Source organism: Schistocerca americana, chromosome 3 (assembly GCF_021461395.2).
Source record: "Schistocerca americana isolate TAMUIC-IGC-003095 chromosome 3, iqSchAmer2.1, whole genome shotgun sequence".
NCBI classification, from domain to species: domain Eukaryota; kingdom Metazoa; phylum Arthropoda; class Insecta; order Orthoptera; family Acrididae; genus Schistocerca; species Schistocerca americana.
In genome coordinates this window covers 776522301-776666479 of record NC_060121.1, presented here as the reverse complement: position 1 = coordinate 776666479, position 144179 = coordinate 776522301, and the positions used below count along the sequence as shown (strand labels likewise).

The 144179-nt window shown below is 39.9% G+C and overlaps 1 protein-coding gene across 1 annotated transcript; it reads left to right on the top strand.

Annotated features, from left to right (window-relative positions):
* The first annotated feature begins 39437 nt into the window (after positions 1-39437).
* Positions 39438-135283, top strand: LOC124606857 (general transcription and DNA repair factor IIH helicase subunit XPB). The gene is made up of 17 exons (XM_047138938.1): positions 39438-39637; positions 40396-40476; positions 43602-43735; positions 46158-46268; positions 50850-50999; positions 69222-69398; positions 69519-69677; positions 73868-73965; positions 92732-92838; positions 106590-106712; positions 110367-110540; positions 119554-119822; positions 123211-123375; positions 125370-125556; positions 130542-130690; positions 133602-133739; positions 135071-135283. The coding sequence occupies exons 1-17, from the start codon at positions 39607-39609 to the stop codon at positions 135191-135193; spliced, it is 2376 nt and encodes a 791-aa protein (XP_046994894.1). The 5' UTR covers positions 39438-39606; the 3' UTR covers positions 135194-135283.
* Positions 135284-144179: the final 8896 nt, after the last annotated feature.

Here is a 144179-nt window from a genome sequence, read left to right as displayed (position 1 = left end):
TAATACAGAAATATGATCTTCATTTGTAGCTTTACGATAGTAAGAAAATCTTTCATCTAAATAAAACTGCAGAATCCAAAACAATACCAAACATTTTGTCCAAAAATAAGAGATTTATAGTGATAAGCACGCTCAGGCGTTTCTGCCTGCAACAGACCTGGCGTTCGCCGTGCCTAGCTGACGTGACGCCACCAACAAGCGCCGAGGCCTTCCTTTGAGTCGGTGTTGACCGAGCGCCTAGCAGTTGTTCAGCGTTCCGCCGGCACGGTTGAAGTCTCGTGAGCGTTTGCTGCTGTGTTCTTGTGTTGCAGTTTTCGTCTGCGCATTTACTGTCCGTTGACACCGTTAACGTTTTGAGAAGAAAATGACACGCCATCGTGGTTGTACAGACGAAGAAATCTTCGAAATTCTCACTAGAAGCGACAGTGAGAATGAAATTTTCGACAGCGATGGTAGTGATTATTCTTCGACTGAATCTCGAAGTAACAGTCCTGTGCCGCGTACTTCAGTTGGAACAACGCATCTATCAACAAGGGAGGGATATCATTCAGAATCTGATGGGTCTGAGAGTGATAGTAAAGTTTGACTGGAACAAAAGTGATTTTCGTCCATTTATGCATGCGTTCGAAGCTTCAGCTTCTGGACACAACAGTGGTTTAGGGCCAGATTCGAGTGTTTTATCATATTTCCTAGTATTTTTAACGGAAGAACTGATGAAATTTGTAGCAGATGAAACCTTTTTTTTTTTTTTAAAGAAAATACGCCAGACTCTGAGCATTTCTCGTTTGTCCACATGGAAAGAAATGGGCTTCAAGGAACTGTATTCCTTCGTTGCTGTTTGTATTCTAATGGCTCGTGTGAAAAAGCTGAAAATCAGTGGCTATTGGTCCACAGACATACTCTTGAACACTCCTGTTTTCGACGAAATTATGCCCAGGGACCGTTTTCTGTTAATTCTATGTATGCTTCACTTCAGTGACAACTCTGTCGGTAATGAAGGAGACAGGTTATTTATAATTACGTATATTGTTGATAAAATTCGCGCAACATTTCGCAGCACGTTTCATCCATATCAAAAGCTCTGCATTGACGAAAGCCTCTTGTTCAAAGGGCGATTATCTTTCAAACAGTAAATTCCTTTCAAGAGAAGTAGGTTTAGAATAAAAATATTTGTGCTATGCGACTGCCAGGCGGGTTATATTCTGGATTTCATTGTTCACACGGGCACAAATACTGCAATTGACTTCCACAATCTGGGGAAAAGTGGCGACATACTAACAACATAGATGAAACCATTTTTAGGAAGGGGACATACGCTCTATGTCGATAATTGGTATTTAAACTCAGATCTGTTCCTTTGGATTCATACCCATGGAACAAACGCATGTAGAACTGTTCGCAAAAACAGACGCAACGTGCCAAAATTAGAAAACAAACTATAACGAGGAGAAATACAGTTTATGTCCACTGACACGATCCTTGCCATGAAATGGTGTGACAAAAGAGAAGTGTGGATGCTGACCACCTGTAATACTGCAGAAATGGTTGAGATGGAAAAGACAAACAGAAAGACAGGTGAAAGATTAAGGAAATCACAATGTGTTGCAGATTACAAGTGTATGGGTGCTGTTGACCGCTGTGACATGCTGCTGAGTTCAGTGCAATCAGTACGAAAGACTGTCAAGTCGTACAAAACGTTCTTTCTCCACGAACTGGATCTGTGCATTGTAAATGCCAATGCTCTCCACACAGTAGTAAAAGGACGAAAAATGGAACTAGCGGAATTCCATTTGTGTCTGGTAAGAGAGCTTGTTGAAACTCATGCAAAAGAACGGAAGAAGGCTGGTAGAGGAAGGCGCTCTGAAGACGAGAATCCTCTAAGATTTACTGGGAGGCATTTTACAAAAGTCATTGAGATGGAAAACTCGAAGAAAGTACGCCGGTGCGCAGTATGCTCGAACGAGATACGAATGTAGAGCATGCAACATACCACTACGTGTAGTGCTATGTTTTGAGGCCTATCATATAAAAAAAAAACCTTTTAACTGTCTGTAATCACTCAGAAGAGAAGAAGCGACATTGATAACTTTCTAAAAGAAAAAGGACAACAAAAAGGAAATAAAATATAAATAAATACAAGAATTGTATACAAAATAAAATAAAAACAAAAAATATTTTTTTAACTTCGCCAGTGTTGGTCCAAAGCCCGGATCAAAAAGAAGGATGGAAAATATATTCAGAAGGGTTTAAAAGATACTCCAACACTTATGATTTCTGACTTTGAAGCCATTTTACAGAAGTGTTACTGTACTCTCAAAAACACTAACTGCGTTTCTTAGATGCCATCAAATCTATTACATACGTTAAGCATAAAATTAAAAGAAGCATAGTGCAACATTGCTGATGTAAACAAACATCACGTTTGTTTGCTTGGCCATCTTCCGCAGCAGCTCTAACAATTAATTATTATTAGCTTTACCGTCTTAATCTTACTGCAATTAATGAAGAAGAATTTCACACTAGAAGCGTTTCGCTTTTATTTACAAAGCGTCTTCTGTGTTCACTGGTTTTCCTGCTTCATGTCAACCTCCGCTGATGAAGAGGGGGAAAGCAGTGGTGTGCAAAGGATGTAAAAATGAAGCAGGAAAACCAGTGAACACTGAAGATGCTTTGTAAATAAAAGCGAAACGCGTCTGGTGTGAAATTCTTTTTCATTAATTGCAGTAAGCTTGAAACGTCCCCTTAGAAAAATTAGTGAATTACTGTGCTGGTAAACCCCTTATGTTATTTGATTTGCAAACAGCTGAGCAAAACTGAACGTACTCAGACATTTCTCTCTTTACTTATTCTGATCATCACTAAACTGACACACAATATTTTTAGCGCAACGCAATCTGACTTCCAATAATCCCTACAAAAGAACGGCCCTGACTAACATTAACCTATACCTTTCATGAATCACTTACCTCACAAAAATCTTCGTTACTCGAACTACTGCAAGACAGCGAGCGCCAATACTGCCAGCTAAATAAAAGATTCTAACTACTGAAGTCACTAACTACTGATAGGCATAGTTAGCAAATGAAAGATTTTGATAAAGAACAAACAATGTGTTGTGTCTAGACAAGACAGCCTAGACACAATGAGAGGAAGCCGAAAGGCACGCGCTAAGTTAAAGCTGGATGGCGTGAGGTCTGAAACAGGATACGAATGAATGCTATAAAGAAAAGTACGTAGCTTCTGGAATACTTAACTTTAATCCATCCTTTTGGTACATCTGGAGATTGTGGCGATACAAGTGAGACTCTTTAGATACATGCAACGTTACTAATGGCGCCTTGCTAGGTCGTAGCCATTGACTTAGCTGAAGGCTATTCTAACTATTGGCTCGGCTAATGAGCAATGCTTCGTCCGTGTAGTCGCTAGCAAAGTCGTCCGTACAACTGGGGCGAGTGCTATTCCGTATCTCGAGACCTGCCTTGTGGTGGCGCTCGGTCTGCGATCACACAGTGGCGACACGCGGGTCCGACATGTACTAATGGACCGCGGCCGATTTAAAGCTACCACCTAGCAAGTGTGGTGTCTGGCGGTGGCACCACACAATGTATTTACCTTAATAGTGTTCAAAAGTCATAATATACAGGGTGTTTCAAAAATGACCGGTATATTTGAAACGGCAATAAAAACTAAACGAGCAGCGATAGAAATACACCGTTTGTTGCAATATGCTTGGGACAACAGTACATTTTCAGGCAGACAAACTTTCGAAATTACAGTAGTTACAATTTTCAACAACAGATGGCGCTGCGGTCTGGGAAACTCTATAGTACGATATTTTCCACATATCCACTATGCGTAGCAATAATATGGCGTATCTCTGAATGAAATTACCCGAAACCTTTGACAACGTGTCTGGCGGAATGGCTTCACATGCAGATGAGATGTACTGCTTCAGCTGTTCAATTGTTTCTGGATTCTGGCGGTGCACCTGGTTTTTCAAGTGTCCCCACAGAAAGAAGTCACAGGGGTTCATGTCTGGCGAATAGGGAGGCCAATCCACGCCGCCTCCTGTATGTTTCGGATAGCCCAAAGCAATCACACGATCATCGAAATATTCATTCAGGAAATTAAAGACGTCGGCCGTGCGATGTGGCCGGGCACCATCTTGCATAAACCACGAGGTGTTCGCAGTGTCGTCTAAGGCAGTTTGTACCGCCACAAATTCACGAAGAATGTCCAGATAGCGTGATGCAGTAATTGTTTCGGATCTGAAAAATGGGCCAATGATTCATTTGGAAGAAATGGCGGCCCAGACCAGTACTTTTTGAGGATGCAGGGACGATGGGACTGCAACATGGGGCTTTTCGGTTCCCCATATGCGCCAGTTCTGTTTATTGACGAAGCCGTCCAGGTAAAAATAAGCTTCGTCAGTAAACCAAATGCTGCCCACATGCATATCGCCGTCATCAATCCTGTGCACTATATCGTTAGCGAATGTCTCTCGTGCAGCAATGGTAGCGGCGCTGAGGGGTTGCCGCGTTTGAATTTTGTATGGATAGAGGTGTAAACTCTGGCGCATGAGACGATACGTGGACGTTGGCGTCATTTGGACCGCAGCTGCAACACGGCGAACGGAAACCCAAGGCCGCTGTTGGATCACCTGCTGCACTAGCTGCGCGTTGCCCTCTGTGGTTGCCGTACGCGGTCGCCCTACCTTTCCAGCACGTTCCCAGTCCGTTGAAATTTTTCAAACAGATCCTTTATTGTATCGCTTTTCGGTCCTTTGGTTACATTAAACCTCCGTTGAAAACTTCGTCTTGTTGCAACAACACTGTGTTCTAGGCGGTGGAATTCCAACACCAGAAAAATCCTCTGTTCTAAGGAATAAACCATGTTGTCTACAGCACACTTGCACGTTGTGAACAACACACGCTTACAGCAGAAAGACGACGTACAGAATGGCGCACCCACAGACTGCGTTGTCTTCTATATCTTTCACATCACTTGCAGCGCCATCTGTTGTTGAAAATTGTAACTACTGTAATTTCGAAAGTTTGTCTGCCTGAAAATGTACTGTTGTCCCAAGCATATTGCAACAAACGGTGTATTTCTATCGCTGCTCGTTTAGTTTTTATTGCCGTTTCAAATATACCGGTCATTTTTGAAACACCCTGTATATATCAGTTCATGACATCCAGTCTTACAAATTTTCTGTCTCTGATGGACACACGTCCAGATCATCCGCTTTCAAAACTCCGCCATCTCTCTCCCCACATCCACCACTGCTGGCGGCTCACCTCCAACTGCGCAACGCTACGCGCTGTTAACAGCCAACTGCCCAACACTACAATAGCGACTATTTCAACAATGCCCACCAGCCGCAGACTGCACACAGCACAGCCAGTGATTTTCATACAGAGCGCTAGGTGACGTTACCAACATAAAAACCTAAATGGCCTAGTTACAAGCTTAAGACGGCGAAGCTAACAATAATGAATTCTACATATCGTTTATTATAGTGATTCTTAGCAACACAGGCTGTTTCAATGCACATCATGTGTGTCCAGTAATTCATCTGCAGATTCACAGCACGGAAAAAGTATCGAGATACGTCGTGTGTCAGTGAGGCAGCCGCGGACGCCCTGGCTCGAGAAATATCCAGCACAGGGCGGGCGTGCTCGGCCAAGCGGTGAGCTCAGCCGTAGGCAGCGGTGCGTGGGGAGGGAGGGCCACTAGCGCAGGTACCAGGATTGGGCGGCGTTACGAAGACCTGGGTGTGAGGAGTGTGTGTAATTATAAGAGTAATTACGAATAATACTGGATGTAATCATTGAGGTGCAATTTTGTTTGCTGTGGTATGTTATCAACAAATTATAGCCCCTACCTAGGGGGAGAGAGGGGATACCTATTTAAAAAAGTGCATCAGCATGACAGTAAACACATATTAATATCCAAATTCATCCCCAAGGAGTTCTGAAGTCGTGTGACGAAAGAATTAGGCTGTCCCCGTAGAACACACAGCTCCTCTAAACATTGTAGGTGGGCTAGCTTAAGGGGGGTAGGACGTCAAACGGGCCGACTTGGAGCAGGAGAGGCATCACAGGACATTTTAATTTCTACTGTCTCTAGGTTTACAAATAAATTCATAAAACTTTAACAGCATGACCAGGAAGGATTCAGGATTCATACTCATAGCAGTGGAAGCTCAAAAACGTAACAAAACACATTTTTTTACATGTGAAATTTCATCACTTGTTCGCTTACTACTGGCTGCATTTGTTGCTATAGGTACACTTCTCTTCCTAAGTAAGAGAGATTCTTCGATGACTTTTGCACAGCATACAAACCATAGTTGCAGGTGTATGAAACTCTAGAAGTTATTTAATTTATGAAAAAATGAATAAACTGTTACATTTTAAACTTCATGTTTAGAAATAATTCAAGTTTTATAGTTAATTATCCCAATTTTTTCCACAGTTTTTTAATAGATTTGGAAAATTCTAGAGTTTCGTACACCTGTGACTGCTGTTTGTATGCTATGAAAAATTCATCGAAGAATCTCTCTCACTTAGGAAGAAAAGTGTACCTATAGCAACAAATGCAGCCAGTAAGTGAAAAAATGATGAAATTTCACATGTAAAAAAAGGTATTTTGCTACGTTTTTGAACTTCCACTGCGATGAGTGTGAGTCCTCAATTCTTCCTGGTCATGGTGACAAAGTTTTATGAAATTATTTGTAAAAGTATAGACAGTAGAAATAAAAATGTCCTGTGGTGACTCTCCTGCTCCAAGTCGGCCCGTTTGACGTCCTGCCCCCCTTAATATACAAATTCGAGAAGATTCTGAATGAACTGCTTCACTTGAGGATTAGAGATTGTAGGCAGAAAGGTAAGAAGTGAGCAGCATAATAAAATGTATAGTTACTAACTCTAATAACCACTGAAAAACATCTTACACTTACTGATTATGTTTCTAAACAAATTCTATCATTGGACTGATTGTCCTTTAGCTTCTTTTTACTCATTTTTGAAGGCTGATATGTAAATCATTCCTTGACATAAAGACAAAACATCTTACATACTAAGCACAAACAAAACATCAAATTCTTACAACTTACAAAAAATATATATTGAAATCTGTGCAAAACCTACATATTACACAAAAATACGGTAAACCATTCATGTCCTATTGTCACGTACCACAAATTTCTTTAAGTCCTTATAGGGATACAATCCTTTGATCTTACCGCTCATCACATTAGCTATAATGTAGCTACAACCGTGCGGTATTTGTTCAATTTTAAAAGGTCCATTATACAGCATTTGCCATTTCTTATTCTTCTTTGTTATGAGTGATGACTTAGGATGGTTTCTTATCAAAACTAAGTCGTTTATCTGATATGGGACTGTCCATTTTATTGACTTGTCATATCGACTCTTTCGTTGACTAGTGCAGCTCGTCATGTTGCTGATGGCGTCCTTTATTTTATCCTCTTGCCTTTTATCTATGCGCGGCAATTTTGGTAGCGGCGTGATCCATTCATTTAGTTCTGCAGTACTAAATAATAACTCATTGGGCGTGTATCCGGTAGCTGGATGAGGTAGATTGTTGTGTATATTTTCAAAGAAGGGTAACAATTCCGGTCACTTTCTATGTTGCTGATAAGTATATGTTCGGATAAATCTGTTGAGTTCCTGAAAAATTCTCTCTACGGGACTTGCTTCCGGGTGGAAATGTGCAACTAATATATGCTTTATGTTTTGGTCACGTAGAAACTCCTTCCACAGTTGACCAGTGAAATATCTAGCATTGTCTGTTAAGACGTTTAGTGGTTTTCCTGTTTTCGGTATGAATTCTTTTGATATGCGCTGTATCATCTGTTTGGCAGTAGTGGTTTTCATTGGAAAGAATTTCACATACTTAATAGTAAAGGTATCGTAAACAGCTAATATATATTTCATTCCACCGCGAGCCGTAGGTAATGGTCCTGCGATGTCCATTGACATAACTTGAAGTGGCTGTATCGGAATGATTGGATGAAGTTCTGTTTTGTTGCTTCTATTGTTAGCTTTAGCTTTTTGACAAAAGTCACACGTTCGTAATATCTTTTGGACCACACGTTTACTATTCGGGATGTAACAATATCTTTGTATTATTGCTACACCCTTCTGTATTCCTACATGTCCCCATGCGTAATGTGTGTACCAGATAAAATTTTGTATGTATTTGTACGGGATACACACGCACCAATTTTCTGAGGCGGTGTCATTTCTGTGGTACAATATGTTGTTCTCCACTTTGTACCGCTAATTTTCGCTGTTAGCTTGCTCTAGTATTACTGATCGTTTCACTTTCGTCCAGGTATGATCTTCGTCTTGCAGCTGTCCTACATTCTTGCACAGGTGCAAATATTCGCAACGGTATGGTTGCGACGTCATTAATAAAACTTGATATTCTGACGCTCGCTCGATCATTTCATCTAGCTGTGACATGCCTACTGGTAGACGTGATAAAGCGTCCGCATTGACATTATCTTTCCCTTTTATGTACATAATTTTTAAATTGTATTCCTGTAGTACTAATGCCCAACGGGCTAGTCTGGCATGTAATAGTTTGCAGGTTAATAGGAAGCTTAAGGCTTGGTGATCACAGAACAATTTAATTGACTTGCCATAAACATAATAATGAAATTTTTGCAGAGCCCATACAACACTGAGTGCTTCCATTTCGGTCACCGAATACGCTCTTTCACGTTGAGTAAGCACTCGGCTGGCAAAAGCTATAACTCTTATTTCCCTGTTCCCACTGGTTTCTTCTACTTGAAACAGACATGCTCCTAAACCATAGGATGAAGAGTCGGTGGCTATACAAAAATCCCGGGTCATATCCGGATGGTAGAGCATTTGTGCATTCACTAAGGCTCCTTTGATCTCTTCATAAGCTTGCTGACACTCTGCGGACCAGTTCCACGTGACATTTTTTCGCAATAAGGTGAGCAAGGCTTCATTGTTGAGCAGCTGATTCGGCACAAAACGTCGGAAAAAGGAGACTAGTCCGATAAATGATTTTAACTGTTTTTTGTTTGTGGGCTGTGGGAATTCTTTGATCGCTTGTATCTTCTTGGTATCAGGCATTATTCCGGAAGGTGATATGATGTGTCCAAGGAATTTAAGCTGATCCCTGCCAAATTTTGATTTTTCAAGATTTGCAGTTATTCCTGCTTCTGCTAGCTTATTTAACACTTTTTCCAGGATTTCTATATGTTCTTCCCATGTGCTTGTGGCCACTAGAAGGTCATCCACGTAAAGAGTAACTTTTCCTAATAAGTCTGCGCCTAGCGCTTGGTCCAATGCCGTAATGAATACGCCTGCGCTTACGTTGAGTCCAAAAGGTAACACTTTGAAATGATAACTCCTTCCATTGAAAATGAAGGCGGTGAATTTTCTAGATTCCTTGGTTAGCGGGATTTGCCAGTAACTACTTCGCATATCTATCAAGGTGAGATATTTGACTCCATATAATTTCTGTATTTCCTCTTCCAAATTCACCGGTCTCGTCCTAACGGGTATTATAATTTTATTAATGTTCCTGACGTCTAGGACAAGTCTGATTTTTCCATCTGGCTTGGCTACAACTACCAGCGGACTGCTGTACGGCGGAAGGGATGATTCTATTATACCCCAATGCAGCATTTTTTGTATTTCTTTGTTAACTGCCTCCCTTTTCGTCCACGGTACTGAATATGATGCTTGGCAGAATATCGCATGGGGAAACACATTTATATTATACATATACCCTTTGATGATTCTAGGTTTTTCAGAGAAAACATCACTGTAGCTATTCAATAACCGTGCGAGCTGCTTTCGTTGGGATTCAGTTAGATAACATGATTCTTGTGCTTTGTTGTTAAGGGTTTCGGTCCAGCGAAGCGTTTCGTTGTGAGCTACGTCCGAATAATATTCTCCCTGGCCCCTTAAATTGCTGCTTAATTGAAATATGGGCATCTCTTCGCTTTTTACCCGTACGCTCGGGTAATCTTTACCGGGTGTACTTACTGTTCGTATTAAATCCAGTACAATCTGCTTATTTTCATTCAGTAGGAAGTTCTTCCCCCTGGAGAAATCAATTTTTGCTTTCTTCTCGCTCAGGAAACTACCCCCCAGGATGCAGGTTACTCTCAATCCTTTGACTACGAGAAAGATACATTTTACGTTATCTTCCCCTAGGCATAAATCTACCAGCACCTGATACTGGACGTTTTGTGCTTGTGCTCCCATGGCTCCAGTGACACAGCAGTGCCGGCCAGTGTGGCCACGCGGTTAAAGGCGTTTCAGTCTGAATCCGCGCGACCGCTACGGTCGCAGGTTCGAATCCTGCCTCGGGCATGGATGTGTGTGATGTCCTTAGGTTAGTTAGGTTTAAGTAGTTCTAAGTTCTAGGGGACTGATGACCTCAGATGTTAAGTCCCATAGTGCTCAGAGCCATTTGAACCATTTGACACAGCAGTTTTGTACAGGAAATGTCGGTAAGTTGCGGTTTTGGCTCAAGGTTTTGATTAGATCATAGCTCATAACATTACTAGTGGCACCTGTATCTATGTATATTTCTACTGGCAATTCATTAATTCTAGCTTTTATGATGGTTTGTACTTCAGTTATTTCTTTTTTGTTACATTGGTCTGATTCCATAAGTAAATCATGTTGTGTACTGTTTCCATCTTGGTATCTCAGTAATAATATATTATCTTGTGTATTGTTTCTAGGTGTGCCCCCTGTTTTTTCGCCGACCATCAATTGGGAGGTTATTGTGGCCGTCGTTGGTTGGTTGGTTGGTTGGTTTGGGGAAGGAGACCAGACAGCGTGGTCATCGGTCTCATCGGAATAGGGAAGGATGGGGAAGGAAGTCGGCCGTGCCCTTTCAGAGGAACCATCCCGGCATTTGCCTGGAGTGATTTAGGGAAATCACGGAAAACCTAAATCAGGATGGCCGGACGCGGGATTGAACCGTCGTCCTTCCGAATGCGAGTCCAGTGTCTAACCACTGCGCCACCTCGCTCGGTGGCCGTTGTTCGTTTGACGGTTTTGCACTATGGTGGTTTCCGTCAGTGGGCATTTCTACTATCCTTACGCTGCTACTCGAGTCTGTCCATGTTTGTGGTATTGCATTAGTATTCCGCATAGAATTCCTATTGTCACACTGGTACTGGTTACCGTTAGGAGGCGGTGGTGGTGGCATAGAGGTTTGCATCCACTGCACCGGGTAAGTGCGGTTGTTGGCACTACTGCTTTGTTGCGGCCATTGACCTTCATTTCGACGTTTGTTATTGTAATTATTATTACTGTTACTGTAGCCGGGATGTCCTCTATCTTCCCACCTACGTTTTTGATTGTAAGATGGTTGACAGTTTCCGTTCTTCCTGTTCTGTTCTACGGATTGATCTTCCTTTCCATTTCCGTGGCTTCCAGATTGGAATTGTTGTTGCCATTTTTAAACTTGCGTGGTGAACCATTACTGTTCTCCCGGTCTTTATTTATCCTATTTTCTTCCTGGGAGAGATCGATTTCGTCCAGCACAGACAAGTACCGTTCTAGGTCATTTTCGGGTGCATTTATTAATTTGTCTCGTATATAAGCGGGCAATCGTAATTTTAAGATTCTGATCACATCACGGGCTGATATAGGGTCATCTCAATATCTAGTTTTGTTGATATATCTTTCAAAATGTTTACGGAGTGTACCCTGTTTGTGATTGTACATTTGTGGGCTGTATACTTCAGTCCTCAGGCGTTCTTGAATAGCCTTAGACCAGTATCTGTCTAGAAAAGATTTTTCAAATTGTGCCAGGCTATGGCAATTTTCTATGACTTCATTTGCCCATAGGGCGGCGTCGCCTTGTATGTGTGCGATTATGAACTGAATTTTTTGGCGTTCATTCCAGGCACTCGGTAATACATTTCGGAATCCTTTTATGAAGATTACCGGATGCACTGTCTTCTTTTCCGCATTAAATACTAGGAATTGTCTGTGTTTTATTAAGCTTTCATCAATGTTATTACTTGTGGAAGTAGAAGCTGCCCCCACGGGGTTATGAATAGGAATGCTTCCTGAAAATTGTATGTTTTCTCTTTCCAAATCGCTTTTTAGTTGGTATGAACGTTACATAATGTTCTCATTACCGTACACGTTCCTAACGGGCGTGCCACAGTTGTTAAGCATTTGCAAATGTGCACGCTCGAGTTCAGCAATTCTATGAGTCATGTCTTGCTGCCACAGCGGTACTGGCAGTTGGTATCTCGCTTCGCTTTTTTCACCTGCGAGTGGTAGCGTGTCTACTGTGGGTTGTATACATATAGCTACTCCGTTAGTTACTTTTTGCAGAGCAGACTGTATTTTGCTTTCTACACGTTCTGTGATCTGGCTTTCTTTTTCAGTGAGCCAGTCATGGAACTCTTTTTCTACTTTCTGAGATTGATCATTTAAATGCGTTTCTATGGTTTCCTTTTGTGTCATTTCTAAATTGTCCATTCGGTTCGCAAGCTGTTCTACTTCGTCCCGGATGACTGTGTGTGCCGTCTGAAACGTTTGCACATCTTGTGCTATGTTGCTTACAATGTTCGGCAGTTCGGCATGGGCTTTCTTTATTTCTGTCATTTCTGAATGTATCTTTTCGAACATTGTACACATACTTTCTAGTAAGACCTTTTCTCTTTCTTCGTTTTGTTCCCTTATCTGATTGACTAGCTGTTCATTCCTCTCTTCCCTCAATCTCTCTCTTTCTTCGTTTTGTTCCCTTACCTGATTGACAAGCTGTTCATTTCTTTCCTCTAATTTCCGTAAAAATTCAGCAAATGGATCCGGTATTGGTGAGCATACCGGTGTGGTAGTTGTTCTAATCATTGGAAAATTATCACTAGCCCTACTAGTAGCACCTATCGGTTTTACTGTTTTCGTGTGCTGGCTACTTCTTGGCATATCACCGGAAACTACATTGTTTACATTTTCTCCCCCCCCCCCCCCCCCCCCGATCACTATTAATACTTAGTAAGTCAGAGTCACTATCCATATCGCTCAATAATTGCACATTATTTGTAACATTGGACACATTATCTGGTTGCAAATCTAACACACGTCCAACTTTTCCCATAATGACGATAACTTTCACTGGGCTGAGTACAAAAATTGTTCCAAACTACAAATGCGGACTAAATTCACAAGTCAAACTGCTTATTGTTTCCACAATCACAAAATATTAATATCTACACCACTGTACACCATGTACCATCTATGATACTATACTTTGATGATACGGCCTATGTAGCAAGCTTTTATGCATAGTGACCCTTACCTTGATTTCTTTTTTCTTTTCTTTTCTTTTTGCTATCTCGTCCTCTCAGGGTCTATACAGTTCTTCTCCGCTTTCCTCGTTCAAGTTTACACATGAAATGGAATTTGATAGACATTAGAATACATACAACACATGTTAACAATTACATACATATAAACCCTAGAAAGAACATTTATCTCTTCGGGCCCCACGTAACAGGGCGCTATTTATTATATCTCTTTAAATAAATAATGTAACTATTTATTTAGAGGAAACACTCTCCTAGTAAATTTGTTTGTCCTTTGATTTATCGTGATCTGTTACTGATTTTTAGTGAAGTTAGTTTTTACGTTTAGCTTTCAAAAAAATACAAAAGAGATATAATAAGCAAAATAATGAATTTCGTAGGTTGCCAATTACGTATTATATCTGGTTTTATCGAGCGCCAGGCTCCCTACAAATTACTGTAAATGCAATAGCGTAGTATTACTCAGCTCCAGTTCACTGATCTGAAATTATTTCTATCACAGAAAATAGACAAGTTTTAATAAAATTATTTCACTGGATTCCTTCAATTAATCTCAAAGAATATGTTTACATAATTTCTTCCGCTCCGGCTATCAGACATTGTGCTGTGAAAAAATATTTTTAAATGTACCGCGTAATGGCGGCTAATTGTTAACAGTCAGAGATGACTGTTACGCGCTCCGCAGCAGCTGGAGACATGCTAAATAATTTTCATTAAATATTCTTTTCATAAGATAAATGTGGCGTAGGTTCTTGAAATAACACACGGAGTTCACTTTATACTAATATATTCTTACTAGGACACAGTTTACACCATTAAATATTTGCAGTTACGTTATGACGGATACAAATGCTAGTGCAACACAATAGCTTGCGTACCTTATTCCAGCGAACACCAGAACGAACAGAACAACACAGACTAGACAGAAGAATGAGCATTGCATTGTGTTTTATACTCTTACAAAGACAATAATACTTCTTTTAATTACTTACACATTATAATCTCATACAATAAAAATAATGTCTTTTCTGCATCTATCGATCCATATTGTATATTTTTACAGTTAGTGTTATTACCTTTCGCAGATAAATCGATGTTTGCAGTTCATTTTGAGTCACATACAGTCATTTTTATTTATGTTTCACCTCGATAATGGTGAATATTGCAAAAGGGACACTAAGATCCGCCAGTTATGGCTGGACAGACAGTATCAAGATACAATAATATTACCAAAATAAAATGAATACAATATTACAATTTAAACTACAATGTCATGATAAATACCATAGAATATAGTAAATTAATGATGGAGATTACAATATATTTTAGAATGGTAACACAGCTATAAAATTAATACAAGAACATGGTGTAATTAAATAGGAGAGTTGCTATTGTAGTTATGGTACTGAGTTGCCACTGAGATGGACACTATGCTGTCGCCAGGGAACAATTCAATACTGTACAAAGGCTGATCTTAATTTACGCAAAATGTTAGTTCTAAATTGCTCCATTGGTAAAGACTAAATGTCTTTGGGTAATGCATAAATAGTTTTAGTGCCACCATGGGAACCGGTTTTGTGTATTTGTTAATTGATGTCTTGGCCTTTCTACACTGTTTTTATTGTGAGTGCTGTGTATATGAACTCCATTTCTCTTTTTGTAGGTACCATAATTTTTTTGTATAAACAAGACAGTTGAAAACATCCTAACTGAAAACTGCAACAACTACTAATCTGAAAAAATTGGTTTATAATGGTCAGGGTTTTTTTTTTTTTTTTTTTTTTTTTTTTTTTTTTTTTTTTTTTTTTTTTGCTTGTAGCAATGATCCTGATTTCTTTCTTTTGCAACATCAGCAGCCTTCGTAATGGCCTCACAGCAGCAGCTCACAACTGAAGTGACTGTGAAACATCACACAAGACACCGTAAGTTGGTACTGTTCTGATATTATGCTCTTTAGTTTCCCCAAGACCTATAGGACCTGCAAAAGCTTGAAACATATGTATTTGGTGTGCAATTGACAGTTTAACTTGGTATCAATGAAAATTCCCAAAAGTTTCATGGCTGCTGTGTCATCCAGTGCTCTAGTATTTCTGAGGCTGCATATCATCATTTGTGTTTTGTCTTCAATAATTTTTATCTTGTTCATGGTAAGCCCTGTCCAGGCTCCATTGAATAGGACTTCTGCTTGTTGTACAGCCTGAACGACATTCTCTCCTACATACCTAGCATTTCTCCACATCATCACGTAATCAGTGGTAATCGTTCATCCTCCTGAAGAAAACGTTTTTAAAGAGGTGAATACCTCAGTCAAGGGGTTTCAATAAATCCTGTAGTACCGTATTACAACTGATGTGAAGTGTTGCAAGGATGGTTTGCAGCTGTTCAGGAAGAATCCGCAGGACTTTAAGAGTCGTTTCGTCACTGTGGATGAAACATAGATACATTACTGTACTCTTGAGACCAAAAAAATCTAAACAATGGGTTACCAAGGGATAATCTGCACCAAAAAAGGCGAAGACCATTCATCCGGCCAGAAAGGTTATGGCGACTGTCTTTTGGGATTCGCAAGGGATAATCCTCATCGAGTATTTGGAAAAGGGTAAAACTATTACAGCTGCATATTGTTCATCGTTATTGGACCGTTTGAAAACCGAGCTGTGAGAAAAACGCCGGCGATTGGACCGCAAAAAAGTCCTTTTCCAACACGACAATGCACCACCACACACCTCAGCAGTTGCGGTCGCAAAATTAATGGAAATAGGATTCCAACTCGAGTCACATCCCCCCCTCTATTCTCCAGACTTTGCTCCCTCGGACTATTATTTGTTCCCCAATTTGAAGAAATGGCTGGTGGGCCAAAGATTTTATTGAAACGAGGAGGTGATTGCAGCAACTAATAGCTATTTTGCAGACTTGGACAGTTCCTATTATTCGGAAGGGATCAACAGATTAGAACAGCATGGGACGAAGTGTGTAAGTCTAAAAAGAGACTATGTCGAAAAATAAAAATGTTTACCCCAAACACGTCAGTAGTTTTTATTTTTGCACGGACTTTTCAAACGCCCCTCATAGATTGAGGGGAAGACGGCGAGGCAACAGATGGCTTGGTGGGTCTTCTGTGCTAGGACATCAAGGAGTGAGGAGAGGGGGCATACTGTCACGTAGGTGACTGCTTGCAAAGAGAGTGCTGTTTGCAGTTCCACTTTTTGACTGCAGCCTTCAGAGCCTCACGTGACATCCTCCCACTCTTGCAGTTGATGGCTACAGCCGGCGAGTTTTGCTGTCTTGCTTCGCCAGCAGTATCCAGCTATGGGAACTGCGCTTAGCTCAGCAATATCAGGGAGAGCTCCAAAGCAGCCTTCCATCTACAGCTCACAACGTGAGATGAAAACATCTCGTAATAAATCCCCTAATTTTTGTACAAATGGATGGCCACCCATACAAAAGTCAGCGAGTGAAAACATCGAAACAAATAGTTCATATTTAAATCAGAAGTATTATTTTAGTTAAAGAATTTAATGTAACAGCTGAGTTTCTGCTTCTATTATATTTCTGCACCCACAGATAACACACGTAACCATTTCTACACAATTTTAAGTTTGTAATTTGATGAATAATACTAAAATACATCCATACTACTCATAACGCCTTGGTGGCAAATATATGGCGGAATCTGTAAGTCACTGGCATTACGTTTTCAGCGTTAGGGCATCTCCACAGATTCCGAGCTCCTTGGCCTCAACTGAAATCACAGCCAGCGATAGCATGAAGATCCTACCGGTGACTGTTGCAAAACTCTGGTTGTCGTTGGGCATCAATCGATGTTACTGTAATCAAGAGAGAGAAAAATATCTAGTTGTACTCGTTATTCTGCTGCAACAATGTTAAGAGTCAGTATATCTGCTGTTGTTTGCAATTGAGAACATGTGTACTGTCTTAGGTATAAGAAGGAAATAAAAGTGTATAGACTTGAAAAGTTAATTGTACATCATATGTATGAAGCAAAAAAGATAACGTGTTGTCGACTGTTGATACACTGTTTGTATACAGGGTGTCCCAGGAAGAATGTCCAATATTCAGGGATATGACAAAAACTACCATTCGAAGCAAAAAGTCGAATAAGCATGGGCTCTAATATCTATAGCACAAGAGCTATGTACACTTCTTCGCCTTTGATACTGTGAATCCAATCTCTTCTACTACAAGGTGTTTGCTTTCCATATTTTGGTAGGAGTTAGTGTGAACCAAAACCAGAAAAAAAATCCAGTAGACATGGACTCTAAAGTGTGTACCTTAAGAACCATGAACACCTGTTCATCTTCGATAGTGCGAAACATCTCTTCTGGTGAACAACTGCTCATAGCTGTTAAGGCATGCATCTTAGAACCCATGTATAAAATTTTTTTACGTCTAATGATCGTTTCTGTCATATTCCTGAATAATATCCATTTCTCCTGGGACACCCTGTACACAGGACATTTAATTTTTCTGAAGATATTGAAATATGTCGAAAACAACACATTGGATCCTAAAAATGTATAATTAAAATTTGTTCATCTCAGAGAGGGACTCCCAAAGATACCACACTAAACCCTCCACCAACCCTGTGTGTGGCGTTGGGGGTGGGGGGTCAACTCTGAAGTCTTAAATGGGAATCCTCATTTTTATTGCATAGTAGGATTCTACGAAAAAAATACAGAATTTCTTTCTGAAACAATTTTTTTCGTTATGCAAGAGATAGTACTGTAAGTGGAAAAACCAGAATGGGTAAAAACAGTATGTTTCAAATTCTATCCAATGACACTTGAATTAACCCGCCACCTCCACCGTGCGATGGTAGCACAGGCAGTTATTTTGTAACTTCTAATGGTCACAGCGGCATATCGACCAGTCCCCTTTCAGTTTTGCCGAAGGAATACAGCATTGAGAATGGGGTTCCCCATTATAGATTATGACATAATTGCCTCTCGTACCCTCACAGTGTGGAGCTGGAATGCTAATTCGAGTGTCATTGGAAAGCATTTTGAAACACAAAATTTTCTACCCATTTTGATTTTTCCGACTACAGCGAAACTAAAAAATGTTCCAGACAAAACTTATGTACACTCCTGGAAATTGAAATAAGAACACCGTGAATTCATTGTCCCAGGAAGGGGAAACTTTATTGACACATTCCTGGGGTCAGATACATCGCATCATCACACTGACAGAACCACAGGCACATAGACACAGGCAACAGAGCATGCACAATGTCGGCACTAATACAGTGTATATCCACCTTTCGCAGCAATGCAGGCTGCTATTCTCCCATGGAGACGATCGTAGAGATGCTGGATGTAGTCCTGTGGAACGGCTTGCCATGCCATTTCCACCTGGCGCCTCAGTTGGACCAGCGTTCGTGCTGGACGTGCAGACCGCGTGAGACGACGCTTCATCCAGTCCCAAACATGCTCAATGGGGGACAGATCCGGAGATCTTGCTGGCCAGGGTAGTTGACTTACACCTTCTAGAGCACGTTGGGTGGCACGGGATACATGCGGACGTGCATTGTCCTGTTGGAACAGCAAGTTCCCTTCCCGGTCTAGGAATGGTAGAACGATGGGTTCGATGACGGTTTGGATGTACCGTGCACTATTCAGTGTCCCCTCGACGATCACCAGTGGTGTACGGCCAGTGTAGGAGATCGCTCCCCACACCATGATGCCGGGTGTTGGCCCTGTGTGCCTCGGTCGTATGCAGTCCTGATTGTGGCGCTCACCTGCACGGCGCCAAACACGCATACGACCATCATTGGCACCAAGGCAGAAGCGACTCTCATCGCTGAAGACGACACGTCTCCATTCGTCCCTCCATTCACGCCTGTCGCGACACCACTGGAGGCGGGCTGCACGATGTTGGGGCGTGAGCGGAAGACGGCCTAACGGTGTGCGGGACCGTAGGCCAGCTTCATGGAGACGGTTGCGAATGGTCCTCGCCGATACCCCAGGAGCAACAGTGTCCCTAATTTGCTGGGAAGTGGCGGTGCGGTCCCCTACGGCACTGCGTAGGATCCTACGGTCTTGGCGTGCATCCGTGCGTCGCTGCGGTCCGGTCCCAGGTCGACGGGCACGTGCACCTTCCGCCGACCACTGGCGACAACATCGATGTACTGTGGATACCTCACGCCCCACGTGTTGGGCAATTCGGCGGTACGTCCACCCGGCCTCCCGCATGCCCACTATACGCCCTCGCTCAAAGTCCGTCAACTGCACATACGGTTCACGTCCACGCTGTCGCAGCATGCTACCAGTGTTAAAGACTGCGATGGAGCTCCGTATGCCACGGCAAACTGGCTGACACTGACGGCGGCGGTGCACAAATGCTGCGCAGCTAGCGCCATTCGACGGCCAACACCGCGGTTCCTGGTGTGTCCGCTGTGCCGTGCGTGTGATCATTGCTTGTACAACCCTCTCGCAGTGTCCGGAGCAAGTATGGTGGGTCTGACACACCGGTGTCAATGTGTTCTTTTTTCCATTTCCAGGAGTGTATTTTTTTACCATAGAACCCGATTCTACAATAAATAATGGGGCTTCCCGTTAAAAATTTCGAAATTGTCTCCCAGTCCCCACACAGGGGTTAAGGTGGGCAATCGAGATTGGTATCATAAGAAGTTCCCCTCCAAGATAAATACGTTTTGACTATAAATTGTTTCGATCTGATGTGTAGTCTTCGAGATACTTCAGTGTCTTCAGATAAATTGAACATCCGTATACATCTGTGCAACTAGAAGAAGAAATTTTTCAGTCATACAAATAGTTTAAAATCACAATCTGAACGACCCTCTGGATACCAAACTCCACCTCACAGGCCATTGTACCAGATCATTTGCCACAGAAAGCTACTCACCAACATTGGCAGTTATTCTGACAACAATGTTGGCAGCAGCATCTCCCCCCACCACCCCCATCCATTCGCTTGGGCAAGTACAAGCACGACACCATGCAGTGACACACAGAGATGTGACGGTAACCTGTGTGCATCGCCTCTGCTGAATCTCTGACCAGTGCCACCTCCAGTCTAAGCCAACACTGAACGCATGACAGACATCCGTCAAAGCTCAACAGAGGGCATGCACAACATATGCAATATCCTCCACCCAGTCCACCTGCTGTGCTGGTTTCATGCAGTGAGAAATTGCTGCACACCACGTGCATTCCCAAACTCCATCTGTGGGATGGTTTACGTACTACAGTCCACAACGATCACCGTTTTTTGTCGACGTTTCCTCCAACTAGAGTGGGAAACACTATGTACCTCACCACTACTGAAAGATTCAATTCCTTGTTGGCACCAGTGCAGAGATTTATGTCATCGCTACATCTTTCACACCTTTCCAACCAAACTAGTGCTATGTGCAGCTAAAAGTCTCACATCAGAGTGCATGGGGCAGCTCACCTCCTAGTGTACCGTACGCCAGGCTTGAAATTTACTTGGACATGCAGTCGACATTGATGAATCTGTGCTTGATATGGACTTTCTCAGAAACTTTGGTATATCTCCAGATGTCCAAACAGCATCTTTAGTGCATCACGCAAGTGGATGACTTATACCAGGTTCAGTCAGGCTCACTGACTTCAACATTGTAAGTTCGGATCACCGCTGCTTCACGCTCTCTCTGAGAGCTTTACATTCATGGCTCAACTCGCCTCCTCCTTGGTTGAGCTTGTGGTCTAGTGCTCTGTTACTGCCTCTCTGTGTGCTCACAATGTAGAGTTCTGAATATTAATCAATGCTGCATTGCAGAAAATGTCACTAGCTCATAAAATGGCCGAAGCAGCTGTTACAGACCCTATGGCAGCACAGCAACTACAATGACAGCACATTAAGCTTACTCCCCCCACCCACCCCCCCCCCCCACCCCTCGAGCGCATCCCCACCCCTTTGGCTAAACAGCAGGTTTCCTCCCACATGTGTGCACGACGCTACAATAGCTGTGATTACAAATAGTACTTGCCACAAGATTAACATGATGGAGGGACTCACCATGCGCCGTAAGGCCCACCGCCTCACTCCAAGGATATTACGTCATGCGAATGTGATCATCCAAGAACTTACCGCCAGTGTCATCTACAGTAAATAGCCATCTCCCATCCACCTCGTTCTCAAAAAAGATGGTTCATATGGTTCGTACCATTTATGTGGAGAGCGTTGAACATTCGCACAAAAATGGATAATTACCTGATTACCAACACACAGGACTTCACACAGCTTATCAATAGAGAGTTTGTGGTTAGTGTACTGGACTGCTGCAAAGTGTACTATGAAATTCCAATGTTCAAGGAAAATATTTCTAAAATTACACTCACATCCTTTTTTGGAATCTTTGAGTACTGCTTTGTGCCTTGTGGCATCAAAAATGCGGCCTAGACATGGCAAGATTTATTGACTCTTTACTGTTCAACCACCCATTTTCATAAGGCTATCTCAATGACATTCTAATATCCCCCGCCCTCTTCTGCCAAGGAACAACACCACCACCTGGCTCATGTACAGGCTACACTCCGCTACAATGGCGTCTATATTAACCATGGAAAATCAAGTTGGCATGCAACTCCATAACTTTCCGCAGCCATACTATGACCGCCAAATTCATCTATCTGACATTTAACCGAGTAAATTTCATTTGGAATCATCCACAAACTACAGATTATCGTAAAGTGTACCAGTTTCTCGACGCTGTCAACTACTACCATTGACACCTGCCACACGCACCTGCTATCCGCACATCTGTTACAGAAGCATTAACCAGGAAGAATACCTCCAGAAAGTATGTCCACAGCTCGTGGTCTACTGGTTTAGCGTTGCTGCCTCTTGATTATGGGAACCCGGGTTCGATTCCCGGCTGTGTTGGGGCTTTTCTGCGCCTGGGGACTGGGTGTTTGTGTTGTCCTCATCATTTCATCATCAGCATCATTCGTGACAGTGGCTAAAATGGATTGTGAAAAAATTCGGACTGTGTAAAAATTGGGACTTCGTGCAGTTGAGCGCCCCACAAACCAAACATCAACATCATCATCCAGAAAGTACCCAGGATGGAAGAAATGATACTAGCTTTGGAAGATCTCAAATCAGCACTCTGCCATGCCATCACGTTGTCTCAGCAAGTACATGATGAACACCTCTCTCTCTCTCTCTCTCTCTCTCTCTCTCTCTCTCTCTATCTCTCTCTCTCTCCTTCTCCTCCTCCTCCTCCTCCTCCTCTCTCATAACTAAAACGAGCAATACGCCAATAGGTGCGATTCTGCAGCAACACATTTGTGACACGACTGAACCACTGAGATTCTTTTCAAAAAAGATTCACGAATTCGTAGTGGAAGTGGTCGGCATCCAACCTCAAATTTCTCGTGGTTTACGAATCAGGCAAACATTTCTATCATGACCGACATGAAAGGGTGTACATTCTCCACTTTTACTGACCATAGGCCCCTTGCAGATGCCATCCGTAACCTGGCTGAGGACCTCTGCCTGAGATAATTCCGACGCATGGACCTAATCAGCCACTACTCTACAGACATCGGATATACCCGAGAGGTCGATAACATAGTTGCAGATTATTTGTTGTGTGTGAGAATCATCACTGTCGACATGAACGAACTGGCCTGAGTTCAAACGGACGTCGTCAAGCTTTCCAATTTACAACAGGGTCCCCGAGGTGCACTAACCTTTGATTCGTGCCGCCTACCAGGTTCCCCCCTACCGATATTGAGTGACACATCGACAGGCACCCTTCACCCACTCCAGTGAGCTGTCTTTTGCATCCTTCCATGACCTCGTCCACCATGGTCTCAAAGCTGTGGCAGGTCTCGTGACCGAATGGTTCGTGAGGCCAAGAGTCAACAGTAATACTTGTAACTGGACTTGTGCGTGCATATCCTGTCAGGAGAACAAGGTCAGATGACACACACAACCTCTCTTTGGTAAATGTAAGTCTTAAGTGCCACCTCCGCCATGTCCATCTTGACATCGTGGGACCCCTTCTCAGATCTGATCTGGGTTCGCAGTCGATCGAGTTATAGAATGGGTCGAAGCTATCGCCCTTGCTAATAACACAGTGGACACAGTCGCATGTGCATTTGTCACTTGCTGGATCATACGAGTTTGCGTGTCGATCGTCGATAACCACTGATGAGGGCTCCAATTCGAATCCCTACAGTTCGCTAAACTGTGTGCATTGTGCAGCGTCGACAAGTTCAATATGACAGCTTACCACCCTCAAAGCATTAGGCTTGTTGAGCGCTGGCACTGCACACTTCAAGCAGCACTCGTGTGCCAGGGTGAGTCCATGTAGGAAGCCTTACAATGGAAAATTATCGGCATTTGGGCGGCACACAAAGATGACTTGAAAACCTCACTTGCTGACATTCTCTATGGCAAGCCTCTAATTGTGCCATTGAAGTCCATAGAAGAATCCAAACTCCCAGCTAAGGACGATCTTCCTGCTTTGGCCAACCGAGCTTGTAACCACATAGCTAACATTTGCACCTCTCTTCTGAGGCTGCGTACCCTGCCACGTTTTTACCTACGAAAGAACTTACAAAGTGTGATTATATTATGTTACAGAAGGACTCAGTCCAGGCAGCATTAGAACCCCCGCACTTGGGCCCCTATGAGATCCTCTGCCGTCAGCAAAATACCATGGACACCTTACAGAATGGCAAACGCCAAACGGTTTCAGTAAACAGTCTGCATAGATGTTACACGACACCCCCAGCCCATCTGAGCCCATCGACGAACAAGTGAAACAACAAGCAGAATGTTTGATGACAACTCTCTGCCTTCTGAGGCTTCCTGACCACCTGCTCCGACATCACCATATGCAGTGTTTACAGTCATCATCGTGGACCTATTTGTTGATGACCTGTCCCTCGAAATTCGCGATGGCACCATATTCGTCTTCATTGCTGCTCTGACTGCCCATCCTGGCACACTTATGGCACACATCACGTTGCTTAACACCTTTGAGCTGCCTGCTGACACAGGTGAGAAACTAATCTCGGCAAATATCTCCAGAGATGGGCTACTTTCACTCATCATCACTTTGTGTCTGATATCATCCGATCACAGACTCGCCAAAGAACTGCCCCACTCCTGTGCAGGCTGAAAACTCCATCCACCTATATGGCTGCATGACTTCATCATGTCCAGCCTTGCATACATGCCCTCTCCCCTGTGCTCCACACTATCAAGCAGAGGGGGCTTTGTGGCGACTAGCGACTGTCAAACATCACCTTTGCCACCAAAACTTACTATGTAACAATATTCTTTGATTTGAATCTGTCTTATTCCATATCACTGTTTGTACATGTTCCAGTAAAACTCTCCTTATTATACTTCACGAATATACACCATCTTTGACTGGTCACTGACGAAATAGCTGATCTTAGAGAGAAAAAGAGAATGAACTTTTTTCTTCAATCAAGTTGCTTTCTGATACAATGAACCTGCAAGTTTATTAAAGAAACTTTGATGCAGCCTAATATCTGGTTACATGAAATCTGAGAACAGTCGAAGTGATTAACTTAAAGTCACCCAGTCTAAACATAATTCTTCTAACCAGAAGCTTAACGCCACACCTAACGAAAACTTCTGTTGCAGAATACGCAGGTTCATCAAGGGGCTATAGAATCTGTAGTAACACAATAGAAATGGAGTAGGGTTTCCAGAGTGCCTGAAGCCTTCTTTCTGACTTAAGAGAAAATGTGATATTTGATGATTTTGTCTGTAGTACCATGACTGACACTGAAATTTTGGCAGTTCTGGGTGAAAAGAACGTAGACGATAATGAAGCAGAAGAAGGAAGAGCTAATTTCATCTGTGACTCCAAAAGAGGCAAAGTCGTCATTGGAAAGATTACACACGTACGTCCTTAGTAAAGAGGCAGACTACATTGTATTTTCGCCTTTGTTCATAACAGAAAATGTGCCAACCGAGCATTCTGGACGTCACTGAAGCAGAAGAAGTTTGTTTTCTTTGCAAAATAAAATTAAAAGTTTTTATGTATTTTCGAAAATAAGTATTCCTTTCGTCTGCAGTATTAAAATAAATAATAATTAATAACAGTGTTCAAAATGAACTTTCTTTTTAGTTCCAGTTGTTTCTTTGCAAGTAAATACAAATATTATTGAAACTACAGTTATATTTTTTACCGTTATTTTGGAAGAGATAGCGTAACTTCGACTTTTTCTTGAGCCCTTGCTATCAGTCAAACTTCCATTAAATCGAACTCTCAAATTTTCAACTTTTCCCGATTTTTATTGAATTTAGAGTTTTTGAGAGGCGATTGTGCTTACATTCACAGATGACAAATTAGAATCCAATAAAGGCCAATTTATATTGTCCATCACTGCACTGTCATGTCACAGTACCATCATATTTGGGTGTATTCAAACTGTCTGTCATGTCAGGTCAAGTCAATTCAAGTCATATGATCTTGACTTGCATGGCTGTTGTTTTCAAGTGATTTCAGTATTAAACAAATAAAAGAATCTCAAGCAATGAATAAGCAAGAATGAATAACGAAGACATAATATGATAACTAATGTCAACCATGAAAACCACGACATAACAAACAATACGACACAATGAGGTTTGGAGGATGAGAGCATGGCTGTGTATCCAGAGGAAATGAGTGTGGGGGTCACGTGATCAACAATGTAAGATGAACTTAGCTGTCAAAGCTTTGTTGCTTAGAAACCTTCACAAAGCTGTGACGTGATGATCAGCGTGAATGCTGCCATCTGAAATGCATTGACAAATGTTTTGTCATATCGTGATGTGACATGACATGATGGCCTGTGTGAATTGAACTTAAAGATAAATTATTAACAGTGGGAATATTTTGTGGCTTAGCTAAGGCAACAAGACCACTGGGCCGAACTCATACAGGGTGGAAAGATGACATAGAGAAGGACATCGCAGCATTAGGAATTTCCGCAGGGTGGAGAGAGACTGAGAGAGATAGAAGGCGGTGGAAGCAGATCGTTGATGCAGTGCGTAGTCTACAGGCCCTGTGATCGCTGAGAAGAGAGAGAGAGAGCTAAAGCTTTTGATGGTGTGAACCATGATGTTCACATACAAAAGTTTAAACATCAAAGAATAACAGACACACCAGTTTCATGGTTTCATCTTACAGAAAGCAAAGTGTCTAGTTCCATGTCAATTACATAATGATAGGCACACAGAATTTGACATAGTGTACCACAAGTTTCAGTTTGGTTTCTCAGTTGTTTCCCATATTCATTTACAATCTTTCACATAAGATTTCAGAGGATGCCAATTTTGTCCATTCTGCAGATGAAACAAGTATATGAATAAGAAGTAGTACCTGTCCCTTTAGCCGGCCAAGCGTTTCTAGGCGCTTCAGTCTGGAGCCGCGCGACCGCTACGGTCGCAGGTTCGAATCCTGCCTCGGGCATGGATGTGTGTGATGTCCTTAGGTTAGTTAGGTTTAAGTAGTTCTAAGTTCTAGGGGACTGATGACCTCAGATGTTAAGTCCCATAGTGCTCAGAGCCATTTGAACCATTTGAACCTGTCCCTTTACTGAAAAGACAGGTAACGAAATATTTGAAAATGTTGACAGATGGTTAAAGACATTAGCTGATTTTAAAACTGAATTAAAAACAGTCTTGACCACAATAACATACTTATTGGAAATGTGACCCTCTTCAGACCATACACACTGAACTATAAGTATAGAATGAATTTAGAGAAAAGTCTAATAATAATAGTAAAATATAAAGTACATAATAAACAACAAATACTAAACTAAGATATTAAACCCATGGTGACAGACAATGGCAGCGAAGGGAACAGGTATTGTGGATACACGAATATCAACTGCTGAAGAGAGCAATGGAGTTGTTACTTGAGTACATGAAGCTCTGCCCCCCACATGCCGAATTACCTCAGATGTACAAGAAGTAAAACTGTTTTAATTTTATTATGGCAGTGATATTTTTTCTGAGTACATGCTTGACATGATGTCAGAGTGTAAGAGGTGTTTCTTTGGTAGATACGGTTTTTCATCATTTCATCGTGTTATGTAATTTCTTAGCATTTGTTATTTTTCCTTGTTGTTAAGTAATTTTGGCAAGATTTGACCTAATAAAGAGTTTTGCTCATTCATTATACACTACACTTACTCTATTTATATGGTTTACGTTCATGCCTATGTAATTGGTGGCCTCTGAGTAAGGATTTTCAGGCTTTTCGTTGATCGGTGTCAGTTTATGGCAAACCTAAGCAGTTGGAACAATGAACGACGACGGCAAATGATACTGTCCGATGACAGAAGAAATCCACAGGCTTTAAAATGAAATAGAAACCTTGCAGCTACATCTTTTGGAAGATATGAACTTTAAGCGTATGCTGGACCAAAGAAGCGATATTGATTCATTAACATCAGCACAGCGCAGTAAGACGACATAGTCAGAAACTATAGCACGACCCAGGCGACAAATAGCAAAGGATCTACCCACTGCTTTCAGCAATTCACCCGCTGGTGGATATCAGGTCAGAAATCAACTCGCTTCCTGTCAGCCACGCACCATACAACGAAAAGACATACAGCTACGTTTGAAACCAATGAATAACTCTGAGATTAACACTTATTGGAATAAAGCGTGTAAGTTTGAAGACATACAGCCAAATCTGAAAGCAGTGAATAAATCTGTGAGTAACATGCATGGACATAAAGTGTGCAAGTCTGATAAGGGTTCGTTCAAACAGTTTAACGGTCTTTTGCGATAGCTGATATACTGGAACCCATAAAGGGCGCTGATTTTCTAGCATATTTCGCGCTGGTGGTTGACTTAGAGCTACAACGTTTGTTAAATCTGACAGACAACAGTACAATATCAGGCACTAAGGGGATATAACTTGTGAGAAGCTTCAGGCAATTGGCAATCTGAGGAGCTACATAATGAAGAGGAAAATCAGAAACTTTTGGACGACCAGGCAACAGGAACAACGGACGAGTCAATTAAACAGGCCCACTGCAAGGAAATTAAAATGGTTCAAATGGCTCTGAGCACTATGTGACTTAACATCTGAGGTCATCAGTCCCCTAGAACTTAGAACTACTTAAACCTAACTAACCTAAGCACATCACATACATCCATGCCCGAGGCAGGATTCGAACCTGCGACCGTAGCACTCACGCGGTTCCGGACTGACGCGCCTAGCACCACACGGCCGGCAGGAAATTAAACATAGCATAGTATGCCATATCCATACCATGCCATGACAGTTTCATGACGATCAAAGAGAATTTCACCAGAGAAGCTGACAGGAACAAAGGCGATATTTGAACTAATGTTTGAATCGGCAGTAATTTATCAGTCAGGTACCCCATCATCTTCACTTCTACAGTTAGTAGACAAGAAGGGCTGATCATGGAGGCTGTTTTGGGATTACCCGGCATTAAACTTAAGTGCCATCCCAAATAGATACCCAGCACTTAACTTAAAGGACTTCACTTGTGATTTGGATAGTGTGAAAATTTTGAGCGTTCTCGACTGCAAGACGGTATATAACCAGATACCAGCAGCTTCAGGAGATATTCCAAAGGCAGCAGTGATCACGCCATTTGGGTTATTCGAGCTTTATTTATGTCTTTCGGCCTTAAGAAAGCACCACAGACTTGGCAACGTTTTATCAACAAAGTGATAAAGAGATTGGCATTATGTTTTTCTTATCTTGATGTCGTTTTGGTGTCCTTGCCAGATACTCACACACGTGAACTGCATTTATGTCAAGCTTGCAGGCGACTCTTTGAACATGGAGTGGTGTTAAACGAAAATAGATACATCAGGCACAAGAACCAAGTCACTTTTCTTGGACATACTGCGTCATCAAAAGGTATATTGTCTCTCCCATAGAAGATTGTAGTGATACAGTCTCTGCCAAAGCCAGCATACTACCAAGAGTTGAGACGATATATGGAAGTAAGAAATTGTTATCGACGTCATCTGCTAGCAGTGGCTACAGTGCAAGCATCCCTCACCAATGCACACAAGGGACATGACGCAAGTGTCGGCAACTTATTAGATGGACACCAGAAATGGACAAAACCCTTAGTGAGCTACAATCAAACCTCAACCAGGCAGTGTCATTAATCCAGTTCACTACGCTCAGTTAACTATTGTTTTAAACATGACTCAGTTGGCAATCAGCACAGAACTTCACCAGTATGTAGAAGGTCAATGGCAACCACTGAAGCTTTTTTCCAAGAAGTTACAGGGATCACAACAGAAGTGGTGCGCATTTGACAGGGAATTGTTGGCCATCTATGAAGCAATTAGGTATTTCCGCCCACAAAAATAAGCTAGATTAGTGATTGTGTTTATAGATCAGAAACCCATAACATCTGCCTAGTGAGATTTTCACTCTGAAGCGGAGTGTGCACTGATATGAAACTTTGTGGAAAATTAAAACTCTGTGCCAGACTGAGACTCGAACACAGGACCTTTGCCTTTCACGGGCAAATGCTCTGCCAACTGAGCTACCCAAGCACGACTCACTCCCCATACTCATAGCGTTACTTCGCCAGTACCCCATCTACTACCTCCCAAACTTCAGGGAAGCTCTCCTGCGAATCTTGCACAACTAGCACTCCCGGAAGAAAGGATATGGCCGAGCATGGCTTAGCCACAGCCTGGGGTATGTTTCCAAAATGAGATTTTGACTCTGCAGAGGAGTATGCGCTGATCTACTTTCAAAAACATTAATAATAAGTGTTCACCAAGACAGTTCTGTTACACTGAGATTGTAAAACCAATGCTTGACACATAGCAACCAGTGAAGGATCTATTACGAATAACTTAAAAGTCCTCCACAATGCACCAAAAGGGTTTTTACTTAATACACTGGAAAAGATAGAAATTTATGTTCATTATAAAAATAAACCTTCATCCATACTTAGTAAGTAATTAGACTTCACAGAAAAATATTTTTATGGTCTTTTGAAGACTTACTATAGAATGATTTGCTCTCTTGGTCATATTTTATTCTTCTTTTTAGTTTTCTAAACAATAATTTTTAAGATCATGTTATTTTATAGAATTTCCCACGACTGAAAGCAACTATCCTCATGATATCTTTTAAAGAGTTGATTGCTCATAGAATTTTATTTTTTATTTATGGCTGCCTTGATGGATCCATGACGTTTAATGAAAGTTTTCTGCCACAGTACTTACCCCTTGATGTAATCTACATTGGCATACATCTAATATTATGTATTCTTATTTTATTCATTATCTTTTTCATCACTTTGTCACATTTATATGTGGTATCTGACGTATATTATGCAGCATTCTTTCTTGCATACCAGTATTCCATAACGGCTATTGACTATCACAGCTTTGAAATCATTTTCCATTAAAATGTGCATATCGGCACTTCATCACTGCCTGCATAGTAACCATTCACTTTATTTTTGCTGGCACTATGACCTACAAGCAGTCTACAATATCTGACAATATTACTTCATATTTCAAATATCATCTTGAAAGAGAATTTTAACCAAACCATAAAACTGTTCCTTGCAGAAAGTCTCTTCTTTTCAGTCATGGAATACCTTCTGAATGCAAATAAAGACTGGAAATAGGCATACACTGTAATTTATTTATTAACTATTCTTTGCTTGTGGGCTCAAGCTTATAATTTTCTGCTGTCAGTATTGAGTTATCACACAATCTATACAGAAATAGACTAAGAAAGATGTGACCTGTATTCTGACTGCATTTACCATGCCATAATACATCAAAGCCTAATCATTATATATATATATATATATATATATATATATATATATATATATATATATATATATATATAACAAGATTACACTCTGCAACCACATAAAAGTTTATCAGGACCTATAGATTTTTTGTTATGATACAGCATTTAAAATTTTGTTTAATGTTAAGTACTCACTCATGCACGTATATATTTCCTTGTTACATACACTTTTAAGCAACTTTTTTCAAAACAATTAATTCCTTTTATTTCGATAATTCAGTTTATATCTTATTAAAAAAGTTTTGCATAATTCACCTGGAGCACAGTTCGAAATTTCTCTATTTTGTCTAATAATTGTCCTTTTATATTGTTGTGTGGTCATTTATATCTTTATTAAAGAGTTAATTATCATAGACCCTCACTGGCATATTATATATATATATATATATATATATATACAGGGCATATTGAAGAAATGGCAAGTGTTAAATATGTGCTGTTTTCACAGAATGGATGGGTAGTCAGGGGCTCATATTGTTAGCAAACAAATAGATTGTAATTTTGAAACAATTTTTTTTTTTGTGTAAGCATACACTTTTTAAATGGAACAATGCCTATTGACATTAACAGACTAAAAGTAGGGTAAATTACTGTATCAGAGGCGTCTGTTGCAGGATTCTAAGGTGATTCGTTTACAAGATATCGTATTTTGAAAAGTTCCCACACTGACGCTTGTACACCACCTGCAGTGGTACACAGCAGGCCGAAGTGGCCTTGTAGTTCTAGGTGCTGCAGTCTCAAACCGCGAGACCGCTACAGTCGCAAGTTCGAATCCTGCCTCGGGCATGGATGTGTGTGTTGTCCTTAGGTTAGTTAGGTTTAACTAGTTCTAAGTTCTAGGGGACTAATGACCTGAGAAGTTGAGTCCCATAGTGCTCAGAGCCATTTTTATAGTGGTACACACTAAAGAGCAACACAAGTGCGTACACGAGTTATGACAATTCTGACCAGTAACAAGAAAACTGACCATCACAGGTTCTGTTTAAAATGATTACCAGCAGTGGCAATACATGCTCCTAGTCTGGTATGGAATGACTGCTGCACACATGCTAGAATTTCAGAGGAGATGTCCGAGCAGCCTGCAGTAATATGTCGTTGCATATCATCATTTGTAGTTGATATGTCTTTGCAGACAGCGTCTTTCAGTTTTCTCCACAGAAAAACGTCTACAGGCATCAAATCCAGGGAATGAGCCTGTTAAGATACAGGTCCTGTGCGTCCAATCCAACGATTTAGAAACAATTCCTGAAGACATGCTGTAGTATTTTGTGCACTATGGGTTTGACATCCAGCATGTTGGTACCACAGATTCGTTCTATCTGCAGAGGAATGTCTTCTAGCATCCATGAAAGATTATCTGTTAGGAGGCTGGGATACTTGTGCGTGTTCAGTTACTGATCTATGGGAAACAGGTCTATGAGCTGATAGTTCATTATCCCACATCACACATTTACACTTCATGGACGCTGATGTTCCACAAACGAAGCTAATGGGGATTGTCTACATACCAATAGCGCATGTTTCGGCGGTTTACCTGGCCATGATTGCTAAATGTGGCTTCATCCGGCATAGGATACTTGCCTCACTCATGCCACTTCCTCGTATGACTGCATGGGAGCTAATGTGCAGATCAAATACAACAGCAGAAAGACCATTACTGGCAGTGTCCCCCACTTAAGTCGTCACTTGTTTCTTTCCGTCACATTATCTAGGTGTTACACTACAACTTTCACATAACTTGTTGAAGAGGTTGATAAATATTTGCTGAGATGGTAGACGTCTATTGGCATATCTTGCTGCATACACCAAACAAGAATAAACTGCATTCTTCCTACACTTTCCATACCATGGGCATGTCGGCATTTTCTGCATTGGTAAATCCACTCACGAACTACCGCTTGAACTGTCACACACAAACTGACCAGCAAGTCACAATGCACTCAAGGAACACACAAGTACACTGTAAGCAAACATAACAATATCACACCTAGCAATTATGCAGACTGAATTGCACTAACAGGAGTTGGTTTGGAAGCTTTCCAAAATACCATATCTCATAAACGACTAGCACTAGAATCCTGCAGGAAACATCACTGACATTCTAATTTACCCTAATTTTAGTTTGTTAATGTCAATATGCTTCCTAAGTCTTATTGCAATTCGTTTGTTGGTTAACAATATGAGCCCCTGACTGTCAATCCATTCTGTGAAAACCATATTCAAGAGCACTTCCCACTTCCACAATATTTGCAGAGCAAGATTTAGGTGCTTCACCCTGTGTATATATATACAGGGTGTCCCATTTATCTTGACCACCCTAAATAACTGATTGGCCAGATGCAAATTACAAAATGTTTCAAGCAAATGTTCTTTAGCCATCAGAGGGCCATCAATTGGTATGATTGCTTTCGTTGTAGCTTTGTTTTTTACAAAGATATGAACAGCAGTATGACTCTTTTTTTAAATGGCGCCCTGTATTTTGTATTTCGGAATTCATTTCCAGAAATGTATATAAAGTTAGGCGAATTTGTGTATTATTCAAGTTTCGCCACTATTGCAAATTGTAGATAAGTAGATCGTCCCAAAATCTCGTGACTAGCCCAGTTCGATGTTGAGGACATGTGTAGTAACCAACCTCACTCCATAGATACACATACTATATTATATGTCCACATGAGTACAATTGCCAGTATTCAAGTACTTATTTTTAAGGTATACTGGAATATGCTTAAGGCTCTAGACACTGAAAGAATGCACAAGGCCTCAGTTTATTCTTGGACAATATCCTCAACTACTATGGCTTTTGCATTCTCTCGAAGTACTTTTGAAGCAGTAAAAAACTGAGAGGAAAACACAGTAATTTGTATAAAGACAGGATATTATGATTAAACCAGTATGCTCTCTTCAGCATTTACATTATATTAGTGGTATGGCATTCCATGGCTCCTACAGTGGATGATACATTATACAGAAAGGAGTGCATTATTCAAGCATAAAGGGATAGACTAAACTTCCGGCTCATGTGAAGTCAGTTGCTGTGGACCTGACTAAATTAGAAAAAGACCAAAATTTTGTCTTTTGAAGAGCACTTTCTATTCTTTACAGGGATTTTTTGACAGTAAGCAACACTTTTCTAATGTGTTTAATTTTAACCATGAACTACTATATGAATTTACTATGTAGCAGTGATATCTAACTTACTGACAGAACACTTTATATATTAATTAGAGTGTGGGCCTAAAGCTGATAATTTATATGTGTGACTGTTATTACTGTAACGACCTGAGTTATTATCTGGACACTTGGGCCCACCTTTACATGTATCTGTTCACATGTGATTTAGATGTAAACCTTTTGACCATTTTCATATAGTTGTTACTGTAATAATCCAATACATTCTACATCCTAGCAATAACACTCATGTCAAAGATCAATGGAACGCAAAAATAAATAAAATGGGTTCACGTGCATGGTAGGAAGTTCATCAGACCATTTTCAGACTATTTATCTACTGTTCCACTCTCGAACAGCATGTGAGCTAAAGGAACTTCTAAATGTATCCATGCAAACCCTAATATCTCTCATTTTATTGCAATGATAATTCCTCCCTATGCAGGTGGGAGTCAACAAAATATTTTCGCATTCAGAGGACAACATTGGTAACTGAAGTTACATGAAAAGGTCTTGCTATAACGAAAAAAGCCTTTGTTTTAATGACTGCCATCTCAACTAGCATATCACATCCATGACATTCTCTCCCTTTTTAACGATAGTACAAAATGAGCTGACCTTTTCTGAACTTTTTCGACATCCTCCACCAATTCCTTCTAGTAATGATATCATACAGTACATCAATACCACAGAAGAGGAAGGACAAGCTTAGTATAGGCAGTCTCTTTAGCAGGTTCGTTGTATCTTCTAAGTATTCTGCAAATGAAATAGTTTCAGTATTTGATACTAAGAGTCAAATTAACAATTTTTGCGTTGATAAAGTATAACAACCTCAAAATTAGCCTAAGATGAAGCACATTTCAAAATTAATTGTAGCTTGCACCTTACTACAACTTGTAAATAATGTTAAGGATGTCCTTTAACATTTGTAATGTCACCCTGTCATGTAAATTATTGTAAGGGATCCAACTTAACATTATTTACTTGCTTATATAAATATTCCCATTTACCTGATTAGCAACAACTTTTGAAGCACATTTATGTTCAAGAAGATATGGAGGAAGTTTATCTTAGTCGTAATTATCCACATCATCCTCAGATTCATAATATCATCCATGTTAAACATTTTTCTAGCGAAACACTACACAAGCTACAACTACTCGCAGCCATGTATTTGGCACCTACCACTGCTTACATGCACACATCCTGACAAAGCTGGCTTTAGTAAGAATCGGAAATTAGACATAGAGCTGCCATTTTTCATTTTGTAGTGGAACTGTCAACCAATATGAATAAATCTCACCACTTACCATATTTTACACACAGTAACTTTGTTTCTCATTGACTGTCTCTTACCCTTGTTTACAGCTGTGGATTTCAATGAAATAATACATTACGAATAAGAAACATTGTCCAGAAATCATACAAACTACTGGGGGGCAATAGAATCAGTTACAGATCTGAGCTACAAACTGTCAAATATGATGTGCCACAAGGTTCTGTATTTGGGCCAATACTAATGATTTTATATGTAAATGAGTTCCCAGACAATGTAAATAAAAAACTTGTAATGCATGTATGTGATGCATTTATCTACGCAGCTCAGACAAAGGAGGAATCTGAAATGATAGAATTCCTGAGAATAGGGAAAAAGTATCTATCAACCAATAATTCTTTTATAATACAAAGGTCTAAAACAGTTTATATACTGTTTCAAAACAAAGTGAGTGTATGTGTAATGTAATTTTGAAAATAAATAAAGAGGTAATTAAAGAAGTAAATAGTGCAAAAATTTAGGAACTATTAGAGATAAGCATCTGACGGATGTACTATGTAAAAAGATAAACACACAGATCGTCTTCATACAGAAAGCAGCAGAAATTGTGGTAAAATTTTGTGGAAAATGTGTTATGAATTCGTATTCCCATATCTGTTCTACTCAATTCATATAAGGGGAAGTGCACATTGTGGTTACTAAAATAAAATATCTGTAATTCAGAAAAGATCAATGAGGTATATAGCAACAATACCATCCAGACTGTCTAGTAGAAATGCTTATATAGAAAATGACATTATTAAAGTGAACTCATTATTCAGGGTGTTCCATTTATTCATGACCACCCTAAATAACTGTTTGTTCAGATGCAAATTACAAAATGTTTCAAGCAAATGTTCTTTAGCCGTCAGGGGAACATCAATTAGCATGATTACCTTCGCTGTAGCTCTGTTTTTTACAAAGATGTGAACAGTGGTATGACTTTTTAAATGGCACCCTGTATTTTTTATCCAGTAATTTGTTTCCTCTCCTAAAGACCTATTCAAAAATGCATCACAGTGTACCATTCACTGAAACACATTATTAATTACGTAACACCATGTTGATGTTGGCGCTCCCAGCACTTACTGCAGGTACTCGGCATGATAGAACACATCCATGTGCTGACGCTGACACAGGCAAATGTAAACATAAGTAGAATGCACACCCGTCATTCCATCAACCATCGTCAGTTGAAGAGTTGTGTGAGTAGAATGTACACCAATGAAGAGAAGGTAGAAATGCTACTCATCTATGGGGAATGTAAGTTAGCAGAACAGTAATTGAAATAGTGTTTTCTTATGTACGGGTACATGTAGTACAGTAGTTTATTCCATTTAAATACTGTTGTGTAGAGTAGGCATAAAGCATAGGCTGTCCTTCCTACAAACTGCATCGACATAACGTTTCTTTTATTGTTGTTGTTGAAGGTAGGTGAAATGCTACACAGGCAGCGGAACTGTACAGAGAGCGATATCCTGACAAGAACTCACCTTCCCAATGGATGTTTCTCATCTTGTTGCGATGCTTCAGGAAACGGAAACTTTCTCCCCACGACAACGCAATCGTCGTAACACTCGCACAAACGAAGCTGCCGAAGTTACTGTTCTCTCTATGAATCCACATGTGAGCACACGACAGCGTGAACACGAGATTGGCATTCCTAAAACCAGTGTACACCGTATTCTTACACGTCACTGGGTCCATCCTTACCATGTACACCTACATCAAGAATAGCTTGGGAATGATTTCCAGAATCGTGTTTAGTTCTGTCAGTGGGTGCAGCAGCAAATCCTCACCAAACCGAACTTCTTCTCCAATGTTCTATTTACCGATGACTGTTCCTTCTCAAAAGGACAGGTAAATACAAGTAACGTGGTCCAGCGACAACCTACGATTCCTTAGACAGGTGGAACATCAGCGTCAATGGAGAGTTAACGTCTGGTATGAGATGCTTGGTACTACAGTTATTGGACCTTATTTCATCAATGTTAGTCTACATGGCACAGCGTATGCAAACTTCCTCAGACGAATTCTTCTTCCTCTTCTGGATGAAGTGCCGCTAAGAACCAGAATGCTGATGATGGGCGTCCAGCGCATAATGCCTTGTGTACACGTCATGATCTGAACCGAAGGTATCCTGCCAGATGAATAGGTCGAGGAGGAATAGTTACTTGGCCTCCTAGGTCTCCTGATTTAAATCCTCTGGACTTTTTTCTTTGGGGACACATTAAAGAGGTTATCTATCGCAATATTCCAACTCCAGAGGACATGCAGAAATGTAGTGTGCTTGCTTGTAATTCTCTTCAGCAGGCAACACTGGAAGCAGTAAATAATTTTTTCATCCAACGAGTGCGCCAGTGTATCGATGTCCAGTGTCACCACTTTGATCACATTTGAATGTTGTACTCCTGGGCAATGGTACAGGAGAGTCAAAGTCAATTTTGTGTAATGTTTTTACTTGGTTTTCATTTGTTTTCTGACAACTCCAGCAAGTGGACAAGTTTGTGATCCTGGTCTCAATTCACTGAGTTTTAGTAACAGCTACAATGCAATATTGTCGTTTCTACAGATGTAAATAGAAGTATGTGAAAAAAGGACAAGTTCCTTTTCATAAGTGTGTACAACAAACGTGTAATTGTAAATTGTATCTTGATATAAAGCACTTTATTTGTTGAAAAGTGTCGAGAAACGCTAATGTAGGAATAATTTCTGCGATTTTAGGACATGTGATTTCGAGACAAGTGCCGGATGAATCTGCAAGCGTGCCTCAGTAAACTGCCAGTAGTCAGTGCATGCATATTGGTGCTAAGTTCATACGCAGATAAAATATACACGTGGCAGTCTGATTAATTTCCTCCAATTTATGCATGTTTTCAAACCCTTGTATGTATCTAAGCATTTCTGCATGAGACATTCTCCTATCCAGCATCATTGTAACGTAACTGATGAGAACAGACTCGACAATATGAATCAGTGCAATAGAAAACATAAAAAAATGTTGGCTTCACTTCTTTTATTACTCCAAAAGTCGAGCATTGATCTTGTATTTCTTATTTTTGTGTGTGCAGTGTATGGTTTTACTTTTCTGTTGCGATAGCGACAAAATGTTAGGTATATTTTAAGTTTCTATAAAAAGCGAAAGAGTAAATAAAGTAAAATTGAAAATAATAATGGACAAGTAGGTGGTGTAAATCGCTTACCGTATTTACCGTTCAGTTTCATAGTTCCAAATGTGTCGTTTTCTCCTGACACTTCAGCGCCATCTACAGCGTTATTGTAACGTAATTAATTGGAACAGAGATTCGACGATATGAGTAAATGCATTCAGCTGTCACTTCTTATCCCATTACCGAAAAAGCGTAAATAAAGTGGAATCTGAGCCACAGTACTTTGAAGAAAAAGCACAATACCACTGCTCTTCAAATCTTTAAGTCAACTTCAGTTCCTGGTATCAAATTGTTCAGATGACTGTAAAATGCATATACAAAGTTTCACGGTACCGATACTGCTGAAGGTGATTGTCTGTAGCAGCGAAGAAATAACACTCAAAATACTCTAAGCGCTGTACGGGATAAAATGCGCCGTCCCAAAATCATGTGACTTGAGCTGCAGGAGATCTTGCGGACAGAATTCTCGTTCTGCGCATTCTCATTCCATAGATATTTATACTCCTTGGGCCACATGCTTCGACCATAGATACATGCAAATTTTCTGAGAAGGATTACAATCATAGATGTTGTACACGTATGTCAGAGACAACATGCATAAAAAATTGTAAACACTAGTGCGCGGCTTGGCTGTTTTTGCACTGGCAGGGTTGCGTCAGTGTGTCATCGCAGGAGTGTGGTGATTGTTGTGTGGCTGTACATACAGCATTGTGCAATTGTTATAGTTTTGTGTTTATGACTCTGTGGTTATACAGTCGCAATGGGCGGTCAGAAGAGATATAAGAAGGATGGTAAAGAGACGACCTCCCTTTTATCTATGTCATATTGTGAAATTATTTCGTTACATCATTTGCTTTTGTTTTCTAACAAGTTGAGTGGTAGCGATGAATAAGCCGGTAATATTGCCCAGACTCTTTAACAGTTTTTAACATTGTCACCATCACTGTATTAGTACATACTTATATAGAAGCAGTATGTTCCTACTTTAAATTTTCGTCCGTCACTATTTTCTACAAGAGGATACCAGTTTGTTTACAAATAGTGTGTAAAATACCCGTGTAATGCATTCATGGTCCCTACAACTACGTTTTATACACATTATATGCATTCTTGGTCGCTTATGTGGTCAGGTGAAATACCTTTTCTCGCAAGTCACAACACAAAGCCACAGAATAAGCATCATTATTTTCACTTTTTTCTAAATGACTTGGGCATAACATATTGCTATTTGTTTACTTCGATCCCTGTGTACAAAAGTACCAGCTAAGAAATTTCGTAGTTAAAATTAACACACATAATTAAAATAAATCGTCCAATTTTTGCGCTTTCTAGCACTTTTATAAAAACAGAACAAGAAAATGAGAGCTTATTAAATGATTGTGAATGAACACTTGTTATTACTTTAACTTGCAGCGCGCTGTTCTGATGTGAACAATTTCTTTTGCATCACTGTATGACAAACAGTTGACAGTTGATGAAAAGGAGAATTTATTAAGAATTTTGTTTGTTTCCACAGATTTATAACAGATCACATGTAATTTTTTTTCAGATCCAAAGAAATGGAAAAAGAAGAAAAAAGATGATGATGATTATTCATATGCTGATGATGATGGAGAACAAGGAGAAGGAGGTATTGCAAAGTACTGATATATTGTCTTCCAGTTTCTCTTTTGAAAAAAAAATTCTGCTGTATTATTTCAGATACACCACTGAGACGTGTTAAGGTGGTTTGTTTTTCTGAAAAAGATTAGAAAATGAATGGAAAAGGAGCAAGATTTTCAGTTCTTATAGCAGTGTTTTGTATTACAGTTTGCATGAGGAAAATTGGTTTTTGCGGAAGCCACTGTGCAGAATATCGCCTGGTTATCACAGAATTGAGCAGCTAAATTTTTACTGATAAGAGCTAATGTAATGATGATGGAAAGTTACAAATGACCTACCAGGATTAGTTTACAGATCCTGGGAACATTGCGTCAAGTAATTTGATGAGTGCTTGCATAGTTCAGTCAGTAGAGCTCTTACTTGCAAAAGGCACAGGCGCTGAGTTTGAGCCATGTTGGGGGACACAGTTTTAATCTTCCAGGAAGTTTCATATCAGAACACTTTCCACTGGAGAGTGAAAATTCATTCAACAGAAAAGAACATTTGAAGTGCAAAAACTTATTATGCTTTTGTACACAGTGCTTCAGACATAACATACATTATTTTCTTCTGCCATTCCAACCTCGAAATGGCAATAACGTGCTGAAACTTGGCAGATTATTGGCCTTTTATGTGCTTTTCTGCTGGTCAGTGCCACTTGTATTTAGTGAATAATTACGTGTGTTTGTGTACATGATTAGTAAAAAGAAATTATGTACAACACAATAAATATCATCCAAAATGTAAGTGGATTTGACATCTTGGGTAGTCGGGTGTTCTGCCAGATATCAGCATCGTACTTGCATGATATTTCGGTAACGTAGCTTGTTACCTTCATCAGGTGTGACCTGAGACTACTCTTCGAATGGACCTAGTCCAGTATTTATGCCTGTGGCCTTCCTCCTTCACCAGGCGCTCCCTCTGCAGTCCGCACCCGCTCTGCGTTTTATCTTGTTCACCGCCCTGGAGTTGATATGATATTTTATTCTGGCATCTCGACATCTCAGCAAAAAGCTGAGAAAACTCAGCATCCTCCCTTTCCTCTGTCGAAGCTTGTCCAGCTTCTTGATCGTTAGATTGCCGGGAAAGCCTGAAGAATTACATCAAGAGACTCTATGGGGAGGAGATATACCAGAATATCAAGAAGCTGGACAAGCTTCAACAGAGGAAAGGGAGGATGCTGAGTTCTCTCAGTTTTTTGCTGAGATGTCGAGATGAAGAAGTGGTACCGTTATTTGCCAGAATAAAACATCACATCAACTCCAGGGCGGCGAACAAGATAAAACACAGAGCGGGTGCGGACCGCAGAGGGAGCACCTGGTGGAAGGGAGAGGCCACAGGCTTCCTGATGAAGGTAACGAGCTATGTTACCAAAATATCGTGCAAATACGACGCTGATATCCGGCAGAACACCCAACAACCCAAGATGTCATTAGATAGCCGGGAAAGCCTGAAAAATTAAGTGGATTTGTATTGTAAAATGGACAATATAATGAAAACAATTGTTCTTTCTTCAGTTCCCTAAATTAAAGTGAATTACAGAACTATTAATGTAAAAAAGATAAGGCCAGTATAATTCTCCATCCTTTCCATGTCTCAGCTGGTGCTCTGTCAATAATGTCAAAGTTGTTGGCAGAACGTTGAATCCTGTACTCATTCACCCATTCCCCTTTCATTCTATAACTGCTCATTTGCATAAAGGTAATTATTTATCGCAAATCCAGCTGTTCAGTTAACCCTCACTCAGTATTAGGATTTTTCTGGCTATTAATTACTCTTCTGCCTCCAGCACTTATTTGCATATATGATTAGTGGATAAGCAGCATAGTGAATACATTGTTGTAGGCAATGTAGTTGTGAAACTAACAGCTGCATCAGTAGTGCAAGTCTGTATGCCAACCATGTGGCCTCAGCAACACAGAGAGTATGAGTGTTGCAATTTTTTTTGGGTGTGTGTGTGTGTGTGTGTGTGTGTGTGTGTGTGTGTACACATTTGCCTATCTCCAACGAAGGCCTTGTTGGCCGAAAGCTTACTCTCTGACAGTCTTTTTGTTGTGCCTATCTGCAACTCAGTATCTCCACTATAGGGTGAGTAGCAACTATCCATTTTATAATATTAATTTAAGTCTTAGGAAGTGTTTTTTCTGAAGGTGTTAGTCTAGAGTGTAGCCTTGTATGGATAAATGTGGATGCTTAGCACTTCAGACTACATCTACGTCCATACTCCGCAAGGCACCTGACGGTGTGTGGCAGAGGGTACTTTGAGTACCTCTATTGGGTCTCCCTTCTATTCCATTCTCGTATTGTTCGTGGAACTAGAATAGAAACTTTCGACATGCTGTGCCACAGAAGAATGCTGAATACTAAATAACTGGATTGAATAACTAATGAGAAGGCACTGAAAACATTTGGGGAAAAAAACATTTTTAGAATAACTTGACTAAAATTAGGGATCAATTGATAGGACACATACTGAGGCATCAAATAATAGTATGATAATGGAGGGAAGTGTGATGGGTAAAAACTGGAGAGAGAGAGAGACCAAGGATGAATACAGTAAGTAGGTTTAAATGGGTGTAGGTTTTGGTAGTTATCCAGTGATGATGAGGCTTGCATGGGATGAACTACCATAGAGAGTTGCCTCAAACCACTCTTCGGGCCGAAGACTACAGCAGCACCAAATAACATCATGGTTCTGATTTCAGTAGAATAAGTTTCATGTTCAGTATATCATTTGTACAGTTAATTGTAATTATGTGGTGTGAGTCATTGTTCATATGTAAATATGGCTTCATGCTGACCATTTACAAGTGGTTTCTTTTTATTTTTGTAATACAGATATAAATTAGTAATGTCTACCCACCACCCTTTAGACATTACAAGGATAGAAATTCTGTTATGGAATATAGGAGTTGTGAAGGAGTCCCTTATTCAATTGATTTTCAAATTTAACTTTTCTGTCTGTCTGTGTGTTATAGATGCCCCTATAACTACCTTCTCAGTACAATGTCTAATAAAATCCTGTTGCACTGAAACCAATATTGGAGGACAGCTGTACTTCTTCACTACATTAAACAGCATTTTCATTACAATACCATCATGTTTGTTTTACAGAGGGTATTCCAGATGCTGCTAAGAAAAATGTGGAGGCAGAAGATCAGTCTGCCCTGGAAGATGAATTTGGAGCTAAAGATTACAGATCACAGATGGCACTTAAATCTGACCATCAGTCTAGGCCTCTTTGGGTAGTAAGTATAGGCATTCCATTATCGAGATTCTATTTATTTATATTTCCTTTCCCAGATTGTTCTCATACTATATCCCCCCTGCCTCATGATGCCTTGTATTTGTTTCCTCCGCATTTGTTCATTTCTTCATTGCCTCTACTGAAGGTTTATTGACGCCTTATAATGTTCCATTTCATTTTATGTGTTTCCCCGATTTCTGTTTATTTTTACAATTTTTGTTTTTTGCTTCCCTACTGTAGTCATATTCTATTTGCTTGATTACTGATATTTGCACTTCTCTAACTTCTGTTACTGTTGCATTTTTCTGTTTTGTAATTTATTCCATATCTAGGAACAGATAAGCTGTGTGCAAGAGGCAGGTCTGGTCTACAAACGATGGTAAGTCAATTATTATCCACAAAGTAGTTATAAAATTTTATTGTAATCAAATAGGAAACTTATAGGAACATTATTTTTCAACATAGTCTCCTTGTGTTTCAATGCACTTGGTCCATTGTTGTACAAGCTTCCTGATATCCTCGTAAAAGAAGATTCTCGGTTGAGCTGTGAGCTAGGAATTTACTGCTTCGTCTGAGGCAAGTCGACGGCCCCTTATTGCCTATTTGAGTGGACCAAACAAGTGATAGTCAGGAGGGGCAAGATCGGGACTATATGGAGGATGATCCAGTACTTCAAATTTGAGTTTCTGGAGCGTTTCAGCAGTCTAGGCAGTAGTATGCGGATAGGCATTGTCGTGCAACAACACAACACAACACCTTTTGACAGCAATCCTCGGTGTTTGCTTCGAATTGCAGGCTTTTGCCTAGCATTAAGCATCTCACTGTAACATACAGTGTTTATTGTTATTCCCCTTTTCCTCACAATGTTCTAGTACTGAACCTTGTGCGTCCCAAAAAAAACGTAAGCATCAATTTTCCTGCGGACGATTGGGTCTTGAACTTTTTCTTGCACAGCAAATTTGGATGTTTCCATTTCATACTCTGCATTTTACTCTCCAGCACGTAATGATGGATCCATGTTTTGTCACCAGTAATGATCCTGTCTAAGAAGTTGTCCCTTCGTTACCATAGCGATCCAAATGCTTTTTGCAGATGTCCAAGCGTGTTTGTTTATGCAACTGTATGAGCTGTTTTGGGACCCATCTTGCACAAACTTTATGAAACCCAAGTCTGTTGTGGATGGTTTCATAGACGGAACCGTGACTAATTTGCAGAATATGTGCCACTTCGTCAATAGTTAATCATCTGTCTCAGAGTCATGCTTTTTGCAGATGTCCAAGCGTGTTTGTTTATGCAACTGTATGAGCTGTTTTGGGACCCATCTTGCACAAACTTTATGAAACCCAAGTCTGTTGTGGATGGTTTCATAGGCGGAACCGTGACTAATTTGCAGAATATGTGCCACTTCGTCAATAGTTAATCATCTGTCTCAGAGTCATTTCACGTGAGTCCTCAATGGTTTCTTCATTTGTGGCAGTAAACGGTCATCCGGCTCCTACATCGTGCATAACACTTGTGCGACCATTTCGGAATTTTTCAATCCATTCATAGGCACTCCATTGTTGCAAATCACTGTTCCCGAAATGTACCAAAAGTCTTAAATGAATTTTGGCCCCTGATATGCCTTCCAACCACAAAAAATGGATCACTGAACGTTGCTCTTCTTTGGTGCAAATAGACAGCGGAGCAGCCATCATTAACAGCACGGCAGCGATAACGGAACTAAACTAGCAACTTGAAAATTGCAAAGATATAACAACAAATAAACAAACCAAGCATCATCAACGTAGAACGACAGTACTACCAAAATAAACAAAAATATAACTAAATTGCGGATAACAATTGACTTGCCCTTGTATTTATTACCGTCTGTAATTTTTCCTAACTTGCCAAATTCTATTACTTATTTGTTCTGACTAGTGGAAGACCATCAGTTGCATGGAAACTTCAATATTAATTAGTTGGAAATATTGGATAACATCTTTACGATATTCTAGGAATGCACTTACCTTAAATTTATTCAACTTACTCAGTTAATTTCCTTGTGATCTAAAACTAAGACTGACTGCTAAACTTCTCATATTGTTCTGTGTCAAGAATAAATTTCTTGTGATTCAGATACACTAGTTTTTGTTTGGATATTGCTCTGAGTAGAGTCCTTAGGTCCAAATTTATGTATTATTTTGGTAGAGAGAATTATCTGACACTTACTTAGTTCATATTGAGGTCTTTTTGTAGTAGCTTATTTTAGTACATTTTTTATTTATTTCACTTTGCAAATGTGTGTTTAATAGAGTATTCTGCAGCGTAATATTCTGTGGTACTTGCATAATTATTATCTGAATGTAGACTTTTCCAGCATATATCATTGATGAAAAGCTCTGTTGTGTGGCAATGACAAAATCTTATACTTTTGTTTCCAGGCTCCAAATGGCCATATTTTTCTAGAATCATTTTCCCCAGTCTATAAACATGCCCATGACTTCTTGATCGCAATATCTGAACCTGTATGCCGACCGGAACACATTCATGAGGTCAGTTTTATTCCAGAAATTTCTTGCATTTTGTAGAATACTTTGATGACATTTACAGTCAGTCTATTTAATTGTTTTGGAATGCTAAAATTATAGTGTTAATGCAAATGCCAAAATTAGAGGTCAGCACATGAAGTGCTCCCAAGTCAGCTGATGTTGACTGTGCAGTGTATTCCCAGTAGTGAAATTTATGAACAATTTTTTCTTTGGTGACTTACATGCAGTTACATTTCTTTTCTTATGTGAGTAATGTGAAATTTTGCATACCCCAACAATCAGATTGCTGCTGTGTTGAGTTCACTTACTTTATCTCCTGGTAACATTGATTTTATAAGTAGACAGTGAATACAAGGAAAAAACATTCAGAATCATAGAAAATATGAACCTGTAAAATATGAAAACAATGACAGAATAAAACTGGTTCTTTAAACTGGGACAGTTCCTAGTTAAGGAAATCTTTCTCTGTCTTGTGGACAGTAGAATACAATGTTGCTCTGTCACTGCATCGTTGGATGACCCATACATCAGTTGAGAGTGGAGCACAATGCTATTGGCACATTTTGTTATCCCATGCTTATATTACCTATCCAAGGACTTCCCTGAAATAACTATACTATAATATGTTATTGACAGACACCAGTGATGGGGAACACAGTTGCCAAATCGTACCATATACAGCATTTCACATGCTCATGAAATCAACAGTAACAGGTGCACACAAAAAGAAAAAGTAGTTACTGGCTGTTGTTGATGGTGGAGAGGGCAGTGGCGATGGCTGCAGCAGCTGTGTATTCAGATCTCTGTCCTCTCCCTACTGTTCCCCACTCTATGTGACAGCCTTGTCTGATACCCTACCACTCGACTCACTGAAACATCAGTCACAAAGTTATTTTGATCAAAGTATACTGCAACCAACTTTTGATCATGAAACAAGCAGGTACATTTCAGTATCTCCTCTGAACAAAATGAGCACACAAAAGGATGGTATATTTGTTGCTTTAAACATTTTTCTGTTATTAAGATCATTATAAGCAAGACTTAAACAAGTCATACTTACAGAGGTCTGTTCCTTTTAGCCCTGAATAGTGTTCCACATTAAGTTTACTCTCAAACATGGAGAGTATCCCCATGTTTCATCTTCATGGTAATGGCTGGGTGTGGTCTGACTCCATAAATCTGAACCTGCTGTTATTAGACCTTAACTGTAGATATAACAGTAACAGAAAAATTACTGTCTGTTTCAGTTCATCAGATTCTTCAATTTCTGTCACTTGAATAGTCTTAAACAGAATTCTTGCTTTAGTGATAATTACAATGAAGGCTATGCTTTGTAGGGATTCTTTATAGAGCAACCATTAACATAACAGGAGACAACTTAAAATAAAACATTATAGTCTCCTGGAAGAATGTATGTGTTGGCACAAGCAGTACTTCTGACTTGAACTGTCCTTTGGTGTCCCTTGTACACAATGAAAAAAGACATTAGCGTAAAAGTGGAAATGATAGACTTTATATGATTATGAGGGGTTGTTCCATAAGTAATGAAACACTTTTTTCTGGAAGCAGGTCGGTTTTATTCAGGATTCCAATACAACATATTATTCCCCACTCTTTTGGCTACAAAATTCTATTTTTCAACATAACTTCTGTTCAATGCAATGACCTCACTCCATCTTACTGGGAGGATCTATATGCTTGCATGGTACCACTCTAATAAACGATGTAAGAGCCAGCATCGTGCTGCATCATTAACCTTCCCATCATCTATGTACAACTTCCAGTGGAGTACATCATTCGTCGGACCAAACAGACGGAAGTCAGAAGATGAGAGTAACAGGCTGTAGAGTGGACGAGGAAGAACAGTCCGATGACATTTTGTAAGCTTCTCTCTCTGTTGCGCAGACTCGAGTAAGGTTTGTGTTGTAATGGAGAGGGAGAAGTTCGTTTGCATTTTTGTGATGGACACGTTGAAATCATTTTGTCAGTTTCCTGAGAATAGCAATATACACTTCAGAGTTAATTGTTGCACCACGAGGGAGGACATCGTACGCAATAACCGCTTCAGATTCCCAGAAGCTCATCACCTTGACTTCACCAGCTGAGAGTGCGGCTTTGAATGTTTTCTTTGGAGGAGAGGTGGTACGGTGCCACTCCATGGATTGCAGTTTTGTTTCCAGTTTGAAGTGACGAACAATGTTTCATTGCCTGTGATGATGATCGACAAAAAAATTTCACAATCGGCCTCTTAATGCACAAGCAGTTCCACACAGATCGTCCTTCATAGCTCTTTAGGGTCTTCTGTTAAGTGGTGAGGATCCCAGTGGGCAAACACCTCTGAGTACCCCAACTGGTGGACAAGTGTGTCGACAGAGACGTCCAGTTGAGCAGTGAGGTGTCCGATTGTGATCTATTGGTCACCTCAAATGAGAATGTCCCCACATTCCAATGTTGCAAGAGTGACAGCTGTGTGCAGTCGGCTGGCATGCGGGATATTGTTGCGATGATGCCAGACACCTCTCGCTGTGCTTTTGTTCACTACCAGGTCTCTGTAGACATTCTGCAAGTGCCTATGGATATCTGTGAAACTCTGGTTTTCTGCCAGAAGAAACTGTCATAGCTCTCTGCTTGGAACATACCTCCATTACAGGCGCCAGTTTGAAGGCTACATATAGTGCTGATACCTATCAGAACTTTGAGAAACTACAGGGGCAGAAGTGGGAATATTCCACAGCGTCCGCAACAGATTTGGTGTGTTTTCACCTGAAATTGGCTGGGGGGGGGGGGGGGGGGGGAAGTGTTGCATTACTTACAGAACTAACCTCGTAATTTTATTTCTTCTAGACCAATCACAATAAGTAATTTACAACCACGATTGGTTTCAGCCGTACATTGGTCATACAAAGTAAAATCAGCCAGTGTATGGGCTAACTCTGTCAGAATTTAAAGTGTTTTACTGTGATAGTGTCTAGAAAAAATAAATAGCATCATATAAAGAAAAAATAAATAGTATCATATAAATTTTCAGTTACGGACTGTCATTTTGTGCAGCAAAGATAAATATTTTCTTTCTTACACTGTGTGAAATTGTAGGTGGTGGTGGTGGTGGTGGTGGGGGGGGAGGGGGGGGTTTCTGTTACTCTCTACAATAATGAATATCTCTCTTTGTTCAGTATAGTAGTCTAAATGGGAGGAACAGAAAATCTGTTACTGTAGATTAAAATAGCATCAAGGGGAACTGAACAACGTGTCTGATCTGACGAACAAAGCACTTTCAGTACTGTGAAATACCCTCTCTCTATGACACCCTTCGGAGAAATTTTTAATTTAATCCAAGAACCCAGCTCCGTGGCCGAGGTTGCTAATGCGTGCTTGTACTCAGTGATGCTCAAACGGGGTGAGCCGGTTCGATTGCTACTGGTGGAAAAACTTTTCACCGCCAGAATTTGGCCAGCAAGGGGAGGAAAGGTGGTGGTGTAAAGTTCCTGATGACCAGACTTTGGGCGAATGCCCTAGTTTAAATACCAAACCTCTCTTCACAGAGTCTCATGAAGTGAGGGCGTGTGACACTGTTGATGTGGATCTGTCATTCGGATGGGGATGTTAAGCATGGTGGCCTCTTTGGTGTTATTAGCGAGGAGGAGACTATGTGCTGCCAACAGGTTTCATCCTCTCCTTTCTCCCACGACCACCTCCTCCTCTTCCTCCTCCTCCCTCCATGTGCCAAAAACATTAATGCAAGGTGTTTGCACATTGCCAGATTTCCACGTACTTAACGCTGTCACATCTACTTCTCTCATTAGCTAAATACTCGCTATGAAAAATTTCTTCTGCTGCCAGGATTCAAGCCAGCTGCCTTACGGATCGGGCATTGCTGCATTAGCATGCAGCTATAGAGATGAATGTTATAAATTGGCGTACTTCCCGTGTCACTACGCTTTGACTTTTTTTCCTAGGTGATAGGCAACTGTTTCATTGACCTAGTATTGAGGTGTATTACAGTAGAAAGGGGTTTTCATAATATAAAAGCAGTCTGTATGTAAGATAACCAGATTTTTATGTCATTTAGCTGAATATTGTAAAAGACAAAATAAAGCTAAAATGAAATAGACCAAGCTCTTGTTAGCAAGTTTTTTTAGCAACAAATAAGTAATATGTAGCATATACTGCTTTATTTTGCAATGTATTACATTTTGGTGCCATATGACAATGATGAAGAATCATTTCTCCCTGGTCTTTGGTATGTCACAGATATTCCACAACTCTCTGAGAGAAACTGTGCTATGCCAGTTTTTGTTTTTTTTTTTTTTTTTTTTTTTTTTTTTTTTTTTTTTTTTTTTTTTTTTCCCCCCCTCAGAATATTTTACTCTTAGATTTATAGCCTGTGATTTAGTTCTAGACCATCAAGCATATTAATCTTATATACTTGTTCCTTTGTAATAACCTTCTGAAGAGCAGATGATGCATGACAAAGTAGCTCAGCATTTAATTTTAATATGCAGAATTTTTTATGGTGTGATCACAGTGTAAAATATTATTCATTATTCTACAAGTGCAAATCTCTAGTTCATTCTTTTCTTTCAGTACAAACTCACAGCTTACTCGCTTTATGCCGCTGTGAGTGTTGGACTTCAGACGCACGACATAGTAGAGTACCTAAAACGTCTTAGCAAATGCAGTGTTCCTGATGGCATTGTGGAATTCATCAAGCTTTGTACATTGTCATATGGAAAGGTAGGTTGAGTGAGCATTTCATCAGATTTCCTTAATTTGAGATTGTTTATAAAGTTTTGTGGTAATAAGTGTAAGTTTTTTCACTTATAAATATCTGTGTAGATAGTACAATCTTTACAGGGAAGGAGTACTCCCCAGCTTGATTAACCACATGATTCAAAGATAATGAAAGGCAGTGCATTAAACCAAAAATTCCTGCCATGTTTGTACCTTGGTTGTGGAGTAAGTGTTGTCTGTTGGTGAAGCTTACAATGCAGTGCCACAAAGACCCATTTTTGCTCCTGTTTTGTGAAACAGAATCCTCACAGGCCTCAAAGCAGCTGAGAGAATCTGCCAAAAAATATCAGTTTAAGGTCTCAGCAGCAGTTTCAAAGCGCAGGCAATGTTTGTCACAATACAGCATTAAATTAACGGAGGGTAATTATTTCACAAAGGTGCCAAAAACTAGTGTTAATTGCATGACAGTTTCCAACAATATCTACAATACAGTTATCATTGGTGCTTCTAGCTGCCACAGGTGTTAGAGTTTCCTGACAATCAATGAAACTTGAAATTTCCTGACCGATTAAAACTATATATCAGAACATGACTCGCTCAGAACCTTGCCTTAAACGAGCAGTGCTATTACTGACCAAGCTATCCAGGCCTGACTCAATGCACCCCCCCCCTCCACCCCCCCCCCCCTCCTCCTCCTCCTCCTCAGGTTCGCTTCTCCTATTATCTCTCTTTTCAAATTTCACCCCTGTATATACTGTGTGTTTTAATCTGACAGAAAGTTTCAAAACAGGGCACATTCTTATGTAGAGTGGTATATTCGTTCTGGAAACAGTCCCCTAGGCTGGGACTAAGCCTTTTTTCTTCAATCTCCTTTCTTCCCAGAGGGCAGAGTATGCAGGAAAGCTTCTATGAAGTTTGGAGAGGAAGAAAGAGATACTGACAGAAGTTACACTCTTGTGATGAGCCTAGAGTCCTGCCGAGATAACTCATTCAGTAAAAGCATTGCCTGCGAATGTCAGGGTTCTGGGTTCAAGTCCATTTAGCACACAATTTTAATCTGTTAGTAAGTTTGAAAATGGCACACACTCTGTTGCAGAATGAAGAGTTGCTAGAGTCTACATCTGTCAGACTCTTCTGATGCGATAAAAGTTGGTGAGCTCCCAACAGATCTTCCTTACTAATTCATTATTAGTAACTCTTTGTGAAGGAGCATCTCAACAACCTGTGGATAAAGCACTAAAAATATTCACTCTCATACGAGAACTCACCCTCATTGTGTTTTGCAGAAAGCTCGTAACACAAAGATACAAAGAAGTCTTCATGTCACAGACATTGTTGTCTGTGGGACATTCAGGTCATTGGTGTTCCTAGGCACAGCGTATGGCACAGATGTCTCTTTGCTGCACTTGAGAGTGATGTCAGGTACAGCTTGACCAAACTTGGGGCTACATGAAGCCCAAAACAAACACCTCACGCATACAAACCATAACAACAGCAACACCAACTATACATAGTTTGAAGAAACTATGATCCCAACTAGTGATAACTTTAATAATTCTTGAGCTCTTCTTTCCACGAATGGCAACCATGTCAAGCTTGTTCTTCATTCATCTGCTACTGTAGTAAGTGATCCCCCCCCCCCCCCCCCAGTCCACTATGTCCATCAGAATTATTATGTATAAAATCTCAGTAGTGTGTGTCCTGTCAGTGCAGACATAGACATGCTTATTTTACTGCTAGCAGTGTAACGTTAGGACTGTGAATAAAGATAGCGGATACATCAGAGATGAATTGTGTGTGTTTGTAGATTTATTTTCAAAAACTTATCTTTCATTGCTTAGATATCCGCCCCATGGACTAGTCAGCAAGGCCTCTGAGACAAGCTGGAGCCTGTCAGCACTTCCAGATGTCTGCACAGGTTCTCACTCCATCCCCACCCTCCTGACAATGTGATCAACACTCAGTTGATGTTGTGAGCCACACCATAGGGACAATGGATGACTGACATTTGTGACATCTTAAGAGTCAGCCATATTACTTGGACAAATGATCAAAAATATTATGCATAAGGCTTCTCTCTATGATACAGTTGTAACACATGGAATATATTTCAAATGTCAAAAGCAACCAAGAGTATGCGGAATTTGCTTTTCATTGGACGAAAAAGTACAAATTTAATTTCCATAATTTAACAAGAGATGCTTCTATCCTTTGGCCTGAATGTTACTTACATTTGTCTGTGTTAACCCCAAATCCTCCAAAAAATATAAAGAGTAATTCTTCTGCCTAAGACATACATGTATACCCTTTTACTCAAAAGGAAGTTGTCACTTTTTCCTGTAAGATAGTCAGATTGTCTCATTTATCTCATTTTCACTCCCATTTATGACTTATGTCCTAGTGTCTGTGTTAATACAGTATATAACAAGTTGTATCCCATGGCTGTCATAAAACAGCTAAACTATCTCATGAAATGAGTTACATAATATATTTTCAATGTTTAATTGTTTTAGTTGTGTTTTATTATTCCTATAAAGCCCAACAAGGCTCTTGGAAATGCAGCTGTCATCTGTTTGTGGTCTTTGTTTAATATGTAGCAATGACCAGCACTACAAAGGTATACCTCAGCTGAGGAAAAACAAAAGTAAATAATAATAATAATAATTTATTATTATTATTATTAATAATATTATTAATAATGCATTGTCACAGTTCCTGTTAGTGCCACACTGACCAAAGAGACATGTATATGAACGTATTGAAATATATTTTATTTTATTTGTGTAAGGAGAAAAAAAACAACAGTAGTCTTAGCCCATTGTTGGCTGCACCAAACTGAATTTATTGTGTAGTTTTGGTAAAGCCAACCATACCTTTAAAACCTAGTGGGAGACCCTTTACTAATTCCTTATTCGACATGATTTCTTCAGGACATAATGACCCAAATATTCCGTGTCTCTTGACCTACAACAGTTTGCATTGAAAGTTTAGGTGTGACATGGTCTCACCCCCCCCCCCCCCCCCCCCCTTTCACCACCTCTTCTACACTTATTCTTTCTCTATGCCAATTGTTTGTAGATGTTTAAGTTCCGATAACCAGTCATTAATCCCATCATGAGTCTAATGTGTCTCCTTTTAAAGTCCAGGCTTGCAGAATACACTACTGTCCATTAAAATTGCTACGCCAAGAAGAAATGCAGATGATAAACGGGTATTCATTGGACAAATATATTATACTAGAACTGACATGTGATTACATTTTCACGCAATTGGGGTGCATAGAGCCTGAGAAATCAGTACCCAGAACAACCACTTCTGGCCGTAATAATGGCTTTGATATGCCCGGGCATTGAGTCAAACAGAGCTTTGATGGCGTGTACAGGTACAGCTGCCCACGCAGCTTCAACACGGTACCACAGTGCATCGTGAGTAGTGACTGGCGTATTCTGACGAGCCAGTTGCTCGACCACCATTGACCAGACGTTTTCAGTTGCTGAGAGATCTGGAGAATGTGCTGGCCAGGGCAGCAGTTGAACATTTCCTGTATCCAGAAAGGCCCCGTACAGGACTTGCAACATGCGGTCATGCATTATCCCACTGAAATGTAGGGTTTCGCAGGGAGCGAATTAAGGGTAGAGCCAGGGGTCATACCACATCTAAAATGTAACATCCACTGTTCAAAGTGCCGTCAATGCGAACAAGAGGTGAGCGATACGTGTAACCAATGGCACCCCATACCATCATGCTGGGTAATACACCAGTATGGCCATGACGAATACACGCTTCCAATGTGCGTTCACCGCGATGTCGCCAAGCATGGATGCGACCATCATGATGCTGTAAACAGAATGTGGATTCATCCGAAAAAGTGACGTTTTGCCATTCATGCACCCAGGTCCGTCATTGAGTACACCATCACAGGCGCTCCTGTCTGTGATGCGGCGTCAAGGGTAACCACAGCCATGGTCTCCGAGCTGATAGTCCATTCTGCTGCAAACATCGTTGAACCGTTCGTGCAGATGGTTGTTGTCTTGCAAACGTCCCCATCTGTTGACTCAGGGATCGAGACATGGCTGCATGATCTGTTACAGCCATGCGGATAAGATGCATGTCATCGTGACTGCTAGTGATACGAGGCCGTTGGGATCCAGCGCGGCGTTCCGTATTACCCTCCTGAACCCACCGATGTCATATTCTGCTAACAGTCATTGGATCTCGACCAACGCGAGCAGGAATGTTGCAATACGATAAACCACAATCGCGATAGGCCGCAATCCGACCTTTATCAAAGTCGGAATTGTGATGGTACACATCTCTCCTCCTTACATGAGGCATCACAACAACGTTTCACCAGGCAGTGCCGGTCAACTGCTGTTTGAGTATGAGAAATTGGAAGGAAACTTTCCTCATGTCAGCACATTGTAGGTGTCGCCACCAGCGCCAACCTTGTGTGAATGCTCTGAAAAGCTAATCATTTGAATATCACAGCATCTTCTTCCTGTCGGTTAAATTTCGCGTCTGTAGCACGTCATCTTTGTGGTGTAGCAATTTTAATGGCCAGTAGTGTAGTTTCGATTTATGATCATCTTGGTGATGGTTAGAACAGGTTCCAGCCCAATAAATATAGTTATCATGCCTGTCTTAGCTAGCCTATCAGCTTGTTCATTGCCACTGACTAACTGACTGAGAACCAACAGCAGGTTTACCCCGCTGCTTTCCCCTAATCTTGCAAGGGCATCACGATGTTCTGCTATGATATATAATCTCATTGCAGAGGCTGATGGAGATTTCAGAGCTGCTTGACTGTCTGAATAAATGTAGATGCTACAATCCCTCTAGCACCTATGCAAATTCTCTTCCGTTCACAGTCTGATAGTGGATATTTCCACCTGGAATACCATGACAAACTTCCCTAGAGAGACTGCTCTCTCTCTCCTCTCTCTCTCTCTCTCTCTCTCTCTCTCTCTCTCTCTCTCATCTAGGCTACACCCCATATAACTTGGCACCAGAATGTTTCTACGTTCTTGACTCATCAGTAAACTAGATTATATCTCCCTTCTACCAACTATTAATTGGAAGATTTATTAAGGCAGCTGAAAGTTATTGTATGTTCAACTGGCATTTTCCCAACCACTCCAATATGTACCACACTCATTGTGTTGGTGTGAGATTCTGGTCATCCTAAAGTGTCCAGTTATGTGCCATTTTTAACCTGTATGCCCATGCTGCTGCCTCCACTGTAACCCAAAATCCCATCTGTGTGTGTACTGCTAATTTTGCCTTTTCTGGTTAAGCAGGCCAATCTTTGCACTTTGCCAAGCTTCTTAGCAGCCACCTTCTTTTGTACATTATTCCACCATGCTGTAGCCCCATAAACTGACGTAGGTCTTACTGCATTGGTGTATATCCAGTAAATACTCCTGGCCTTAGACCCCAGTTTTTACCACTGGTCCTACTAGTGCTCATAAGAGTACCTTTCACCTTGGAGCATACATTCTTATGTGAGAGGTCCATGATAGTTTCGCACCCAGTATAACCCGTGGATACTTCACTACCTCTGATACTGGTAGATTTCCATTGAGAAGCTTGAGATTCCAGTATGTGTACTGGAAATGCTTCATTGTAAATTGTACAACAGTGTTACTAGGGACTAACCCTTAGATTTGGTTTTTGCACAATGTTCTGTGCACATCATGCCATTTTTTTAACAGTACTAGCAAATTTGTCAAGTATTACTATAATTAAATCTTCTGCTCATCCATGGCAGAAGTAGCCTCTAATCTTTAACTCTTTAGTAAGTTTATTTCCGGTCTCGTAAACTGACATACGGCTGGGAGTGTGGTGTGCTGACCACATGCCCCTCCATATCTGCATCCAGTGACGCCTGAAGGCTGAGGATGACATGGCGGCTGGTCGGTACCATTGGACCTTCATGGCCTGTTCAGGTGGAGTTCAGTTTTTTTGAGTTCATTCACCAATAGGTTCAACAGTAGTGGGGACAAAACCCTTTCTCATGGACACCATTTTGTCATTCATCGTGGTGGTTTCTGCCTTTCTTCTGTTCAGCATAGTCTTAATCCTCCTGCATGTGGTGGTCTCGTTGCCATGCTTTTCTGCGACTCTTGTTTGTGTTTGTGTGTGTGTGGGCCGAAAGCATTAATTGTGAGAGTGTTTTTGTTGTGCCTATCTGCGACTCAGCATCTCTGGTATATGGTGAATAGCAACTTTCCTTCTCATAATAATACACACATCAAAAAAAGTTTTGCATCATCTTGGTTCTGAGAGTTCCGGAACCTGTACAGAAAATTGGGATAGAGATCAACATAAACATCATTTCTGCCCTTTCTATTGCTCATGAAAACCACACATTGCATGTTGTACCACCATACAGTGAGACTTTCAGAGGTGGTGGTCCAGATTGCTGTACACACTGGTAACTCTAATACCCAGTAGCATGTCCGCTTGCATTGATGCAAGCCTGTATTCGTCGTGGCATACTATCCTCGTGTTCATCAAGGCACTGTTGATCCAGATTGTCTTATTCCTCAACAGCGATTCGACTTAGATCCCTCAGAGTGGTTGGTGGGTCAAGTCATTCATAAACAGCCCTTTTCAATCTATCTCAGGCATGGAAAGACATCATGTTTACACCAGTGACTGTTAAACTTTTTATTTACAATATGCAATTTCGGCCTTAGGCCATTATCAAGTGCTGATGTTTTGGCTTTAAGCCATGTCTACTTTATACAAGCTGACACATTGTATAAAGTAGACATGGCTTAAAGCAAAACATCTGCACTTGATTATGGCCTAAGGCCGAAATTGCAATAGTGGAAATAAAAAGTTTAACAGTCACTGGCATAAACATGTCTTTCAAGAAATTTCACATGACTGTGAATCCTAGTTATGAAAAGTTAAATATCTCAGGCATTTTTGCTAGGGTTCATATCTGGAGAACAAGCTGGCCACTCTAATCGAGCAATGTCATATCCTAAAGGAAATCATTCACAAGATGTGCACGATGGGGCCGCAAATTATCATCCAGGAAGACAAAGACCTCACTCTTATGCTGTCGATATGGTTGCACTATCGGTCAGAGGATGGCATTGTCATATCGTACAGCCATTACGGCGCCTTCCATGATTACCATGGGTGTATGTCGGCCCCACATAATGCCACCTCAAAACAGCAGGGAACCCCTCCACCTTGCTGCACTCACTGTACAGTGTGTCTAAGGCATTCAGCCTGACCGGTTTGCCTCTAAACACCTCTCGTGACGATCGTCTGGTTGAAGGCATATGTGACGTTTGTTGGTGAAGAGAACATGATGCCAGTCCTGAGCGGTCCATTCGGCATGTTATTGGGCCCATCTGTACCGCACTGTACAGTGTCATGGACCTCACCTTGGACATGGACTTCGCCATCGATGTCGGGAGTGAAGTTGCACACCATGCAGCCTACTGCGCACAGTTTGAGTCGTAACATAACGTCCTGTGGCTGCACGAAAAGCATTATTCAACATAGTGGTGTTGTTTTCAGGGTTCCTCCCAGCCATAATCCGTAGGTAGTGGTCATCCACTGCAGTACTAGCCCTTGGACGGCCTGAGTGAGGCATGTCATCGACAGTTCGTGTCTCTCTGTATCTCCTCCATATCTGAACAACATTGCTTTGATTCACTCCGAGACACCTGGACACTTCCCTTGCTGAGAGCCCTTCCTGGCACAAAGTAACAATGTGGACACGATTGAACTGTGGTATTGACCATCTAGGCATGATTGAACTACTGACAACACAAGCCGTGTACCTCCTTCCTTGTGGAATGACTGGTACTGATCGGCTGTTGGACCCCCTCTGTCTAATAGGCGCTGCTCATGCATGGTTGTTTACATCTTTGGGTGGGTTTAGTGACATCTCTGAACAGTCAAAGGGGCTGTGTATGTAATACAATACCCACAGTCAGTGTCTGTCTTCAGGAGTTCTGGGAACTGAGGTGTTGCAAAACTGTTTTGATGTGTGTATTTACCCTTCGTTGCTCATATAGAAAAGATAGTAATAGTGCCTCAGTGTTTGTGAGCGAGCATAGAGAGAGAGAGAGAGAGAGAGAGAGAGAGAGAGAGAGAGAATCCCACTGAGAAGCAGAGCCTTTGTTTGGCTGTACTTAAAAACGACAACCAGGAGAATGCCATATTACTTCGAATCATGTCCACTTTAACATAACTTCTGTCTTTAGTCAATAGGAAACATTCATGTCGGATTTCTTGTTAATCACTTTCAATACAATCACTCAGTGGGAAAATGATATACAGACACCAATTCCAAAGGAGTATATTGTGATACACCGAGAAAGTATTTGAAACAGTAGCCTTTTCTCCATCTGTTTTGTCCACACTGTGAAAAAATTGATACTCTGTACGGGTGCTGATGACTCTGCAGTTGAGCACCCTACAAACCAAACATCATCATCATCTTCATCATCATCATCATCATCATCCATCTGTTTTCTTTGTTTCTGTTATGGAGGAGTGAAGACTTTATTTAATCTGCTAAGACAATTACTCCTTTGTTCTTGATTTCGCTGTCCTCCCCTTTTCCTCCTGCCCACTACTTAATTTTGTTCTGCGTTTAATTTTGTGCTAATTTGTGTAAATTACTTCCATATTCTTATGTACATGTATTTCTTTAAACCAGTTATGGTTACTGTTTTCTGAATTCTAACACAGTTTTTCTATTTATTTGCAATGTGCCCCATTACAATATTTGTAATATTACCATGCTTAGGTTTAATTTTTATACAAGATATACTAGTAACAAGTCTAATTATAACCAATTACAAAAGAAAGAGTAGGAAGTATATATTTATATTCACAGTAATAAACTCCTGTACGACCCATATATTTTCAGGTAGAACTTCAAGTAGCATAGTTATTCATATGCTAGAAAAAATTATTATTTTACAAATTTGTGAAATTTGTTCATATATATCTTTACTAAAACTGCTTTATTGATGGGTCACCTGTCTCCCGTTTCTATAACACACTTCCTTAGTGTCTCTCTCTCATTATTAAGTTTGCAGCACGTCCATAAGAGGTGTTCTACTGGTCAATTACCGTCTGCAAATGTACAAACAGCACTTAGGCTAGACTGAAACACTTTTAGTTAATTTCCATGCCCTGTTAATATTGTAGTAAGATTACATGAATGCAGTAACAATTTGGAAAGACAAAGTTGAAGAGGCGGAAAAAATTTTTTGTGCTTGCGACTTTTGAAGTTTCAGCTCATTCTCTTTCCCAATTTTCTTTCTGTGTGCATTGTAATTTTCTTTTGATCACAGGCAGAAAAATTCTGTAGCAGCTTTCTGTTGCATTTTCTCAAGCTGTTTGTTTGTCAAGCTTGGCTGCCAGTTCATTTCAAGGAGTTCCTACATGGGCTTTTACCCATTCAAAGTTAATATGCTGGTCCCCTGATGCAAATCCCAAATTTTGTTTCTAATCCTTTCTAACTAAAATGTATGATTCTGGAATTTTGTAATGACTCCAGTGTAATTCGGTTGCCATGAATATTACAGTTGCCATTTTAAAATTTATGTCTCATAAGTTATCTAGTTTCTCTAAACCTTGCAAAATTGTTAATAGTTCTGGTTGGCTAATAGTGAAGCCATTCTTTAGTGTGTACTTTCACTGACCGACAACTGTATTATTAATGATTATTGCCACTCCTGAACCTGTTTCATTTTCTAAATAAGTCATATTGACATAAATCTGTATCGAATATTCCTTTATTGTAATGTTCTTCTAAAGTTAGTGTACTTGCCGGATGGGGCCACAGTTTTAAATCTGAAGGACTGACTGTAGAATGGGCCACATGTTCCATTTTTTATAATTTTATTTTCTTCAGCTGTTGCCTGGAGCCTAGTAATTATTGGTGTAAGGACTGGTAGATTGTACAATGCTTCAGTAGATGTTGTTCTGTAAGCCTTAGCAGTCTTAATGTTGATCAAGTTCTGAATCCCTCAAATCTTCATACAGTTATATTCTCTTCTTAGTGTGTCAACCCAAACAGGAGCTGCATGTGCCAATGTTGGTATTATAGCTCTTTTGTAAATTATTTTCATTGCCCCTGAACGATACTGATTTAAATAAATAATGTATTCATTTTGTTCACTTTTCTTTCATGTTCTGTATATGTTCATTAAAGGTAATTTTAGAATCATTAATTATATCCAAATCTTGTTATTGTTCAACTTGTTGCAAAACATTGCTGTGTAGGACTACGAATTATTGCTTTGTCTGTATGCCTTCTCATCATTATTAGCAATACTTTTGATTTTAGGTCATTAAATTGGATACTGTTCTGAGCACAAGCTGTGATTTTCTTTTTTTTCTATTTCTCTGTTGTTGTACTCCTGTGCACTAAGGACTGTATCTGCTTTGGTCAGTATGATTAAGTCATGTACAGATGCTGCTGTCCTTGTTTTAGCTGTGTAACCCAAATTCAGCAGAGAATTATATTGGGTACTCCAAAAATATGAATTACAGTAAGACTCCTGTGGGTGCCCTTTTGTCACCTCCTCTAGTTTGATGATGTTAAATGGGAACACCGCTGTTCTGTTACTGAAATAGTTTCTAGCCAGATTATATAAGTTCCTAGGATATTGAAACTTGTGTAGCATGTTTAGGATGCTGGGCCACCAAAACCACCCTGAACGTCGAGACTGACCATTATTACGTATAGTCCTTCTTAACTGCCAACAGTGCAATCTCTGTCTCTTTCTCTGGAGCAAATCCATACTGATTGTTGCTTGGGAGATTTTTAGCAAAGTCATGCTACATATTTCTATTAATTAAGAGCTTTTCCAGTTCCTCCCCTCCCCATGCACAGAAAGCTGATGGAACAGAATTTGGAGACTGCAGGCTTTGAGAGTGGGTTCTACTTTGGCTCTTTCCCACAGTCTTGGATAGCAAGCATTCTGTAGGCAATTGTTGCATAAAATGGTAAGATACTTGCTGTGTATTCTATGAAGGAGCTTACTAGTAACACCATTTTTACCAGGAGCCTTGTCTGCAAACAAGTTCATTATTATTTCCTCTATTCTGTCTATGTAAAATCAGGATCATCTACCATTCCATTGACTCAGAGCCTTTAAGATCTTTTTAGTTTATGGTATTCTATGCCTTGTGTTTGGTTATTTTGAGTCTTAAACACTTTATTGAATAAAGTACCTAGAGCATCTTTAAATTCTGTAATAAAAGTTTCAATATTTGTTTCCACTTGAACTTTTTCTGCCAGATTGTGGCCTTTGTTTAAAAAAAAAAATTGTGTAAGGTCATGTTCTGTAAATATTTGTGTGTAAGCTCTTCCAAGAAGTAACATTCAAGATCTTGCTTGTGTGAATGAAGGTGTGTGTTTCCCTTTCTTTGAAAGCTGTGGCATGAAGCTTATGTGTAAGTAACTTTTAATAGTGATGACTCACCTAAAGGCAGAAGTGCTGCGTCATCAATAGGTACACAAACAAAAGGTATAGAGCTTGGCCAGCTTTGAGAATGCACTGCCTTTTCCAAGCTTTTAGGAAAAACATGCACACACACACACACACACACACACATGCCCACGTGCTCACTCACACTCATGCTCACTCATTCACTCGGCCACTCACTCATTTGCACATGCCTTCCTCTCTACATTGTGCTCAGTTGACTGCCAGCTCTTTTGTGGTCCATGTTGAATGTACTGGGGTGAGGTGGAGATATGGGTTGGGGAGGGGTGATATATGGAAAGAGACGGGAGGCAGGAAGAGGGTTGGGGGGAGGCATCTAACAGCTTGTGGCAGAGTGGGGAGCCATCTGTGGTCTAGCTAGTGGTACAGGTAGAGAGGCAGGTGGCAGACAGCTGGGCATGTGATTTCAAAGACTAGGGCATGAGATAACAGCACACATCTGGCTAATGTGGGGACACAAATTCGATGGGGTACTGGGATAGGGGGTGAGGAACAATGAGTTACCTTAGTTTTTTTCCAGGAAGATTATGGGAGCGAAGGATGTGCTATAAGGTTAGCTCCCATCTGTGCAACTCAGAAAAGCTGCTGCTGCTGGTGGTGGTGGTGGTGGTGGTGGTGGTGGAGGAGGAAAGGATCCAGATAGCATAGGCTGTAAAGCAGCCATTGTAGTCTCACTTGCTGTGCTCTGCTGCATATTTTGCCACTGATAAGTCCACCTAGGGTTTGGCAACAGCTTGGCAGTGGCCATTCATTCTAGTTGACAGCTGGTTGGTTGTCATACCAATGTAAAATGCTGTGCACTGGTTGAAGCAGAGCTGGTATATAACATGACTGCTTTCACAGATGGCCCAGCCTCTGGTGGGGTAGAGTAAGGCTGTGACAGGACTGGAGTAGGTGGTACTGGACGGGTGCATTGGGCAGGTCTTGCATCTGGGTCTTCCACAGGCAGGGGATTGGGGACAGGAATGGCATAGGGATGGACTAGGATGTTGTGGAGATTGGGAGGGTGGTGAAACACCACTTTATGAGGGGGTTGGAAGTATCTTGGCCAGGATATCCATCATTTCAGGGCATGATGGTAGTTATTGCTCTGACGAATTAGTGGTTGTCATTCCAATCTGGGGTGGTATTGGGTGACAAAGGGGTGCACTTCTTTGTGGATGGTACTTGAGATGGATGTGAGGATCAGGTGTATGTGAAGAAATGACACAGGAGGGCTGTTTACAGTGACCCCACCGAAAGAATCTCGGTTCTTGTTGATCAACGTCTCCAACCAATTGTCCAAAACCTAGCCTCCCAAATTAAAGATACCAACCATTTCGTGCACTGATTCTCCACCATCCCCACAACTTTACCTCCCGGATCCCTACTCGTTGATGCAACCTCACCATTCACCACCATCCCTCGTGTCCATGGCCTTGCTGCAGTTGAACATTACCTCTCCCAAAGCCTTGCAAATTCCAGTCCCTCCACTCCATTCCTCATACAACTAACCAACTACATTCTAACCCTTAACTATTTCACCTTTGAAGGTAAGGTAAACGAACAAATTTGTGGCACCTGCATGGAACCCTCCTAAGCCAACATCTTCATTGGCCACCTAGAGAAAACATTCCTAGCTTCCCAGAACCTCAAACCCCTGGTCTGGTTCAGTTTTCTTGTTGACTCCTTTGTAATCCTGACCCGAGCCCAGGACACGTTAGTCTCATTCCACACAATCTCAACACCTTCTCTCTCACCCACTTCACCTGGTCATCCCCCACCTATCGTGCCACCTTCCTAGATGTCGATCTCCTCTTTTCAGATGGCTCCATCCACACCTCAGTCCTCATAGACCCACCAATCACCAACAGTACCAGCACTTTGACAGCTGCCACACCTTCCATACCAAACATCTTCCCATACCCATGCAGCCCACTACCCGTGGTCGATGCATCTACAGTGATGAGAACTCACTCGCCCAGTATGCTGAAGGTCTCACAAAGGCATCCACAGCCAGACAATACCCTTCAGACCTACTCCTCAAACAGATCTCCCGTGCCATATCCTCCCACACACCTGATCCTCACATCCACCCAAGTCTCAAAGAAGCACCCCCTTGTCACATAATACCAGTCTGGACTGGGACGAGTGAACCACATCCTTCGTCATGGCTTTGATTGTCTATCATCATGCCCTGAAATGAGAGACATCCTGCCCAAGATACTTCCAACTTCTCACAAAGTGGTGTTCCGCCGCCCACGCAACATTCATCACACACTAATCCATCCCTATGCCATTTCCATCCCCAATCCTCTGCCACAGGGATCGTACTCCGGTTAAGATCCAGATGCAAGATGTGACCAATCCACCCATCCTAGCTCCACCTACATCAGTTCTGTCACAGGGTTATCCTTCTCCATCAGAAGCTGGGCCACGTGTGAGAAGCTCTGCTGCAACCTCTGCACAGCATTTTGCACTGGTATAACAACTAACCAGCTGTCAACTAGAATGAGTGGCCACTGCCAGTGGCCCAACATGCAGCAGAGCACAACATTAGAGACCAGCACTAGCTCTTCTGAGCTACGCAGATGGGAGCTATCCTTACAGCATGTACTTCACTCTGGTAACCTTCTTGGCCAAAACCGAACGTAATTCGCTGCCCCCCCACCCTTCGCGCGCGCGCGCGCGTGTGTGTGTGTGTGTGTGTGTGTGTGTGTGTGTGTGTGTGTGTGTGTGTGTGTGTCTGCCACCTGCAACCTCCTCCACCTGCATCCCTAACTGGCCCAAAGATAGCTCCCCACTCTCCCACAAGCTGCTAGATGCTTTCCCCTAACCCCTTCCCTGCCTCCTGCCCCCCCCCCCCCCCAATCACCACCCCACCCCACTCCATCCCCTCACCTCACCCCAGTACACTCATTGTGGCTCAGGAAAGAGCTGGCAAGCGACTGAGCTCACTGTAGGGAGACAGGCTTGTGCATGTGAATGAGTGCGTGCGTATGTACATGTTTTTACTACAAGATTGAAAAAGGAAGTGCATTCTAAAAGCTAGCCAAGCTCTGTGCCTTTCATTTGTGTACCAATCAATGACACAGCAATTCTGCCTTTCAGTGAATCATCTTCTTTATTCTGAAATAATTCGTAATTCTCAACCAGAACTTTCCATATGTTATTGTCTTTTAATTGTTTATGTCTGCAATTTAAAGTGTAATCTTTACAGCAAGTAGCAATCTATCTTTTCCTAAAGTGATGATATTCCAACCTGGAGTTTTCATTGTTTGACATTACACAGTTTATGTTTTTTTTTTAAAGTAGGGGGACCAAGATTTTATACAAAGGAAGAGTAAAAACCAATTAAAAATTAAAAACACAATGTTTGTTACACAAGAAATCAGAAATATAAATGATATAAAAATACAGCAACAAGAGAAATTACATCTCCGACATACCATTCATAAACCATCAGCAGGCACTAACAGAGTTTGCATAACTGTGGCTCAATTAATAATTGAAGAAATACAATCAGTAATAACAGTTTGCACATTACCATTTTACATTAATATTTAATTTGATTTTGATTCACCCGTAAGTGATGGCTTCCAAACAAACCAAATGTAGTGAGTGACTGTGGTACACTTCATAGAAAATGTACCAGTGAACTCCAACCTCAGGAATAACGACGAGTCATTCAGTTATACACATGTAAGTGGTTTAGTATGAGCACTTGCTTTAGTCCAACACATTTTCGGAAAATTTATTTCAAATGTAAAATTAGTTTTAAAAGAGGCTATACTTTATTTATATTTTTTAAAATGACATTCACTGACCTTTGCATGTACTTTTGTTTTTCATATTACTTTTTATAAATTTTTGTTCTTTTAAAAAACTTTTTAGAAAGTTTCAAGTTTTATAACTTCACAAATTTCTGTTCCTGGCAATGTGTTTTCTAAAATACCCAGTTCACGTGACTGGCTACAGAAATCACAAGTTGGTGCAGAGGACATTGTTTGCTATCCTCCCACCTCGCCTATACTTTTTCCTTCTCCCCCTTTTACCCGCTCTCTTTTTTTCCTGTACCCAGTCACTCCCATATCCGTATGTAATATTGCAGTGCAATATTCTAATTTCAGTCGTTCATTAAGTGACAATATGATGTACTTTCATTGAAGCGTTAAATGACTTTAAGATGTTCAAAGTGCCTAATTATATTTGTTCATATATCTGTATAGAGCTTTTTAGTGGATTAAGCACACTTGAGGATGGCAACTACGTGCCAAAACAAATAACATGTAAATTTTTTATATCGAAGCAATTGTGATGTAACAAATTAATATCCACACATTTACAAAGGTCGCATACATCAAGTTGGCAGTACGACAGATTTTAAAAAGTGACTGGTCATTACAGAATCAGTATCTTTGTAAGTTACCAGTATTGCTGATATCAGGATTGCTGTCTTCCCTAAATATCTAATTCCAACTATTTTTTTTTTTATAACAATATGGTTCTAGGATGAAAGTAATATCAATATGATATTGCATAATAAGCTGCATTAGGTTAGTTTTTACAGCTCTGGAGTGCTATAGATTTACTTGTATGTCCATGATTTGTTTTTGAGTCATTTGACTTGTATTTGGTGTCATCATTAGTGATAATCAATACTCTATTTAGGCTATGTACTGTTTACTTTCAACATATAAATCTACTGCATTGTTCTTATCCGAAAACAGAAATGACAAACACATATCTCATTTAGTGTCCATTTCTTTTTAGTTGCACTTAAAAATCACTGTAGTTGACGATGTTTGTTGATTTCTTTGTGTTTTGTGAATTGTTTATCGGTTAATTGTTGCAGAGCTAAAATATCTTTAGTGTACTGTTTTGCAATAAGAAGTGTTATTTCTGGTTGCTTGTTGCTTTTGAAAAGGCTTTGAATTATTTTGGAGACAGGTGGTTATCTTTAGGGATCTCTTCTGCCAATAGGGCAATATTTGTTGAGGAACTTGATACTGACGAACTGCATTCAGATCCTGTACCATTTCATCTTTTATTGTGTACTGCCAGATGCAGATGTTGTATTAGTAGCAGCTGCTGCACTTGACGTTATGTGAGCTTCAGTATTAGCTGGAAATGATACAGATTTACCAGATACTGTCTCGCTAAATTCATTTAAGTTGTTAATTTTCTTTGGAAGGACTATGACAGTTCCATCTGCCAGGTTTTTAAAAAAAAAAAAAATCTGGAGTTCATCAGAAAAATTGTAATTGGTCAGGATTGAACTGTTGGCAGTATCTTTAGAAAATTCAAGATGAGATTAATGGCTTTTAGTATGTTAGTTGACATTTATAGTACAACAGCAGAAGAGACAGATGTATGTTTCTCTTCTTCAGACTGTGTTGGAGACAGGGCAATTTCAGGAGCTGCTTCTTTACAGTGATGACATACTATGTCATCCACAGTAATGATCAAATTGTTGAATATGTTTTGAGCAGTATGACAAAGTGATTTTATATGATAGCATTCCTGAACTTGGGAGCTGATTATAATATCTCTAACATGTCCTAGTGTATGTCCACATTTAGATATTTTATTAACTATAACAGCATTACTAACGGAGGGAAATATATTTGAAGAAACAACATGTGTACTGACACTCTTAATACACTTTACTGGCATCATTAACTCCTTAACACACAAATTACCTTCTTGCACTAATCAATTTACATTGTCAACAGCTCTTGTAAAAATACAAATATTGCTCCAGATTTATACGAGTAATGTGTAATAGTGATGCTATAAATTATTTCAGTTTCTGATTTTTCATAGTCATCTATTACAGTATTGAGAACAAAACAGGGGATTGCAATTTTGATGGAACAGCCAGTGCTGGCTGAGGCAGTTCAGTCATGGAGGTTCCAGTCGAGCTTCCATTTGTGCGCACAATCATAGCTTTGATGTTGACCGTTGACTGCAGCACCATGCTGTAACTGTTCGAGGAGCTTGACATGCTGACAAAGCTGCCTTGTTTAACTTAATTACATGGGAACCTCAGCCCCTGCGCTAAAATGAATTACACCACAGTGATTGTTGTGAAGTAAACTATAACACAACAGAGTTCAAGAACTTTAACAGTTGTGTTAAACCACTGTTCTTAGGACCTATTCTTTTGGTGTAGCCATATTGTATGAATCGTCCCTAGCAATTTTCCCTATTGTTAGTGTAGTTGTATATTATTTGTTAATTTTGTAAATGTTATACTGCTGCCTAATATCCACATTTGTTTTCTTCACAGAGTCCATGTTTTTAATTTATTATTCATTAATTCTAATCTTGCACACCTGTGAATTGGCCAAATTCGTGGATGTGGAATTTTTGCGTTCCTGTGATTTTGTTGTAAATATCTACCATCAAGTGGAATGCTGTATCAGTTTTCCATAACATTTCTCTTATATCCTTTCTTTCCATTCCAGCTCGCTCATTGCTTTCAGCTAGATAAATGTTTCCTTATTTCAGATTTTTCCCTTCTTTGTGATGAAATTTGTTGATGCAGTTTTTTTGTTGGTTATACCTTCATTTTTGTTCCAAGACGATTTACAGGCCTACTTTTTCTGTTGTTTTAAGTGTTCTTGCTGTTGTGATGCTATCTGCACACTGTCTGTCAGAATTGAAAAATCTGTTTTTTGTTTTTGCAGAGTAGTGGCTGGAAAAAAATTAGTAAAATTGTACAATGTTTCACCCTTTTTCTCCGTAGGTGAAACTGGTTTTAAAACACAATCGTTATTTTGTTGAGTCACCATTTCCTGAAGTGCTTCAGAAGCTGCTGAAAGATCCAGTAATTCAAGAATGCCGGTTACGTCGAAATGTGGAAGATGGTGCTGAGGGTGATGGCCTGATCACACAGACACAGGACAAGAAAGGTACAACACAGGTCAGTTGATTTCCAGCATTTCTTAAATCTCTCTCGAATATGGCATTTATGCCATTTGCATCATAAATGTGTTCTTCTTGAATTTCCTGTCATCTTTATATTCTTTATTTGCGTATGCAGTTTGGCAGCAGTGCACCTCCTACAGAAGGTGCAGGGCCGACAGATGCAGATGGCCAGGCTGTACCAGAGGACATAACCAGCTTCTATGACAAGATTGATAAGGAAGATGAGGATGAAGAGGATTCTGTTACAAAAATTGTGTCATTTGAAGTCAACCAGGTCAGCATTTTTTTAGTGTAGTTGTTTACAGTTTGTACATAATCATAATCTTTAGACAACAAAGTTGTGTTGGTACATGTTGAAGAATTTAAACATATTGTTCACTGGTTCAAACAATTGCAAAATATATTGAGCACAAAAAATATGAGTATTGTTTTACTGTGAACAGTCAGAACACAATTATGGAACTAGGACCAATATCCAAACACATAAAAACACGTACTTATCAATTGCTGACACATTAACATTTAGCAGTGCTGACACAAACATAAAGCGCTTCAGTATTGCATTATATTTGTTTTCAGGATAAATTTATCATTAGAATTAATGTTCAGAGTAGCTCACAGTTCTGTAGTGATTAAACAATAATCCTTTGATAAGGTACTTCCTCCTAAAAGTCAGCAGATTTTAAATGCTCTCTCTCTCTCTCTCTCTCTCTCTCTCTCTCTCTCTCTCTCAAAATACTGCTGTACTAATTCACCTGTCTGAGATCAGAAAATTTGAGCCAATTACTGAATTTCTTTGTTTTCCATCCACACTTTTGTACATTCTTCTCTGGTAGCTTCAGACATTATTTTGCTTAATATAAACATGCCATGCAGTTGAATTCATTGGTTTTTGCAATAGCAGCTGCTTTGTTAATAATGGGCTGATACTCATGTTATTTCAGTTCAGGTTTAACTATTAGATAATCCTATTTCCTCTCACTGTTTATCCTCACTTTTAAATGAATGTATTGTAGTTCTAGAAGCCAACATTTGTGGCAACTTTCCTTTCTTATTTATTTGTGTCTGCAGCAACCTATAAAGTAATCACTTCTCATCTTTGACTCCTACCCCCATGAACCATGGACCTTGTCGTTGGTGGGGAGGCTTGCGTGCCTCAACGATACAGATGGCCATACCGTAGGTGCAACCACAACGGAGGGGTATCTGTTGAGAGGCCAGACAAAAGTATGGTTTGAAGAGGGGCAGCAGCCTTTTCAGTAGTTGCAGGGGCAACAGTCTGGATGATTGACTGATCTGGCCTTGCAACACTAACCAAAATGGCCTTGCTGTGCTGGTACTGCGAACGGCTGAAAGCAAGGGGAAACTACAGCCGTAATTTTTCCCGAGGGCATGCAGCTTTACTGTATGGTTAAATTATGATGGCGTCCTCTTGGGTAAAATACTCTGGAGGTAAAATAGTCCCCCATTCGGATCTCCGGGTGGGGACTACTCAAGAGGACGTCGTTATCAGGAGAAAGAAAACTGGCGTTCTACGGATCGGAGCGTGGAATATCAGATCCCTTAATTGGGCAGGTAGGTTAGAAAATTTAAAAAGGGAAATCGATAGGTTAAAGTTAGATATAGTGGGAATTAGTGAAGTTCAGTGGCAGGAGGAACAAGACTTGTGGTCAGGTCAATACAGGGTTATAAATACAAAATCAAATAGGGGTAATGCAGGAGTAGGTTTAATAATGAATAAAAGAAATAGGAGTGGGGTAAGCTACTACCAACAGCATAGTGAACACATTATTGTGGCCAAAATAGACACGAAGCCCATGCCTACTACAGTAGTACAAGTTTATATGCCAACTAGCTCTGCATATGATGAAGAAATTGATGAAATGTATGATGAGATAAAAGAAATTATTCAGGTAGTGAAGGGAGACGAAAATTTAATAGTCACGGGTGACTGGAATTCGAGAGTAGGAAAAGGGAGAGAAGGAAACATAATGAGTGAATATGGATTGGGGGAGAGAAATGAAAGAGGAAGCCGCCTGGTAGAATTTTGCACAGAGCATAACTTAATCATAGCTAACACTTGGTTCAAGAATCATAAAAGAAAGTTGTATACATGGAAGAATCCTGGAGATACTAGAAGGTATCAGATAGATTATATAATGGTAAGGCAGAGATTTAGGAACCAGGTTTTAAATTGTAAGACATTTCTAGGGGCAGATGTGGACTGCAAAAAGGTGGGAATTTGAGGAGATGGGACCTGGATAAACTAACCAAACCAGAGGTTGTCCAGAGTTTCAGGGAGAGCATAAGGTAACAATTGACAGGAATGGGGGAAAGAAATACAGTAGAAGAATGGGTAGCTCTGAGGGATGAAGTAGTGAAGGCAGCAGAGGATCAAGTAGGTAAAAAGATGAGGGCTAGTAGGAATCCTTGGGTAACAGAAGAAATATTGAATTTAATTGATGAAAGGAGAAAATATAAAAATGCAGTAAATGAACCAGGCAAAAGGGAATACAAACGTCTCAAAAATGAGATCGACAGGAAGTGCAAAATGGCTAAGCAGGGATGGCTAGAGGACAAATGTAAGGATGTAGAGGCCTATCTCACTAGGGGTAAGATAGATACTGCCTACAGGAAAATTAAGGAGACCTTTCGAGAAAAGAGAGCCACTTGTATGAATATCAAGAGCTCAGATGAAAACCCAGTTCTATGCAAAGAAGAGAAATCAGAAAGGTGGAAGGAGTATATAGAGGGTCTATACAAGGGCGATGTACTTGAGGACAATATTATGGAAATGGAAGAGGATGTAGATGAAGATGAAATGGGAGATATGATACTGTGTGAAGAGTTTGACAAAGCACTGAAAGACCTGAGTCGAAACAAGGCCCCCGGAGTAGACAACATTCCATTAGAACTACTGACAGCCTTGGGAGAGCCAGTCCTGACAGAACTCTACCATCTGGTGAGAAAGATGTATGAGACAGGCGAAATGCCCTCAGACTTCAAGAAGAATGTAATAATTCCAATTCCAAAGAAAGCAGGTGTTGACAGATGTGAAAATTACCAAACTATCAGTTTAATTAGTCACAGCTGCAAAATACTAACACGAGTTCTTTACAGACGAATGGAAAAACTGGTAGAAGCCGACCTCGGCGAAGATCAGTTTGGATTCCGCGAAATGTTGGAACACGTGAGGCAATACTGACCCTACGACTTATCTTAGAAAATAGATTAAGGAAAGGCAAACCTACATTTCTAGCATTTGTAGAAGAAAGCTTTTGACAATGTTGACTGGAATACTCTCTTTCAAATTCTAAAGGTGGCAGGGGTAAAATACAGGGAGCGAAAGGCTATTTACAATTTGTACAGAAACCAGATGGCAGTTATAAGAGACAATGGGCATGAAAGGGAAGCAGCGGTTGGGAAGGGAGTGAGACAGGGCTGTAGCCTGTCCCCGATGTTATTCAATCTGTATATTGAGCAAGCAGTGGAGGAAACAAAAGAAAAGTTCGGAGTAGGTATTAAAGTCCATGGAGAACAAATAAAAACATTGAGGTTCGCCAATGACATTGTAATTCTGTCAGAAACAGCAGGACTTGGAAGAACAGTTGAACGGAATAGACAGTGTCTTGAAAGGAGGATATAAGATGAACATCAACAAAAGTAAAACGAGGATAATGGAATGTAGTCGAATTAAGTCGTGTGATGCTGAGGGAATTAGATTAGGAAATGAGACAATTAAAGTAGTAAAGGAGTTTTGCTATTTGGGGAGCAAAGTAACTGATGATGGTCGAAGTAGATAGGATATAAAATGTAGACTGGAAAGCGTTTCTGAAGAAGAGAAATTTGTTAACATCGAGTATAGATTTAAGTGTCATGAAGTAGTTTCTGAAAGTATTTGTATGGAGTGTAGCCATGTATGGAAGTGAAACATGGACAATAAATAGTTTGGACAAGAAGAGAATAGAAGCTTTTTTGAAGAGGAAAGAAAATTTCAGGAAATTTCACACTGTTAATAGTGAAACTGCAGTGGCTAAATTGAGAGAACACTTAGTTGAATACACCTACTAACAGCTCCAAGTCCTATTAAGTTGTAAGATTTTTCTCCTTTAGTCAGTATTTAAATTTATTGATATTTTTAGGAAATTTGCATTGAACTTTGAAAGTACATTAGTTCAACTGTTTCAGTTTCTTTCCATGCACTTTAGTATTGTTCTGTGGGATTATGAAATAATTTTCAGGCTTCCTTGTAATTATCATTTTTAAGCCTGTGAAGTTGTGTTAGTCTTTTTTTTTTTCTGTCACTGTAAAATAATTTAGAAAGAATAAGACCAAGAAAAATGCTGAATTGTGATAGGAGGGGGACAACTTTTGTGCAATGTCTGTAGACTTTCTTTTACTTTTGTGTAAGAAACTGGAAATGATTTACTAATAAATTTCTTTTCCTTTCTTTCCTTGTTACAGGAAAAAATTGAGGTGATCCAGAAGCGCTGTATTGAGCTTGAGCATCCCCTGCTGGCAGAGTATGATTTTCGAAATGACACTGTGAATCCAGATATCAAGTTAGTATTCATATATATAATTGTCAGATCCATACTTATTACAAAAATGTATGTATGTTCCACATCACCTCCTAAACCATTAGAGTGATTTCAACCAAACTTGGTACATGTATCCCTTACGTCTAAAAAGAATCACTGTGGAGTAAGAATCACCTACCTATTAAAGGATTTTGGGGGGAGGGGGGGGGGGGGCGGCATGAAAAAGAAGTGTAGGCATTAGGCATGACTTGCGAGTATCCAGACCATACTTGTCCAGTATTTGAGAATGAGAGCACTTAGTGACTTGCAACAAAACTGTACACACAATTTCAAACCACAGAACTTTTTCTCACTGACAATGCCCACAAAATGATGAAAATAAAAAAAGTTTATTGTTTAGTACATTTTCATTGTTCGTGCTGTAAAACTGCTGCGTTATTATTTGTTGGCTACTAACTCTATTTGCAACGCATTTCACAGATGGTATATATGCCACTGAACATACCTACAAAATTATATCATTTTACGACACGTCATTCAGGAGATATGATGTCATAAACATTTAGGTACATGAAAACGAAACTGCAGGCAAAATTCATTAGAGATACAAGTGAACTATGTGCACAGACAACACAAAAGTTTTGTGGGTATGATACTGCGTCATATTCTATAAAACTGCTGCTGGAGAAAACCAGTGTTTCAGCCATGGTTGCAGCAGCCTCCTTCTGGGACTTCTGTCACCAGTAGACCCAGAAGAAGGCCGCTGCAAGCATGGCTGAAACGTTGGTTTTCTCCAGCAAGTAGTTTTACACAATATGATGTGGTACCATACCCAGAAAACTTTTATGTCGCCTGACTCTAGGCACAGAAGCCTACACAGTTGTATGTGTACAGATATGGATGAAATATGTTCAATACCCGTGACATGCATACAAAAGCAAACCTACACTGTGTGATCAAAAGTATCCGGACACCCCAAAAACATGTTTTTCATATTAGGTGCCTTGTGCTGCCAGGTACTCCATATTAGCAACCTTGGTAGTCATGAGAGAGCAGAATGGGGCGCTCCGCAGAACTCACGGACGTGGAACGTGATCAGGTGATTGGGTGTCACTTGTGTCATATGTCTGTATGCGAGATTTCCACACTCCCAAACATCCCTAAGTCCTCTGTTTCCAATTTGATAGTGAAGTGGAAACGTGAACGGACATGTAAAACACAAAAGCATACAGGCTGACCTTGTCTATTGACTGACAGTTGAAAAAGGCTTTAATGTGTAATAGGCAAACATCTGTCCAGACCATCACATAGGAATTCCAAACTGCATCAGGATCCACTGCAAGTACCATGACAGTTAGGTGGGAGGTGAGGAAACTTGGATTTAATTTTCGTGCGGCTGCCCTTAAGCCACACATCACGCCGTTAAATGCCAAATGACGCCTCGCTTGGTGTAAGGAGTGTAAAAATTGGATTATTGTTGAGTGGAAAAATGTGTGGAGTGTCAAATCATGGTACACAACGTGGCGATCTGATGGCAGGGTGTGGGTACGACGAATGCCCGGTGAATGTCATCTGCCAGTGTGTGTAGTGCATACAGTAAAATTCGGAGGCAGTGGTGTTATGGTGCAGTCCTGTTTTTCATGGAGGGGGCTTGCACCCATTGTTGTTTTGCATGGCACCCACAGCACAGGCCTAAATTGATGTTTTAAGCACCTTCTTGATTCCCACTATTTAAGAGCAATTTGGGGATGGCGACTGCATCTTTCAACACGACCACGCACCTGTTCATAATGCACCGCCTGTGGTTGAGTGATTACAAGACAGTAACATCCTTGTAGTGGACTGGCCTGCACAGAATCCTGTCATGAATCCTATAGAACACCTTTGGAGTGTTTTGGAACGCCCACTTCACACCAGGCCTCACCAATCAACATAGATACCTCTCCTCATTCCTCAAGAAACCTTCCAGCAACTGGCTGAATATATGTCTGTGAGAGTGGAAGTTGTCATCAAGGCCAACACTGTACCGAATTCCAGCATTACTGATGGAGGGCATCACGAACTTGTAAGCCATTTTCAACCAGGTGTCCAGATACTTTTAATCACATAGTGTATGTGTCAAAGACTTCTCTTAAATCTCTAGATTGATATAAATGAAACTTGGTACACGTATTACTTACTATCGGGAAAGAAATACTAATGGGGTAAGAACCAGCAACCTCCTGTTGAGGTAGAGGTGATAATGTGGAGAGAGAAGGGGGTTTCAGGAGATGGACAGACAGACAAATAGGAGGGAGGAGGAGATGGAGAGGGATGGAAGAAGCAGATGTCACAGACAAGTGCTAAGCAGATGAACAGAAAGGGAGGAGGAGGATATGGACAGAGGGAGGGGGAAGGAGGAGATGGACTAATAGAAGATTGGAATAAATATATACCTGGCAATCCTGAGTATTCAGCTAGTTTTTTCTTTTTTTGTACAATATTACATAGCTGTTATTTTTAAAGACATTATGTGTCTCTAATTTCTTGAACTAAAACTAGATAAATGTAAGCAAAGAGGTTATACTTGCTTGGTTTTGTCAATAATAATTTTGAGGAAAAAGAACAAACTGTTCAAATTGGAAAAACTGGTAGTTCCTTATTTGTGAGCTGTAGGAAAGGCGACAATTTGTCAGCAACCCAAGACCATTAAAATCACATACCAGAAACAGGCTGTAGACAAATAATTTTGAGAATGTGATGATATATATGATCCATTTGACAAGAACATGGAGATGACAACCCAATAGAAGAATTTGGTATTCTGGTCATGATAGTTTCCACGACAGGGTTGGCTTTCCACGTGAGGCTTCTGTGCTCCACCGTCATCTTGACAGGACTGCATACTAATGGCTCCTAGATTCCCAGCCACCAAGCCAACATCAGTCACTGCCAGTCAGCCATCTCGCACTTGTCTGGCCGTGGTAGCCTGTGGCATCAGCCCCCACATAGCTTGCCACCGGCCACAGTTGTTGATTATTCAAGGTTTCACTGCACCTGAGACACACTGATTGTAGCAGCCGCTGTGACCTACAACAATAATTCACCGCCAGATGTGTGGGTAGAGGCACACCCTTCCAACATCACCAGATATGGGCTTGAACTACTGTAGTAATAAAAGAACTGCACTGCCTTCGAACAACTTCCAACTCACCCCAACCCGCTATCCTTCCCTGGGGCACAGCCACAGTCTCTACACTAAATTGGCTTCAATTTATTAATTCTGGCTGTCAAGGGTAACTAACCTTTGAAAGTCATTATTGTTTAATTGTGCACTGAAGTACGTAATAAGAGAATGGTATAGGACTAACCTAAAGAACACAAGAAGTAGAAGCTCCAAAAATGAGTTTAGACTGCTTCGAATTTGCTGGCAAGCAACCAGACAACAAATTAAATCACTGCAAATAAATTGGCCTTAGAATATTGTTTGAAAAAAAGGAAAAAACAGAGAAATAATACTAACTGATCCATCACTTGCAAATAACAGTACAATAGAAAAACACGAAATCAAAACTGTTGATTGAATTTAAATATTTTGGTGAAACATAATACACAACCTAAACAAGAAACTGACATAGCAAAGAGAATAAAGACCTGAACAAAGCAAATGACATTGCCAAAAACACACATGACCAAAAAGACCTATCAACAGTTGCAGGATTAAAACCTTATAAGGTAGTAACACAACCTGAAATAACATTTGCATCTTCAGAAGAGGTAATACAACATGAAGTTACAGAATACTAAAGACACAAAGAATAATAATTAGGAAGTGCATGGAGAATAGCTTCAGATTAAACAGTATACAAGAAAACGGAACTGGTAATAAACTTGATCAGAAGGAGTGACCCTCATTCTTTGGACATCTGATCAGAACACCAGAAAACATAGTTAGTAATGATACTGGTCTTCGGACGACCTTACTAGACGGTAAATTACAGCATCATCTGCGAACAGCCTAAGAGAACTGCTCAGATTGTCACCCAGGTCATTTATATAGATCAGGAACAGCAGAGGTCCCAGGATGCTTCCCTGGGAACACCTGATATCACTTCAGTTTAACTCGATGATTTTCCATCTATTACTACGAGCTGCGACCTTCCTGACAGGAAATCACGAATCCAGTCGCACAACTGAGACGATACCCCATAGGCCCGTAGCTTGATTAGAAGTCTCTTGTGAGGAACGGTGTCAAAAGCTTTCCGGAAATCTAGAAATACGGAATCAACTTGAGATCCCATGTCGATAGCGGCCATTACTTCGTGCGAATAAAGAGCTAGCTGCGTTGCACAAGACCGATGTTTTCTGAAACCGTGCTGATTATGTATCAATAGATCGTTCCCTTCGAGGTGATTCATAATGTTTGAATACAGTATATGCTCCAAAACCCTACTCCAGACCGACGCCAATGATATAGATCTGTAGTTCGATGGATTACTCCTTATACGCTTCTTAAACACTGGTGCGACCTGCGCAATTTTCCAGTCTGTAGGTACAGATCTATCGGTGAGCGAGCCGTTGTATATAATTGCTAAGTAGGGAGCTATTGTATCAGCGTAACCTGAAAGGAACCTAATCGGTATACAATCTGGACCTGAAGACTTGCCCATATCAAGCGATTTGAGTGGTTTCGCAACCCCTAAGGTATCTACTTCTAAGAAACTCATGCTAGCAGCTGTTCATGTTTCAAATTCTGGAATATTCCATTCGTCTTCTCTGGTGAAGGAATTTCGTAAAACTGCGTTCAATAACTCTGCTTTAGCGGCACAGTCGTCGGTAACAGTACCATTGGCACTGCGCAGCGAAGGTATTGACTGCGTCTTGCCGCTTGTGTACTGTACGTACGACCAGAATTTCTTCGGATTTTCTACCAAATTTTGAGACAATGTTTCGTTGTGGAACCTATTAAAGGCATCTCGCATTGAAGTCCGTGCCAAATTTCGCGCGTCGGTAAATTTTAGCCAATCTTCGGTATTTCGCGTTCTTCTGAACTTCGCATGCTTTTTCCGTTGCTTCTGCAACAGCGTTCGGACCTGTTTTGTGTACCACGGGGGATCAGTTCCATCTCTTACCAATTTATGAGGTATGAATCTTTCAATTGCTGTTGCTACTATATCTTGAATTTGAGCCACATCTCGTCTACATTTGCATAGTCAGTTCGGAAGGAATGGAGATTGTCTCTTAGGAAGGCTTCTAGTGACACTTTATCCGCTTTTTTAAATAAAATTATTTTGCGTTTGTTTCTGGTGGATTTGGAAGAAACTGTATTGAGCCTAGTTCAGTTAATATTCAGTCATAGCAAATGTCTTTTGACCTGTTCAGTCACCACAAGAAGACTGCAATATGTAACAAGTTTGAGAGGGAAGCAGTGGACCATAAAAACGAGAGCTCCAATAAATTTCTCATTTTATCATTAAAAAAATACCATGTTACTAATTCTGAAGGTGTTTGGGGAACATTCATCAAGAGGAGAAGGTTCACATTTTATCAACTTGTCTAATTCAGCACCAATTTTTTAAATTTTTTTTCTGTTGTCATTTATAATCAGTGTCTACTGAATATTTTCATAATATGTACAACAAGGAATCAATCCTGTTTCAAAGTCCACTTGTATGGTGATGCGTAATAAATACCAACAATCCTTTAAGTTTCTAATGCTTATGACTCTAGTCACCATAAGCAAAGGTACCACAATACTTAAAACACATGTAGGGTTACTTCTCTTGAAGACAGAGGGTTCAAATCCTGGTCATAGAAGAAATTTTTGTCACTTATACTTGGCTGGCACAGAGGAAAAGGAAAGATAGTATACTGTTCTTTGTAGCCATAATGCACACCAATTTATGATTAAAATGGGTCTGTTCGCCCACATCTCACAGACTTGAGAGTGTAACAATAAATAAAATCATTCTTCTGACCAGTGTAAATGTTTTATCTAACAACACTTCGGCAGCTGATGTGTCAGTTTAACAATTTATTTGCTGAAGCAGCTTCTTATTTGGCACCATGAGGCTGTGTGGACATAGTCTCAGGACTCCTAACCTAGAAAAATCTAAAGTGATCATTATGAACCATCTCTGGGATCAAGAATCTGATGATAATGATCATGTTGTCAGATGAAGCTTCTAAGCTGCACTATTCCTTTTGGTGCTGTTCAACAGAAATAACCCATATTACAACATACATCCTTCTGTCTCATTGGCATCAAATCTTGTTAGAATCTAAACATAGCCCTAATAATCCTTTATGCTAAAACACTTACGCTTAAAATATAACACAACATGCACATCCTGTAAAGGGTAGGTGCCAGCCTACACAAACAGTATATTTCAGTTTTGAAATTGCATCTATTACTTCGTGTCCCAAGCAAGGAAGTCCTACAGCCTACTGTGTTAAGAGAATACATAACAGGACAGAGAACAGAGATATTAAATGTGAATAATATTTAATATATCTAAAAACAAAGAAGATGTGACTTACCAAACGAAAGCGCTGGCAGGTTGATAGACACACAAACAAACACAAACATACACACAAAATTCTAGCTTTCGCAACCAACGGTTGCTTCATCAGGAAAGAGGGAAGGATGAAAGGATGTGGGTTTTAACGGAGAGGGTAAGGCGTCATTCCAATCCCGGTAGCGGAAAGACTTACCTTAGGGGGGAAAAAGGACAGGTATACACTCGCATACACACACACATCCATCCGCACATACACAGACACAAGCAGACATTTGTAAAGGCAAAGAGTTTGGGCAGAGATGTCAGTCGAGGTGGAGGTACATAGGCAAAGATGTTATTGAATGACAGGTGAGGGATGAGCGGCGGCAACTTGAAATTAGCGGAGGTTGAGGCCTGGCGGGTAACGAGAAGAGAGGATATACTGAAGGGCAAGTTCCCATCTCTGGAGTTCTGACAGGTTGGTGTTAGTGGGAAGTATCCAGATAACCCAGACGGTGTAACACTGTGCCAAGATGTGCTGGCCGTGCACCAAGGCATGTTTAGCCACAGGGTGATCCTCATTACCAACAAACACTGTCTGCCTGTGTCCATTCATGCGAATGGACAGTTTGTTGCTGGTCATTCCCACATAGAAAGCTTCACAGTGTAGGCAGGTCAGTTGGTAAATCACGTGGGTGCTTTCACACGTGGCTCTGCCTTTGATCGTGTACACCTTCCGGGTTGCAGGACTGGAGTAGGTGGTGGTGGGAGGGTGCATAGGACACGTTTTACACCGGGGGTGGTTACAAGGGTAGGAGCCAGAGGATAGGGAAGGTGGTTGGGGGATTTCATAGGGATGAATTAAGAGGTTACGAAGGTTAGGTGGACGGCGGAAAGACACTGTTGGTGGAGTGGGGAGAATTTCATGAAGGATAGATCTCATTTCAGGGCAGGATTTGAGCAAGTCGTATCCCTGCTGGAGAGCCACATTCAGAGTCTGATCCAGTTCCGGAAAGTATCCTGTCACAAGTGGGGCACTTTTGGGGTTCTTCTGTGGGAGGTTCTGGGTTTGAGGGGATGAGGAAGTGGCTCTGGTTATTTGCTTCTGTACCAGGTCGGGAGGGTAGTTGCGGGATGCGAAAGCTGTTTTCAGGTTGTTGGTGTAATGGTTCAGGGCTTCCGGACTGGAGCAGATTCATTTGCCACGAAGACCTAGGCTGTAGGGAAGGGACCGTTTGATGTGGAATGGGTGGCAGCTGTCATAATGGAGGTACTGTTGTTTGTTGGTGGGTTTGATGTGGACAGACGTGTGAAGCTGGCCATTGGACAGGTGGAGGTCAACATCAAGGAAAGTGGCATGGGATTTGGAGTAGGACCAGGTGAATCTGATGGAACCAAAGGAGTTGAGGTTGGAGAGGAAATTCTGGAGTTCTTCTTCACTGTGGGTCCAGATCATGAAGATGTCATCAATAAATCTGTACCAAACTTTGGGTGGACAGGCTTGGGTAACCAAGAAGGCTTCCTCTAAGCGGCCCATAAATAGGTTGGCGTACGAGGGGGCCATCCTGGTACCCATGGCTGTTCCGTTTAGTTGTTGGTATGTCTGCCTTCGAAAGTGAAGAAGTTGTGGGTCAGGATGAAGCTGGCTAAGGTAATGAGGAAAGAGGTTTTAGGTAGGGTGGCAGGTGATCGGCGTGAAAGGAAGTGCTCCATCGCAGCGAGGCCCTGGACGTGCGGAATATTTGTGTATAGGGAAATGGCATCAATGGTTACAAGGATGGTTTCTGGGGGTAACAGACTGGGTAAGGATTCCAGGCGTTCGAGAAAGTGGTTGTTGTCTTTGATGAAGGATGGGAGACTGCATGTAATGGGTTGAAGGTGTTGATCTACGTAGGCAGAGATACGTTCTGTGGGGGCTTGGTAACCAGCTACAATGGGGCGGCCGGGATGATTGGGTTTGTGAATTTTAGGAAGAAGGTAGAAGGTGGGGGTGCGGGGTGTCAGTGGGGTCAGGAGGTTGGTGGAGTCAGGTGAAAGGTATTGTAGGGCGCCTAAGGTTGAAGCTCCGCCTGGACATCAGGAATGGGATTACCTTGGCAAACTTTGTAAGTAGTGTTGTCTGAAAGCTGACGCAGTCCCTCAGCCACATACTCCTGATGATCAAGTACCACGATCGTGGAACCCTTGTCCGCCGGAAGAATGACGATGGATCGGTCAGCCTACAGATCACGGATAGCCTGGGCTTCAGCAGTGGTGATGGAAGTCAGAAATTCCTGGAAGGTTTGGAGAGTGTGATTTTGAGGAAGAGGAGGTGGGTCCTGCTGTGACGGAGGACGGAACTGTTCCAGGCAAGGTTCAATTTGGATAGTGTCTTGGGGAGTTGGATCATTAGGAGTAGGATTAGGATCATTTTTCTTCGTGGCGAAGTGATATTTCCAGCAGAGAGTACGAGTGTAGGACAGTAAATCTTTGACGAGGGCTGTTTGGTTGAATCTGAGAATGGGGCTGAAGGTGAGGCCTTTGGATAGGACAGAGGTTTCGGATTGGGAGAGAGGTTTGGAGGAAAGGTTAACTACTGTTGACGAGGGCTGTTTGGTTGAATCTGGGAATGGGGCTGAAGGTGAGGCCTTTGGATAGGACAGAGGTTTCGGATTGGGAGAGAGGTTTGGAGGAAAGGTTAACTACTGTTGACGAGGGCTGTTTGGTTGAATCTGGGAATGGGGCTGAAGGTGAGGCCTTTGGATAGGACAGAGGTTTCGGATTGGGAGAGAGGTTTGGAGGAAAGGTTAACTACTGAATTAGGGTGTTGTGGTTCCAGATTGTGTTGATTCGAATTTTGAGGTTTTGGGGAGAGTGGAGCAGGAAGTGGGAGATTGAGTAGATGGGAGAGACTGGGTTTGTGTGCAATGAGAGGAGGTTGAGGTTTGCTGGAAAGGTTGTGAAGGGTGAGTGAGTTGCCTTTCCGGAGGTGGGAAACCAGGAGATTGGATAGTTTTTTGAGGTGGAGGGTGGCATGCTGTTCTAATTTGCGGTTGGCCCGTAGGAGGATGCTCTGAACAGCCGGTGTGGATGTGAGAGAGGAAAGATTGAGGACTTTTATTAAGGATAGGAGTTGACGGGTGTGTTCATTGGTTGAGTTGATGTGTAGGTGAAGGATTAGGTGGGTGAGGGCAATGGATTGTTCAGTTTGGAACTGGTATAGAGACTGATGGAAATAAGGGTTGCAGCCAGAGATGGGAACTTTAAGTGTGAGGCCTTTGGGGGTAATGCCAAATGTCAGACAGGCCTGGGAAAATAAAATATGGGAGCGTAATCTGGCTAGGGCAAAGGCATGTTTGCAGAGGGAATGTAAATAAAACTTAATGGGGTCGTTGTGGGGATGTTGTGAGGGTGACATGGTATTAGAAGGTGGAAAGTGTGACATGAGGCTGAAATGAAAATGAAAATAAAAATAAAAATATATGGGGAGAGATAAAGGTGAACTGGAAAGCAACTGGAGACCTGGTGTGAAAAAAGGCGAAAAAGTGTTGGTAAAAGCTGAGCTATGTTGATCCTGTGGTGAACTTGGGTTGGTAAACAACGATGTGCAGAAAGGTTAGGTGGTTGTGTTGCCTCCAAAACACGTTAAAGGGTGGAGAAATTCTGGAAAATTTCGAAAATAGGAGTGGTTTTGTGGTGGCAGATTATGAAAATGAGGCTAACAATTGTCTGAAGAAGAAATAATGACGTTAAAACCTGTGGGAAGTGGCTAAGAATGATCAGTGATGTGGGAAAAATGGAAATGAACATAAAGCGAAAGTTATTAGAACTAGCCGAAATGGTTGTTCAATAGGTGAAAGGAACTGTTTGTGAACTGGAAACGGTGGATTTTATAGCAGCGGTAGTGTTGAAAGCGGAAAAGAAAAATAAATTTTTTGGTTATGGTTTGAAAGTGGGTTACATATTATTGAGTATATATAGGCGGGATAAAATTGTATGGTAGATTACGGTAAAAGGGAGAAGGTGAATACAAAGTGAAACTACTTGCAAAAACTGAAAGAGAAAATAAGATGACAGAAAAGATTTCGAAATGCAACAGTGACAATAACAAACGTAATTGTTGGGTTCAAATTAATGATATGAATATAATAGAGGGAAACATTCCACGTGGGAAAAATATATCTAAAAACAAAGAAGATGTGACTTACCAAACGAAAGCGCTGGCAGGTTGATAGACACACAAACATACACACAAAATTCTAGCTTTCGCAACCAACGGTTGCTTCATTAGGAAAGAGGGAAGGAGAGGGAAAGACGAAAGGATGTGGGTTTTAAGGGAGAGGGTAAGGAGTCATTCCAATCCCGGGAGTGGAAAGACTTACCTTAGGGGGAAAAAAGGACAGGTATACACTTGCATACACACACATATCTATCCGCACATACACAGACACAAGCAGACATTTGTAAAGGCAAAGAGTTTGGGCAGAGATGTCAGTCGAGGCGGAAGTACATAGGCAAAGACGTTGTTGAATGACAGGTGAGGTATGAGTGGCGGCAACTTGAAATTAGCGGAGGTTGAGGCCTGGCGGGTAACGAGAAGAGAGGATATACTGAAGGGCAAGTTCCCATCTCTGGAGTTCTGACAGGTTGGTGTTAGTGGGAAGTATCCAGATAACCCAGACAGTGTAACACTGTGCCAAGATGTGCTGGCCGTGCACCAAGGCAATTATCATCCTCCACCAACACCATCACCACTGCCAACACCACAAATTCCCAACACCTCACAGCCTGAGCCCCCACTCAGTCTTCAGCTTCCCATGCAGTTTTTTCTTGAATCCTGAGACATCCATTCGTTCCAAAGGCCTAATCTTCAGTTTCAAGCACAAATTTAATCACACTGTTCTAGTCAAAGATCTTCTCTCATTCACTTTAAACTCAATTGGAAATACTATTTCGCCACACAATCCCAGCTCAGAACCAACAGAGTGAACATTGAACCCTTCCTAGAACACTTCCAACCCTAATATCAAAAGTATCCTCCTCTTCCCTAAAAACATCTCCTCCAGAAGTCCTCACTTCCAGCATTGCCTCTCAATCCTTTCTGAAAAAGTCACTGAAAACTTGTACCTTACTCAAGCTGAGCTGCAGTAACCTGAAGGAAGATTACTCCATCATCCTTCCTGTGGACAAAGGCTCCAAACCTTCAAAAAGTCACAGAAACTGCTGTGGGCACCAGGATACAACCCTTGTCCTACACCAACCTTTGCATAGGCTGCGTGGGAGAGGCATTCCTCAAAACCCTGTGGCTTGGCACAGGTCAGTGAATGACATCTTTGTGATCTGGACTGATGGTTAACAATTCTTTCACTTCCTGCAACAGCTTAACTCCTTTTCCAGCTCATATTCACCTGGTCTTTTTCAAAACCCAAAGTCATCTTCCTCAATATTGGCCTCTGCCTCACTGCAGTTCACATCCAAACATCTGTCAATACAAAACCAACCAACAAGCAACAGAATCTACATTTTGATAGCTGACTCCATGTCAAATGCTTCTTTTCCTACAGACTGGGCATCCACAACAAACATCTGTATCATCCAAGCCTTAATTGCCTCAATATAGTACTTCACCCAGGCTATTACTTTCACAATTGCAGCTCTGAAATGAGAACCTCTCTCCCTGATATCCTCCCCACCTCCGTAATATCCATGTCATACTATCTGATATTCAAAGACCATTATCCCTATCCCAGGGTTCCTATCCCCTGAAGTTGATCCCACCATAAAATCTGCCCCATGCACTCTCTCACTCACTACCAACTACTCCAACCCCACCACAATTAAATCTTGCAGTATCAAAGGCAGAGTAACACGTGAAACCACAGTTTGTTTACCTACAAATGTTTGTATGCTGCCCAGTATTTTATACAGGAAATGATCACCACTAAACTGCCTGATTGTATAAATGGCTATTAACAGAACTGTCTGCTGTACCCAGTTGCTGAATATGCTTTACAGTTTGACACTACACAGGCTTTTAGAATCTTCACCGAATCTTCCTTTCCCTGAACTCCAGAGAGGGGAACTTGACATCCGACACATCTTCAATTCCAGACATTATCTTGGGCTTAACCTCCATTAACGTACAGTCTCCCGTCTTTTTTCACTAAACGTAACCTAACCTAACCTAGGGGTAGTAGGGGTAATTTACTCCCACACCACATGTATACAAATAATGAGGTGTGTATATACCAGATTGGTTGAAGTTGCTCCAGGTGTCCCTGAGTGTTGCTTGTATTTCACACATTTTCAACCTCACTCTCAGAAAACTATCAATTTGATTCTAATATTGTCTATTCTCAAATAATTTAACATTTCACAGCAACCTATAGGATTGGTGGGGATATATTTCCCCCACAGTATTGTAATATACATAATGAGTCCTATTAGATTATATATAAAATTTGGTTAAAACTGCTCTGGGCGGTCATAACTTTTTCTTTTATGCCACCCCCCTTTTCACCTCAACCCCAATGGCAGGTGGGTGGTTCTTACCCCATAGTGCTTGTTTCCAGACAGTAAATGATATGTAGACCAAGTTTGTTTGAAATTGATAAAGTAGTTTAGGAGTTATGGAACATACATACATACAACATACATACAATGATTTTTATAAATGTATTGATTATGCCTGTTTGATTATTTTCTTTAATGCTTTTTATTTCTCATCTTTGTACTCCTCTTCATGTCCTCCCCATACCACCACCACCACCACACCCACCACCACCACCACAAGCCTCACTTTCTGGTTTTTTTCTCCATCTCCCTTTCCTCTTAGTTCTTAATTGAAATACATATTTCATTTCTTTTTCTAATATTCCATCTTTACTTCAGACTCATTTTGTATCAGCTCTTGACTGAAGTTGGCACAGTCCTGACCAATATTTCACTGTATTATCTTTGACCCCCCCCCCCCCCTCTCTCTCTCTCTCTCTCTCTCTCTCTCTCCCCCCCCCCCCCCCCCTCCCTCCCTCTTTCTCTCTCTCTCTCTCTCACTGATGCCTCCACCTTCATTTCTATCTCCCCTCCTCCTCTTCACAACAGGTGTATGTCTACTCTCTTGGGGTCAGAGTGATCTATTCTCCCTTTTTAACCTTCTTCAGTTTTTTCCCCTTCTTCAGTTTTTTCCCCTTTCCTCCCTGAGGAAGGAGCTAACAGTTCCAAGGCTAGGATAGTTCCTTGTACATTTATATGTATCTGTCAGCAGCAGTAAGAATTTCACCCACTGAACATAAGTACTGACCAGCAATTACACCTTGTAATTTTATAGTTTAAGTAAATGTCACAGGTGAAAGAATTTTCATCTACAAAATAATTCTAAATACTTATTTTAAATTTACGAAGAGACAGAATGGCTTGTCGATACTAATCTTGAGGCAAAATTCCCACACTGGTGATACACGTATAAAATGTAAAACACTAATCCTAGCTTTCAAAACTATTAGTTCCTTCTACAGGAGGGCAAGAGCACAGCTAAGGGAAGATTAGAAAGTAGCAGTAGGTCACTCAGTCACCAGGATGAGCTAGACACGCCTGTTATGAGGATGAGGGAAATGAAGATCACTTCATATTTATTTACTCTCATCCTCACAACAGGTGGGTCCTAGTCTTCTTGGATCTGAGTTACCTGCCATTCCTTTCTAACCACCCCCTTGCCTATCCATCTTACCTTCTTAAGGAAAGAACTAATGGCGCTGAAAGAATCCGCATATTGCTAGGGTGATAATACTGCACACAAAAAAATTGTAAAAACATTATCTATCTGACTGAAATAACTGCTACTTATCCATTTCACATTCTGCCTGGATTGGTTCTTACACAAAAATAAAATTTACCAATAAAAGTTTCTTTTTAATCAATATTATTGGTATAAGGGCTATTCAAAAATACATGAATAAATTATAATTTTAAATGTGGTAAGTTCTTTGTATATGGATCCACTGTTTATAATTGAACTGTGTTTGCTAAAACAGAATGGTCTAACAAGTAAAAATAACTATTTTCCAATTAAAATTAAAAACTGACAAACTATTATGCTGATGCATATTATTTGCATGCATGATGTTTGTGAAGTGTTTCCAGTGTTAAAATATTAATGAGATGAATGTTAATTAAGAAATTAAAGTTCAATGTCACTATATTAAATAATTTACTTGCATCCACTCTCACGTACCAAGGTAGTTTGACATGTTGCCCTCTTTAGTATAATATGATAGATGTAAAATTTGTTCTTACCAAACTGGTGCAATATAAGGTATGCAAATAAAGATATATTAGATGATCTTAATGAAGTGATAGCTGCAAAGTTTTATATTCTATAAATTTTAGAGTACTTCCTGTCAGATTAAAATTATATGCTGGATCTAGTGTTTCATGGATTATTTTTCTCAACTTGTTTGCAATTTTAATCTGTCAGGAAGTTTTGAAATTGTGCACATTCTACTGCAGAATAAAAGGTTCATTTTGGAAACATTAGTCTCTGATCACAATCTATTGGTTGTGAACTGTAGATTAAAACAGAAGAAACTGCAAAAAGGTGGGAATTCAAGGAGATGGGACCTGGATAAACTGAAAGAACCAGAGGTTGTACAGAGTTTCAGGGAGAGCATAAGGGAGCAATTGACAGGAATGGAGGAAAGAAATACAGTAGAAGAAGAATGGGTAGCTTTGAGGGATGAAATAGTGAAGGCAGCAGAGGATCAAATAGGTAAAAAGACGAGGGCTAGTAGAAACCCTTGGGTAACAGAAGAAATATTGAATTAAATTGATGAAAGGAGAAAATATAAAAATGCAGTAAATGAAGCAGGCAAAAAGGAATACAAACATCTCAAAAATGATATCGACAGGAAGTGCAAAATGGCTAAGCAGGGATGACTAGAGGACAAATGTAAGGATGTAGAGGCTTATCTCACTAGGGGCAAGACAGATAGATACTGCCTACAGGAAAATTAGAGAGACCTTTGGACAAAGGAGAACCACTTGCATGAATATCAAGAGCTTTGATGGAAACCCAGTTCTAAGCAAATAAGGGAAAGCAGAAAGGTGGAAGGAGTATATAGAGGGTCTATACAAGGGCGATGTACTTGAGGACAATATTATGGAAATGGAAGAGGATGTAGATGAACATGAAATGGGAGATATGATACTGTGTGAAGAGTTTGACAAAGCACTGAAAGACCTGAGTCGAAACAAGGCCCCCGGAGTAGACAACATTCCATTAGAACTACTGACAGCCTTGGGAGAGCCAGTCCTGACAAAACTCTACCATCTGGTGAGAAAGATGTATGAGACAGGCGAAATACCCTCAGACTTCAAGAAGAATGTAATAATTCCAATTCCAAAGAAAGCAGGTGTTGACAGATGTGAAAATTACTGAACTATCAGTTTAATAAGTCACGGCTGCAAGATACTAACACGAATTCTTTACAGACGAATGGAAAAACTGGTAGAAGCCGACCCCGGGGAAGATCAGTTTGGATTCTGTAGAAATGTTGGAACACGTGAGGCAATACTGACCCTACGACTTCTCTTAGAAGAAAGATTAAGGAAAGGCAAACCTACATTTCTAGTAATTGTAGACTTAGAGAAAGCTTTTGGCAATGTTGATTGGAATATTCTCTTTCAAGTTCTGAAGGTGGCAGGGGTAAAATACAGGGAGCGAAAGGCTATTTACAATTTGTACAGAAAGCAGATGGCAGTTATAAGAATCAAGGGGCATGAAAGAGAAGCAGTGGTTGGGAAGGGAGTGAGACAGGGTTGTAGCCTCTCCCCGATGTTATTCAATCTGTATATTGAGCAAGCAGTAAAGGAAACAAAAGTAAAGTTCGCAGTAGGTATTAAACTCCATCGAGAAGAAATAAAAACTTTGAGGTTCGCCGATGACATTGTAATTCTGTCAGAGACAGCAAAGGACTTGGAAGAGCAGCTGAACGGAATTGACAGTGTCTTGAAAGGAGGTTATAAAATGAACATCAACAAAAGCAAAACGAAACTAATGGAATGTAGTCGAATTAAGTCGGGTGATGCTGAGGGAATTAGAGTAGGAAATGAGACACTTAAAGTAGTAAAGGAGTTTTGCTATTTGGGGAGCAAAATAACTGATGATGGTTGAAGTAGAGAGGATATAAAATGTAGAATGGCAATGGCAAGGAAAGCGTTTCTGAAGAAGAAAAATTTGTTAACATTGAGTATAGATTTAAATGCCAGGAAGTCGTTTCTGAAAGTATTTGTATGGAGTATAGACATGTATGGAAGTGAAACATGGATGATAAATAGTTTAGACAAGAAGAGAATAGAAGCTTTCGAAATGTGGTGCTACAGAAGAATGCTGAAGATTTGATGGGTAGATCACATAACTAATGAGGAGGTGTTGAATAGAATTGGGGAGATGAGGAGCTTGTGGCACAACTTGACTAGAAGAAGGGATCGGTTGGTATGACATGTTCTGAGACATCGAGGGATCACCAATTTAATATTGGAGGGCAGCGCGGAGGGTAAGAATCGTAGAGGAAGACCAAGAGATGAGTACACTAAGCAGATTCAGAAGGATGTAGGCTGCAGTAGGTATTGGGAGATAAAGAAGCTTGCACAGTATACAGTAGCATGGAGAGCTGCATCAAACCAGTCTCAGGACTGAAGACCACAACAACAACAATAACAACAGTCTATCTTGGTATGTACACATAACGGAGACCTGGAACTGTGTACTGGTTTTGCTGAGATATCTGTATGTGCATGGTTAGTTACTATTTCTGTTACAAAATGTCTCAGAAAATTATGAACAGAATTATGCTGTCTTCAAAACTGTATGTTGTGTATGAAGGGTATTCAATAAGTAATGCAACACATTTATTTTCTTGGTCAGTTTCGGTTGAAAAAATGTAGAATTTATTGTGGGGCATAATGAAACATCCCTGCTCCAGCCTCTATAGTCTCATAAGGTTGCGTCAGGTGTCAGTGCTATACATAGCCTCCAAAATGGCATCTGTAATGGAGGGGAATTCCAAGCAAAGAGCTGTCATTGAGTTGCTTTTGATGGAAAACCAGAGCTTTCCAAATATTCATAGGCACTTGCAGAATTTCAGTCATCATTGCAACAAGGATGCGCAAACCTGTCCAATCTCCTGCATGCCGGCTAACTGCACGCAGCTGTGACTCGTGCAATGCTGGAATGTGTGGTCACTTGCATTTGAGGTGATCGACGGATCACAATCAACACATTGCTGCACAACTGGGTGTCCTTGTTGGTAGTGCTGACACTCGGATGCATCACTTTGAATGAGAAGCAAAAGAGCAATCCATGGAGTGGAACCACACCACTTCTCCTCTGAAGAAAAAGTTCAGAGCCAGGCATCCCCATCCAGTAAAACCATGGCTACGATCTTCTGGGTCTCTGAAGTGATTGTTCTGTTTGATGTCCTCCCTCATGTTGCAACGACCAACTCTTGAAGTGTATTGTGCTTCCCTTAGGAAACTGAAGAAATGCCTTCAGTGTGTTTGTCACAACAAAAATTGGAATTAGCTTCTCCTTCTCCATGACAATGCAAGGTCTCATGGAAGTTTGCACACCCAAGAAGAGTTCATTCAACTTCTTTGGACAATTCTTCCTCATACACCCCACAGTGCGGACATTGCACCTTCCAACTTCCATCTGGCCCAATGAAGGATGCTCTGTGCAGGAAACAGTACATTAATGACGTGAGGGTACTGATGATGCAGCAAGACATTGTCTCCTTCTTCAACCAGTAGAGTGGTACCCTGCAGGCATAAAGGCCCTCTCAGTAAGGTTACGCAAGGCCATCACGTTGAACAGAGATTATGTTGGTACATAGGGTTTCGTTGCCAAAAGAGGGAATGATTTGGTGTAGTGGAATCCAGAATAAAACCAAACTGATTTCACAAATGCCCCTCATACAATTGAAATATAATTGAAATACCACCTAATTTTATTTAATGGGTAAACATTCTAGTCTGTGGTTTATTAATCTTATTGTCCAGTTGACCTTTTAGGTGTGAAAATTGGCAGATAACTGGAATCATACACACTGGTCAAAGAAATCAAGAGATTTATCCCTTCCAGCCTCATTTTGGTTGATTGTATCCAACATAGTTTCAAAGCCAGGTAAATAATTTGTCATTATTGGTAGTTGTGTAAATCGCCAAGTAGTCGTTTGTGTTTTAGGAATAGTGAATGACTAACTTATTTCTCAATTTTGTAATGGTCTTGTTTCCATTGTTAATGGTATATATTAGCACCCCCTTTTTTTTTCCAGCATTGATCTGAAGCCTTCCGCAGTCCTACGCCCTTATCAAGAGAAGAGCCTCCGTAAAATGTTTGGCAATGGTAGAGCTCGGTCTGGTGTTATTGTTCTGCCATGTGGTAAGTAACACTTAGGTCTATCATAAATATTTGTGGTAAAGATACCATGTTGTTCATGCAGCTATGAAAATTTGCATAGCAGAAGCCGAACTGTGATTTATATTGCAAACCTCCATTAGTTTAAAAATTGCAAGGAACAAAATAAACGGAAATGTATGAACAGATTGTGGATGAACATGCAGTTTTAATCTTATTTTGAAATTTGAATACAGTGTGCATTCTGATGTTACGGTATGTGAAATAGGGGATGTAACTTGTCAGATAACCAAATCGATTTTTTGTAATTTCTTCTTGTTTGCCTCTGTAGCCATGAAACTGAGAAGCTTAACAAATAGTGGATTTTTTTAATAATTTATGGAATTTCACAGTTTTGGATTCACTTTTACATACATTTTTTATTGAACTTGATGCCATATTGTTCAGACGATGACCTACTCTATAACTTTGTGAAAAAGTAGCACATAAATCAGGTTAACTCTCACATCGAACAACAGTCCAGTGGCAATTTATCAGATAAATTATATCAATGTTGAAGCACAGTTTTTAGAAATACTGTGAGTGAGTGGATCGAGTGGTGTTATAAAAGTCTTCAAAACAAAACCGGCACAGAACATAATTCATATTTACATCGTGTGTCACAGTAAATACAGTGTTTTGCATAAATCTATTAAAGAAAAAGTTACACAGAGACATTTCATTCAGTCCAGTGCGTAATGAAAGTTGTAACATACAGTAATCAATTGTTCTAATCACCATGATTGTCCAACCTTTCTAGTATTTGCAACACAGTTTAGTTAAAATAGTCACTAGCTTGCATCAGAGTATTCACTAGTGGGTTCTTAGGTAATGACATTACTAAGTTTTCATGTTCCTACCGCAACATCTGTATATAAATAAATACTCCACAACCCACTGTACGGTTTGTGGTGGAGGGTACTCTGTATCACTTCTAGTCATTTCCTTTCCTGTCCCACTTGAAAATAGACCAAGTGAAAAATGACTGTCTCTATGCCTCCATATGAGCCCTAATTTCTCGTATCTTATCTTTGTGGTCCTTACACATAATGTATTTGGAATCAGTAGAATTTTGTGGCAGTCTGCTTCAAATGCCAGTTCTCTAAATTTTCTCAGAAGTGTTTCTCGAAAAGAACGTTGCCTTCCCTTCAAGGACTCCCATTTGAGTTCCTGAAGCATCTCCATAACACTTACGTATTGTTTCAACCTACCGATAACTAATTTAGCAGCTCGCCTTTGAATTGCTTTGTTATCTTCCTTCAATCCCACCTGGTACGTATCCGAAACACTCAAACGTTACTCAAGAATAGGTCACACCAGCGTCTTATATAGCTGTCTGCTTTACAGGTGAGCCTCTCTTTCCTAAAATTTCCTAATAAACCGAAGTCAACCATTCACCTTCCCTGCCACATTTCTCATATGCTCATACCATTTCGTATCACTTTGCAACATTATGCCCAGGTATTTAAACGACTTGGCTGTGTCAAGCAGGAGACTAGTAATACTGTACCTGAAAATTATAAGTTTGTTCTTCCTATTCATCCGCCTTAACTTAAGTTTTTCTACATTTAGGGCTATGTGCCACTCATCACACCAACTAGAAATTTTGTCTGAGTCATCTTGTATCTTCCTACAGTCACTCAACTTTGACACCTCACCATAACACCACAGCATAATCAGCAGACAACCGCAGAGTGTTGCTCACCCTGTCTGCCAAATCATTTACATTTATAGAGAACAACAGGAGTGCTATCACACTTTTGTGGGGCACTTCTGACGATACCATTGCCTTTGATGGACTCTCGCCATCGAGCAGTACATACTGGGTTCTATTATTTAAGAAGTTTTTGAGCCACTCGCGTATCTGTGAACTTATTCCGTATGCCTGTACCTCCTGTAACAGCCTGCAATGGGACACCATATCAAATGCTTTCCAGAAATCTAGAAATATGGAATCTACCTGTTGCCGTTCATCCATAGTTCTCAGCAAGTCATTTGAGAAAAGAGCAAGCTGAGTTACCCCTGAGCGATGCTTTCTAAAACCATGCTAATTTATGGACATAAGATTCTCAATCCCGAGAAATTGTACTATATTCAGACTGAGAATGTGTTCATGGACTCTGCAGAATATGGATGTTAACAAAATTGGTCTGTAATTTTGCTGGTCTGTTCTTTTGCCCTTATTATATACAGGAGTCACCTGCACTTTTTTCCAGTCACTTGGGACTTTGTGCTGGATGAGAGATTTGTGATAAATGCAAGTTAGGGAAGGGTCCAATGCTGTAGAGTACTCCTTGAAAAACAGAATTGGGATGCCATCTGGACCAGGTGACTTATTTGCTTTTCAGCTCTTTCAGTAGTTTCTCTACACAAGGATGCTTATTACTCTACCACCTATACAGGAGTCTGTTCAATTGTCAAATGGCAGTATGTTTGTACAATTCTTGTGTGTGAACGATTTCTTCATTTCGGACTTCGTTTTGCTATCTTCCACTACCATACTAGACTGGTGAACAAATGACTGGATGGAAGCCTTAGACCACTTGGCAATACCTTAGGACCAGAATTTTTGTGAGTGCTTTGTCAGATCTTCTGCTAAGGTATGATGGTGGTAATTGTTGTATGCTTCATGCATAGATCTTTTCACATCCACGAATCTCGACTAACCTTTTCTTGTAGTCGTATGCGTGTTCTCTTTTAAACCAAGACTGCAACAGCCTCTGCTTTCTCAGCATTTGCAATACCTTAGGACCAGAATTTTCTTGAGTGCTCTGTGTGATCTTCTGCTAAGGCATGATGGTGGTAATTGTTGTATGCTTCATGCACAGATCTTTTCACATGCACAAATGTCGACTAACCTTTGCTTGTAGTTGTTTGTGTGTTCTCTTTTGAACCAAGACTGCAACAGCCTCTGCTTTCTCAGCATTTTCTGAATCTCATTATTAAACTACGGTTGGTTTTTCGCCTCCTTAATTGACTTATGAGGCACATAACTCTTCAGACCATGATTTACAATCTGCTTAAACATTGCCAATCCTACTGAAACTAAGTGATGTTGACATTTGACGTAGACAGTTAATTGACAACTGCTTATCTGCTCTTTCTAGAAGAAACACTCATCTGGCCTTCTTAATTGTCTTATTAACTTTCATTACCATAGTTGCTATAATGACGTGATCATCAATCCTTGTTTCTATACTGACATCGAAAAGGTTTGACCTATTTGTGACTACAAGGTCTAAGATTTTTGCATTACGTGTGGGCTGCCAAACTAGTTGCTCATGACATTTTTCTGGAAACTTGTTCAAAAGTACTTTGCACAACTGTCTCTCTGTACCCTATGCAATGAATCCAGACACATCCCAGCACATATTCGGTAGCTTAAAATCACCTCTTACTGGTATTGCATGATCTGGGTATTTACAAGCTATGACTGTAGACTTCCTTTGAATGAGTCTAGAACTATAATTGCCGAATTGGGTGGCTGGTAAAGACATCCAACAATTAACTTGGTTTCACCTAGACCTGTTATACGCGACTAGATAACTTCATTGTCACACTCAATTTTAACCTCAGTAGGCTTCAACTACTATGAAACTCCCCCTCCTACAGCCTCTAATCTGTTTTTTTATATACATTCCATGTCTCGCTAAATAATGCAGAACTTTCCACTTTGGGTTTTAGCCAGCTCTCAGCCTTCAGAATAATTTGAATCTGAGAACTTTCTTAGAAATACTTTTATGATCCACTGATAAAATTTTGACAGTCAAAGTGTCTTTACTCTGAATGCGGTTCTGACATGCCATGCTGCGTATCGACTGGCGAATGTTCATCAGAGTACCTCAAACTACCAACTAGCCTAGAAAAACGTCATTTGCACTCCACAAGTTCCCTGCTACCTGAGTAGCTGTGTTCTTTGTGCAGTGCACCTGTGACCTATCAAGGGTGTGGGCCAGAAAAAATGAGATTTATAGTCAAGCAAGTACAGGGCTATAAATACAAAATCAGGCAGGGGTAGTCCATTGGTAGGTGTAACAGGGAATAATGAAACGAGCATTGTGGGTAAGCTGCTATGAACATGCATGGCAGAATTTCGCACAGAGCATAATGTAATCGGCATTAACACCTGGTTTTAAAATCATGAAAGGAGCAGTATATGTGGAAGAGATCTAGAAAGATGGAGGTTTCAAATAGGCTACATAATGGTGAGATAGAGATTTTGAAATCAGATTTTGAACTGTAAAACATTTCCAGCGGCAGGTGTGAAATCTGACTGTAATGTATTTGCTATGAACTGCAGACCAAAGCTGAAGAAATTGCAGAAAAATGGGAAATTAAGGAGATGTGACCTGGATAAATTGGAAGAGCCAGAAAGTTTTAAGAGTTTCAAAGGAAGCATTAAACAGCGATTGACTGAAATAGAGAAAGGGGCACAATAGAAGATGAAATAATGAAGGCAGCAGAGAATCAGATAGGCAAAAAAAACAAGGACCAGTGCAAATCATTGGATCACACAGAAGATACTGATATTTAACTTACAAAAGAAGATAATATAAAAATGCAACAAATGAAGCAGGCAAAAGGGAATACAGGTATCTAAAAAGTGAGACTGACAGGAAGTACAAAATGACAACGGAGAAATAGCCAGACAAGAAATGCAAGGAAGTAGAATCATGCATAGCTAGGTGAAATACATGCCACCTATAGAAAAATTAGAGAGACATTTTGGAGAAAAGAGAAGCAACTGTTGAGTATCAGGAGCTCAGATTGCAAGCTAGTACTACACAAAGAACAGAAAAGTGGAAGGTATATATAGAAGAGCTACACAAAGAAAAAAACTTCAAGGCAGTATTATAGATAGGGAAGAGGGTGTAGGTGAAGATGAGTTGGGAGATATGATACTATGAGAGAATTTAACAGAGCATTGTAAGACGTAGAATAAGTACGAACAAAGCCCCTAGAATAGACTAAATTCCCTCGGTGTTATTGAGATGCTTGGAAGAGGCACCAACGGCAAAACTATGCCTCCTGGTGTACAAGATACACAGTCCAGTCACATTAATGTGACCACCACCTATGTTTGATGTCAACGTGCAATAAGCACTCACAGACAGCAAATGGCAGCACTAGCACTAGAGGGTACATAAAGCATGTCGGCCGGACACAGGAAACAGTGCTATTGTTCTCATAATGCGGAAATGAAGCAATTTATCTGACATCCAAAAGTGCGTGACCATTGGCGTTTGACCAAGGGTGGAAGCATTTCCTGAAACGTTAAGTTTAAACAGTGCCATTGTTGTTAAAGTATAGTATGCAGGGTAAATGGTGCCATCCAAAACCAGTGCTGAGGCAACTGTCGTGCACCACGGACAATAGATGACTGGGGTGAACAAAGGCTTTGGGATGTGTACAGGTGAGTAGACATGCGACTGTTAATTGACCACCTAGATGAACCAAGTGACTACCAACAGTGTCTCCTCAACCATCATCCAACAAAAGTTGTTATGTATGGGCCCTCGCGGCCGGCCCCTGGTTCATGCACCGGTGCTGACTGCAGTTCAGCGGCAACGAAGACTGCAGTTTGCATGCTAATACTGCAACTGGGCATCAGTTGGGTGACAACAGATAGCCTTTTGAGACGAATTGTGTTTTACCGTATTTACTCGAATCTAAGCCGCACTTTTTTTTCGCTTTTTGTAATCCTAAAAACCGCCTGCGGCTTAGAATCGAGTGCAAAGTAAGCGGAAGTTCTGAAAAATGTTGGTAGGTGCCGCCACAACCAACTTCTGCCATCGAATATATGTAGCGCTACAACAGGCATGTTTTGCAGGCACAAAGATAAATACTGGCGCCAAAACCTCTTCGTCAGTAAATAAATTTAAAAAAAAGGTGGAAAACGAGCTTTTTTCTCCGCCCCGAGTTTTGACCACTGCACTTTCATACATTATCCAACGAAGTAAATAGAAATTTCGTATTGTTCATCTTCTAGCTGCAGTTCAATGTACTACGAAAATCCGACTGGCAAGACTGTTTGGGATGTTTGTCAATATGGGAAACTCTACGTCCTGAATTTTTTCCTACCTGTGAGAAGAGATGGTTGCTACTAGGAACTTTTATGAATTGTGAATCACATGCAGTATTCTCTTCACCATAAGAATAATACGAATATAAATATTTTGCCATGTATTCTTTCGTGTTTTCTGCTGTCTCATTTAAATCCTGTCTGCCTAATAAACTACGAAACTAGAGCGAGACAACAGCAAACGCGGAAGAATACACATATCATGTCATGTTTATATTCGTATTATTCTTATGCCTAATAGTGATACAATTAGAAATTAAGCACGGCAATTGACTAGATTTTTTAAATCTAAGATGACTCTAATTTCTGAGCAGAATATAATGTACTAAAGAGGCGTCTGCAAAGATTTCCAAACGGAGAAAAATGTTCGCTAAACTCTCGTTCAGAACATCTTCCATCATATGCAGTCTATTATTTGGTTCTTGTTGATCATTATCAAAGAATGCAGCGGTGTAAGTAACCGCGCACAAGAGCAAGCCATGCCGCGAGCGGCGACAGGCCCTAAACACTCATTATCAGAATGCGACAAACAATGCGTGACACAGTACAGTAATGCATTTTCAGCTTAGAGTGACGTAAACACATAACGGCACTTATCAGATCAAAGAAAAATAAGCAATCAATTCAAACCAGACGAAGCACGTGAAAAAGAAAGGCTACCCGTATAAATACGGACGGAGCGCCTGACGCATAGCAATGGCTACCTGGTAAAGCTTAACTGCTAAGCTTACGACTCGAACCAAACTACTGTAGCTGTATCGTCATTCATTCGACCTAAATTGTGTCTCGTATTATAATGGACCAACTTTGTTTCGATTTGGAGGTGCGGCCTAAAACTTTTATCTCCCCTTGAATTTCGAGTCTCAAATTTCAGGTGCGGCTTAGAATCGGGAAAATTTTTTTCCTTGATTTCGAGTCTCATTTTTCAGGTGCGGCTTAGATTCGAGTGCAGCTTAGATTCGAGTAAATACAGTATGCTCCATTGGACAGATGGCCATTGCCACATATGGCGTGAAACATCTGAAAGCATACACCGTGCAACAGCATTATGGTCTGGAGTATGTTTTTGTGGCATTCCCTGGGTTACCTCATCATTCTGGAAGCCTCAGTGCAGCTTGAAAACTACAATAGTTTTTATATGTGTGTTCTGCTGACACTTGGTGAATAGATTTTTTTTATCTGTCCTGTTACATTATGTGTCCTAAGTGCAGATTTTTTTTCCTCATCATGATGGCATCTGCCAGCAGGACCATGTGCTGTGTCACACAGCTTGCAGTGTATGTGCGTAGCTTGAAGTCCACCAGGGTCAGTTTACTATACTCTCACAACCACCACACTCCCCGGATTTAAACCCAATTGAGAGTATGTTGGACCACCTCAATTGGGCTGTTGGTGCCATGGACCCTCAACCAAGGAATGTAGCACAACTGGTCATGACACTGCAGTCAGCGTGGCTTCACATCCTGTCAGTACCTTCCAGAACCTCACTGACTCTCTTCCTGCATGTCTCACAGCAGTCCATCCTGCAAAATGTGGTTATTCAGGCTTCTGACAAGAGGTCATGTTAATGTGACTGGACAGTGTATATTTGACAGGCAAGATGCCCTCAGACTTCAAGAAGAATGTAATAATTCCAACTCCAAAAGGATCATGTTCTAACGGATGGGAATATTATCAAAATAAACCATGCTTGCGAAACTGATATGAATTGTTTACAGGAAATAGAAAAGCAGATAGTAGGTGACCTCAGGGAAGATTAATTTGGGTTCCGGATAAATGTAGGTACATGGGATACGGTACTAGAAGATAGGTTGAAGAAAGGCAAACCTACATTTATGGTATCTGTATATTTAGAGACAACTTCTGACAGCTTTGACTACACTACACTCTTTGATATTTTGAAGGTAGTGGAAATGAAGTACAGTAGCTGAAAGGATATTTACATCTTGTACAGAAACCAGACTGCAGATTTGAAGGACATGAAAGGGGAGCTATAGTTGAGAAGGGAATGAGACAGTGTTATAGCCTCTCCCTGATGTTATTCAGTCTGTATATAGAGCAAGCTGAGGAAGGAAACCAAGGGGAAATTTGGAGAGGGAATTGAAATTCAGGGAAAAGAAATAAAAAGTTTACAGTTTGCTAGTGACACTGTAACTCAGTCAGATTGGAATGGAGCAGTTCAACAGAATTGACAGTATCTTGAAAAGATGTTAAAAGATCAGCATCAGCTAAAGTAAAGCAAGGGCACAGGAAGGCAGTCAAGTTAACTCAGTTGATACTGAAGGAATTAGATTAGAAAATGAGACACTAAACATGGGCAGCAAAATAATTGATGTTGTCTGAAGCAGAGAAGTTATAAAATGCAGACTGGCCATAGTATGAAAAGCAGATATGAAGAAAGGGAAATTTATTAACATCTAATATAAATTCATGTTGGGAAGTCTTTTCTGAAGGTATTTGCCTAGAGTGTAGCTGTGTACAGAAGTCAAACATGGACAATAAGCAGTTGATATAAGAAGAGAACAGAAGCTTTTGAAATGTGCTACTACAGAACAAATCTGAAGATTAGAAGGGTAGATCAAATTACTGGTAAGGAGGTAATGAAATAAACTGGAGATAAAAAAGTAATTTATGGCACAACTTGACTAAAAGAAGATATCAGTTGATAGTACATCTTCAGAAGCATGAAGCAATCTTTAGTGGAAGGAAGTATGGTGTTAAGAATTGCAGAGGGAGACCAAGAGATTAATACAGTAAACAGATTCAAGTGGATGTAGATTACTGTAGTTATTTGGTGCTAAAGAGGCTTACACAGGAGTGAGAGACATGAAGTGCTGCATCAAAGCAGTCATCAGACTGAAGACAAAATGAAGACCACCACCAAAACACCACACTAACCATAGAAGAGAGATTTTGGCCAAAATAAAATCAGTTCCAGGTATGTGATTACAATAAAATGTCTTGTCCTGTGCTGCATATTCTCCTACTGTTACAATAACGGAGCAGTGCCTTTTTATAATTTACTAGCTTGGAGGGAAATATTCAGAGGTAAATTTTCCTTGTCAGATTTCTCAGCCACTGAGTAATAGATTATTTGGAAAGTCCAAACCTAGTGGATTACCCAAGTTTGAAATGTATCATTCCAGTTCTGTGGTTTTTATACGGATATCTCCCAAATGTCTGTAACCTGACTTAAGAAATATGGTTTATAGTTATTATTTGGTCATATTCATAGCCATATTACACAAACAGAAATACATGAACAGATCATGGATGGTCTCAGAGTTTGTCATCTGCTGAAATATGAATTCTGTGTGCATTGTGATGTGTGAAATTTATTTGATCAGGCTGACTCATTGTTGATCATTTTGGTAGTGGTAACAGCCCTGAATGATATGGAAGCTTTTAATTTTGCAGTTTATGTCGACAGATAAAATCTTGGCTGATTATAACTAGGGGGTCAGTCTTCCTTGCTAGTGGTAGTTTCAGCATACTTCCAAGGAGCTTTAAATAAATTAAGTTTAACATTACATTTTATATGAACACATGATCTGTAAATTCATGGGTTATAATATAACTAGCTTTTTCCACACAGCTTTGCCTGAATATGCGGCTGACACTTATATTGAACACACCTCCATTCCTCCTTCTGTATGGCCACCTCTATCTGTCTTATCTCCTCCTCGCCATTCTCTCTGTCAATTCGTCTCCTCCTCTCCCTCTCCTTGTTCATTTCCTCCACTCCTCTCTCTGACCATATCTTCCTCCAACCACCGTCTGACCATATCCTTCTCCCCCTCTTTCTTTGTGTCTCCAAATCCCCTTCTCCTTTCCCATCTGCCCACTACCGTATTTACTCGAATCTAAGTTGCACTTTTTTCCGTTTTTTTGTAATCCAAAAAACTGCCTGCGGCTTAGAATCGAGTGCAAAGTAAGTGGAAGTTCTGAAAAATGTTGGTAGGTGCCACCACAACTAACTTCTGTCGTCGAATATATATAGCGCTACACAGGCATGCTTTGCAGGCACAAAGATAAATAAATTTAAAGAAAGGTAGAAGACAGGCTTTTTTCTCCGCCCTGAGTTTCGACCACCGCATTTTCATACATTATCCAACAAAGTAAATAGAAATTCACAATGCACAAGGCTTTAGGATTGTTGCATGAGTTGATAGCTGGGACTCATTAAGATTTCTTGTAGTGGCACCTATTGCTTCATGGAATTTTGTAAAGTGCTTGTTGGTGTTAGTGAATCATAATGAAGCGCTTTCATTGTAGTGCCAAATTCAAGAGGGGAGTTATTTCTTTTGTGGAACAAAGTTCTAATTGTGCTGCAGGTCTGAAATACGGGATTGATGTGAGCAAAGTCAAGCGAGGGCGACTGCAGACAGAGAAATTACTTGAATGTTCAAGCAGCAGTAGGCTAAAGCATTTAGGGGCCAAAGTGTGGCCGATATAATGCACTAGAAGTGATTTTAAATCAATTTGTTTAGGAACAGTGTCAGAAATTACTGCCTGGGAATGCCGAAATTTTAAAAATTAAGGCACATGGTGCTGGAATGGATTAGGCGTGTGTGGAATCGTCATCCTGGCGCAATGCTTGGTGTACACAAGTGACCTCTGGTTTGCACAGTCTGTTGGTATTAGATGCTTACGTAGGCCATCTAACACCTGCAATAAAATGAGAATTAGAGAAAATCAAAATGGACTTGGCAGTAATTCCACGCAGGATGGCGTCAATTCTGCAACCACTTAACGTCTGTTTGAATAAACCATTTGAGAACAAGCTTAAACGCATGTGCACAGACTGGCTTTCAAAAAGCGACGGACAACTGACACAAACAGAATGTGTAAAACGCTCAAGTTTCTCGCGAGTGTGCCAATGGATTTATGATGCATGGAAGTGTGTTCCGAATCAGATTGTGCAACAAGCATTTAAAAAATGTTCGATATCCAATGCACTAGATGGTACGGAGGATGATGCTCTGCATGAAGAAGTGAGCAACAAAGAATCGAGTGATAGTGATTCAGAATCATGACTAATATTTTAAACATTTCTTATAAGATGTATTACAAACCTAATAAAATTTTGTTTTAAATTTCAGCATTTAATTTCTAAGTTATTTTCATTCTTATTTTATAAGTGTTGCTACTCTGCATTGCACAGGATAGAAAAGGGGAAGAGCTGCATCAAAACAGTCTACGGACTGAGGACCACAACAACATACTCTGCATTTGAACTCGTCACTAAAAATGCACTACAAAAATCTGGCTGGCAAGACTGTTTGGGATGTATGTCAATATGGCCAACTCTATGTTCTGAAATTTTTCCTACCTGTGACAAGAGATGGTTACTAATATGAACTTTTACGAATCGTAAATCACATGCAGTATTCTCTTCACCATAAGAATAATATGACTGTAAACATTATGCCATGATTCTTTCGTGTCTGCTGCTATCTCATTTAAATCCTGTCTGCCTAATAAACTTCGAAACTAGAGTGAGACAACAGCAAATGTGAAAGAATATACATATCATGTCATGTTTATATTCATATTATTCTTATGCTGATTAATGATACCGTCAGAAATGAAGCTCGGCAACTGACTAGATTTTAAAATCTAAGACGACTCTTAATTTCTGAGCAGAATGTAATGTACTAAATAGGCGTCTGCAAAGATTTTCAAGCGGAGAAAATTTTCACTGAACTCTAGCTCAGAACATATATCATACACAGTCTATTATTTGGTTCTTGTTGATCATTATCAAAGAAAGCAGCAGTGTAAGTAGCAACAAATAGCGGTCTCTTACCATTGTTTCGCTAATGAGACAATTCCTCTCTCTCTCTCCCCCCCCCTTTTTTTTTCGTAGGCGGCGGTAGTGCGCACAAAAGCAAGCCATGCCGCAAGCAGCGACAGATCGTAAACACTCATTATCATAATGTGACAAACAATGCGTGACACAGTACAATATTGCATTTTCAGCTTAAGAGTGACGTAAACACCTATAACAAAGAGAACGCCACTTAGCAGATCAAAGCAAAACAATCAATCGATTCAAACCAGATGAAGCACGGGAAAAAGGAAGGGTACCCATATAAATATGGACAGAGCGCCTACGCATAGCAATGGCTACCTGGTAAAGCTTAATTGCTAAGCTTATGACTCGAACCAAACTACTGTAGCTGCAGCTTCATCCATTTGACCTAAATTGTGTCTCATGTTACAATGGACCAACTTTGTTTCGGTTTGGATGTGCGGTCTAAGACTTTTCTCCTCCCTTGAATTTCAAGTCTCAAATTTCAGGTATAGGTTAGATTCGGAAAAATTTTTTTCCTTGATTTCAAGTCTCATTTTTCAGGTGCAGCTTAGATTCGAGTAAATACGATACCCATCTACACCTTCCACCTGCCTTGTGCATCTACCCCTCCTCTGCTCTCTCCATCCATTTCCTCCCCTCCCCCCCCCCCCCTCCCCCCTCACTCAGTACATCCCCTCCTGTATCCATCTCAGCCTGACCCCAGCCATGCTCATTGGCATGTGTAGCCCCTGCAATACAGTTCAGTGAAGCAAGCCAGTACTGCTCCTACAATACACCTGTCATGCAGGGCAGGTGACACATCAGTGGCTTGTGTTGTGTTTGCGTGAGTGCACGTGTGTGTGTGTGTGTGTGTGTGTGTGTGTGTGTGTGTGTGTGTGTGTGGAGAGGGGGGGTTGTACGTTTTCCAACAAATTGTGTGTTGTCTATTTTCGACAAAGGTCTTGTCAGCCGAAAGCTCATTTTTGTGACATTCATTTTTTTTACCTATCTGTGATTCAGCATCTCCACTATATGATGAGTAGCAACTATCCGTTTCATACTACTATTTATTTGCTTCTGATATACAGGCCATCATGCAGGGCAGCCTATATGTTGGGTCTGGGTAAACCTTTTCTTTCCCCTAACATTAGGCTGCCCTGCAAAGCAGATTGATTTAGCAGGCCAATATTGTTCACACGCAACATGCCTGTCATGGAGGGCAGCCTGTACACCAGAGGCTACTGCGAACAACCCGTTTTTTGCCTAATGGATATCTTCATGAAACAGTCTCTTTCACTCCAATATTGATGATTCCTGTAAGTTGATATCCTGAAAGAAGTAAGCTAACTAATTATTGTTCCATCTGCGATGAAGTCATTAAAGATGGAGCTCAAGTTTGGAATGGGTAAGGACAGTGATAGCAATAGGCTGTGCAATTTCAAAGGAACAATCTTTGTCTTAGGCAGTTTCAAGGTGACCAGATAGGGATTTGAACTGCTATCTTGCAAGTCCTTTGTCTTACCATTAGGTGGCCTTGCTTGATTAAGTAAGTGGTATGTTTGTTGGTGAACAATGCTGCCAGCCATGAATGTGAAGGTATAAACAGTTTGGAATCCCTGGCTAGGCAATTTCAGTGTCATTTTATCCATGCCGTATCTTGTGAACTCACAAGATCTAGAATGGATGAAAAAAAAATTGGTATATTGTGTTGTTGGGGTAGTGTACCATGGAGATAGTGCGTTTCTTTGTCTGAATCTATTTAACTTAACAAGATTGTTATAAAAGGCAATGTAACTTGGATCTTATTGTGCATTACTCATGTGCGAGGTAAACATTATCACTCTGTTTGTATTGCAGGTGCTGGGAAGAGTCTTGTGGGTGTTACTGCTTGTTGCACTGTTAGAAAGAGAGCACTTGTCCTCTGCAACTCTGGAGTCTCTGTGGAACAGTGGAAGCAGCAGTTCAAAATGTGGTCCACAGGTATAGTAACAAGGTCACTACATGGAAATGTAGTAGTCTACTTTTCACATAAATGCTCTTTACCTTTGAGCACATAAGAATGAATATGGAAAATCACTTTACCTTTGGAGATGTGTTATATTTATGTGGAATAAGTGAAAATGTATTATTGAGTCCCTGCATTCAAGATAGTGATAGAGAACTCGGCAATACAAAAATTAACTTTTGTAGTAGATAAGTGTTTTAATAAATTATTCCTGATCTATAATGTAGGAACACCTTGTTCCATAGATGCAAATTTACTCTTAAGTATTCTCTGCTGAACTGTGCTCTTATAAAAGGAATCCGTTAAACTTCGGTTACGCAATAAACCAGTCAAATATAAAGGCCGTAAATTCAACTAAATACCTAGGAATTACAATTACGAACAACTTAAATCGGAAGAAACACATAGAAAATGTTGTGGGGAAGGCAAACCAAAGACTGCGTTTTATTGGCGGGACACTTAGAAAATGTAACAGATCTGCTAAGGAGACTGCCTACACTACACTTGTCCATACTCTATTAGAATACTGCTGTGCAGTGTGGGATCCTTACCAGATAGGGGTGACGGAGTTTATCGAAAAAGTTCAAAGAAGGGCAGCACATTTTGTATTATCGCGAAATATGAGAGAAAGTGTCACTGAAATGGTACAGGATTTAGGTTGGACATCATTAAAAGAAAGGTGTTTTTCGTTGTGACGGAATCTTCTCACGAAATTCCAATCACCAACTTTCTCCTCCAAATGTGAAAATATTTTGTTGACACCGACCTATATAGGGAGAAACGATCACCACTATAAAATAAGGGAAATCAGAGCTCGTATGGAAAGATATAGGTGTTAATTCTTTCTGCGGGCTTATGAGATTGGAATAATAGAGAATTGTGAAGGTGGTTCAATGAACCCTCTGCCAGCCACTTAAATGCGATTTGCAGAGTATCCATATAGATGTAGATAACTTTCATTGCCATGATTTTCAATCTGAATATGACCAAATACGTATAGTTTTGCTGCAGGCCACAAGCTCACACGTTCCATAGTATTAATTGTGCTTTGATATATTCTGAATACAGATTGAAGGACAGATATAATCAGAAACCCTTGTCATTGCCAGTTATGGGCTGTAAAATTTTCAGTTTATTTGCTATCAGCCAGTTTCAACCATATAGTCATTATCAATCAACTTAAAGATTATCTCCATACAAAATGTTGCAATGGAAGTGATATACAAATTAATCTATCAGTCCGCATGTGGAACCCTACATAAACATTAACACAATCTGTTTTGAATATGAACAGAAGGTTTCTAATACATATAGGAGAACCACATACACCACAGTTTAAGTACATATTTGACACTCATCCACAGAAAATCCAGTTTATTCCATACATGAACCTCAGCTTATACATTCACTTGCCAAATATTAGAAGCCTTAAATACTAAAATATCCCTAGTTCATATTTTTTTTATATTTCCAAGACAACAAACAGAATGCAAAAATTGGCAGATGATACATGTGTTACAATAAATCCCAGTAGAGAGAAAACTACGGAAGAGATTGTCAATGACTTCTCTCAAAGATTTCATAAAGTGGATCTCTGAAAATACTCTCTCCCTAAATTTTAACTCACTGTATTCAGTTCTGTACAACAAATAGTCATACCAGCAATTGATGTAGCACATAAAAAGGAGTCAGTAAACAGGATCGAATGCTCCAAATTTTTGGGTGTACATATTGATGAAAACTAGAACCAGAAGCAGCATATTACTGAGATGTGCAGACAATTAAGTTCAGACACTTTATCTCTTTGTATAATCGCTAGTCTTGGAAACAAACAAGTCAACCATGTAATATATTGTGTGTAGTTCTACTCAGCATCGTTTTATGGAATAGTTCTCTGGGCTAACTCATCGTTTAGAAAGGAAGTATTGATTGCACAAAAGCAAGCAGTAAGAATGATATGTGGTGTTCACCCATGGTCATCATGTAGATACCTCTTCAAGGAGTTAGGAATTTTGACTGTGCCATCACAATTCATATATCCACTAATAAAATTTGTCATAATTTGAGAACAGTGCTGTTCATACCTACATCACTAGAAGTAAAAATGATCTTTATTATCCATTATTAAAGAAAGGAGTTCAATAAGCAGCAAAAATAACTTTTGATAATTTTCCCAATAACATAAAACATCTTGCAGGTCTTGTAGGTAACAAAGCAAGTTTTATATCTAATCTGAAATTATTTCTTTTGGACTATTCCTTCTGTTTCAAGTTTTTATTTATAAACTAATACATTGTTAAAAACACTTTCGCTTTACAGTGTATCTGCATGAACAGAAGTAAAAAATTATACATTCATTATGCTTGAAATTAATCATCTATACATATCATGTAAAATGACTCATTCTATATCATTTTGATAAAAGAATCATTCAGATGATCTACAGAACATGTAACTAAATAACTAAGTAAGTGGCTGCCATAAACTGCCGTATCTTTCTTCTTACTATGTGCAATATGAGAGAGTTATGGTGCGAGATTTTGCCAGCTTCATTATAGTCAGATTCACAATACTTCTCAGATGTGGGTTTATTATACTATACTTGAAATGTAATTCTTAGTTGTTCTAGGCCTTTCTGCTCGTATCCACACATCCTCTGTCTCTCTAGCTGAACTAATGGATTCTCCCTTCCTTTGTTCTCCCCTTTTATCAGTTTTTTCTTCGTTCATCCTCTAAGCATGTTTTATCCCTTGCTCTTTCGTAGGCAAGTGCCCTTCCCTTTGGAATTTTGCTAGAGGATATTCTTATTTCTCTTTGGTTTCTATTTCCATAATAATAAAACTTTTGTTTCCAAACACCCTGTCATTGCTGTTTTCCCTTAGTTTTTATACATCACAGTTCTGTTATTTATGTTGTCTCAGATTTTCACATATTTTCTGTTGTTCACTTCAATATGCATTCCTTTCTAACTCTATTAGTCTCCATAATATACACGCATGTGTTCAGAAAAACTGCTCTGCTCACAAAGAATACTTTTCGGCTGGCAGTTATCTTTCCTTTCTGCTTGATATCTGAGTTGTCTGTATTACCAGTCTTTGTCATTATTGGCATTCCATTTCTAATGTATAGTTCTTCTCTCAATCTTACATCGGGTTCTAAGAGTCTATATTAAATTTGATGTGCTCGCATCTGCAGAAGAGGTTTTTCTTTCACACTATTTGGAAAGAATATTTATCTACAATAAATTTCAATTTGATAGGAGCTATAAAATGTGCTGTCATGAATTTCAGGTGTTGACTAATAAAGTATTATATATTTTATGTCAAATAATTTCGCTTCTGGCTTATTATAGCTTTGTAGCTTTCAGAACACTGTAAGTAATGTTCGCATTACACAACAAAATACTTTGCGATTCAAGGTTCCCATTATTTAACAGTCAATGATCAAATTTGAACACTGAAATCCTGATGACAGGAACCTTGAATCTCAAAATGCATTGCTATGTTGTATAAATATTGCTGTAAAGTTTGTTGACAGCAACCAAGCTAGAACAATTGACTATAACAGCTGCCCTTTCACATCTATAGAAATGGATAATGATATTAAACATTTGTGATTTTTTGTCACAGCGGATGACAGCATGATATGCCGTTTCACATCTGAAGCCAAAGACAAACCAATGGGATGCAGCATTCTTATTACAACATACTCAATGATTACGCATACACAGAAACGTTCGTGGGAAGCTGACCAGACCATGAAGTGGCTGCAAGAGCAGGAGTGGGGTATTATGGTCCTTGATGGTAAGATATAATGGGTGTCTGTAAATTATATAAAAGCATATAAAACTATAAAACGTACTGAGAAAAATAATGGAAGGGATACAGAAATACTGTATGCAGGACCGGTGAGTGTTCTGCAGACCTATAACATTCTTTATCAGAGTATGTCCATGGATGAAAGAGTGTCACACTTTACCCTAGTGTTTTTGTGTATTTCAAATTGAGCCTGCTGCAGTGGCATGTATAAAAAAATAAATGGCACACAAAGCTGTAGTTAAGTATATAATTAAGGCAAGGACAACCAATTGACCACTTCAGTGAAGATAATCGGCAAAATGTCCGTGTCTGTATGTGTGTGTGTGTGTGTGTGTGTGTGTGTGTGTGTTGGAATGACTCCTTACCCTCTCCCTTAAAACCCACATCCTTTCGTCATTCCCTCTCTTTCCCTCTTTCCTGATGAAGCAGCCGTGGGTTGCGAAGGCTTGAAATTCGTGTGTATGTTTGTGTTTGTTATTGTGTCTATCAATGTACCAACGCTTTCGTTTGGTAAGTTACAGAATCTTTGTTTTTAGATATATTTTTCCCACGTGGAATGTTTCCCTCTATTGTATTCAACCATATAATACTGTAGATATAAGTAGAACACATGCTTTCGGTAACGGAGCAAAGACACAGGAAATAAACATTTGATGATGACTGATATCTTGAAAACAGTATGGTACATACAGGGTGTATACAACCCGGGACAACCGGGAAAAACTCGGAAACTTTTTCATCTGGGAGAAAACCGGAAAAAATCCGGGAATTTTTCTGAATCCCGGGAATTTTTCGTTGTTTTAGGTTTCAGTTACATTTTTGTAATTTTGACTTTTAAGAACTGATTCTCTAGCAAAGAATGTTACTGTGTCCTGCTACTGGAGAATGATACTGCAGCAATAAAATATAAACGAGAGGAAAAAAATAAAACTTTAGCGGCAAAGGAAATGCGCAATTTACAACAACAAAACATCGTGCATGCACAAGCGTTTGCAAATAGAAAAAATATGTCAAAGGCCGTAGGGCGAAGACTATGTAATTCTTCGTAACAATAAACTGCTTGCTAGGAGCATGATGTCACAACTGTTCACATTAGGTTCATTTGACCAGTTACCAGCGGGCTGTTGCGCATGTGCAATTTACTCGAGTATAGGCAGTACCTTCTCCCGCTTCCCGCTACTTGAAATTTGGCTGTTAGCCGTTTCGGCAGTAGCAGCAAGCAGCCAGATGCAAACGAGAAAAATTTTTCTCGTGTGCCTTAGCTGCCAGATTCGCGCATACACAGAGTTGTCTGAGTTGTAGTGGGGAGGGGGGTTAGTCTCCACATGACCTGTGTTTATGTTAAGTGATTTCGCTGCTTCTCTTCGTGTACAGCTCTGTAGCCGGGAGCTATCAAGTAAATTAAAATACATTCACATAATTACGGAGGACAAAAATATATTATGAGTTTCAGTTTTCTGATTTTATTTTATTTCCAAGTTAGTAGCAGTCAAGCATTAATCGCTTTGCAGAACAATGAAGTTATTTTTGCAAGTTTGCTAATGATATTTGGCTTTATTAATCTTTCCGCTGAGGCAATCATTTTATTTGAAATGAAGTGTTTCATTCTACAGTATTGGCTAGTTCCAAATGTTCGCTGAATTTCAAGTGCACGTTATCATCTTCTGCCATGTAGAGCATTATGCCATAATAAAGAACCAAAAATGAGTTCGTAGAGTACTGGTACTCCAAGAAAATTTACATACCAAACGCCACATTGAGAAGCTTAATATCAGATGGGATCTACTTCACAGTGAATCTGGAAAAAGCCAATTTGCACTTCAAGCCGAATTATGCATTTTACTATGGTTTATGAAATTCCGATGCTCTTTGGAGTATCCTCTGATGCCCTGTTTCTTTTATGGTGTAATGTAAGCTCTCTTAGTGCTTTATACACACGCACATGCGGGCTTCCTACACCACTGCAGTTGCACACGCACAATAATGCCTGTTTTCTGGCGCTCTCTGGCAACTGGTAAATCAAACCTATTTCTAACAGTCTCCTGATAGTATTGCTAACAGTGGTTACAAAAGCGTTACTTTCCAAGTAGGATTTCTAAATCACAGAGCGTTCGAAACTGAACAGTTTGAGGACCAGCCATTTACAAGAATTTTGAGCTGAGACATTTATGTCATATTTTAAATTTACTGGCTCATTTGTGTGATGTATCTTAAAGTATAACACACGCAAAAAAAGATCAATATTAGATGTGAAAGCTTAGCTTCTGTTGTAGCGTGTTAATCTTAGAGACCAATATTGTATGTGAAAGCTTAGCTTTTCTTGTAGATATATGGTACTGTGTACATTAATGTAAACGGTTAACTTTTCCTCTTGTGTGTTCACGCTATGTAACCAGTGATCTTGCTATTGGCTGACTATAACTCGTGTCCTATGCTCTGAATAGCTGCTGTCATCGGCTGGCGAGATCTCATGGCTTGAGATATGACTGGCTTACAAAAGGATATCGCAACCTCGGTTTCAACGCTCCGGCAACTAACGCACTGTGTTTGGCGCAATTCGAATTTATACTTTCGTAATACAAAAATATGCAGCGTATATATTGCTGCAAATCAAAGGTCTTTCCAAAACTTATCTCCTTTTTTTATTAAAGGTCTCTCCAAAATTTCTCTCCCCCGCCTTTTCTTTTTTTTCCGGGAAGTTCTACGCGATTGTATAAAACGTAAACTATTCAAAGGATTGATAAGTTATACAGTTCCAAGGGAAAATCTTCGGAAAACCTAGTGTCACTTAGCACAGAAAAAGTGTATTTTTTAAACGGGATTGTTGTTGTTGTTGTTGTTGTTGTGGTCTTCAGTCCTGAGACTGGTTTGATGCAGCTCTCCATGTTACTCTATCCTGTGCAAGCTTCATCATCTCCCAATATGTACTGCAGCCTACATCCTTCTGAATCTGTTTAGTGTATTCATCTCTTGGTCTCCCTCTAAGATTTTTACCCTCCACGCTGCCCTCCAATACTAAATTGGTGATCCCTTGATGCCTCAGAACATGTCCTACCAACCGATCCCTTCTTCTAGTCAAGTTGTGCCACAAACTCCTCTTCTCCCCAATCCTATTCAATACCTCCTCATTAGTTACGTGATCTACCCATCTAATCTTCAGCATTCTTCTGTAGCACCACATTTCAAAAGCTTCTATTCTCTTCTTGTGCAAACTATTTACCGTCCATGTTTCACTTCCATACATGGCTACACTCCAAACAAATACTTTCAGAAATAACTTCCTGACACTTAAATCTATACTCGATGTTAACAAATTTCTCTTCTTCAGAAACGCTTTCCTTGCCATTGCCAGTCTACATTTTATATCCTCTCTACTTCGACCATCATCAGTTATTTTGCTCCCCAAATAGCAAAACTCCTTTACTACTTTAAGTGTCTCATTCCCTAATCTAATTCCCTCAGCATCGCCCGACTTAATTCGACTACATTCCATTATCCTCATTTCGCCTTTGTTGATGTTCATCTTGTATCCTCCCTTCAAGACTCTGTCCATTCCGTTCAACTGCTCTTCCAAGTCCTTTCCTGTCTCTGACAGAATTACAATGTCATCAGCGAACCTTAAAGTTTTTATTTCTTCTCCATGGATTTTAAAACCTACTCTGAATTTTTCTTTTGTTTCCTTTACTGCTTGCTCAATATACAGATTGAATGACATCGGGGACAGGCTACAACCCTGTCTCACTCCCTTCCCAACCACTGCTTTCCTTTCATGTCCCTTGACTCTTATAACTGCCATCTGGTTTGTGTACAAATTGTAAATAGCCTTTCGCTCCCTGTATTTTACCCCTGCCACCTTCAGAATTTGAAAGAGAGTATTCCAGTCAAAGTAGTCAAAAGCTTTCTCCAAGTCTACAAATGCTATTAACGTAGGTTTGCCTTTTCTTAATCTAGCTTCTAAGATAAGTCGTAGGGTAAGTATTGCCTCACGTGTTCCCATATTTCTAAGGAATCCAAACTGATCTTCCCCCAAGGTCAGCTTGTACCAGTTTTTCCATTCGTCTGTACAGAATTCGCGTTAGTATCTTGCAGCCGTGACTTATTAAACTGATAGTTCAGTAATTTTCACATCTGTCAACGCCTGCTTTCTTTGTGATTGGAATTATTATATTCTTCTTGAAATCTGAGCGTATTTCGCCTGTCTCATACATTTTGCTCACCAGATGGTAGAGTTTTGTTGGGACTGGCTCTCCCAAGGCTGTCAGTAGTTCTAATGGAATGTTGTCTACTCCCGGGGCCTTGTTTCGACTCAGGTCTTTCAGTGCTCTGTCAAATTCTTCATGCAGTATCATATCTCCCATTTCATCTTCATCTACATTCTCTTGCATTTCCATAATATTGTCTTCAAGTACATCGCCCTTGTATAGCCCCTCTATATACTCTTTCCACCTTCCACCTTTCTGCTTTCCCTTCTTTGCTTAGAACTGGGTTTCCATCTGAGCTCTTGATATTCATACAAGTGGCTCTCTTTTCTCCAAAGGTGTCTTTAATTTTCCTGTAGGCAGTATCTATCGTACCCCTAGTGAGACAAGCCTCTACATCCTTACATTTGTCCTCTAGCCATGCCTGCTTAGCCATTTTGCACTTCCTTTCAATCTCATTTTTGAGACGTTTGTATTCCTTTTTGCCTGCTTCATTTACTGCATTTTTATATTTTCTCCTTTCATCAATTAAATTCAGTATTTCTTCTGTCACCCAAGGATTTCTACTAGCCCTCGTCTTTTTACCTACTTGATCCTCTGCTGCCTTCACCACTTCATCCCTCAAAGCTATACGGGATATCCAGGAGAAATCGAGGAATAATCTGCGAATTTTTTTTCCTTATCCCCGTATACACCCTGTACATAGTTTAGAAAATGAATAATAACTGAGGTAGTAACTTCTCACTCTAAGTTTTCTTATGACAGTGATGCAATAAATAACCGATATTTGTAGATTTCAAACACCAGTTTACAGTGACGGTGGCATAATTCCATTCAGCACCACATTGTAACTGTTGTCGGAATCAGTAAAACCATCATCATCATCATCACATCATTAGACAATTCATTAGTCACTAATGATAACCTTCCATTGTCAGTGCTGCTCAAATAAGTTTTTTGTCACAAGAGCTTCGTGCAACAGCCTTTCCACCTCTGTTATGTTCCTTATATATGTCTTCACATCACTCCATACTAACTCAATGGGGTTGAAATGGCAGTGATATGGTGGCAGCCTTATTACAGTATGATGCTGCTCCTTGGCGATTTCGTCTGCTATATAATTACTACTATACAATACTATATAATTACTATAAAGTTAGGGAGGTGGCAGGGGTAAAATACAGGGAGTGAAAAGCTATTTATAATTTGTACAGAAACTAGATGGTAGTTATAAGAGTCGAGCAGCACAAAAGATAAGCAGTGGTTGAGGAGGGAATGAGACAGGGTTAGCCTATCCCTGATGTTATTCAATCTGAATATTGAGCAAGCAGTAAAGGAAACACAAGAAAAATTTGGAGTAGGAATTGAAGTCCAGGGAGAAGAAATAATAACCTTGAGGTATGTCTATGACATTGTAATTCTGTCAGAGACAGCAAAGGGCTTGGAAGAGCCGTTGAACAGAATGGACAGTATCCTGAAATGAGGATATAAGATGAACATCAACAAAATCAATACGAGGATAATAGAATATAGTTGAATTAAATCAGGTGATGCTGAGGGAACATGATTAGGAAATGAGGCAGTTAAATTGGTAAATGGGTTTTGAAAGAGAAATTTGTTAACATCGAGTGTAGATCTAAGTGTCAGGAAGTCATTTCTGAAAGTATTTGTATGGAGTGTAGCCATGTATGGAAGTGAAACATGGACAATAGATAGTTTAGACAAGAAGAGAATAGAAGCTTTTGAAGTGTGCTGCTATAGAATAATGCTGGAGATTAGATGAGTAGATCATGTAACTAATGAGGAGGTACTGAACAGTATTGGGGAGAAGAGAAATTTGTGGCACAACCTTACTAAAAGAAGGGATCGGTTGGTAGGACACATTCTGAGGTATCAAGGGATCACCAATTTACTACCGGAGAGAAGTGTGGCGAGGGGGTTAAAATCATAGAGATGAATACAGTTAGCAGATTCAGAGGGATGTAGGTTGCAATAGTTACTAGAGATGAAGAGGTTTGCACAAGATAGAATAGCATTGAGAGCTGCCCCCAGTCTTTGGATTGAAGACCACAACAACAAAATAACTAGGCATCCTAGCCATCATAGGTTTATTTTCTTTAACAAGCAAATATAAAAATATCTTCATCATGCTCATATCTGCAGAAATATTTCATGCCTGTAACCACTGTACCAAAACTTCCTTGCGGTCATTTGTTGTTGGAGCTTTGTTCAGTATCACTGAATCTTATGGACCACTGTCCATTACAGTTGTTGTTGGGACAGAAAACTGTTTTAAAAAGTTCCTGGACCACTCAACAAACCATGTATGGTCCATGTCTTCATGGTAATCACTTGTCTTTTTTGACCGAAAAAGTAGATGTGCATCATCATTAAAACCACTGGAAGAACCTGCATGGACCACAATTAATCTTGCTTCTCTCCACCACTACTGTTTGGAGTGTCATCTGTCCAGCATTTACTGTCATCAACCCATGTTTTGTCTAGTCATATTATGGACTGAGAATCTTTGCCCACAATTCTCTGCAAGAATATGCTTCAAACCGTTACAGTATGTGCCTTTTCTAACAGGACTTTGCCCGTCTAGCCGTTTGCGAAGAAAACCCATACTTTACAGTTCAATTTTCAGTGAAGTTTTCCCACCCCTGGAAAGCTCACTTTCTTGTAACAACACTAGCAACTTTGCAACAGTAGGATACTCTTTGCTGCTGTAGTAAGCAAAAATGTGCCTGTGAATGGCATCTGGTGATGGGATGAGGCTGCTTTTTCTTCTTTCCAGCAGTCGGTAAAAATACATTATTCTATCCAGATGCCTCATAAGCATTACGGCTCACTTCTACCTCTGTCAACTTTTGCAGTAGCACTCCTTTACTTACTACTGTTCTTGCACCAAGTCAAAGAGTTTTTGATGTGTGTTCCACTGCTTTATCGGCAGGAACTGACAGCTGTCCATGAATATTTGTGTATCCTTTCTCCTGCTCGTAAAACTCAGTGCCTGGGTGTTTAGTGGCACACCTTGACACAACAGATTGTCAGTAGGCAAACGATCTCTTTTCTGTGGCTTTTTTCACTTATTAGAATTTTCTAAAGCATAGAACAATGCAAGCACACAGTAGAAACCAACCACAATGCGTGTCGTTTACGAACACGCAAAACAAAGCCAGCAACATGCCAGCTTTGACATCATGACCAGAAGTGATTACCACGCTTGGATTGGTTCATGCCACAAGCCTGACACCATGCGTTTCTCATTTTTCACTTGTTAAACTGTTATGCTGCCATCCTGAAATGAATGCGTCAAGTGCAAAGTTTCACCAGTTGTGGTATACATCAGTAGTGTGTGAATAAGTTGGGAATTTGGATGTGATAGGAGGTACTAGGATAGTCTGTGCAGTTGTGATGATCACTGTGCCTGAATGGCACAGTGGTCAGTGAACCTGCCTAGTAAGCAGAAGACACGGTTCGAATCCCAGCCCGGCACAAATTTTCAGTGTCCCCATTGAGTTAATCAATGCCTACTAGGAGCTAGTGTCACTAGTAGCTAGTGTCTTTCATTCTTTTGTGTCTCGATTGTTACATATGTGAGTTTTTGACTCAGTGTTGATACCCTGTTAATTAACTCTTTGGATAACAGCCGGTTAGAATAATATTGAGCCTAGGAAACCACCATTTATGCCGTTATTTAAAGTGTTACTGGCACATACGTAATTGATGTACCTAAAGAGTAATACATACTGAAAAAAGACCAAGCGTCAAGATTTATTTTGCATATTTCCTTTAGTTCTTTGACAGATTAGAAATTTTAAAATAACATTGACATGAAGTATAATTATCCTTTCAAAAAGAAGTGTGTGTCGAGTTATTGAGCAGTTTCTTCCTCTTGCCCTAAAATTTTTTGTTCGCTCAACAAACACAACATATTTATAGCAAACTTACAACAAACTGCAGAGTCTAACGAGTACACATGCAAAATTATGTCAGTATGATCATATTGACTCAGTGATTTGTGACAGCAGCTGTTACATTCCCTAAGGTTTCTTTTGAAATAATTCTAGAAATTGACAACAGAAGACAGCACCAATCAAGCAACAGATAGGGATATGTACGTACGTTTTTCTCATATGAAATGAGTCCAGTAATTGCGTGTTGAGAAAATCGTGGCTTGACCCTTACTCGGGTGCAGTCTATTTCAACACAAAGTTCTGGCCTGAGTTATGTTAATGGCTTAGTACCTGCTTCAGTAGTTAACATGATACATGACAGTCTTCAGCATGAAGGAAGAGAAATAATAGGCATTAACTAGTGAACGTCAGAGTGAGTGGGGAGACAAAACACAGCCTGGTGGTAATGTATATTATTCCTTTTGTCAGAATTTAAATTAATGGTGCAGTCATATATGTCAAACACAAACAGAGCTTTGAGCTGGACTGTTAGAAGGGTGTGAATTGTAGCTTTGGTCATAAACTTTCAAGAATGTGAAGTGCTTGCCATAGAACTTTTAACTTTTGCAGTCCAGTTGCTTGGAAAATGTTGTATTACTGCAGAAATTAGATGTGAAAAATTATGTTCAGTGTCCCATTGTAGCAAGCACAGAACAAAGAAATATTCAGAGTACAATTCTCTGTGCTTGTTTTTATCCATTCTCCTCCATTATATATGTTTCTGAACATTATTTATGACCAGTAGAAAAATAAAATCACAAAGTATTTTATGTTAGGCTTTTAAATTTCATCTGTTGTAATCTATATTGCATTTAAACAAAACTCATTTCTTCCCCACAGAGGTTCACACTATACCAGCAAAAATGTTTCGACGTGTTCTCACGATTGTCCAGTCACATTGTAAGTTAGGCCTCACTGCAACATTGCTCCGTGAGGATGATAAAATTGCTGACCTCAACTTTTTGATTGGCCCCAAGCTCTATGAAGCTAATTGGCTGGAGTTGCAGAAACGGGGTTTTATTGCAAGAGTTCAGTGTGCAGAAGTGTGGTGTCCAATGACACCAGAATTTTACCGTGAATACTTGGTCTGTAGAACCAGCAAAAAATTGGTAAGTACGATATACTGATATTGCATTGCAAAAAAACACAGACCATGTGGATACTTCCTCCAATCAAGTTCCATGAATTATGTAGATAGTAATTGTCCTTGCAGCACACCCAACTATCCCTTCCACTTGCCACCTCCTTTCTCGATTTGCTCTTTCAGCCCAACACAACTGCTCAACCTAGTCAGGTTTTAGTGCCAGCACAGTGTAGTCAGCCAGTACATTGTTGTTGTAAAGGCATATGTGTATGTACTATATTCGTGCTGAAGAAGGATTCATCCTAAAGCTTAGCAATATTCTAAGTCTTTTTTTTATGTGCCTGTTCATAATCCAATGCCTCGGATATGGCGAGCTGCTACCTCTATGTTATCAATTATGTACATAGGTTGGAAATGTTGTGGAGACACTATGCAATGGAATCTACTATTGTCGCTGATAGCACATGTTGTTGACATATCTACCTTACCTCCGAGCAAATGGGCTCGCCCGTCCCACATCGCCAGTGTGTGCACATTCAAGGAAAACAGTCACTTGTGAGCAGGTGGTCTAATGTAATGGTGTCACTATGTTTTCAAAACAGGAACAATGGAGTTGGATCAATATTGAATGTGCCAGAGGTCATACAGCACGACAGTGTCATCAAGGTCTTCAAGAGGCATGTGGGGAATCGGCATTGCCGTACAGAACAGTGGCACATTGGGTAAAAGCCTTCAACGAAGGTCAGCAAACTGTGGCAGACATGCATCGGGCAGGTCGTCCTAGCATCTCTGAAGAAGAAGTGCATGCTGTTGCTACGTTAGTGGACAGTGAATGACACCATACAATTCGTGAGCTCACCTACAAAACCGGATTAGCGCATACGACTGTGCGTCAGATACTGAAGGAACTCCTGGGCATGTGAAAAATTGCATCATGATGGGTTCTGCATGACTTGCCAGAAATGGATGCATTACAGTGCTGCTGAGATGCACTTGGAGTGCTATGAGTGTGAAGAAGAGGCTTTCTTATGCTGTATCCTAACACTGGATGAGACATAGGCCACATCGTACGAGCCAAAACTGAAACGCCAATCCAACAAATTGCATCATTATGGGTCGCCGCAAAAGTCGAAAGTGTGTCAGAGCCCCAGTATGGTGAAAGTTAATGGTGATTCTCATGTACGACTGTGATGGTGTTATCCCAACGCATTATGTTCCTCCATGGCAGACCGTCAGTGCACAGTATTACTGTTCCTTTTTGGAGCATCACCTGTGCCCAGCTTTGTGAAAGAAGCGGCGACGCTTTCTACACAACCCACCCATAATTTTGCATGACAATGCTCCAGCGCATATAGCGCAAGCTGTGGCTGCTCTGTTCGGTCGATGGGACTGGGAAGTACTGTACCATCCACCATACTCTCCGGACTTAAGTCCTTGTGACTTTGATTTGATTCCGAAGATGAAGGAACCACTTCATGGCATTCGCTTCAGAACTGTTCCAGAGATTCGACTAGCAGTAGACTGCTCCATTTGCACCATCAACAGAGCAGGCTCTGCTAATGGTATCCTATGCCTTCCACATCGCTGGCAACAGGTTCTACACAGTGCTGCTGACTACTCTGAAGGACAGTAACAGGTGCAAACATGTAACTCTTTTGCATTGGTTATGAATAAATAGTTGTCACCATTTAAGTTCCAACCCTCGTATGTTTCACCAAGGTCTTTCCTGTTCCTTTAGATTAAAGGGAGTATATTGCTTTAGTCCAAAACAGTAGGTCAAAGGTTGAGAGAGTGCTTGCAATCAATCTTTGACTGTTGAAGAGTGGTAAATTCAACATGATTATATCACACCAGATAAGCTCTAAGTGATTACAACAGTAGACAGCTGGCAATTATATATGGTTGAGTTATTTGCTGTTGAAGGTATTTATCCATGAGATCAACCCTGCCTGGTTGAAAGTGGCATGAGGAATTCCATTTAACATATGCCTCTTTGAGGATAATGGCTTCTTTCGTAGATGATAATGGCTTCTTGAACAACCAGAAACAAAGGGGGGGGGGGGGGGGGGGGGGGATGGTTGCAATCACTTTGCAAGTTAAACTGAGACTAATCTGGAAACATAGATGTCCTCCAGTGGTGTCCAATAATCACATAGACATTCCTATTGCAAATACACCTAACTGTAATGAATTATAAGTATTAAACATATCCACAGCTTATGGTCTAGCAGTTAGCATCGTTGCTGTTGTGTTCTGCCCACTCGTCTAATATAGGGTGCCTAGGAAACCTGCTTTCTCGGATCACTAGACAACAATTCAAGCAAATCCTATTAACAGATCTTTATTACAGAAAGATAATTGACAGTGCTCAACTTTGAGAAATGTACAATCAGGTGTCACAAGCAAAGGGCGACATGAAACATAAGCAAACCTAAGCATTCTCTTCAGTACATGCAGTTCCAATACAAGTCCAGCAGTATCGTTCATAAGTCACTGCTGTAGAGTTTGTAGATAGACTAGACTTCAACTTAGCCCCAGCGCTTATATTCTCTTCATGTAGACACTGCTCCTGTCTCTGTGTCATCTGAGAGAGGGGTCACTCAGCATACTATTGGCTGATGTCTTCTCACAGCTCTCTCTGCAGTAATGTTCCTGGTCGAAGTGCCAGCACTTGACGTTATGCCACAACAGCTGCCTGTAGATCGCAGGGTACCAGGCTGAGTCGAAGATTTTGTTCGATTGGAGTGTTGCTGAAGTGCTGTCAAATAGAAAGAGTTGCACCAGGCAATCGAGCAACACAAGAAAAAGTCTCCCAGTCATTAATACCCTAAGAAGTTTATATTCAGTGGCAAACATGTCATTACCCACATTACACAAATATCACATTAATAAAGTCTTCTGCCCTGAGTACTCAATGGTATTATTCTTCTTGTGACTGCACCAACAGCAAAATGTAATTGGAATGAGGTCATGATCTTATTCCATCAATAGGCAATAACCAAAATTAATTATCAACAAGTGTCATAGCCCGTGGCTGTTCTTGGTTGAACCTTCAGAATGGCAATCCAAACATTAACCATTTTCCCCATAACAACTGACAGCATCAAGAGGCATGTGGACAGATTTTAGTTGAAATGTTACCACTGGAGAATTCAGTGTTTCCTAAGACTCTGTCTTATTTATATTACCACGATTCTTTCTCTGGCCGTATGCCAGCTATGAGATGTAACTACTTAACTACTGTGTCTCATGATAATATGTATAATTTAGTGTATAAATGACTGGGAAATATTGTATCAGTTAAGACCATTGAAATGGCCATAAAATTTGTATAATTTGGTATACATACTACTGAGAAAAATTCTGATTTGTGTCCTATTTATATAATGTAGTAATTTATTTTATCCCCACAGCTTCTGTATGTGATGAATCCAAACAAATTTCGTGCAACGCAGTACCTGGTCCGCTACCATGAAAGGCGTGGAGACAAGACGATTGTGTTTTCTGATAATGTTTTTGCTTTAAAACATTATGCCATCAAAATGAACAAACCATACATCTATGGCCCCACATCCCAGGTTGGTATATACCATGCAGCACTCTATATATCGTTGTCTCCTGCACTATAGCCCTCTCAGTTTTGTGACTGTTGCCATTGCCTCTAACTTTCCTGCCTTCCAAAATGTCATGACCTATCTCCATACATGACCTACAATTGTGCCTCTCTTGTCCCAGTTGTCTAAGCAGTGACTCGGAAACAATGTTCACATAATTGCTGGTTTCAAGCCTTTACGTTATCTGATTCCATCTTTCATCTTTTCCTGTGTACTATTATTCTTTTTAGCTTTGCATACTTACTAAATCCACTGACGTCAATACTCTCATCATTTGTACAGTAATTCTTATCTCCTTTATAGTTTGTTCTTCTCTGCAGTTCCTTCTGGGCACAAGCTAATGACTTTCTCTAGGTCCAAAATGTGAAGAAAACCTTTCTTTTCCCCTATTATTCCTTCCATTACTAAATATAGCATTGCAGCTGCTTCTGGTTTCTTTAACTTCACTTTAAAGAAAACAGTTCTCCAGCCAGTGCTTCTTCAGTGTTTCTTCCCAATCTTCTGAAGTCTCAGGGTATGTCTCATGTTTTTCACAGATTTTGAACACAAGACAAAATAATATTCATGTTCTTGTATACACTCACTGATTAAAATAACTCTGAAGTTATCACATTGATTCTTGCTGACTTGCTTGATTTCTGTGCTTGCTCTTATTCAAATCACATTTCGACACTCACTGATTAAAATAACTCTGAAGTTATCACATTGATTCTTGCTGACTTGCTTGATTTCTGTGCTTGCTCTTATTCAAATCACATTTCGATTGATACCCCATCAATCTCCTCCTCCTCCTCCTCTATCTGCTTCTTCTTCTTCTCCTCCTCCTCCTCCTATTGTGCTATAGGACAGCTATTTCCAGTCTTCGTGTAATCTTGCTGTATATATGCTGTTTTTTTCCACTACTCAGGATTCTCAGCTGCACTTCATTAATTAACATCTTTGCTTTTTATTTTACCAAAACCAGTTAAATCTTCCGCAACAGAACATATATTTTTCCTCTGTCCATATTGCTTCAGTATCTTCACCTCCAGAGTATCCATATAGATGTAGATACTTCTTTGCTCTTTTTGTGGATTTAATTTAGAAGCAATCTATGCTTACACTTGTTTTCTCTTAGTCCCATCTTTCGTTAATAAACCACAATGTTTAATGTGTTATCTTTGGCTTTGTCATCACTGTCTGTGCATTACTTACAGCAGCACCTCTAGTCATAATTAGTTCCTTCTGTCGTATACTTCACTCACACACTGATAATCTATTTAATACTCTGAAGCTTGCTGGCTACTCATCTGCAGAATTCCAGTTCATTTCATTCTTCCTTAATTTGACAGTATCCTGGTACCTATTCTGTGCTCCCTCTTATTCTTTGGAATTTCAACCTACTGTTCATCACTGCTTGATAATGTTCAAAATCTATGCCTGAGTATGCTTTTGAATTCCAGTATTTTGTTTACTTTGTCTCTAAATCCTTGATTTGATGCAGTTCAGGTGGTATATTTTTGTCTTTTCCAGTCTTTCTCAAATGTACTTTCTTCTGTTGTAATTTTAGAAATAGTGTTCACATTAATTTATCCATGTTAATGGTAGTTGAGTGAATGGCTGTGAATTTAATTACTTGAAGAAATACTGCAACCAGCCTCTTTTTGTTTAGCTTTATTTATGCCAAGACATGTTTCAGTCTTCAGTCATCTTCAGCTGGTGTAATACATTTATGTTTTCACCAGTACAACATTTTTATTGCCTGTATTTTGAATGCTGAAACTGCCTTTTGCTGCTTTTATACATATAGCACAAACACTTTTAGGTTCACTGATGCTCTTGAATTTAATTTTTTAGTTAATTCTTTGTAAACTAATTAAAAAGCAAATACATACATTTACTTGTGGTGCTCAGTGACTAAATTATACCAAATTATTCTTCATCAAGAGGAATGTTAATATCTTTTTCTTGTTAAACAGAGTGAGAGAATACAGATACTTCAGAACTTCAAATTCAACCCAAAAGTTAACACCATATTTGTCAGTAAAGTGGCTGACACATCATTTGATCTTCCAGAAGCAAATGTGTTGATCCAGATCTCATCGCATGGAGGCTCCCGTAGACAGGAAGCTCAGCGACTGGGTCGTATTCTTCGAGCTAAGAAAGGTTAGTGATTTTAACATTATTTTGATTAACTTTATTTAAAATCGTGGTGGAAGATGTAACTATTTGCAGTCTTTTAATTTTTATTCACTGATTACACATTAACCCCTTAACATAAAACCCCGAGTTGTTTAATTTTTATCATTTTGACAGAAAATTAAAATCCTGAGCAACGTAAGAGCAGACATTAAAAATAAAATAAAATAAAACCCCACTTACGAGGTTTTAAGAATGGGTTTGTAATTGTACAATGGTGGTACTTACATGCTACTGTGATGCATCTCCTTCAAAATACCCCCCTTCTGACTGAACACACTGACTCCAACGGTGTTTCCACTTTTGGAAACATTTCTGGAATTTTTTTCCTGAAGTGTGTTAAGGATGCTCTCCGTATTTGCCTGGATGTCTTCAATTGCGTCGAATTGCTTACCTTTCAGTGAAAATTTCAGTTTAGGGAACAGGTAGAAGTCCACAGGGGCCAAATCAGGGGAATATGGCGGTTGTGGAAGCACAGGAATTTTGAATTTGGTCAAAAATTCAACGGTGGAGAAGGCACAATGAGCTGGAGCATTGTCATAGTGTAGCATCAATTCCTGCCTTTCACAACGCAGGCCTTTTCTTCAGCACCTTTTTGCGCAAATGCTCAAGGATACATTTGTAGTATTCCTGGTTAATTCATTATGCACGATACCGGTACAATTGAAAATATTGTCTTCACCTTCGACCAGTTTTGCCATGCTTTTTTCGTTCGTGGTGAACCTGGAGTCCCACTGCAAAGACTGCACTTTGGTTTCAGGATCATATCCATATACTCATGATTTGTCACCTATAATTACCCTATTTAACAAATCTGGGCAATTTTTAGTCCGATTGATCAGTCCTTGGCACACTTCAGGTCGGTATTGTCTCTGGTTCACTTGACAACACTTTTGGAGTGAATTTTGTGGACACTAGATGCATGTTCAGATCTTCAGTTAAAATTGACTGAACTGCATAGAAACTTAAATTAAGTTCATCAGCCATCTCCCTAATTATAAATCTATGATCAGAGTGCACTAAGTCACGAACTTTCATAACATTTTCATTAGTTTTTGAGGTGGAAGGATGGCAGGACCGTCGTTCCTCTTCAAATGATTCGCAGCTATTTTTAAATCTGTTGAACCAGACAAAAACATTTGACTGGCTCATACAATTGTCTCCAAAAGCTGTTTTTAATAGTTCATAAATCTCAGAAGCTGATTTACCAGTTTTAAAACAAAATTTCACACGAACTCTGTGCTCCATTTATAAGTCAATTTTCACGCAGACAGAATCTGGGAACAAGCCCTAACAGACCCACTCTCAACCAGCTGCCACAATGAACTGAATAAAGGAAACACAGTTTCCTGTCAGAGAGCATTAGAGGACAAGGCAATGACTCACTCCCCACCCTCCATGTACCTACCCGCCAGACCAGTAAGCAGTAGTGGATACATTTTTAAAACTTTCCAGTCACACTTCTTATATCCATTTCAGCAGTGATAGTTAAGTGTTCAGTGCTAGAGAGCATCTGGTCCTACTTGTGTAGCCTGGCTCTCATGTTTTGGTTGAGGTGCTTCCACTAGATATTGTTTTTACTTTGTGCAGCTTTGAATATTTCACAACAAAAGTTATAATGATCCTGAGTGTGACATTGAATTTAGTGGACCAGAAAGTGAACAAGAATAGGATGTTTCTCATTAATAAAAATATTACCTTTTAGAACACAATTTTTTAAGAAAACACCATGTTTTGGGGATTAAAAAATCGTTCATGTCTACTGAAGTTAACTCACCTGCTGATTGCCACCAGCGAACAGAAGCCACACACAAGAAACATACAGAAAATTTTTTAGGGTAAGTGCTGTATTAGAAATGCCATTAGATAAAGAATCAGAAACCGTTTCAACTAAAGTTACTAAGTACCCAGATTTTGCTATACTACACCATAACGTTCTGTCACTCACAAATAAAATTTCCATGTTGGAAGCACTACTCCAGTATGCACTAAACATAGATATAATTTGCATTACTGAACATTGGCTACGAAATGACGAAGTAAAATTAACCTCAATCTCAGGATATAGATTAGCAAGTCATTTTAACCGAGAGTTTTCCAAACATGGTGGCTCTGCTATCTTTGTGAAAGAACAAATAAAGTTCTGTGATGTCAGTAAAAGTTATATTGACTCAATTGAAAAAGACTTTGAGCTTTCCATTACCAAACTGCCAGAGCTTAATTTCATAGTTATTAACATATACAGAGCACCAAGTGGAAACCTGTCAGTCTTCATGAATAAACTAGAGGTTCTGTTGAACACAATCTGTACACTAAATATGAAGATAGTGCTTTGTGGGGATTTCAATATTGATTTTTCAAAAGACAGCAGCAGCAGAGATGCTTTGATAAATATGACCAACACATTCAATATGATCCCCACAATACACTGTTCAACAAGATTAACAGAATGCACAAATTCCATTATTGACCAAATATTCATCTCAGAAACAACTTACAGATTCACAAGCAGAGTACTGAGCATGGGTTATAGTGATCATGAGGCACAGCTGCTGTGTATAGAAATGCCAACAAGTAGTATCAGTTCCGGAAAAGTAGTTGAAAAAAGAACCTTCTCTGAAGATAACATTAGAATTTTTAATCTCTTACTGGCGAAGGAAAACTGGGAAAGCATCGCCACTCAGAACAATGTTGATAGCATGTACATGAGTTTTCAGAGGATCTTTGTTCACAATTTTAATGTAGCATTTCCAAAAGTAGTAAAAACAGTAAAACCTAACAATAATAAGCAATGGGTAACTAAAGGCATAAAAATTTCCAGTGAGAGAAACAGATTTCTGCAGTACTCTTGTAAGAAATATAGAGTAACCCAAGAATTCGCAGATTATTCAAAAGCCTACAAAAGAATCTATGGTAGAGTAGTCGAAGAGGCAAAAATTATGTGGAATGACGATTTGATAAGCAACTCATCTAACAAAATGAGATCCACGTGGAGAGTTATAAAGAAAGAAACTTGTAGTTCAGTGCCAAAGAAAGAGAATGTATCATTAACACTAGAAGGCTCAAAAGTCACAGACCCAAATTCAGTTGTGGAAAAATTCAATGAATACTTCACCCCACTAGCTGAAGACCTCATTCAAGTACACTGTCAAGGACCAGTCCCAAGTTTCTCCAGCAATTCAGTGACCTTCAATGCTTCTATGTATATGTATGAAACAAACCCCAATGAAATTATAAGTAAAATTAAGTCATTAAGCAGTAAAATGTCAAGTGGTCTTGATAAAGTACCTGATTTCATATTAAAAGCATGTGCTCGCCACATAGCAAACCCCTTGGCAAAAATTTTCAACCTCTCTTTAAAAACTGGTGTATTCCCAGATATTTTTAAAATAGCAGAAGTTTCACCACTGCTAAAAAAAAGGTTCTTCTGAAAAAAATATCAAACTACCGACCCGTGTCACAGTTAAGTTCCTTCTCAAAAATTGTAGTAAAGCTCTTCTATGACAGGCTTTTAAGTTTCATAAATAAATATGCACCTCTTACAGTACAACAACATGGTTTTAGAAAGTCTAAATCTACAAAGACAGCAATTTTCGAATTCTTAGACTGCATTTTAAAATCCCTTGATCAACATAAATTAGCTGCAGGTATTTTTCTAGATCTATCAAAAGCCTTCGATGTCCTGGACCATAACATTCTGCTCGAAAAATTAGAAAGACGAGGAGTAAGAGGTGTAGCACATAGCTGGTTGTGTTCATACCTAAAAAACCGCAGGCAGAAAGTATCACTTCAGTATGAATTCAACAAAATGAATAAAACAAGAAACAACTCCTTTCTTTCTAGGGAATTACCAATAAAATATGGTGTACCACAGGGCTCAATCCTAGGTCCACTACTCTTCTTGATTTATGGGGACGACTTAGTTGAATATACGAGTCCCACAAAAACTATCCTGTTTGCCGATGACACCAGCATATTGCTCACTGGATCCAGTCCAGAAACTTTGTGGTCCACAGCAGAAAGTTCTATGAAAAGACACTCTGAGTGGTTCACAAAAAACAAACTCATTATAAATACTGAAAAAACTGTATGTGTCGATTTTCATTTAATTCCTCCAACTAATCAAATGTCTATTCAAGCCCAATTAAAAAATGATCCCCTAGAAAATGTAAGTGTCACAAAATTCTTGGGTCTTTGGGTTCAGCAAGACTTAAAGTGGGACACACATATAAATAACTTGTGTAGAAAATTATCTTCTGTGTGCTACGGCCTAAGAATTTTAAACACTACAACAAGCAAAACAACAGTACTGCAGGCATACTATGCACAGTTCCACTCACTAATCCGATATGGGATCATTTTCTGGGCATACTCAACTCACAGTGTAAAGGTCTTTAGAATGCAAAAAAGAGCTTTATGAATAATTTGTGGCCTTAAAAAGATGGAGTCCTGTAAATCCCATTTTACTGAGCTTGGTGTTCTAAATGTTCCAAGTTTATTCATTTATGAAACTATCTTGTTCACTAGGGACTACCTCCTGAAACAGGCAAACTGCTACAGAACAAAAGTGTACACAACTATAGTACCAGAAGGGAATCAAATATACATCAAAAATATCACAGAACAACCACCTATCAGAGGAGCGTAATTAACATTGGTGTAACACTACACAATAAGATACCAGAGGAAATAAAAAATACTACTCATGCAATATTTAAAGCTAAACTAAAGGCATTTCTAATAAAGCACTGTTTCTACTCTGTCGTATTATTGTAACTTATCTTTGACCTGTCCAATATCAATTGTACAATTTGTGCTATATGATAAAACTGGACCAATAAAAAATCAAATCAAATCGAATCTTATACCTTCTGCAAGATATAAATTATATGAAGAACAGTTTCTCAAGTTGCAGTCATATTTCAGCTGTATATTTTATATGTTTGGTACAGGAGCAATAGCAGAGGAATACAATGCCTTTTTCTACACCCTGGTGTCACAGGATACAATGGAAATGAGCTACTCGCGTAAAAGACAACGATTCCTTGTTAACCAAGGCTATAGCTACAAAGTTATTACTAAACTTGCTGGAATGGAAGAGGTAATGTGCAGTAGATTTTCATTTTATACAGTATTTCATGCCATATTTATTTGTGTTTGATAAGAAACTCTCATTTTATTTTTTGATCAGTTCAAGCTGTAAATACAAAACATTACTATATCATCGATTATCACCCTGGACTGGAACAACTGGGCTATAGCCTTTGACATGGCTTTGGTTATTCTCATCCCACCCAGAAATGAGGGACGTCAGACCCAAGGTCCTTTCCAACCCTTCTAAGGTATTGTTCCATTGCCCACACACAACCTTCACAACATCCTAGTCCATCCCTATGCCACTCCCATTCCCAGCCCATTGCCATAGGGGTCATATCTCTGTGGTAGACCAAGGTGCAAGACTTGCCCAGTCCACCCAGCCAGCACATCTTACTCAAGTCCTGCCACAGGCTTATCCTATCCCATCAGAGGCTGGGTCACCTGTGAAAGCAGCCAATGTCATATACCAACTGTGCTGCACAGCCTTCTATGTAGGTATGACTACAACCAGCCGTCCATCAGGATGAATGACCACTGCCAAATTGGTGCTAAGAACAAAGTTGGCCACTCATTGGCACAACTGCAGCTGAGCACAATATGCTCAGTTTTGCCGCTGCTTCACAACCCAAGCCAAGCCCCTTGCAACACATCTTCTGCTCCCGTAATTGTCCAGTCCTCAATCTCAGGTAACCCACTGCCCCTCCATCCTCCTCTGTACTGTCACCCCTACCATTTCACATCCCCACATCACCTCCAGTGTGTGCTGCTTCCCAGCAGTCGCTACAATCATGCCAGCACATGTACATGCCACACCTCCCTCCTAAATTCCTAGCCAGCTAACCGGCCACTTCCCTCTGTGCTGCTAGCCGCCCATCCCATACCCTGGCCTCAGGGGTAGTAAACCTTTTTACCTATCGTCCACCTTTCTATCTCTGTTAACTGTAAAATTTTCTAACTGCCCACCATTTCCACAGCAAAGATGATTTGTAAAGAAGGGAAGTAACTTTACTTTATAAAATGTGTAAAGCAGAGTTATAGCAAGTTAGAGCATATCATAAAAATTACATACCAAATACTTTACATTAACATTTTATGAAATCTAATGAAAATGTTTTTAAAACCCTTACGGCCTACTAGTGTGCATTAGGGACCAGGTTGACTACCACAGCTGTAGCTCATCAAAGGATAACTCTGAAAGCTATGGAGTTTTTTTCTTTTGTGTGTGCCTTTTGACAACTCAGTGCTTTTGCTATTTGGTAAGTGGTCTCCTTTAATCCTAAAATACTTTTAGGAATGTTTCTCAACCACAGACGATCTTTACCTAAAGAAGATAACCAAACTTGTAGAGGATGGATGATATATTTGATGGTCAACAGTATATTTATGTGCCTGGATATGTAAAACTGCTTCCATTCTAAGGAAGAACAAAACATTGAATTCTGCCCATGTTGAGTGGTCATTTTGTCTTTATGCTGAACTGTAGTATGTGCCTCAACCATAAACTTTTATGATTGAATCGAGGGTAGTTTAATGCCCCACTCATAAAAAGGTCATTAGATACGGAGCACATTCTCAGAATAGGCAATGATGGGGAAGGAAATTGGTAGTGTCCTTTTTAATGAGAACCATTTCAGTATTTGTTTCAGTTGATTTATAAAAGCATCTGGGTGGCCAGATGTGGATTTGAAAATTACTCCTTCCAAATGAGAGTTGAGCAAACCACCCAATGCCCCAAGTGGCTTTGTAAACTTCCTGCTAAGTAATGAGTTTATTATGGGTGGAACAAGGGTTCAAGCTCATTAAAAGGTATACCCAAGACATCTCTGAAGAATCCACATTAAGCTACAAAAAAGAATTTTAAAAAAAGCATGGAATATAATCAATACAAAACAGAATATTTTTTAAAAACCCAGCAAGGAATGTAATTCTGTGTAGCTAAACCAAGTTATTTTAAAGTATGGATCCAGTAGTGTGCCACTATGTCATATAGTTCACTCTGCATTTGGTTGTACCCTTTACAGTCCGAATTGCACTGACTGCAATTGGTTTTGCTTTACAACCTTCACCTTGCTATAAAAAAACTTCAGTCATAGTTAAAATTATTATGTCAGAAGATGAGAACAACTCATTGCACATGAGCTGAAGATGCTGGACTCACATCAGGGCATGCAAATTTAAGTTTTCTGTGGTTTCCTTAAATTACATACGGCAAATGTTGAGAGTTCCTTTGAGAAAGACTCATCGAATTTTCTTCGCATACTCCCCCAATCCCCTGAGTTTGTGCTTTATCTCTGAAAACCTCATCAATGCGACGTTTGACTATAATCTTCCTTCCTTCCTTCACAGATGCGAGTATATTTCTAGAGAGTGGAAAATGTGTCTTAATTGCCATATGAGAAAAGTTTTCCCATAGTTCTATTTTATTTATCATTGCTTCATTTTGTCTTCAACTTCTTATGTTGTAGTGTTTTTTTAGATGTACATTTAATATGTTTAAAAGTGAGGATATAGCCAAGAAATAAGGGAACAGTAGTCAGCAGGTGAAACTAGAAGAGTGAAAATTGTTTTGATATTGTTGATTTATGTCCTGGGCATCTTAACACTGCTGTTCCAGTTTACATCTAATTTAATTTACTTATCTACCACTGAAGCAAGGCTAAAACACTTTCGGATTTTTCTAAAATTCATTCACATTGAGTGAAGATTGGAAACAAGAAAAACATATTGAAAGAGAGGAAAAAATTCTTTGAAACCAGGGATCAGAAGACTCACAAAGCACGGGAAATGATACTGCTTGCGTGTGTGCGTGTTTGTTTTCAGTCATTTTTGTAATCTGGGAATTGCTGTTTTTGAGAGTGTTGATAAAACAGGAAGAAGTATTTCACCTAGTCTTAAAGTCTATTTTATATTTTTAGGAACCAGACCTACTATATGGAACTCGTGAAGAACAAGGGCAGCTGCTACAGCAGGTACTAGCAGCAAGTGATGCAGATGCTGATGAGGAACGTATCCCTGGAGAAGGACCCCGATCTGCTTCAAGTTCTGGTCCATCAGTAAGTATTTACTAGTATGGATGTTGCAGTGTGTGTGGAGACATAGTATGATAGGGGTAAAGGAAGATAACATAGCATAAAAAGGCCGACACTTGGCCAAGAACACATTGTTTGATTATCATCTGGAAGTAACCTCCAGTATCATGTAGTTTCAGAAATGGGCTGGGGATGGGGAGAATAGAACAGTTGCTACACTGACTCCCACACTAGGTCATCTGTTATAGAGACACTTTTTTTTCTGTCACCTATAGTAGCCATTCAAAATGACTGTTGCCGTTGGGGGCCAAATGTCATGAGTGAAGATCTGGTACTACACAATATCAACTGCAGGAAACTTTCTGTGGATTTCTCCAAGTGTTTGGCACGAGACAGTGACTACACAGTTTGGATAACATGAGTTCTGTACTTGTTGAGCAGAATAATTTTAAGTATTTTCGATCCACACTTGACAGCACAGTTTAAAATAGGGTAGGGAACTGAAACAAATGATAAGTTAAAGCTCAAACAGACAATACTTTCATAGACATTAGGCAGCTTCTGAAGAGTACATTTCACAAAATGAAATAGGCATGATATTGCACAAAAATTCTCAAAGAGGCATGATATTTCTTAATAATTACACTGATTGACTGACCTGGATATCCAAGCACATTAAAGTGTCCATTTCTGGGACACAGGAAAGTCCCACGATTAATGAGGGGAGCATGTGTGTCAGCAAGCCTGGATGTTGCTTTTAGGCATTTTTCTACATTGCTGTACCTAAATATCAGGCTAGTTTCCACATGCTGCCTCAGTCTCACAATCTGCTAATATTTTGAAACACTTTGTCGCATTTGAACATGCAGAGTGCACTATATGCTGACAGGTAGGGTACATAGATTCCTGCTTGGGGGATGGAGAGATGGACGGGAGCTAGCAGTATCTTTAAAATGTCTTTGGGAGTGGGGACCCCATTGTAATAAGAGAGTGTGTGTGTGTGTGTGTGTGTGTGTGTGTGTGTGTGTGTAAGTATAATTGGTTCTCTGTGGCTGTGATGTACCCAAATCATAGCGCACATTTTTGTGAAATTTAAACATTTTATGCGACTTGGACCTCATTACTTGGATGAGAGTTCTCTCCATTCCTGTATGGCAATTTCTATTTCAGCACCACAAATGTATGACAGTGTTGTGCAAAACTCTTATTCCTGATCAAAATATGTCCAAAATTAAAATCCAGCCATCAAAATAAAGTGAATGTACATTTTTTGTAAGATTATTTTAGTCATTGATACCTTAACATTGTCAAACATTGCCACATTTGGTTTAACTGTTTTCTGTTCTCTCTACTAGGTTCATAGGCGGCCAGGAAACATGAGTTCCTTATCTGGAGCTGATGATGCAGTGTACTTGGAATATAAAAAGACATCACATTCAAATGTCAAACACCCTCTGTTCAAAAAGTTCAGGGCCTAGCCATAAGTGTTTCCTTGTTATAAGATTTGTTATGTTGTAAAATATTTTGTACAAAAGTTTTGTAACCAAAAGCATTTTTTATATTAAAATAAAAATATATTCAAAAATTTCTTCTGTTACTTTACAACTCTCTTCCCTAATGAAGCTGTAGTGTTATGAATGATCTAATGAACAAGTTGTTTTAGTAGAAAACTAATAAAAAAAATAGTTCCATGCTTTACAAAAGACAGTGAAATCATCTCCAACAAAATCTATACGCAAGTAAGAACATGCTACCCCCCCCCCCCCCTCTCTCTCACTCTCACTCTCTCTCTCTCTCTCTCTCTCTCTCTCTCTCTCTCTCTCTCTCTCTCATTGAATGAAGTATTTTAAAATGAGGATAATATATTCTCTTAAAATATTTATTTTTTAATGGGCCAACTAAATGGTTACTGCTTTTGTGAGAATTTTCCTCAATGTTTCAGAATATTCATTGAGTTTGAATCACTTCTTGTCTGTGCAAGGGTATACAGGGTGTCTCAGAAGGAAGGCTCAGTATTCAAGAATATTACAGGAAGACTCGTTTAAAGTAAAAAACTCCATATTTTCATATGCCCTGTTCCAAATGTTTCCTGAGCTGGAACACATTTAATGCCACTTAAGCACATTTTTCCTGAATAATTCAAAAACCGCAGCTTCCAATGAAAATGTGTTGCAATACAAAATAAAACCACATTAAATTTACTACAAAAAAGATACTATTCATTTTTTACTCTAGCACGTAGTTTGCATGAAGAAAGAGAGAGAATACTGAAAATCTCACTTGATGTGCATTCAATGTAGCTTAGTTAGTTCTTGTAGGCCAATTTAAGGTAGTTTCCTGACTCTATAGACCACAAACATCCAGTATAAAATTATTCCTCTCTACTTTCTGTACACTACTGTGGTACAATGCAAATAATGTCAATGTACTGAATAATATGGAAAATAAATTACAATGTACAGTGAATGTGTTCCATCTCAGAAGCCGTACAGAGTAAGACATATGTCCATGTGAAGCTTTTTGCTTCAAATGATCATTCTTGTCACTCCCCAGAATATTCACCATTCTTCCTGGGACACCCTTATAGCTTACATATTCATATCATTTGGAGGTCACCAATTCCTTAAGGAAACATAAAGTTGACACAGTAAGATAATTTTGCAGTGTACCTCAAATACTGGTTCTCTGAGCCTACCCATTAGCCTTACATAACAAGAAGTTTCTCATCCAACCATTTCCACTCATGTTTCTGGAACATCTTTGCATGGTGTAAACTGGTTAATTATAACAACAAAAACTGAATTCCTTTGATCTCTTCCTTAGCTCAATTTGAAACAGTTCTCAATAAAAAGTAACAAGTGTGTCTTTTGTTTGCTCACCTTTGCAAGTGTATCTCTCAGTGCCATACTTCTCCCAACAAACTGAAACCTTGGGTGCTCTTCATCTTATTGATGTTACATTGATTCCACAGCATTTCATTTATTATATCATTATTCTTGTATCCAGGAAAATACAATATATTTATTTTAAAATTCCAATCATATCTACAATAAATACACAAGACTCCGTAGATTTCAATTGCTTTTGAGACTGAGAATTTGGCAGTCTCAATTGCTGGATATTTGCTGAAAACACGTCACCCAGCATGCAAGCTTCAAGCAACTTTGGGAAGACCAAGAGGTGTTCTTGATCTTGAAGTTCTCCACACTCATAGGGTGCATCTCCTGTAATTTAGCATCACCGCTTCAAGTTTTGTTTGCACCGCGTCTTTTCAAAGACTTTCATGTCTGGCAGGGTAGTTGGCAATCAGCCGCATGCTCCTTCTTCATATTTTGACTATTACTTGCTTCTAGTTGCCTTGTTTTGCCACAATTCTATTTGGCAAGCAGAAGGTGATGATGTAATCGCTTTGATTGTTCGAAGGAAGCTCTTTCTCGACTTCCACTTAGGATGTGATGCTTTGCTTGGAATTGTTTTCCTATTTTTTCTTCTCAGTCTGTGCCGCTGTTCTTCATCTGATATCCAGGGATGCTGTGCCTATAAGATGGTAGAGATTGTCAACTAGTGGTTGTAGACAACCAGTTATAATGTGGCCTGTCTAGTTCAGAGTGGTTTCAACACGCCTGGTGTGTGTGCAGAGTTCTGCCAGACATTTGGTTGAGCGCCCATGTACTGTTAGTGAGTTTGCATATAATATTATTTCAGCTGCAGATCTTGAGCTTCACATTCTCGCAATGGTCGTATTGTGAAAGTATTCTGCCAGATCATTTAGGCCTGCAGTCAGTTTCATTTTTATCTCTTCAAATGTTCTTCCTTGGATTGCAACTGCTGTGTAGTCGGCGTAAATGAAAGATCTTGTGTTTGTTCTAGCAGATTGGTCATTGGCATGGATAATATACAGCAGTGGTGGCAGCAAACTGCCTTGAGGAAGACCATCCTTCTGGATTCTCTATGAACTTTTCTTGTTCAGGATGCCAAAGAATTGCCTGTTTTGTTATAGGCCTTGGGATGAAATGCTTAATCAGTAGTCTTTGCTGCTTGTATAAATCTTCCTTCCCTGTTCATTATGATTTACTGTGTCATACTCCACTGTTTAGTCCACAAATTCCACACTTGTGATCTGCCCCCTCTCATATCCATTTTCAGCATATAGGTTTAGGTTCAGGATCTGGCCACAACATGATTTTCCTAAATGAAATCCTGCCCTTTATTTAATAAGGGTCTTGTCTACATACCCCAATAGCAGTTCAAGATCACTATTTCCAGCAATTTGCATAAGCATCAGAGAAATGAGAATGGTCAAAAATTCTTTGAGTCTGTTGGATATTTCCAGATTTCAGTAAGGCTGCCACATTAGCTTTACACCAGATTTTGAGCCTCTGTAACTTGGAGAGACAGTTGTTTATTAGATTTAGCATTTTTGTTGTTCTGATGGTTGAATGTTCTGCCACTTGGATACCTCCTAGTGTTGCTCGTGGTATACCCACTCATCTGTGATCACATATTATCAGTGGAATGACCTTCGGGGAGGCACCTTCAACTTTGTTTATGAACATTACTTCTAGATTCTTAATCAGTCTGACTCATTGGAACAGTATATTAGTAGTACTTTATTCCATTCTAACAAAGATTCCCTCCATGTCCACAAGCATTGTCATACGTTCTTTTAAGGCAAATTGATGTCCATTATACCAACTGAAAAATACATTTATATAATTCAGTATTTCCCTAGGTTACTCAGTAATGTCACTTTCCTCTACACAATGACAGTGTTAGCAATGTCTATACAAAAAACACACACACAGGCAACAAACTGATTTAGGCATAGCTATCTATTAGTGGATTTAGGAACCAGGTTTTGAATTGTAAGACATTTCCAGGGGCAGGTGTGGACGCTGACCACAATCTATGAATTGCAGATCAAAACTGAAGAAATTGCAAAAAGTGAGAATTTGAGGAGATGGGACCTGGATAAAGTGAAAGAACCAGAGGTTGTAGAGAGTTTCAGGAAGAGCATAATGGAACAATTGACAATAATGGGGGAAAGAAATATAGTAGAAGAAGAACGGATAGCTTTGAGGGATGAAGTGGTGAAGGCAGCAGAGGATCAAGTAGGTAAAAAGATGAGGGCTAGTAGAAATCTTTGGGTGACAGAAGAAATATTGAATTTAATTGATGAAAGGAGAAAATATAAAAATGCAGTAAATGAAGCAGGCAAAAAGGGATACAAACGTCTCAAAAATGAATAGACAGGAAGCGCAAAATGACTAAGCAGGCATGGCTAGAGGACAAATGTAAGGATGTAGAGGGTTATCTCACTAGGGGTAAGATAGATACTGCCTACAGGAAAATTAAAGAGACCGTTGGAGAAAAGAGAACCACTTGTATGAATATCAAGGGCTCAGATGGAAACCCAGTTCTAAGCAAATAAGGGAAAGCAGAAAGATGGATGGAGTATATAGAGGGACTATACAAGGGCAATGTTCTTGAGGACAATATTATGGAAATGGAAGAGAATGTAGATGAAGGTGAAATGGGAGATATGATACTGCATGAAGAATTTGTTAGAACACTGAAAGACCCAAGTCGAAACAAGGCCCCCGGAGTAGACAACATTCCATTAGAACTACTGACAGCCTTGGGAGAGCCAGTCCTGACAAAACTCTACCATCTGGTGAGCAAAATGTATGAGACAGGCGAAATACCCTCAGACTTCAAGAAGAATATAATAATTCCAATCCCAAAGTAAGCAGGCGTTGACAGATGTGAAAATTACTGAACTATCAGTTTAATAAGTCATGGCTGCAAAATACTAACACAAATTCCGTACAGACGAATTGAAAAACTGGTAGAAGCCGACCTCGGGGAAGATCAGTTTGGATTCTGTAGAAATATGGGAACACGTGAGGCAATACTTACCCTACGACTTATCTTAGAAGCTAGATTAAGAAAAGGCAAACCTATGTTTCTAGCATTTGTAGACTTGGAGAAAGCTTTTGACAATGTTGACTGTAATAATCTCTTTCAAATTCTGAAGGTGGCAGGGGTAAAATACAGGGAGCGAAAGGCTATTTACAATTTGTACACAAACCAGATGGCAGTTATAAGAGTCGAGGGACATGAAAGGGAAGCAGTGGTTGGGAAGGGAGTGAGACAGGGTTTTAGCCTCTCCCCGATGTTATTCAATCTGTATATTGAGCAAGCAGTAAAGGAAACAAAAGAAAAATTCGGAGTAGGTATTAAAATCCATGGAGAAGAAATAAAAACTTTAAGGTTCGCCGATGACATAATTCTGTCAGAGACAGTAAAGGACTTGGAAGAGCAGTTGAACGCAGTGGACATTGTGTTGAAAGGAGGATATAAAATTAATATCAACAAAAGCAAAACGAGGATAATGGAATGTAGTCAAATTAAGTCGGGCGATGCTGAGGGAATTAGATTAGGAAATGAGACACTTAAAGTAGTAAAGGAGTTTTGCTATTAGGGGAGCAAAGTAACTGATGGATGGTCGAAGTAGAGAGGATATAAAATGTAGACTGGCAATGGCAAGGAAAGCGTTTCTGAAGAAGAGAAATTTGTTAACATCGAGTATAGATTTAAATGTCAGGAAGTCGTTTCTGAAAGTATTTGTATGGAGTGTAGCCACGTATGAAAGTGAAACATGGACAATAAATAGTTTGGACAAGAAGAGAATAGAAGCCTTTGAAATGTGGTGCTACGGAAGAGTTCTGAAGATTAGATGGGTAGATCACGTAACTAATGAGGAAGTATTGAATAGGATTGGGGAGAAGAGGAGTTTGTTGCACAACTTGACAAGAAGAAGGGATCAGTTGGTAGGACATGTTCTGAGGCATCAAGGGATCACCAATTTAGTATTGGAGGGCAGCGTGGAGGGTAAAAATCGAAGAGGGAGACCAAGAGATGAATACACTAAACAGATTCAGAAGGATGTAGGCTGCAGTACATATTGGGAGATGAAGAAGCTTGCACAGGATAGAGTAGCATGGAGAGCTGCATCAAACCAGTCTCAGGACTGAAGACCACAATAACAACAACAACAACAACATCTATTAGTGTGCCGCACCTGCTCTCACAGTGATAATGGCCATGTGTGATGACATAACTTCCACAAGATACTGAGAAGCCATCCTGATCCATGGCCACTCATCTACCACCCACAAGTGAGGGACATTGTTCAGGGTTACATCACAGTACACAAATATCATTCAGTCATATCATGGACTGGACTTGGTATTGAGGTCAGGTGACCTAGACAGCCGAGTGTGTACTCTCATTTTTATGGAGTGTTCATTAAACAATTCAAGAGCAGTGGAGTAATTTATTATCTCATTGAAGGTACAGGTCTTGTCTGTGGTGTGAAGCAGACAAACAAATGGATGTACAGTATCAGAGTGTGTTCCATTTGCCACTGATTGGCAGTGGCTGACAAAACAGGGTTACCATTTCATACCATATTGACATCCCCCCACATGTGAAATAACCCCATCACTTGCTTAAATTGTTTCCTGCTGGAAAGTACAGTGCATCAACTGATATGGCTTTCCATATACTTGTACTAATGTGTACTGTGTCTCATCAGTTCAGCTGATGTTTCTCCATGCCTTCAATGTCTAATGCAAGTGTTCTTGTGTCCCCACTAATCTGTATGCCCTGTTATAGGTGTATGTGGGATAGTTACTTCTAAAACACACTGCACTGCAAGCATATTCCAGTCCATGTGGTGTTCACTTGGCTCTGTGGTGTGTGTGTGTGTGTGTGTGTGTGTGTGTGTGTGAGAGAGAGAGAGAGAGAGAGAGAGAGAGAGAGAGAGAGAGAGAGAGAGAGGGGGGGGGGGGGGGGGGGGGGGGGGAATAAACTTTGCACAGCTTTGTGGAAATTTCTGAAGACGTCTGACTCTACGTTGCCTAACGACACAGCTACTTGCATGGCTTGCACAGCCGCACTGATGCACGTGGGCTGAGAAGCTGCGGTGTGCACAAGCTCATTGCTCTTCTGTATGTTTCATGCTGTGGCGTGACAGAGCTAACTGCCATGTGTTCCTTACTGTGTGAAAAGAGCCACACATTTGTTAGGTTGCATGCAGCGAGTGCTAAAATGATGAAAGGTAGTGAGACTGAAACTCTTAGAGTGCAAGTGATAAGAAACAACTGCCTCTCACTTGGATTAGCTGTGCAGATGTAGTGCTGTATCACATCGTTATGTGTGAAAGTTTGCAGAACCGCCAGTTAATTATCTGGGTCACATAATTTTGGTCAGTGTTGTCTGAACCAATCTGCAGCTAACCAATGCAGTAAAAGACATTCCCTCCCCTCCTAACATCAAAGCATTACAATCTTTTCTGGATTTAGTAAACTATTATTGTCATTTTGTACTAGAATATGCCACTACTGGCAAACCTTTCACCAAACAGCTAAAGAAAGTAATAGTATTTACATGGATCCTTGAGTGACAAATAGCCATGTTAAAAAATTGAAGATCGTATAACTCAGTCACCTGTTTTGGCATATTCAGATTTTGAGAAACCATTGACATTCTCCTGTAATGCCAGCAGTTTTGCAGTTAGGTGTGTTCTTAGTCAAGTTCATAGGGAATTTGTACATCCTATTGGCAGAATCAAGCTGTGTTTAATTACAGCACAACAGAGAAGAAGCGATTAGCTCTTGCATGTGGAGTAAACTTACTTATATGGGAGAAAGTTTACAGTCATGTCACATTAATGTGGTTATTAAGCCTCAAGGATCCTAGTAGTAGACTGCCTAGGTGGACTCTTAAGTTAAACAAATATGATTATTCAGCTAGGCACAAACCAGGAAATCTCCATCAAAATGCTGACATCTTGAGTTTAGAAGTTCAGTGTAATCAGGTCGATGAAATTCTACATACTGAACTAGAGAAAGAGCAACAAGAGGACAAAGAATGCAAGCATCAGTAGACTTTATGGACATTGATAAAATCCTTTATCATAAAATACCACAAGGCAGTTGGCTGGTTATTGTGAAATTCCTTAGAGAAAGAATTTTGCACCAATTACATGACAAAGTACAAACATGCTACAGTGAAAAGAAATCAACAAATATGCAAGCAACCACACAGTACTGGTGGCCTACTTGTATGTGTGATGTTGAAAGTTGTGTATGGCCTTGTTTATGATCAGTGTAGAGGGCACAATATGTAAAACTAAATATCCCTCTCCAAACACTTCAGAAGCCACTAAACATTCTGATTTGGTTGCCCTTGACATAGTTAGACCATTCGCTATTTCAGCTCAAAGCAACTATGTTTCATCAATTATTGATCACTTTTCACATTTCCTGATATTTCTATCAGGAAATGTGAAAAGTGATCAATAATTGATGAAACAGGTTGGAGACTATGGGTCAAGCTGCTGGAAAACCATTCTGGAGTGTAATTAGCAGTCTTCGAAAGGGAGGTGAGAAGGAAATGACAAGTATTTTGGACAGGTCAGGAAAACTGCTGGTGAATGCTGTGGATGCCTTGGGCAGATGGAGGGAATATTTTGAAGAGTTGCTCAATGTAGGTGAAAATCCGATCAGTAATGTTTCAGATTTCGAGGTAGAATGGGATAGGAATGATGATGGAAATAGGATCACATTTGAGGAAGTGGAAAAAATGGTCAATAGATTGCAGTGCAATAAAGCGGCTGGGGTGGATGAAATTAAGTCGGAACTCATCAAATACAGTGGAATGTCAGGTCCTAAATGGCTACACAGGATAATTGAAATGGCCTGGGAGTCGGGACAGGTTCCATCAGACTGGACAAAAGCGGTAATCACACCAATCTTTAAACATGGAAACAGAAAAGATTGTAACAACTATAGAGGTATCTCTTTAATCAGCGTTGTGGGTAAAATCTTCTCAGGTATTGTTGAAAGGAAAGTGCGAGTATTAGTTGAGGACCAATTGGATGAAAATCAGTGTGGGTTTAGGCCTCTTAGAGGTTTTCAGGACCAGATCTTTAGCTTACGGCAAATAATGGAGAAGTGTTATGAGTGGAACAGGGAATTGTATCTATGCTTTATAGATCTAGAAAAGGCATATGACCGGGTTCCTAGGAGGAAGTTATTGTCTGTTCTACAAGATTATGGAATAGGAGGCAAACTTTTGCAAGCAATTAAAGGTCTTTACATAGATAGTCAGGCAGCAGTTAGAGTTGACGGTAAATTGAGTTCATGGTTCAGAGTAGTTTCAGGGGTAAGACAAGGCTGCAACCTGTCTCCACTGTTGTTCATATTATTTATGGATCATATGTTGAAAACAATAGACTGGCTGGGTGAGATTAAGATATGTGAACACAAAATAAGCAGTCTTGCATATGCGGATGACTTAGTTGTCATGGCAGATTCGATTGAAAGTTTGCAAAGTAATATTTCAGAGCTAGATCAGAAATGTAAGGACTATGGTATGAAGATTAGCATCTCCAAA

Coding starts and splice junctions, on each gene's coding strand:
- LOC124606857 (XM_047138938.1), top strand. CDS start 39,607: ATGGGCGGTCAGAAGAGATATAAGAAGGATG. Junction 43,736..46,157: donor AGTCTAGGCCTCTTTGGGTA/GTAAGTATAGGC, acceptor TTTTGTTTCCAG/GCTCCAAATGGCCATATTTT. Junction 106,713..110,366: donor GTTCAAAATGTGGTCCACAG/GTATAGTAACAA, acceptor TTTTTGTCACAG/CGGATGACAGCATGATATGC.